Here is a 144,179-nt window from a genome sequence, read left to right as displayed (position 1 = left end):
TCCACAGGCATATGGACAATGCACCTGTGCGACTGAGAACTGGACTCTGCCATGGACATTACTCCACCCCCACCCATCACCGTTTTACCATCATATCCCTATTTGTAGCACTTTAAATAAATCACTAGTTGCACTTAAAACACTCAGGCGTCTGCTTGTATTCTTAACAAATGTATTACACATAACGGTTCAAAAATGTTCAGTTACATTGTGATGTCAACATACCAATGTCAATGTGCTTTACTCCATGGGCAAACAAAGCAGAAGTCACGCAGTGGGTCATACAGCTCTGAAAAGGGAAGGGAAAGTCACAATTCAGTTGAAAGGAACTGGGGGGAAACACAGAAAGTAGAGATGCAGGAGGCCTGAACTAAATTTAAAATGGCGTGGGGGATTCTTACCTGTGTGCTACTGAAAATACTGCTGTATAACTGTGTCCCTGTTGTCCGTTTCGTCCCCATCCTCTTCCTCCTCTTCACTCTCCCCAGGCTCCACAGCTGCTACAACACCACCATCTGGACCATCCTCCTGCAGGAAAGGCACCTGGCGTCGCAAAGCCAGGTTGTGAAGCATGCAGCAGGCCACGATGATCTGGCACACCTTCTTTGGTGAGTACATTAGGGATCCCCCTGTCATATGGAGGCACCGAAACCTGGCCTTCAGGACCCCGAAGGTCCTTTCTATGATCCTCCTAGATCGCCCATGGGCCTCATTGTACCGTTCCTCTGCCCTGGTCCGGGGATTCCTCACTGGGGTCAATAGCCAAGGCAGGTTGGGGTAACCAGAGTCACCTATTAGCCACACACGCTGTCTCTGTAGCTGTTCCATCACATAGGGGATGCTGCTATTTCGCATAACGTACGCGTCATGCACTGACCCAGGGAACTTGGCATTTACATGGGAGATGTACTGGTCAGCCAAACAGACCACCTGCACATTCATAGAATGATAACTTTTCCTGTTTCTGTACACCTGCTCATCGTCTTTTGGGGGTACTAAGGCCACATGGGTCCCATCAATGGCACCAATGATGTTGGGGATATGTCCTAGGGCATAGAAGTCACCCTTCACAGTGGCCAAATCACCCTCCTCAGGGAAAACAATGTAGCTCCGCATGTATTTCGTCAGGGCAGACAACACTCTGGACAAAATCTTAGAAAACATAGGCTGAGACATCCCTGATGACATGGCCACTGTTGTCTGAAAAGACCCACTTGCCAAGAAATGGAGGACTGGCAGAACCTGCACCAGAGGGGGAATTCCTGTGGGTTGGCGGATGGGGGACATCAGTGCCGGCTCAAGCTGGGCACACAGTTCATGTATAGTGGCTCGGTCAAGTCGGTATCGAAGTATTATATGACGTTCCTCCATTGTCGACTGGTCCACCAGCGGTCGGTACACGGGAGGATTCCTCCTTCTCCTCGCAAGTCCCAGCGGACGGTGCCTAGGAAGGAGAACATGGAGTACAGAGTCAAGCAACCCACAGGTACGTAACCACAGCTTGCACAGTACACGAATCGCTATGCATTGAATGGCTTGTATGAGTGGCAATGCAAGGCCTAGGCCTGTGTGACGCAGTAGAAATTAAGCCATGTGGGCCCTTGAAATGGCGGCTGCCTGACCTGAGAAGTGTGACAGTGGGATGTGAGGTCAATGCGCTGGCGTGGCACACCGTGGCGGTAGGCGGTCGAAGACAGCGGCGCAAAGCAGCATTGGTTAACATTGAACCCTATGGGTCTCAGGAGCCAATGACGAGTTGCGCCGGCGGTCGCGGTACGCACCGCGGCGGTACGCACCGCGGCGGCCGTGACCGCCATTTTCTATCTGCTTAATCACTCGAGACCTGATCATCCACAGGAGAGGACCTATACTGCAAGTGCTGCTGTGAACTCGGTCTGGAAGAGACAATGGCTGCTGTGACTGGGGAAAGGGCCCCTGCCTTCAGTTCCGAAGAGTTGGAGAAACTTGTGGATGGGGTCCTGCCCCAGTATGCGCTACTCTACAGTCCTGCAGACCAACCAGTAAGTACACTGGGTGCACGTTGAATGGGCTATGCCTGTGTTGAGTGGGGTGGATATAAGATGGTGGGGTGGGGAGAGAATGAGGAGTGCAAGGCATGACAGATGAGAGCATGCGCCACATGGCAAAGTTGGGGAGGGGGGGCCAATCACATCTCACATGCGGAAAAATGATGATATTTCCAATTCCTCCCTGTACATGTCAAATAGGTCAGCGCCCATCAGAAGATCGACATTTGGCGTGCCATCGCCAAGGAAGTCCGGACCCTGGGGGTCCACAACAGACGGGGCACCCACTGCCGCAAGAGGTGGGAGGACATCTGCCGCGGGACCAGGAAGACCGCCGAGTCACTGCTGGGGATGGCCTCCCAACCTAGGAGGGGTGCCAGTCGTACCCTGACCCCCCTGATGTCCCGGATCCTGGCGGTGGCCTACCCCGATTTGGATGGGCGCGTGAGGACATCACAGCAGACACAAGGGGGTGAGTACCAGCACATTCAGCTATCTTTACGCGCAGTGGAGGTGCCTGGGTGGGGGAGGAGGGCTGTGGGTGACATTAGGCCAGGGCGCTTTCTGTATTGTATTCCTCTCCTTTAGCCATGTCCCTGTGCCCCCGCCCCTCACCTCTGTAGGGTGACAGGTACAGCTATCCATGGTCCTGCATCACCCATTTGCGCATTTGTTGTCCCTAGACCTGTTGGCCCAGTCACAAGTACTCAGTAGTGTACCCCGATTGCGCGGCTTAGTGCATGAGGCTCCTGTGTCTGTCCTCTCCGCCAACGGTGTTGACAATGCATGTACTCAACCATTTTTTATGTCTCCCCCCACCCTTTTTCTTTATCTTCTTGTGCATGTGTGCATCAGCATCATCAGGCGGAGGAGAATTGGCACCGGAGCACGAGGGAGCTGCGACTCACAAGGACCCGGTGGGCCATGGCACAGACACCGAGGCCACCATTGATACGGAGGGCGAGGGGAGCTTCACAACGGGGACCCGTGGTGAAACCAGCGACACCGACACGTCCTCGGATGGGAGCTCCCTAGCGGTGGCGGCAACATCCGTGCCCCCCGCCTCTACAGGTACAGCCGCCACCCAGCGCACCAGCTCCGCCCTCCCAGCAGCCCCTCAGCCTACGCTCTGTGCCCGCTCGCCCAAGAAGGCGGGCATCTCCTTCGCCCCAGGCACCTCAGCCCCTGCCCCTGTTACCCCTGCTGCCCTCAGTGAGGAGGTCATTGACCTCCTGAGGACCATCATTGTTGGGCAGACTACCCTTTTGAATGCCATCCAGGGGGTAGAGAGGGAGGTGCATCGTAGCAATGCAGACCTGGAGGGCATTCATTCGGGTCAGTCTGCCCATCAACGATCGTTCAATTCTCTGGCCTCAGCACTGACGGCAGCCATTGTCCCTGTTTCCAGCCTCCCTCTTCTAACTGCCTCCACCCTGTCTCTGTCTCCTGTTCCTCTGCCTATCCCATCCACACCATCAGACCAGCCTGCACACACCTCAACACCCAAGGGCAGCTCATCCAGACATAAGCACCACAGATCACACAAACATTCACCCAAGCAACACCCAGATGCAGACATGCCAACAGCCACTACCACCTCTGTGTCCCCCACCTCCTTGTCTCCCTCCTCCCTCCCTGTGACGTCTCCACTCACACCTGCATGCACACCACCAACAGCCAGTACTTCCATCACCAGCACACCCTCCAGTACAGTCCGCACACGTGCAGTCACCACCCCCACTGCCATTTACACGTCCCCTGTGTCCTCTCCCACTGTGTCTGTCACCCCCTCTTCCAAGACACACAAACGCAGGCAGCCACCCACCCAACAGCCAACCACCTCACGACAGCCTGCAGCCCATGCACCTTCACCCAAGGACAGCACACCTGACTCTCCTACAACCACCTCCTCTTCCTCCACTCCCATAACCACTGCACCTACTGTTTACCTGGGTCCTAAAAATGTTTACCTCTCCAATCTTGACCTCTTTCCCTCACCTGACCCACCCCCTCCATCTGCTAAGAGTCCCAAGAGCACCTCAGCCACCACCAGCCCGGGTTCACGTGTCAGCGTAGTCCATGGATTTTGGAGTCCCCCCTTTGCCAGCAGTGAGACATCGGTCAGCAGCAAGGGGACAGCCAGCCCCCCCCCTGTAAAGAGGACCCGGAAAGTGAGGGGCCGCCGCGAGAGGAGTGCCACGGCTTCCCCCAAGGACCAAAGTTCGGCCACTTCACCTGCCACAACATCCAGGGGAGGCAAGGCCCAGAGAGCCACAGCGAAGGAGGGCAAGGGCAGCAGGGCGGAGAAGTCAGGCAGCAGGAGCGCGGACCAGGAGGGCCCCACAAGCCCCATCCCGGGTGTGAGGGAGGACACCCAAGGGCCCAGGACACCGTCACCGAAGGGTCCAGCAACTGCACGGTCGGAGGGCGACTGAGCAGGGAGTCCTGCCCAGGTCTGACTCCCTGGAATTACAGGACAAGCACCGCTGAAGAGGGCCCCGCCGTGCAGGAAGGCACCGCTGAAGAGGGCCCGCCGTCCAGAAAGGCACCGCTGAAGAGGGCCCTGCCGTGCAGGAAGGCACCGCTGAAGAGGGCCCCGCCATCCAGAAAGGCACCGCTGAAGAGGGCCCGCCGTGCAGGAAGGCACCGCTGAAGAGGGCCCCGCCGTCTAGAAAGGCACCGCTGAAGAGGGCCCCGCCGTCCAGAAAGGCACCGCTGAAGAGGGCCCCGCCGTCCAGAAAGGCACCGCTGAAGAGGGCCCCGCCGTGCAGGAAGGCACCGCTGAGGAGGGCCCCGCCGTCCAGAAAGGCACCGCTGAAGAGGGCCCCGCCGTCCAGAAAGGCACCGCTGAAGAGGGCCCCACCAAGACAGGCCCCGCTCCGCTGGGCCCTTCCTGTCAAGCACCGCTCCGCCGGGCACCGCCGTCTCAAGCACCGCTGGGCCCTTCCTGTCAAGCACCGCTCTGCCGGGCACCGCCGTCTCAAGCACCGCTCCGCTGGGCCCTTCATCTCAAGCACCGCTCCGCCGGGCCCTTCCTGTCAAGCACCGCTCCGCCGGGCACCGCCGTCTCAAGCACCGCTGGCCCATTGACAGTGCCGGTTCTGTGTCGAGCTACTGTTCACGCTGCACTCGGCCCACCCTGCCTACCCCATTGCCTGTGGAGACTGTTATCCACTTGAGAGACTGTGGCTTTGCACTCCCCAGGATGGCACAGTGGGCAGCCCACCCACTGTAGAGACTTGAGAGACTGTGGCTTTGCACTCTCCAGGATGGCACAGTGGGCAGCCCACCCACTGTAGAGACTTGAGAGACTGTGGCTTTGCACTCCCCAGGATGGCACAGTGGGCATGTTGGACCCTTCGTGGATCTGGCGTCGTGGACTCATGTGGCTGAGGTGACCCCCTTTCCCTTCCCCCTGAGGTGCCTGTAGTTTTGTCATCTGATGCCCTAGCAGTGTTCTCTCCAACTGACTCAGGTCTCCTGTGTGGGCTTTGCCCGTGTGATGGTACACTTTGGCCCACGGACACTTGCTATTTCAGTGACTGTGCAGGACTTATTGCCTCTATTTATCGTTGACGCAATGTTTTAACTTGGTTTATATTATTCAATTTCCAATTTTAGCATGACTTGAATGAACCTATTTTATTAATATATTTGGTTTCTCACTTTAATTGATTCTTTTCATTATTCCGGGGGGTTTGGGTGGTGTCCGTTTGACTTGGTGCTCTGCATTGTTGTGTAGATAGTTGGGGGGTGGGTGTATTGCGTATGTGTGTGCCCGTAACCCTTCCTCCTCCCCCCTCCCCTGTGTCGTAGGTGCGGTACTCACCGTTGTCGTCTGCGCCGGAGTTCGTACTCGTGGTAGATGAGCAGGTAGACGAGAGCAGGTAGGATGTTCAATTCGGGCTCCATGCTGTCCTCCGTCCTCGTGGAGTGTATAGAGGTGAGCGTTTTCCCGTTCGTAGTCTGTTTCCGCCGTGTTTTTATCGGCGGGGCTCCCGCCCCGGAAAAGGTGGCGGATTGGTGAGTTGTGATAGGGTGGGCGGTACGTTGTCTGCCGCCTGCCTGTTGGTGGTGACCGCTGCGCTGTTTGTTTGTCCCGCCGTGGCGGTCGGAGTGTTAAGGTGGCGGTCTGTGTTGGCGGTTCCCGCCAGGGTCAGAATTCATTTTTTTTTGCCGCCAGCCTGTTGGCGGGTTGGCCGCCGCTTTATCACTGACCGCCAGGGTCAGAATGACCCCCACAGTTCTTAAAAAAAGAATATTGAAAGAAAAATGATACTAGTCTGTATTGCCAAATTAGGTGGTACATCTGCAATCTTCTTGGATTGCCCTGTCAATCTTTTTGGCTGCCTGCCTGAAGCTCTTCGATAAGGTAAGCATGAGTGTTATAGTGCAGGACAAGAGGAAGCCTGTGGATTGTAAAAAATAAATGATTATCAAGATATTGTAGAATAAAGAAGGATGAAAGGGCAGGTAAGCTTCCTGAGGAGTAGTGTACCAAGAAGACTTAGAGGTGGCAGAGCAAGAGCAACAACCTTTGCGATCAACCACCAAAAATCACAGAGAAGTGTCAGCATGTATCAGTATGATCAAACTTGCAGCTGTCATGCTCATCATAACATTTAGCCTAGAGCACTGCATAATGTGACATTATCATCCATGACATGTCTGTCTCCTCCATTTTCTTACAACAGGCCCTCTACCCAACCACATAGTTTCACGTTTGAGCCAGCCAAAAGACACACACAACAGCATTGCATTTTCCAAATCAAGTAATTGACGCACCTCTTACCACCAGTCCACAGATTGGAGTAAGCCTCTTAGACTCATCCTCACTTCACCCATGTTGATTTCCATGAAGTTGATATCTTCCTTCTTCTGGCAGTTAAGTTGTCAAATCACGCTCTGATTCCTTCCATCATCCTCTAGAATCTGTTTAAAGATTATTATGTCCATCTCCATACCAACTGCTCCCGAGAGTCATAGTCTCATGTCCCAATTCAGTTAGAGCAACCTGTAACTGTTTAACAACAAGAGAAACATCAAGTACTTTTTTTCTGGGCTAGAATTTTGTTTCTTAGCTAAATGGAGTGGTCGGGTCACCTTTGACAAATGTGAACCAGAAAGCAGAGCACTAGAGAACAAAGCAGTGTGAAAACGCTGGCAAACAAATTTCGGTAAGTGTCAAAGGGGAAGGGAAAAAAATTACTTCCAGGAAACAAATTATCACCTATTAATATTTTTATGCCAACAACATTGTAAATCTATCACGGCACAAACACAAGCAAGCGTAGTATATTTAAACAAAATAAACACCCACTTTCACTATCTGTCACCATTAGACATGAGTTACATGAACCATCTAAATTTTCAGCGTTGAAACAATTATACCTCATATCAATTGTTGAGGCATATATATAGCATTACTTACCTGTTCCAGTCAAGCATAGTGGCATATTGCTGATCCTCTTTGATTCAGGAAATGAAACACACATTGGCCAGTTGGCCAGTAAGTTGTAAATCAAATATCTGGGGCAGTCCTGCTAGGGGACAAAAGAAAGGATAGGCACAGAATGAAGGCAGGCATTGTCTCTCAAATCTCACTGAATTGATTTTGGGGGAGCTTCTTCAATGCACACTGTCCAACTACAATTCAGCCAAACATGTGCCTAAAACAGTTGTGGTTAATTTGTCATTTAGACAGAAACAAACAATATACCATAATAAGGTTCCCACAGCTAGCTACTTTTTTTTCACAAAGCAGTTCATAGTAGAACATTTTATGGTGTCTCAGGTCTAGTCAACAAAGTAGAGTTTGTCCTCAAACTCAGGTAGTTAGCCCAGACGTTGGTCAGCTAACACACTACCATGACCTGAGTCTGACCAATCATCACCCTCACCCACCTCCTGTTGTACTTCAAGTATGCTGTAATTTGGTGGTATAAAGTGCTAATTCATTTTGATCATGGTCAATCTCACTACATTTTGGGGTGAGAGACTGGTCCTTCTCACTGTCGCAACTGCACCAGCTGCTATGAACACACACTCAGCAGACACGTTGGCTACAGCGCAAGCCAGATACCTCAGCAATCCACGTCTTGTAGGTTGAAACATCCCCGTCTGAAAAAGGAATGAAAGTGGCCAGTAATTGTTTGTACTGTGGGTCAAGAATTGTGACACAGATGTAATGTTTAGATGACACAATGTCTCTTTGAAGCCTTATATTAACAGATAAGCAAAGGATTAAGCTCTCTGCCAACTCCTGAGCATCTTTTTCATCCACACCTGCATATGTTTCAGACACTTCCTTTAGTTGTTTCTGCGGTATATGCACCAATGAGATAGCTTGGCCCATGGTACAGTCCACCTTGCTGACTTACCGTGTGAAAATTTCAAAAGGAAGCAGCATCTCTGTCAGGCATTTTACCAAGCACCATTGGTCCATCTCAATGATCACGCCTTTCATAGTTGCATCCCCCCTTTGCATGACATATTCGTTGATCGGTCTGTACTACTCAAACAGACGAAGTAACACGTAATAAGTAGAATCCCAATGTGTTGGTACCTCCTGTAGGAGGGCTTTAACTGGCATTCTATTATCACACTGGATAATCCTCAACAGCTTCCGGACTTTAAAAGAATGGCTAAAATGAGTGCAGCTTCTTCTGCATGTGAACAATAAGTTACTGACTCTGAGTTCTTTTGTGAGGAAGGCTTGTACAATGATGTTTATGCAGTGGGCCAAGCACAAGTCCCTGAAATAGCCACCATCTGACATGGTCTTAACTATATTAGTGCCATTGTCCATGGCACCAAATCCAATGTTAAGCCCTCTGGGGCACAGCCATTCAAAGACCTTGCTGCTAAAGTCATCCAAGATGTTTGCAGCTGTATGTGATTTCTCCATGGCTAACATAGCTACTGTTATATGCTTCTGAGTACCATTACACTTTCAGCTGTGTCAACACCTGCAGATATTTCTCTAACCCCAACAAAAGAGATCCTGTGTGCAGTGATGCACATGTAATCAGTGCCTTGGCCACTGGTCCACATGTCTGTTGCCAGGTGGATTGACTGGACAGCACTCTGCTGCAAAGCTTGTCAGACCAATTCCAGCACATCGTGATGTAGCGCTGGAACAGCAACTCAGGCAAAATAGGTCCAGCTGGAAACCTTCCATTTCGATAGCCGCAACAAATTCCAGAAAACCCAATCCTTCCACAAAACAAAAAAGAAGGAGGTCCAATGCTAACATTTTAGCCAGCTTCCCATTGTACAAACGTCCCGTTGGATAGTTGCGGTCCTACTGCCCCTCCTGCCTAAACATGGCAGTTATACTAGCCTACATTTTTTTACTTTGCTGGTGCCACTGATGCAGGTGACGTAGAAGGTGGTGATAGGCTCAATGTGCGTCTCAATGAGGGGGAGCCTCTGTAGGTTCTTGCCTTGGTTTTTCGACCTGACTATGAGTCTTCCTGTGCGATTGCGATATTGCTGATGTGGGCGACGATACCACTGCACCGCCGGGGACAGGGCTGATTTGTGTGACAAAAATGTCACCCTCTTCTTCACCTTCCCCTTCCACCATGATCAAATCAGATTCCATGCTTTCACCACCTTCACTAACACTACTTGCAGACTTTTCCTTTTAGCCACTAAGGTGCGCCTCCCAGAGGACTGCATGGTGTTTTCTCAAATGGGTTGTTTGACCTACGGTGGTTCCACAGTTTGTACCAAGCTTACCCCGACTAACACTTGCTCTGCAACTGGAGCATATGGCAAGGTTTGACTCCTTTTCACTAACCGTAAAGAAGTCCCAAACTGGGGATGTCAACTTTCTAACACTGGTGCCACTGCCAATGTCTGGAGAAGTGGTGGTAGGTGGATGTTGTTTTCATGATGTTTGCCTGTCTGCAGTGCCACCTTCTACTGAGGTGGGTGTGGATGTAGGTTGCACCTAGGGCCTTTTAAATATGGATACTGGTGGAGGTGGTAGTGTTGGTGCCACATCTCTCTGAGCAGGCTGTTAAGATGGGGTAATGTTTGACTCCTCTGGGGCTGGACTAATATCCATGACGACTGGCTCGTCGTCAGACTTGTCATCCTCCTCTACATCATCCATAATTCGAAGGCTTTTAGGAACCTTCCTTGTAGCACATAGCTTCACAAGCTGAAGAGATGTCCATGTGGTGGTGAGCGTGCTCACATGTCACATTGAGCACAGGCCTTCTGTTTGGCAGTACTGTGGGTGATGTCTTTCTCTTCGTGCACCTAAAAGCAAACATGCAAGAAGGATCAGTGAAACGTGGCATTTTTGTTGCAGCTGCATTACTAGTAGAAACAAACAATATCATAGAATGGTTACTTAAATAAACATATAAATAATTATGAAATACTATGTATCCATTCGTAAAAACCCCACCAACTTTAATTTTCATTATCATGCAGAGTCATGAAGGATTAGAATGAGCAACAACTACAACACACAGATTGTAATTTTAGCATCAAGTTGGCATGTGGCACTCAAGGAGGTGCTAGTGACAAATGGAATAATAATAATCCTTGAATAATGTAATGTTATGCAATGTGGTGCAACTGCCTATGGCAGACATTGGGGCTAATGGGGAAAATAGGAAAAAAGAAATCAACCAAAAACATTTCAAATAAAAAAAAATATATATATTTTTTACAAAAAGCAAGAAAAAAGTTAAAACAAGTATTTAAATATTATTATTATTGTTAGAGAGATAATATAAATGTAAATACAATAAAAGTTTTGAAAAAAATTAGAAGAAAAGGATAATAAAAAAATATATATTTCATTACTGATGTACTGGGGCAGAGGTCTTCAAACTGGGGGGGTGGGCATGTTAAAAGCAAAAAGCAAAAGCCTGTTATTGCATTTTTAAAAAGGTAAGAGTACCATACTGCAATGTTTAAATAGGTCTAGACATATTTAAACATTGCCATCTTTATAAAATATTTGTGAAAAATTCTGAGGGGGGGCCCATAGATTTTTATTTTTTCAACTGGGGGGGGGGCGCGGCATTACGAAGTTTGGAGACCACTGTTCTAGGGGAAGGGGACCAGCATAAAAAAGCACAGGGATGCGGGAGGCAAGGAGGGGTGGAGGTGAAAAATGCAAAACAAAGTATATAATAAAATATTTTTAACAAATGCTCACACAGTACTTTTAGTAATAAGCATTGACCCTCTAGTCCTAAATAAACACAGAAAATGTCTGCCAGCCACATGCTCAAACAACAACCAGCAAGGAGGCATGGCCACGACAACAAAGAACACATGAAGGCCTAAAGCACACTGGCTGCCTCCACAAAAAGGCCACCAACCACATGGCCAAACAACATCCAGCAAGGAGGCATGGTCACCACAACAAATAAGAACACATGCAGGATAAAGCATACTGGCTGCCTACACAAAATTGCAGCCAGTTACATGGTCAAACGACAACCAGGAAGGAGGCATGGCCACCACAACAACAAAGAACACACGCAGGGCTAAAGCACACTGGCTGCCTGCACAAAATAGCCGCCAGCCACATGATCAAACAACAACCAGCAAGGAGACATGGCCACCACAATAAAGAAGAACATATGCAGGCCTAAGCACACTGGCTGCCTACGCAAAATGGCCACCAGCCACATGGTCAAACAACAACCACCAAGGAGGCATGGCCACTACAACAAAGAAGAACACATGCAGCCTTAAAGCACACTGGCTGCCTACACAAAATGGCCGCGATCCATGTGGTAAAACAACAACGAGCAAGGAAGCGTGGCCACCACAACAACGAAGAACACACGCAGCCCTAAAGCACACTGCCTGCATACACAAAAAGGCCACCAGCCACATGGTCAAACTACAACCAGCAAGGAGGCACCACAACAAAGAAGAACACATGCAGGACAATTGGCTGCCTAAACAAAATGGCCACATGAAACAACAAGCAGGATGAATAGAAAACAAAAAACAGATAGAGGTACAGGACTATAATTTAGACTATACAAAAAGGGCCCCAAGCCATATGGCATGGGGCACAGAGACAAATGGTGACCTATGACAAATACTCTCACACTCTGGCCAGGCAAAGAAGGCATTGGTACAGGATTAAAAAACAGCATTAAGCCAGTAATAGTAATTCTAAAAGCTCAAATTAAAGGGGCAAAACATTTTACAACAACAACACACGTCATACAAAGGCATCAAGTGCTATAACCCCCACCATACACTGTTTGCAGAAAAAGAATGTGAAATATCGCCTAACACAATTTTGTTAGCTTTAATTTAATGCCATCCATGGTGTTTCAGTTCCACAGACACCACAAACAGTTGTTTTTTCAGCATGCACCCATGACTAGTACTGGACCTACAGCTGAAAGGCCTATTCCATTAGCAGGGTATGCCACTTAACATTAACATTCAATTTAATGAATATTGCAAATTTACAAAACAAAACATGAAGAAAATTTAGTGAACTGTTAAACATTTTTCCCTTGTAGAACAAAAATTGCAAGTGAAGCTAACACTAGGCCCCAAATGCAGGCCACCCTTTACAATAAATCAAAAAATCAAATAAAAGCATAGATAAATCCTGGTGCATGCCGCTATCAAACAAACAAGTTGGACAACACCCTTATACAAGTGTTTTTAACTTACTTGTGAAATCTCAAGTACAACAAAGTCCTTAAATGCAATGATACATCCAGGAGACACAAAAAAGTCACCCTTCCAGCTCGAAATCCAAGTGAAAAGTAACCAGGAGAAGGATAAAGCAGACAGAGTTGTAGATTTTGGCCGCTTCAGCTTCACAAGGTTGCAGCAGCAGCCGATCGCGCTCACTGGTGCTCACCTATATCAAAAAAGATGCATCGGAAGTCTCTGGTGTGGCGCTAACTCTCATGAGTGGGTAAAAAATCTTGTTTGTGCTCACGAGAGAGTGGAAGTCTTTCGTCTCACATCTCGCATGCGCAAAATGACAGAAAGCGCACGCCAACTGGGGTAAAAACTCTGCTACAGAGTGCGGAGACTATCGGTAACTCTGCATTCTCCACGGAACCCGGACTTTCTGAGTTCCGCGAACTCTGGAAGCAGAACGGTGTTTTTTGCCAAGGCCTAATGGCTAGACGACAAACGAATATCAATCTGCAATATGCTACCTAACCCCTCCAAAGTTTTGACCCAAATTGGGAACCTCAGTCTAAAACAATAATAGATGGAAGTCCATGTAAGCATACAATGTGCTATAAAAACATACTTGAGAGTTCTGTAGAAGCCTATAGGTCTTTCATAGGTATGAAATGAGACATTTTCTCTAAAGATTGTAGTATTCCGCTGTTGAGTTTTAGGTAGTTCCATAATAAAGTCCTTAGAAATGTGTGTCATGCTCAGGAGGAGTGGATAATGGAATTAGTAAGCCAGCAGTCTATCATGATATGTATATCTGTGGTATGATCTTCCCAGGGAATATCAACATACACAAAGAGATGATGGGGAATAGATAGAGAGGAAATAGGAGTTAAAGCTGGTGAGACTTTAAGACCTGAACTACGCTAAACACTTGTCTCAACACGTTTCGGGCAAACTAGTTTCCAGACTCGTCTCTTTTTTGGGTTTTACAGGGCAGTCACGTAACAAGTGTCCCTGTTTTCCCCAGTATAAATAAAGTATTTTATCTCTGCATCTCTGTCGTTCCTCATCACTCAAAGAACCAAGCATGCTACCTATTTGCATTGGTTTTGGGTCTTCTATTATCTTTTAATTTTCTGTCTTTCTCTCCCTATGTACTAACACTCTGCTATCAGAGCATTCTTTTTCTCTGCATCGTTCACTTAGGGGGTGATTCTAACCTTGGCGGGCGGCGGAGGCCGCCCGCCAAAGTTCCCCCCTCCAGAGCACGGCTCCGCGGTCATAAGACCGCTGCGGTGATTCTGGGTTTCCCACTGGGCTGGCGGGCGACCGCCAAAAGGCCGCCCGCCAGCCCAGTGGGAAACATCCTTCCCAAGAGGAAGCCGGCTCCGAATGGAGCCGGCGGAGTGGGAAGGTGCGACGGGTGCAGTTGCACCCGTCGCGAATTTCACTGTCTGCAATGCAGACAGTGAAATTCAAAGTGGGGCCCGCTTACGGGGGCCCCTGCAGTGCCCATGCCATTGGCATGGGCACTGCATGGGCCCCCAGGGGCCCCACGACACCCCATACCGCCATCCTGTTCCTGGCGGGCGAACCGCCAGGAACAGGATGGCGGTATGGTATGTCTGAATCCCCATGGCGGCGCAGCTCGCTGCGCCGCCATGGAGGATTCAGAAGGGCAGCGGAAAACCGGCGGGAGACCGCCGGTTTTCCTCTTCTGATCGCGGCCAAACCGCCGCGGTCAGAATGCCCTGCGGGGCACCGCCAGCCTGTTGGCGGTGCTCCCGCCGATCCTGGCCCCGGCGGTCTAGTACCGCCGGGGTCAGAATCACCCCCTTAGTCTGTGATCAGGTTTAACTACAAAATCAATTAGATTACTACAGGATTCAGGAGGATCCACTACTTTAGTCAATAAGGCCCTCATTATGACATTGGCGGTAAGTACCGCATACCGCCATGCTGACTGCAGCCAACATACCGACGCTGCAGCGGATTACCGCTATTCATATTATGACACACACATAGCAATCCATCACTATACAGCCACACACACAAGTCCGTCAGTCCAAAGGTCAGTGATAAACTGGCGGTAGCAAAACCCACACCGAACTACGCCCACAACATTATGACCCATGAATCACCGCAGCAAACATTCAATGGCGGTAAACCATTGGCGCTACATACCGCTGCACTAAAAATGCACACACACACATACAAAACAACACTACATTGGACAATTCAAATAACACACCATCCACGCACCTTACATCACACAGCCCAATACATCACCCCCACACACCCTCACCCACACCACTCACACTAAACTCATGGCACCACAACGACACCCCAGGTTCTCAGAGGAGGGGCTAAGTGTCATGGTGGAGGAAATCACCAGGGTAGAGCTACAGCTATTGGATCACAGGTGCAGCAGACATCCATTGCTAGGAAGATGGAGCTATGGCGGAGAATCGTGGACAGGGTCAACACCGTGGAACATCACCCCAGAACAAGGGATGACATCAGGTAAAGGTGCGTTCCGTGGCAGCAAGAGACCAAAGAGATGTACAGGGGACTGGCGGTAGACCTCCACCTCCTCCCCCACAACTAACAACATCGGAGAAGCAAGTCTTGGCAATCATGCATCCTGAGGTGAGGAGTTGCAGGAGGACTGGACTCTGGTAACTCAACTCTCTATTACTATCACCCCCCTACCTGCATGCCATCACATACCCCCACCCTTACCCTCACTCCCATCACTGCACCACCTCCTACACACCCCACCCCTCTCAATACCAAGTCCTGCATGCAACACCAATGCATGGACCCCCATCACAGACATGCATGGACACCCATCACTAAAGCATGCACACTAGAGGGAAACAGCAAGCCCACCAAATAACTACTCACACAAGGCAAAGCTGCCAGGGTAATAACAACCATAGAGGGCAACACACCCATGCACAAGATGTCACACACAGAAACAATAACACTGCATTTACATCCCCACAGGTCCCCCAGCCTACGTCAACAGAGAGGAGGTGAGAGCAACATCCAGTCCCCTCTAAGAAGAGGCCCACAGTGATGACAGCAGCTCTGGATGCCTAGATCTGGATGACCAACTGGGCACATCAGGATCTCCGGACAGTCGGTAACCCAGACATAGTCCCACACCACCACAGAGCCTCCCCCTCAGGAAACACCACCACAGTACCCAACCAGCAGGCCCATACCTCTGTCCCCAGGACACTACTCTATCCTGGACTTTTCTCCACCATCACCCCAGCCCATTGCACATCCTCCTCTACTCTACAAGTATGGAGTCTGTCAAACTATGTATTCATTTAACAAGCTGTAAACACTGAAATACAACTGTACAGTAATGTATACATAGGAATGACCTGTAGTTGGCTGCAGTCAACACACCAGGAGTGATAGTGGGGCACAAATATCTGCAAATAGAGATGCCAAAGGTTACAGTAAGTGGCCATAGAAGTGGGAAAATCAGCCTACCATTGCCAATGTCAAACACAAAACTGTCAATTAAAAGTGAAGTTACACTGTCTTACCTGTGTGTCATTGGAAATATTGTCGAATTATTTCACTTCTGTTGTCCTCATTCTCTGCCTCCTCATCTTCACTGTCCACAGGGTCCACTGCTGCCACACGCCCATCTCCAGCTTCATCCTCCTGCAGAAAAGGCACCTGGCAACGTAAGGCAAGGTTGTGCAACATACAGCATGCCACAATGATCTGGCAGACCTTCTTGGGTGAGTAGTACAGGGATCCACCTGTTAGATGGAGGCAACAAAACCTGGCCTTCAGGAGGCCAAATGTCCTCTCTATGATTCTTCTTGTTCACCCATGTGCCTCATTGTAACATTCCTCTGCCCTTGTCCTGGGATTCCGCACAGGGGTCAGTAGCCATGAGAGGTTGGGATAACCAGAGTCACCTGCAAATATCGAGGGGCAACTGTTAGACATACACTAACCCTTAGGCCCCACACCATACCCATACACCAACATTCATTGGGTGGGAACCAGGGCTCACCTATTAGCCACACACGGTGCCTCTGGAATTGAGCCATCACATATGGGATGCTGCTATTACTCAGGATAAAGGCACCATGCACAGACCCAGGATACTTTGCATTGACATGGGAGATGTACTTGTCCGCTAGGCACACTATGTGCACATTCATTGAGTGAAAGCTCTTTCGATTTCTGAACACCTGTTCATTTCTCCGGGGGGTGGGGGGGGACAAATGCAATATGTGTACCATCAATAGCCCCAATAATGTTGGGGATATGTCCCATTGCATAGAAATCAGCTTTCACTGTAGCCAAATCCTTCACCTAGGGGAAAACGATGTAGCTGCACATGTGGTTAATAAGGGCAGACAACACTCTGGTCAGCAATATTGAGAACATTGGCTGTGACATTCCTGCTGCCAAGCCCACTGCCACTTGGAAGGAGCCAGTTGCCAGGAAATGGAGCACAGATGGGAATTGCACAAGTGGGGGGATCCCGGTGGGTTGCCGGATAGCAGATATCAGGTCAGGCTCCAATTGGGCACACAGCTCTGTGATTGTGGCCCTGTCCAGTTTATAGGTGAGGATAATGTGCCTGTCCTCCATTGTTGCCAAGTCCACCAGGGGCCTGTACATGGGGGGTTGTCTCCATCTCCTATTCATCCGCAGCGGTTGCAATCTAGGGGGCAAAACGGTGAGCAGCTGGTCAGGATCCCATATTTCCAAACAGTACACTTCATTGCATGTTGTGACTGTTACAGTACATTGTTGGATAGGCCCAAATGGTGCTTATGTGTACTGTGTCTCAGTTAGGTGCCATGGCCTGCCTTGCCCCCCCCCCGAAATGGCGTCCATCTGTCCTATTAGGAGGGACATGTGGAAATGAGGTAATTCCGCTAACGTTGTGCACCATTGTGGGAGGCGGTCGAGAACCGCCGTGCAACTCCTCATGGGTTACCATTGTGCTCTATGGGTTACAGTGGCCAATGGTGATGTACGCCGGTGGTGACGATATGCCCCGCCGCAGACGTGACTGCTGTTTTCTATCTGTTCACTCACTTGCTACCTGACCTTTAACAGGAGAGGACCTACACTGCAGGTGCTGCTGTGACCTGTGTCTGGAACCGACCATGGCTCTTGTCACTAGGGAAAGGGCCCCTGCCTTCACCGCAGCAGAGTTGGAGAGGCTGGTGGATGAGGTCCTACCTCAGTACCGAATGCTGTATGGGCCTCCAGACCAACAGGTGAGTACAGTGTGAGCACAATGCATGGGGCATGAATGCATGAAGTGGTGTGTGTGAGGGCCTCATGTGGCGGGGGATGGGTTGGTGTAAGGGCCCTGGGCAGCATGCTGCATGTATGGTGGACCATGTCTATGCGTAAGGGGATGTGAGGGCTATGGTGAGCCATGAGTGTAACAGGCAGGACGGTCTGACTGATACCTTTTCCTATGTGTATTTCTCTGCAGGTCAGCGCCCATCCGAAAAAGGGTATATGGAGTGCCATCGCCAAGGACGTGCGGACCCTGGGGGTCTACGGCAGGCGGGCCACCCACTGTTGGAAACGGTGGGAGGACCTGGGATGCTGGGCACGGAAGACGGCGGAGGCCCAGCTGGAGATGACCTCCCAACGAGGAAGGGGTGCCCGTCGAACCCTGACCCTCCTGATAGCCCGCATACTGGCGGTGGCCTATCCAGAGCTGGATGGGCACTTGGGGGCATCACAGCAGCCAAAAGGGGGTGAGTACAGTGCCCCAATATACTACTTGTGCATGGTGGATTGGCATCCAGGTGGGGGATGTGGGCCTGTGGGTGCTCCTAGGCCAGGCCGGACATTGCAGGGTATGTCCCATGTTGGGCAGAGTCTGATGTAAACTTCCTCCAACCAAGCTAGTAGGCATCCACTATTGGGCAGGGGTCTGTGGGTCTCATGTATTCTGCAATTGGCGTTAGGTGTCCTTTTCCATGGGCTGGTGACTAGCATTGTGACTGTCAGTGCATTGCCTAGTGCATATGGCTGTTCCCTGTGTGTGTGTTGTGTATGCCAACGGTGGTGGTGTTGCGGCCATTGACCAAGTGTATCATTTGTCTCTCCCCCGCCTATTTGTTTTGTCACCCTGTCCTTATATGCATTAGCATCATCTGGCGGAGGAGTAGAGGAACTGGCAACGGGGAGAGCTGCATCCCACAGGGCCCAGGAGGCCGAATCCACTGACGGTGAGGGCACCAGTGGGACAGAGGGTGAGGGGAGCACCACGGCAGAGACTGGAAGGGACAGTTTGGACAGTGATACCTCCTCTGATGGAAGCTTCCTGGTGGTGGCGGACACCTCTGTGCCCACCCCAACTGCAGGTACAGCTACCATCCCCCGTACCAGCACCGCCCTCCCAGCAGCCCCTCAGCGTGTTTCCCGTGCCCGCTCACCCAGGAGGGTGGGCATCTCCTTCGCCCCAGGCACCTCAGGCCCTGCCCCAGTTAGCCCTGCTGCCCTGAGTGAGGAGGCTATTGACCTCCTGCGATCCATCTCTGTTGGGCAGTCAACCATTGTGAATGCCATCCAGGGGCTGGCAGCCCATTTGCAACAGACTAATGCATTCCTGGAGGGCATTCACTCTGGAATGGCGGCCCAACAGAGATCAATCCAGGCTCTGGGCTCCTCCCTGATGGCAGCCATTGTCCCTGTTTCTAGCCTCCCCCCTCCACCTTCCTCTACCAAATCCCATTCCCCTCAACCCCAACCTATCCCAAGCACACAGGCAGAAGATCAGGCACACAGAACAACACACAGGAGTGGTTCAGGCAAACACAAGCACCACACATCATCCCACAGGCACTCACACAAACACCATCCTGATGCAGACATAACAATATCCACTGCCTCCACTGTGTCCCCCTCTTCCTCGTTGTCCATCTCCCTCCCTCCCAGTACCCCTCCCCTCCCTCCCAACACCTACATGCACTACATCCTCATCCACTACCACCATCTCGCCTATCAGTACACGCCCCTCACTGGCAGTCACCACATCCATGCACACGTCCCCTTTGTCCTCTCCCACTGTTTCTGTGCCCCCTCCTCCCAAAGTATCCAAACGCAAGCACTCAACAGCCATCCACCTCACAACAGCATCCAGCCCATGCACCTGCACCCAAAATCAGCAGACACCTCCTACAACCACTTCCTCCATTCCCAAACCTTCACCCTCTTCCCACCCCATTGTTCCTAAGAAGCTTTTCCTCTCCACCGTTGACCTCATCCCTTACACTCCCCCCCATCCTTCACGTCGGGCCAGGGTGGTCAGAACCCAGGCGTGCACCTCAGCCACCCAGTCCACAGTCACAGTACTGTTGACAGCTACCGCAGGTGGGAGAGGATCTCGGGCACCAGGCAGCCACACTGAAAGGGTGCCTGCACCAGGTGCTTCAAGAAAGGGCAAGGAGGCACCACCAGCTGCGTCTAGGAAGGGCAAGAAGGCACCACCAGCTGCTACAGGGAAGGGCAAGGAGGCACCACCAGCTGCTACAGGGAACGGCAAGGGGCAAACCCCAGCTGCTAACCTGAAGGGCAAGGCGCCTGCGCCAGCAGGCACAAAGGACAGGAGGCATGGTGCTGGGACTCATTCGGAGCTCCCACCACCAACCATGGTGGTTCAGCCGTCTGAGGCTAAAAGGGAAGGACTGGAGCCTCCCCTCACCACTGCCAGCACCGCCACTGCCACCACTGAGCAGCCATCACTGCCGGCGGGCAGTGTGTAGTCCTGCATCCATGGGCTGTAGTGCGGCCTGGGCCATGCAAATCCTGTGGGTCTGACACCCAGGTGGAGAGACTGTGACCTTGCACTCCTCAAGATCTGCATCAAAGGGCACATTGCCCCCTCCAGAACCAGTAGAGAAGTCATCCACTCACCCCATCCTTCCCAGGATGAAGCACACTGGGCACAAAGCCCCCTCCAGAACCAGTGGAGAAGCCATCCACTTGAGAGACTGTGGCCTTGCACTCCCCAGGACCAAGCAGTGGGCAAGTCACTCACTTGAGAGACTGTGGCCTTGCACTCCCCAGGACCAAGCAGTGGGCAAACCACCCACATGGGAGACTGTGGCTTTGCACTCCCCAGGACCAAGCAGTAGGCAAACCACCCACTTGAGAGGCTGTGGCCTTGCACTCTACCGGCCCAAGCAATGGGTAAACCACCCACATGGGAGACTGTGGCTTTGCACTCCCTAGGACCAAGCAGTGGGCAAACCACCCACTTGAGAGACTATGGCCTTGCACTCCCCAGGACCAAGCAGTGGGCAAACCACCCACATGGGAGACTGTGGCTTTGCACTCCCCAGGACCAAGCAGTGGGCAAACCACCAACTTGAGAGACTATGGCCTTGCACTCCCCAGGACCAAGCGGTGGGCAAACTACCCACTTGAGAGACTGTGGCCATGCACTCCTCAGGACCAAGCAGTGGGAAAACCATCCACTTGAGAGACTGTGGCCTTGCACTCCCCAGGACAGCAGACAGGGCATGTTGCCCCCTCCAGGACCAGTGGTGTTGTACCATCTTCTGGCTGAGGTGCCTCCCCATTCACCGTCCCCCAGAGGTGCCTGTGTATTTTCGACCTGATGCCCCTGCAGTATTGGTGTTGCAGGAGTGAGGTGGGGCCTAGGCCTATGTGTTGTGGCCCTATGGCCCACGGACATTGAGGACTGGGCAGTGTCCCTACATTTGTAAATATGTATTTACGTTTGTATTTTGATGGACTTATTCATAGTATTTTATCGTATTACACTCACTTTCTTCAAATCATTTTGTCCTTGCATTATTCCTGAGAGGTACTGGGTGAATATGTAATGTTACAGTGTCTGGTTGTGTGTGTGGTGTTGGGGATGGGGGTGTTGCGTGTGTGTGTCACTCTCTTTTTCCTCCCCCCTCCCTTGTGTGCAAGGCGGCAGTACTCACCGTGGTCGTCTTCGCCGGCGTTTATGTTCATAATGCAGCAGAAGGTAGACAAGCATGGGGTATATGTGCAGCTCAAGCTCCATGGCATCGTGGTTGTTCCCTGAGTTTCCACAGGTGAGGCCTTAAACCTTTGAGATCTGTTTCCGCCAGGCTTTTGATGTCGTTGGTACCACCCCTGAAAAGGTGGCGCATAGGCCGGTCATAATAGAGTGGGCGGTACATTTTCTTCTGCCTGACTGTTATCGCCCTGGTGCTTGTTGATTCCACTGTGGCAGTCGGTGTCTTAAAGTGGCTGTCTGTCCAAGCGGTTTCCGCCGTGGTCATAATTCCATTTTTGTTACCGCCAGCCTGTTGGTGGTATTATCGCCATTTTATCACCAACCGCCAGGGTTGTACTGAAGTCTTTTAAATTGTCATTCAGTCCTCTGTAAAATAAAGCACTACGTTTGGCCTCTGACCATCCTGCTTCAGCCACTAGTCTATTAAAGTGTGAGATATATGTCATAAGATCCTTTGTACCCTGTATCAGATTCAGTAACTCAGTTTCCACTGATTTCATTAAAAAATGAAGGTCTATCAAATAGACTCCTTAACTCAGTTATAAAAACATTGTAATCATACAGTAAAGGATCATTACGTTCCACAAGAGGACTAGACCAAGCAGCTGCCGTACCCCCCAAATATGACCAAACAAAAGCCACTTTAGATTGTTCAGTAGGAAAACAAGAAGCCTTACACAGAAAGTGCAGAAATAACTAGCTCATGAATGAGGCGTATTTTGTGGAAACCCCCATGAACCTTTCATGTGGTGCCAACTGAATAGATGGAGGAGTTGTGACATGAATCACTGAAGGTGCAGAACCAGAAGGACCAGCAGGAGAAAATCCCCAGAGATCATCTGACTAGTTCCAGGAGTAGGATTAGGAGTACCGTCATGTTGTAATGCATCTACTCTCAAAGAAAGAGCTTGTGTCTTTTTTTGCACGTTCGCTAAGTCGGCTAACGTGACATCACGCACTTCCATATCGCTTGGGCATGGTCTCAGCATTCTGCCAGATGTCACCTTACCTTCCACAGGAGCAATATGGAATTCCTGATGTGAGTTCTCAACTTCCCATACCACCGAGTCAGCCCAACAACTGTCGAAGCCAATCAAGGATAAGTGGGGGAAGAGGGGATGGAAGGGAGAAAAAACACAGGTCCCTTGAAGGTGGGGCAGAGAAGTGCGTGTGCCAAACTGAGTCCTGTACGCCTTCCTGAGTGAGACAGAATGGTCAGAAAAAGTCAGTAAATGTCCACTAGACAAATGTAGTATAACGTGTAATATTGAAACAACAGGTATGCTCATTTTAATACCCCAGTGAAACCCTTCTTCCTTATGTGATAGATAAATGGTTGCATAAGATAAATTGTGAAATCTAGAAGAAATATAACAACCTGCCCCCTGAAGTCATGAGAGGATTCTACATACCTTAAACAATCTAAGTACTTGGCAATAATAAATCTCAAAACAAAAAGAAAAATCAATTATAAAGTATTTCCTAAAGTTCATAGTACTATGTCCTATAAGTCTAGAACCAGCACTAGTGTATCCTGTTAGAAACCACAGGGAAGTTTACTTCAAAGCCAAGACAATGAAGGGCCCCAGTGCAGGCTGCCAATGCTTACATAGCAAAAATAATTCATGCAGGCACGTAGTGTGTTACCGCCTTTAATGGAATTGTAGGATGCGTAAATCTTACTTATCCTTTTGTTTTCTCCACCGTTGTACATCGGGAGAAAAAGGAGGCGCGCCCGTAACCGAAAATCTCAGGATTCCAAGAAATTAGAAAAACTGGTGGAAATCCACTGACAACACCGACACAGCGTGCTGTGCTCTGGAAATGGATTTAAAGTGACCGATGGCAGGAACTGCAGACACTTAGCCAGAATGCTAAGCAGTTGCCTGTGGTGTGAGAGTGGCTTTAATGCTACTGCACCCCACCTCTGCCGCACCCGTTAGGTGGATCGCTGCAGGTGCAACGATTGTCAATCCACCGCAAAATAATATTCTCAATTTCTTCAACAACATAGGTATCTACATAGTGTGCTTCCATTGATAAACTAGTTCAGTATAGAATCCATATAATCTTTTTTTTTTACATTTGAAATATACATTGGTTACTTGAAGTAAGTGTGAAATGCCCAAACAAAGTAAACAGGCCATCAGATTATACAGCTATTGGTAGAACATTGCAAGATTTGTTGACACACATTGATTTATGTTTTACTTTTTGTGATTGCAAATAATGTTGATTTTTATGCCTTGTAGACACACTGTACACATGTATTTTTGGTTTATATCCTTTCTGGTGACATACGTTCAATATTCTAAAAAACAAAGCCCACTCATTAAGAGGAGTTAAACAATTCCTGCAAAGAAATTAAAATGCATATGAGAGTCAAGCTCATACATCATATGAGAACTATCATGGGGAATTGCAAAACTGTGAACAAATGGTTTCTGAAAATGTTCTCTACATGCATGAGATAATGGTAATAAAGAACCAAAGCTTGAGAGCCCTGAAGCAGGTGAAATATGAAAACTTGGAAAATGTTTTTGATCAAACTTCATGATCAGTTCTATTTACACAGATACAATAAAACTTTTGTATCTGTCATTTCAGCATCATCAGGAGCAGGCAGAGGAGACATTGGCTATGTAGGCGGGGAAACAGTTGGCCACTGTGGTTTGGGTGCTGAGACCACCAACATCAAGGGACCTGGTGCCATGGAGAGTGTGGAGACTGGCATAGTGGCCACAAGGCCAACATCTTCATCTTTGGAGGCCTCCACAGAAGACCAGTCACTAGTGGTAGCAGACCCTACAGCTACTGTTCCACCTGCATCCTTGTCCACCGCCCAGATTGCAACCTCCACCCTTCCTTTTGCTCCCCCCATTTGGGCAAACCCGTCCCCCCTAAAGAGGTGGCATCTCCTTTGCTGCAGGCACCTCCCTCCTACCCCCTGGCTGCGCTGGGTGAGGAGGCTATTGACCTCCTACAGAACAGCTCTGTGGGCTAAACTACACTCACAAATGCCATCCAGGGGCATAGTTGCCATATGCAACAAGTGGTAGCATACCTGGAAGCCATTCACAGTGCTGTATCTGGCCTACAGAGGTAATTTCAAGATCTAGCTTCCCACTTACTACAGCTTCCCAACCATTCCAACCTTGTGCCCCAACTTCCATCCCATCCCAGTTCCCTATTCCCAGCCCTGTCCCAAGCACTTCATTGCATGCACCCACTCACACAGACACAAGCAGCACACACACAAATGCAAACACACAAAGAAACACAAGCTTGCGCCCAGTCAACACACACTCACTGCTACCACAGCCCACACAAAACCCACCATCACATCCACCACCACAACACCCACCACCACACTCACAACATCCATCACCATGGACACATCCACCACACCCACACTCACCACCACCACCACTACCCCATCCACCAGTACACCCACGACCACCAGCACACCCACAAGCACCACAACCACAACATCCATCTCTACATCAAATTCTTCCAAGTACAGTCACATACACCGACATGCAAAATAGTATCCTCCAGATGCACACGCTTACAATCACCAGAATACACTATACCGACAAAACCGCACACATCCAAACATGCACACTCACAGACAAGGACAGACACCCCAACCCCCACCAAACATAAATGCACACACTAACCTGTACACTACACAGCTTCCAAAACACACCCACCCAAAGATGAACTACATAAACCAGACCCACATGCACAAATGACAGAAACACATACAACACCCACTCCAGCTTCCTCTACCTCCCAAACCCCATCGTCTCCCACCCCTTCTCCTCCAGATGCTTCTGCTCTTGCCCTGTCCTTGACTCCTGTCTGACCCACACCCGCCCCAAGGGAGAAACATCATAGAGGTGCCTGCTCTGCTCACTAGATGTCCCTTATTGAGGAAGTCGTACTGGCAGTGTATTTAGGAGGCAAGTTCAGGGCCTGGAGCCCACAATGGCCATTCTGGACAATTTGTATTTTAGAAGAATATATTTCCATTTTTTATTCTGATTGAGAGAATTAACTCATGATTGGATTAGATTTTCATTTATTTTCAATACCTTTGTCCTGGCATTCATTTTAGATTCTTAGTAATTAATTGCTGATAATGTTATTTATGCTGATGTGTGTGACATACACTTATTCTCATTTCTGACGGTGACAAACACAGGTATTATGTTTTGCATATTTATACAGTACTTACAATAGTGTTGGACATTTGTGATGGACATGTTATTTTTGGTGCAAGAATTCATAATGATACTGGACACTTGCATAACAATTTATCCATGTTAATATTTTTGTAACTTGAGAGTGCAGGTGTGTTTATTTTAACATGATATATGTTAATAATACACACATATGCAATAGACAGGAAAGATGACACGTTGCAGTCAAATGACATCTAATGTTTGACAGAAATTGCACAAGACTAGGGGAAATGTGACCTTACTACATCTCAGATATGTTTGAAGTTTAGAGGTAACATTAGTCGTACATTCTGTGTGAACCCACCTGTTGCATTGTGTAGTTCACTTACTACATTATATTGGATTTCTGTAGTTACAATGATGTGTACTCTTTTTGTATCTGATATGGTAGTTTATGGTGAAAGATTACACACACCTGTATGGACACATTTTGATTTAGGGGGTGATGTGACTTTATGTGTAGGTGTCCATCAGCATGAAGGCAGTTAGTACCAGATTGGTAAGTGTTAATGATCTATCGAGATGTGTTTCTTTAAGTTTTTCTAACTACTACATTACACACACACATATGCATTGCACATCATTGCACTATTGCTTGCAAGTTTGTTTTAAACCTGTAAGAGTCCAGACCTAATGTACACAGACAATTCCAATGATGACAGGGGAAGCAGTGACTTACCTTGGGTACCGGCGACGATGGGGTTGATTCTTGTCATCGCCCAGTAGCAGCAGCAAAGGTAGGATTTGCATAGCTAGGTTCATGGTGGCAGGAAGTGGAGAAAGTTGGAAAAGGTAAGTTTCATGCTTATATCCCTCCCAATCCTTCAACTCAGGTGTGGAGGTTTAGCCACAACAGTTACAGCGGCGGGAATGAACATCATGATTGGTCCAGCGGTAAAACTGTCTGGAGTCCTGCTGCCAGCCGCTCTGGTCTATGGTGCCATGAACGCTGGTGTAGAATCCTGTAGAACTCATCTATGGGGCAGCCAACATCTAAATAGGGCAGGCGGACCACCAAGGTGACGGGTGGGAAATCTGACCGAAAATGGACGGCGAGACCGATTCCACCAAGTTCTAAATTAGGCCCTTAGTTTTGAATGTTAGAGACAGTAATGTAAAAAAACTGGAACATCAATGACGATTGCAGTCGCTCATTTGATATTTATGCATTATCCAGGTCCCAGTACACTACTGTGAACGAAGGAAGGACAAATTTGTCATTAAAATTGGTGGAAAACAATTTCATTAAGACAGACAACCAGAATGCTATTGCGTAGAAACAATATTGAAGGATTGATTTATAGCTTTGCATGTGCACAGTTATTTCAAACACTGGTGATGATTTACATTGCTTGTAAAATATTTTAAACTAAATTGATAACATATAAGAATGATGTTCTCTGTGATATATGATATGATAAGAGTAAATGTCTAAACATAAATTAAAAAAGAATACATAATTGAGGAACATGTGGCAGTTCAATTGATTGATTGTTTTCAATTTAATAACAGTTTAATCATATGCTGTAAGATACTTTGTATTATATACATAACTGGGAAATCTGATGCATACCATTGTAAAATTCAGACATGAAAGTCAATTTGGACTAACCTGGTCAGGAAATTCTATTGGTGGCCTGGTATTGATATGGCGATTGAAAAGGGTTTTAGACAGTGTTGGAAAATGGGTTATTGGTAGGGCAGGTAGGTACCTACACCTAGCAACAAGCCACTAACCTCCACATAGGTACAGTTAGGTCTCAGTAAATTAATCCCAGCTCAACCCTTGGTAGCTTGGCAACGAGCGTCAAGGCTTAACTTAGGAGACAAAGTGTAAAGCATTCAAATATCACAAAACAGTAATTAAATAAAACACAGGAAACAGTTTAAAAATCCAAAACCAATTTATAAAAATAGCTTATATTTTTATCTTTAAAATGACACAAAAACGATTAAAATCGGTTCAGGGGAACCGGAGATATGAATTTTTAAAGTATTATTATTTTCTAGCGCTTAGAAACAAAAAGCGCCAATCGGGTCATCTGGTTGCACCAGGACCGGGGCAAAGTCAAACTTTCAGGCCGACCGCGATGGAGCCCTGCTCGGCTACAAGTCGCGGGAGGCCTCGGTTAAAAAGTTACCTTCTGACTTAGTCTCTTTTTTGATGTTTTTCTTCCCCGGGACGAACCTGCCAGTTGAATCCGACCTCCTGGAGCCCTTGTCCGGATACGCGAAGTCGGTTTCCTCGGTGGTGATTTTTACCTTCGGACTTAGTCGTTTTTTCGAGATGAAAATCCTTCGACCGGGGTAAACCTGGATCTTGATCCGACGTCCGTGGAGCCCTTCTCGGATACGATGGCTGGGAGGTCCCGGTCAACTTTTTACCTTCGGACTTAGTCTCTTTTTTTGGATGTTTTTCTTTACCGGGACGACCCACGAAGTCAGGCCGGGTCGCGGTTGAGGCAAGCCGGCTAGAATTTCCGCGTCGGGTCGGTCACTTTATGGAGCTTTTTTTCAAAAATTCTCCAATCTATTCCAAACTTCTGGGGCTTCACCCAGATGTTCTTTCAAGGTTCTTTTGGGGTCCACAGCTCACCCCAAGGGTCCAGAAGTTCTGTGATGGTCCTTGGGAAGTGCGGACTTCAACTCCCAGAATGCACCTGGCGCAAACTCCTTTTTGGCCACTGGACAGTGGTCAGCTGGTCACTTTTTCAGGAGTTGGTGCAGGGGACTCTGGATAGCAATTTTTCACCTGTAGCAAACAGGGAGTCCCTCCTTGAACCAGTTGAAGCCAGGCAAAGTCCTTCTTGTGGTGAAGCCAAAGTGTGCAGCTGGTGCAGTCTTTCTGAGTGCAGGGTCCAGGTGCAGGCCAGGGGTCCAGCAGGGCAGTCCTTCTTCTCCTTGTAGTTCCTTCTTCTTGAAATTTGGTGGGGATCTGAGGTGTGGGGGCAGGTCTGCCAGTTTTATCCTTGCTCCTGGGTGAAAAGCAGGGGGGCCCTGGTTCTCCAATCAGGGACAGGGTCGTCCCCCTGTGATGACCACTTCCTGGGAAGTGTGGCAAAAATCCATCCCAGAAGGCAACAGTCTCTAAAAATCCAACATGGATGAATCTGATTTTTGGAGGTTACATCTGGCTGAGCCCACCCACTGGTGTGGCTAAAAATCATAAACACACCCCTCTCCTGCCCTCTCCTAATCTAATCAAGGGGGCACCTAATTGTCTAGGGTTGCAGGATGTGGGGGTGTTGCTGGGTGCTGCAAATGTCCTTCTCTGCCTTTGAAGACCAGTTTGGCAGCCCTCCCCCTTCCTGCCTCACCATCTGCTGAGGGGAGATTCTCTCCCCCAAGCACATTCCTTTGTGTGAAGCCTGGCCACTTCACACCTAATCAAGGCAGCCTGGCAGAAGCTGCTGCAGGCTGGCCAATCAGAGCACAGCAGCAAAAACAATGCAGAGCTGAAATTGGCAACTTTTTAGGTAAAGTCTAAACTTTTTACCTGGACAAGTTATATTAAATCCAACAACTGGAAGTTGTGGGATTTATTACAACAATCAATTTGATACCAAATTCTTGGTATGTAACATTTAAGGAGACTTTAAAATTTAAAATAAAGTCTGCCCATTCTAGCCTATGAAGGCCATTTACTTCAATGAGGGAAAAACTAATTTGGCTGTTTTTACCTCACCAGGGCTTATAAATCTATTTTTATAAAGTCCCTGCTTATAGTTACATGGCACCCAGCCCTAGGGGCACATAGGGCACACCTTAGGGGTGACTTATATGTAAAAATAAGGTAGTTTAAGACTTTGGAAGTACCTTTAATTCCAAAGTCGAATTTGCATATAACTTTAATTTAAAAGCAGCCAGCAAGGCAGGCTTGCTTTTAAAATGACACTGGGCACCTCAGCAGTGCACCTAGGTGTTCACCACCTATGTTGTGGTCCCTAAACCTACATGCCCTACCATATACTAGGGACTTATAGGTAGGTTAACTTAGCCAATTATAATTAGCCTAATTTGCATATCCATTTTACACAGAGCACTGGCCCTGGGACTGGTAAGCAGTACCCAGGGCACAGCCAAGAGTCAGTAACCACCAGTACCTATCCAGAAAGAGTGAGGGAGATCAGGCAAAAAAAAAGGACTTTCCTACAGACAGGGTGACTTGTGTTACATTACAGACAAATCTTTGAAGACACTCAAATCGACCAGTCATGACGTTTATGTCCCTCGTGGTCTTTTGGACGGTGTTGTAATGAAGTCTTTTAAATTGTCATTCAGTCCTCTGTAAAATAAGGCACTACGTTTGGCCTCTGACCATCCTGCTTCAGCCACTAGTCTATTAAAGTGTGAGATATATGTCATAAGATCCTTTGTACCCTGTATCAGATTCAGTAACTCAGTATCCACTGATTTCATAAATGAAGGTCTATCAAATAGACTCCTTAACCCAGTTATAAAAACATTGTAATCATACAGTAAACGATCATTACGTTCCACAAGAGGACTAGACCAAGGAGCTGCCGTACCCCCCAAATATGACCAAACAAAAGCCACTTTAGATTGTTCAGTAGGAAAACAAGAAGCCTTACACAGAAAACGCAGATGACACTAGTTCATGAATGAGGCGTATTTTGTGGAAACCCCCATGAACCTTTCATGTGGTGCCAACTGAATAGATGGAGGAGTTGTGACATGAATCACTGAAGGTACAGAACCAGAAGGACCAGCAGGAGAAAATTCCCAGAGATCCCCTGACTAGTTCCAGGAGTAGGATTAGGAGTACCGTCATGTTGTAATGCATCTACTCTCAAAGAAAGAGCTTGTGTCTTTTTTTGCATGTTCGCTAAGTCGGCTAACGTGACATCACGCACTTCCATATCGCTTGGGCATGGTCTTAGCGTTCTGCCAGATGTCACCTTACTTTCCACAGGAGCAATATGAAATTCCTGATGTGAGTTCCCAACTTTCCATACCACCGAGTCAGCCCAACAACTGTCGAAGCCAATCAAGGATAAGTGGGGGAAGAGGAGATGGAAGGGAGAAAAAACACAGGTCCCTTGAAGGTGGTGCAGAGAAGTGTGTGTGCCAAACTGAGTCCTGTACGCCTTCCTGAGTGAGATAGAAAGGACAGAAAAAGTCAGTAAATGTCCACTAGACAAATGTAGTATAACGTGTAATATTGAAACAACAGGTATGCTCATTTTTAATACCCCAGTGAAACCCCTCTTCCGTTGTGTGATAGATAAATGGTTGCATAAGATAAATTGTGAAATCTAGAAAAAATATAACAACCTGCCCCCTGAAGTCATGGGAGGATTCTACATACCTTACAAAATCTAAGTACTCGGCATTAATAAATCTCAAAACAAAAAGAAAAATCAATTATAAAGTATTTCCTAAAGTTCATAGCACTATGTCCTATATGTCTAGAACCAGCACTAGTGTATCCTGTTAGAAACTACAGGGAAGTTTACTTCAAAGCCAAGACAATGAAGGGCCTCAATGCAGGTTGTCAATGCTTACATAAGTACATAGCGAAAAAGAATTCATGCAGGCACATAGCGTGTTACCGCCTTTAATGGAATTGTAGGATGCGTAAATCTTACTTGTCCTTTTGTTTACTCCACAGGTGTACTTTGGGAGAAAAAGGAGGCGCGCCCGTAACCGAAAATCTCAGGATTCCAAGAAATGAGAAAAACTGGTGGAAATCCACTGACAACACCGACACAACGTGCTGTGCTCTGGAAACGGATGTAAAGTGACCGATGGCAGGAACTGCAGACACTGAGCCAGAATACTAAGCAGTTGTCTGCGGTGTGAGAGTGGCTTTAATGCTGCTGTGCCCCGCCTCTGCCGCACCCGCTAGGTGGATCGCTGCAGGTGCAACGATTGTCAATCCACCGCAAAATAATATTCTCAATTTCTTCAACAACATAGGTATCTACATACTGTGCTTCCATTGATAAGCTAGTTCAGTATAGAATCCATATAATCTTTTTTTTTATATTTGAAATATACATTGGTTACTTGAAGTAAGTGTCAAATGCCCAAACAAAGTAAACAGGCCATCAGTTTATACAACTAATGGTAGAACATTGCACAAATTGTGAACGAAGGAATAGAATCGCTGATATAGACTCCTGTAGTACTCATCTATGGGGCAGCCAACATCTGTTTGGACATATCTTGTAACTGAATGATGCCATGGGTTTATCTTCGTCTGAGATCATGAAATGCAGAACAACTAGGTCCTGTAGTCCTGGTTAATTATTCAAGAATCAACAAGTTAGTTTGCCTATGGAAGAAGTAAGACAGAAAGACTAGAAACTCTCATAAAAGTATTAGGAATAAGAACTATAAGGAATACTATGATTAAAAATAAAGCTAAGAACTTTGATGTGAAAGTAGGACAATGGGTTAGACTAAGAACGCTGGGTAAGGTACCTAAAGATGAAAGCACATTTTTTGAACCCCTGGAAGTCATAGAAGTGAATTTGAGTTATGGCAAGGTTTCAGTGTCAATTCAAATTTCATTTGCGTTGCCCTTGGTTTTGAAGATAGTTGGAAAAAATACAATGGAAAGGAAAGCGTGAAGATGATATATGATCTTCAGAAGTTGTAGATGATGTGCATATATCAGCATTCGATGTACAAGAGAATGAGGCGAAGGGAAAACCTTGGAGCATTGCGTGGCTGATGTTTATGTGGGTGTGGGTGCATCTATGGTGACTTAAGCGCAGAATAGGTTACCGGTGGGAGGAATATGTAGGGAGCCGGAGATAGAAGAGAATGGTAATGCCTGTGAATATCATTGTGAATTGAGTAACAAAGAATTCCTTGATGTTAACAATCATTATGAATTATGTTTCTTTTGAGTGGGTTGATTTACATAAGAGTAAGAGGAAACCCTGAGAGTGAATAAAACTTTTTGTAAGTGGAGAGCATGTGTAATTTCACAATTATGTTAGTAACATTTGTTTCATTATTGCAGAGAGGTAGCAAGGATTATCTTTGTTATCATTGCACTATTCTTGTTTTTCCTTAAGGAAGTAATGGTATAAGCATGGTGCAAGGGTGCCTGTATTGGAGTTAGGCAGCACACAGTGCGCCAGCCCCAGAAAAGAGCAAAAGTGAACCATATCTTAGTAGGTGCATTTCTGCTCTCTCCCTTTCAAACAATGCAGCAAGTTACCTTGCTTTGTTGTATAAAATATTCGTAAATCTGCCTCCACTTATCTAGGGTATCAGGAAAGCAGAATGACAGTTTGAACAAGATAGAACAAGATAAATGTAGGTTCAGCTGCTGGTGCTATGCAACTGTATATGTTTTCTTACTTACATTTCTAAAATGTGCAGTTGCCAGTAAAGGTGTCCGTGTGCTAGTCAACCTGAGGGTAAAGAGTAGTTTTGAGCTTTATTATTAATTGCACACAGATCCAGCAGAAGGGAATGTTAGCCACTGGTAAGAAAAGGTGCGGCTTCCCTTACTCCTCCTTCTGCTCCTTGGTACCAGTAAAAGATGAGAAGATGCAGAACGTGAGGAGCATGTCGGGGTACACCAAGTACAACGCTGACATATGAGGAGGTACCTTTATCGTGCAGTGCTTTAAAGATGACACAGAGACTATTGTAAAGTGAACGTTTCCAGGGTGGCAATATACATTTCAACATTGCATATCTGTTGTTAGGGAATCAGCCAAGCGCAAGGAAAGATAAATCGTTTAGCAAAGAATAGGGGAATCTGTGTGTGCAGTTGCAGAGAATGATGGAAAAGGAGCTGAAGTGCATTCTCATGACCAGATGTCAGAGTTGCAACTTAGGATAAGGAAGAGAAAAGAGAGATAGAGAAATATTAAGGTGTTTTGCCATAATTACGTAAAAGTGTGAAATGACAAGTTTCATGTCTATGCTGTGTGGGTGTGTAAATGTTTAGATGAATCATCAGAATGCCTGGTGCAGATGGGCTGCACTGGCAGAGTTTGTATACAATAATTCTCTCCACTCGTTTTCAGGAAGATTTCCTTCCTTCGCCTCAATGAGTTCCATCTGCAGCAGTAGCTTCTCAAGACCACTGCCTCCACAGTTTCAACGGTGGCAGTGCTTCCGCAAACAAATCATACCTTCCAAAGGGCTGGACGTCAACACCTTCTGAGAGTGAAGCAAACATTTGTCAGATACCAGTACCGTCATGTCAGAAGAGACAGGGTGTTATTATCTATGAAACACCTAACAATTCCTGGTCTCATCCAAAATGTATGCCTCATTTTGTAGTTCAAAGGGAAGGTGGGCACTTAATCAGTTCGACTTACGCTCCCCTCACAGTGGCCTATCCACCTGGTATTTCATGCAACCCAAGTTAAATACACTACCTGAGGTGTAGTTAGCACTCCTCCCCTACTCTTGTTACCTGGGTTTACAGACTATAAAGAGGAGGAATTTTTATAAATATCTGAGATCATTTGCAATATATGGTTGCGCTGAGGGGTGATGATGAGTCATGGAGGGTTCCTTTGATGGTGTACTGTCGGGGTTCAGGCTCAGCGAAGACAGGGGATAAGGTGTATGTCCAGTCAGGGCTGGAGACTGGGGGGGATGGGAGAGTGGAAACTAAATAGACTATGACCACTAGACCGCTAACTGATACCGATACCCTAAGACACTTACCGCCTGGGTTTTAGTATGCTTCCAGAGCACAAGGAGTAGAAACTGTATTTAAAGCCATTTTGAAATGGAGCCTGTGGGTGTAAACATATTGTTAGTTGCTGTGGCTCTCTGCTTTGTACTAGTTTGCATCCTTTATTCGTCCCGAAGATCTTCTCTCTCAGGGCTCACCTAGGGTGTGATTCCAACATACCCAATCACTGGTAACTGGCATCTCTAGTGATCAGAGGCCCCTGAGACTGTTGCCAAAAGTAATGAAGTACTCTAGGGAACAAAGGAAGAAATGGCAGTGACGCCCGGTGCACAGTTTGCAGGTTCTTGTTTAGGTCTTAAAACCAGATATCTAAAAAATGCAACCTAACCTGCTAGAAAACCATATTCACAATTTCCTTTTCACAATTCATCTCTGCATTTGCATGATGCATGTCATACAGCACACCTGTTAGCTGTTAACGTAGTTAACCCTGCTCTGTTCTCGCACCCTTGCAGTGCATGCGGATAGTGCTGCCACTTGAAAGATGCCCGCGTGGTTTATTGTCCTGTAACTTATTCCTTCCACTGATATGAGCTCAAGTGCATTCATGTCAAGAGAAGATACTTAAATATGCATAAGAATTGGCATTCACTATTTAATTTTCTTCTCTTGTCAATGTTCATATGTAATTGTGTGTAGCAAGAGACTCCAAGTCAAGTCGGCAATTGCAATGCTTTAGAAAACAGCTCAAAAGCATAAATACATTGATAAACAATTGAATATGATTCCATAAATAAAAACAAAACAGTTCAAGAGGTAATTATCCATAGATATTCCAACCTGTAGGAGACCTTTTAAAATTAACGTGTTTGTCAACACTACTAAAATGAGTGTGAGATTTAGTACACATAGAGTATATTTTGATGAATATCCCTGGGTGAGTCTTTTCTCATGTATGAGTTCCACGGGATTTACACATATCAGGACCTAAAAACAAATTAGGATTGTATCATGTGATTAAGTACAGTTATGGGAAATTGGAGAGTTAGACATGCTGTGCACTTTGTACAGATTTCCTATATGAACCTCTAGGAAAGCTGAATTATAAACAAGTGTTCCATTGTGATTTACGGTGCTAGAAATGCACATCCTGGTTGTTTACAATAATAATGTGGTTTGTGAACATGTTCTATTAACTTTAGTGTTAACAAGCACATCTTTCACTTTGTTGCATATCTACAAACAAAGGACTCTGTATCGATTGGTAACTGAAAATTCTCGCATATCCATGTTTATTATTGTTACTTTATACACGTTTACTTAATGTAAAACGTATATTGAATATTGCTATTTGTTCAAATTGAGATAGTTCATATAAAATGTCAGTACATTTTAAGATTATGCACAATTGGACAAAAGATAGCTAACATATGATATTAGGAAATATAGTTAGGTGCAATACAACAGTACCTACAAGAAGATGTATATTGCAATGAATGTGCATGGGGATCGCTATATAGCATAGTCTTTGTGTCAAGGTTTATATGTCCAAACAATGTTTATGAGTTAATGATAGAGTTATGTCTTTGTGTGATGGTGTTTTATGTCCAAATTATGAGTATGTGCTCATGAGGTAGACACATAAATTGCATATGCTGTACATGTATTATTTGTTTTATAAAACGTATAAACATTTAGATGTTTGATAACTTTTCGGCGCACTGGTATTGTGTTTCCATACTATTAGAACATGGTGTTCGGTAAAGACATACATTTATTGTTTTACATGTGATGATTGGATGTTTTTTCGTATATTTACCAACAGTTTTGAGAAAGAACCCTGCCTGCGAAACACATGTTGGCTGTAGTTGTCAGAATTGGTACCTATGTGAAGAACAATCTACTATTTGGATGCTGCATGAACAATGAATTGCTATTTTTTAATATTACAAGAAATAAATCTTGACTTAATAGAAATATTTCTCTGATTGCAATAGGAGATGAAGTGCCGGGTAGTATTCTTGTTTACCCTCAAACTTAATTATTCTTAAATTATGCCATAAGTGAATATATAATCATAAAAGCAAGCGATCTGGTTGTTCACAAATGTCAGGTATAAACTCTGGGGTCCTAAAGGAAACTCTTTGCACCCTGTTTAATTCCTGCACCTCGCACCCTCTCCCAGCACCCCAATTAGTACCCCAAAAAGATCCAGCCTTTTGCCCTAAAGAAAACATTTTAGCACGCCTCTAAAAAATATTTTGTTCTGTGTCGAAACCTTACCATGACTATTCATATTTCTGCAATAAAGCACTTTTAAGTATTGCATTGAAATTGTTATTATATAGTGCTTCCTACCCATGACAAGGCATTGAAGCACTTTATGGTGGGTACTTGCTACTCCATAACCCAAAGGTAGTGGTTAACTCAGTGGTTATTAATTATTGTAAATTTGTTGGTTATTGGGTTAATCTTGTGCTTTACGGAAACTGAAGCCTTTCCTCAATTTTCTAGTGGTGGATTAAGTTAATAGGAGTTAAGTGTAATTATTAGAAAACATTAATGCAAGTGGAAAAAATGGGATGAGCGAATAGGATGGAGGAGATAAGATATTGTGCGATTGCAAGGAGAGAGCACACAGAAGGAGAAATTGTGATTTATGGCAGTGAGATGGGTAGATAAATCAGAAAAGGTTAGGTATTGCAGGAATGCTTACTCAGAAGGAGAGTTTAGGATTTGTATGGTTTAGTTTACTGATGTATAGTAGACAATAAGGTGACAGGTATTTAATAGAGCAAGGTCCACTCAGAAGCACTAAGGCAGGCAGAGGATGATGCGTAGGGACAGTGTCATTGAAACAGAAAGGTAGGGGGGACGTAATCCCTAGCTATAAATCATGATAATTTTCACGTGTTTTTTAATATTGAGCTAGAATGCACTGGGCGAAATATCAAGAGTAGAATAGTAAAATGGAAAGTTGATTACCTGTGGGCATGTGATATAAGTTGTGTTTTAGATTGTTCCATTTTGCAGTGATACAGTCTGTTAGTTATTTATATAAATATTGACCGGTATTTAAATTGTGTGACTTAGGACTTGATTTTTTATTATGTGATATGTCCTGATGGTGAACCGCTAAAGTTTGTTTGATAAGATTTTGAGGAGTGGACAATTACTGGTGCTTGCATGGAATCATTCTGCTATGTGTTAGTTTTAGACAGATGCATGGGTGGTAGGTTTCTGGAAAGATGTGGTTCTCCCCAATAGTTTTGGTTGTTTGTAAAGAGATTCTGTTTCTTTAGCACTTCCTTGATCCTAAACGGTCCTGGACTGAATCCGTCTGGAGGTAGAAAATGAGAACCTATGGATTCTTTTATGTATCACATTAGGAATAACCAGGTCTTCACCATCCTTCTGAATTCTGGGTGTCTTTTGGTGGCTCTCATCTTTGCAGGGTGGGAATTCTATATTTGGGCTGCCTGTTTGGAAAAAATAATGTCAACAATGGTTTTATGAAGTGCAGTGCAAGTTTGGAACGTAAGTTCCTAGGTTGGGAGTGTCTTTTGATGTTTGCTTGAATTTGGGTCTTTTGCCATTATTAACTCTATGTTTAATGCACAGCAGTTTGAAAGAGGATCTTCTTGATTTTGGGAGTCAGTCTAGGGGTTTTACTCACATTTAAAAGTAGTCTTGCTGCTGAGTTTTGGATTTTTTAAAGCCTTCTGATGGTTGATCTTGGAATGTTGTGCTATAGTCCATTAGCATAGCCACGTTTTTGAGAGGATGAGTGATGTTGTTGCTTGAGGAAAACCAAGATGTGGAAATATGCGTCTAAGTGTTTTAATTGTGGGGAAAGTTGACTGGGACGCTGTCTACCTGCATATTCATGGAAAAAGTTAAAGAAGCTTCTGAATATTTCACACTTGTAACTGTTTTGGGTCACGGTCACAGTTCATCTGGCCAAAAATATATAAGGACATCATTTTTCCATTCCCTGCAAATCTCTATTTCAATTTTAGACGCACTCATCTTGAGGTGATTCCACATCATCAAATGAGGCAGGAACGTTAGTGTTACAAGAGTCCAAGTATTTTATATAGTGTGAATGTGGCCCAAAGGCACTAGCATGCTTTCCTTGAGCCCAGATTACATTACACTACACAAGGTCAGATTATTTCTTTTTTTTTTAGGTACAGGGTGGGGATTAAAAAAGTTGTCAGAATCACACGATGTTGAGTTGACACCGGAACTCAAACCTGGTTCCCTAGTTCCAAAGTCAGGAACTAACTGGGATTACGCCAATGTTGGCTAAAGGAAATTTTTAAAACTGTGCAGGGTAGGGGTCAGACAGGCAGCTGGCTGGGCTCCTAGCTTTAGGTCTGTAAAATCTGCAGTATTTTCTTGGAAAGCTGATACAGATGGAAATTGTATATCTGGTGTGATTGTTTTTAAGACAGTAAAAAAAGCTCCATGGGGCCCCCAGGGGCCCCGCGACTCCCCTTTCCGCCAGCCTTTTCATGGCGGTTCCTACCGCCATGAGAAGGCTGGCGGGAGGGGGACTCGTAATCCCTTGGGCAGTGCTGCAAGCAGCGCTACCCTGGGGGATTACAACTGCCGGGACCAACGTGGCGGTAAACCGCCGGTCCCGGCGGTGCGACCGCCGCCCTTCCGCCACCCTTCCGCCGCCCTTCCGCCGCCCTTCCGCCGCGGTCGTAATACCAAGGATTGCACCGCCAGCCTGTTGGCGGTGCAATCGTCGAAACAGCCCTGTCGGTCTTTGACCACCAGGGTTGTAATGAGGGCCTTAATCTCCCTGTGCCTAAAATTGAATGTGACCTTGTCAAATGTAACTGGTGCTCATGTAAAGTGCTCCAGTACCATTGGGTCCAGACTGAACTATATACAAATCTGTAAAAAAAAAAAAAAAGGTCTGAGAGGTGCCCTTTACTTTTTCAACTCTTCATTCATTTAGGAGACCACCTTGTTTTAGCCTTTCTTTGAAGTTTTGTTTTGGGCTTTTTTGGGGGGGGATTAATATGTCAAAGGACATCCATCCATAGAGTGTTTGCACTGAGTTTAGTTTATTGACTCTGTTGTTTCTAGTTGAATATTTATTGCTAGATGTGATTTCATCTCCAGGACGTTTGTTTTGTTCTACTGTAAGTTGTAGGTTTTATTTGGGATCTTGAAAGATAGGTAATGATGTGATGATTGGTCCATGCAACAGGTGGGTTTTGTTGAATAGTGGTTAGGTCTGGGGTAGAGAAAATCACATGCAAAGTATGACCTGCCAAGCCCAGAGATGATTTTTTTGTAAGTTTTCTGTATTTAGACCTGTTATGAGAGCATTTAGGTGAGACATATTTGGTTTAGGAAATCAGGGGTTTAGATTATCAATTATAGATATAGTGGACATTTTTGTTAATATATTTTGAACTGCATCCAAGAAAGCATCAACAAAAGCTTCATTGTTGGGTGAAAGTAGGGCTGAGTTGGCATTATTGTGAGAAGGACTTCATAAGCTTGTTTAATCACCTCTTCCAACATATTGGTTGTTATGCTGTCATTAAATACATTGGCTAGTCCTCCTACTTTTTTCCCTTCTCAGTTATGCGTAATGACTTGATATCCAAAGAGGAAGCTTCATGTAGTATTGGGTCCATGTCTTTTCCACCAGTTTTCAGTGATAAATAATAGGTGGCAAGTTTAGCTCTACTCAGTGACATAATTTCTGGCACAATGGTAATATATTTTTCAGCACAATGATGACAATACTCTTTAGCACAGGGTGGATTATTCCACAGCTCCTGGACCAGAGACTGTCCTAGCCTCTAAACACCAGCCTTTGCTTAGTACCTAAGGCTGGAAGACCCATATCCTCAAAGGAGGGATGCAGCTCACCCTCCAACTGTCCTGAGAGGCAAATGGATTTCCTTATTTTGTTTGGCACTACCACTAACTTCCTGACTCGAGTACACTGATGTCTATTAGGGTTCGCAACATATATTTTGAGTCAGGTGGCTGTTGGTTTTCTAGTAGCAAAGCACCTCTGTTTCTGATATCGGAAAACGTACGCCAGTGGGGATATAGGAGTAAGGGCATCAGATGGCCCATTTTATTTACTGATAACAGTCTCAAATCCTTTTTTCTGTCAGTCACAAACAGAGAAAACGTCACAGGGTGTGGGGGCAATTGGTTTATTGTTTTTAAGAAACTGCCACTTTTCAGATGGTCTTCATAAGGTCACTGAAGGCCATAACTATTCCTACCTTAATGCAGTAAAATTAATAAAAACACACAGGCCCAGCACAATCTATGGAGGCCTAGTGAGAGTGAGAGCAGCCCAAGTGGCCATGCAGCTGTTCTGTCTTTGTGTCCAACTAATGCAAATCCTTTAAGGTGGAGCAAGGTATCTATCATTGATATCTAGTAGCTCTGCTGCAAGTCCTTGAGGGATATTGTGTGGGACCCAAGAGCTGGCCTTCATGCTGTGAGTCCGGGGTGTCCAAGTGGTGCATAGGCACCATGGGAACTCCTGCAGGGCAGCATTACCCTGCCAGACCAGTCCCTGAGCAGATAACAACATTGGTCTTTTTGGCCTCCTCCATTTTTTTAACTGCCTAAGAATACGGGTCAACGGGGCCAATAACTATGTGAAGCCCTATGCTTGTGATTACAATTAATTAGAATGTGAAACCCTTGTGCTGCCTTTACCTGTGTCCATGTCTAATGTTTTGGTCTGACTTGATATCACTGCTGTCTGTTTGACCCATTGTTACCAATTCTTTTACATCTACATACAGTGGACTTTAGCCCAATCTAGCAGAAATATTAACTCTCACCTCGTGCATTTGGATGTTTGTTTTTTCACTCTGCCTCCTATGAAGTGCTTCCATTGAAATGCATGAGGGACTATTTTACATCTCAAAAGTATGCTGATTCTTTACACATTAGATTTGTGATCTCGTAGATGCATGACACACAGAAAGCAATTGTTTTTTTTTATTTTGTTTTTCACTGCAGCAAGCTATGTAAAAATATTTAAGCCAGACCTTTTACTTTAACTAAATTTTTAGAGGCAAAATGAACCAGTTATGCAGAGAAAGTTGGGCTCCTTAACAAGAGTACTTCATTACATGCTGTTGTGAGGGAGGGTATTCACTCCTTGGGTAGATATATAATTTGGCATTGTGCTCTTGACTAGTTTGCATTTGTGAACAATTTAGTCTTGTACCCAATGAGTAGCATATTTTCTATTGTTATCTTGGACGGCTTTGACAGCTGGAATACCATATTTTACATATATGTGTTCAGAGAACCAAAGGCATCTTAAGGATTTCAGTGGCCCAAGCAATATATATTTTGGTGCCCTTTGTTTGAAATATCTTTAAAGATATTACCCTTTACAGCTCATTTAGGCCCTCATGATGTCAAACAATATTAAATTATATGTTAAACCTTGAGAAACAGGGACAATCAAAAACAGCCAAAAACTCAAGCTGCCTTATGTCCACTAGGCAAATTGTACCAAATGAAATCTTGAACAAACATTGATAAAGCCATTTATTGTTGTTAATGGATCTAGATAATTTTCACTTGCAAGAACAACAATTTATGTGGAGTTCAGAGTCTAACCAACTTCATTACTCCTATTGTAGGAGAAACACGCTAATGGTGACTTTTTAGATGATTACTGGGCTAGTGCATAGTATTAAAATAAGACATGCATGAAATGATAGCTTTAGTTGTCAAATATCTGTAATCACAATGTACTCCCTTCACTACTTGTGTTCTTGCTCAAAAAGTGAAAAGCATTGCTCTGAAGATTTTCACCAATCCATTGGGTAAAATCTAATAACTTTCTTCTAATTTCTCTTCTCCTGCTTTGTCCCTTTTCTCCTCTTTATACGTGGGCACTTCTCTGGTTAGACAGTTACCTGTGACCCTCCCAAGTAAGAGAAATAGGACAGGGCAGGGTAAAAGAGATGGAAAGACACATAAAGAGAACAGTATAGCTAAAAATGTGAAGTAAAGAGAGAGATGTAGAAAGATAAGAGAGGTACCAAGGGAAGTAAAGTAAATAGAGAAAGGTGAGGAAACCAGAAGGAAAGATAACAATAAATGGAAAGAGGAATGTTTTAAAGTGTGGTTGAGGGCGATGGAGATAGGTAGAAGCAAATGTGGAGAGGCAGGGGAGTACTGGACACCAAGAGGTGAGGAAGAAAGAAGTAATGCAGGAAATTTAGGGGCATACTTACAAGAAAGTGGTGCATAAGTCCTGATGTGCCACTTTTCTTGCGTCACACTGCATCCCGCCTAATGACACCATGTGTGCGCCGTATTTGTAATACAGCGCACCATGGCGCACATTAGAATAATAGCATCAAAAATGTTGACGCTATTGTATCGCTTTGCAGGATTAGTGCCAAAACTGATGGTGTAAACCCTGCAAAGTAAAGGGAGGCCCATTGAAAACAATGATAGCGTCACTTTAACGCCTGCCCCAGGTAAAAATTACACTAAAAAGAGCACAGTGAAAGCTTGTGAATTTCACTGCGCCATTTTCACAGGCCTCCCTGCGTGGGAACGCCCCCTTGCACACATTATGCCTGACGTGGGCATAATGTGGCGCAAGGGGTTACAAAGTGGTGCAATGCATGTAAATAAATTACGCAAGTGTTGCGCAAGGAGGTACAAGGGGCTTGTAAATATGCCCCTCTATTTTCTGAGGTATGGAGTTATTTGCTCTCCAATATTCAATAGTGTTTTTCGATCAGTTGCTGAATCTGCATAATTGGCGTTTGGAAGAAGAGAAGAAGATCTTGCAGCTCATCTCCACTCATGAACACAGTTGTCAGCATTATTTTTTAGCATTAAACAAGGAAATCTGTCGAGAACAGATAGTTCATTCTTATTGAGCGTGTGCCTTCAGAGTTATGTGGTGTGCTCGGAAACTGAGGTTTTAGAATGTGGGGTTAAGGGTTCACTTGGGAAATGGGGTGCCTGGCTATAGTATATCACATGGAGAGATTAAGGTTCCAGTCTATGGGATAGTCACATAAAAAGATGCTCATGCTGTAGGGAATACAAGAATCTTGACAATTCAGGATATGGATTATACATGAAGAGTGAAGCTTCAGCCTACCAGATATATGTATAATGTGAGCTGTATATGGGGAGTCATGTTGCAGATTAGAAAAGGATACACCGAATGTAAGGTTCCTGACTATGGTTTACACATGGAGAGTCAATTTTTTCCTTTGGAGTTTGTGAGAAAATGTAGTTTATTAAATAATGTCGTTGCGCGACTTGATCGTGTAGCAAAACTCACAAATCTGTCTTGGATGCAGCCAGGCTCGTTTGTAAACCCATAGCTCAACCCTGGGTAGCTGTGAATTTGAGCAGTCAGGGTTTAACAACTGAAATACTGTAAAGCATTTAGAAGTACCAAAACAACTGAACAGAAAAGAACTGTGAAACAATTTATAAAAATCGATCTTATTGTTATTAATTTTTAGACACCAAAACAAACAAAATTCACCAAAGGGCCCCAGAGACATTAATTTTTAAATAAGTTGTAAATGACAGCTTTTCACGTGAAATACAATCAAGCATTGGCAACTACCATGGTTAGTGGTTACTTTGAAAACTTTTGAAATCTTTTTATAAATCCATGGTCGGGTACTCAGCCCCACTTTGGGCTACCACCTCTAGTAGACCGCAAGTCAGAGGGGCCAGTAAGGCTTAGCAGGACAGTTATCTTGCACTCAAAGCAGTTTCCAGTGCAGTTCCATGCTTTGTGGGGAAACCCTCATAGAATTAAATGAATTGGTCCTGATGCAAACAAGAAATTGGCAACTACCATGGTTGGAGCTTACTTTGAAAAATGTTGAAATCTTTTTATGAAGTAATGTACGGGTACCCCGCCCCACTTTGGGCAACCGCCTCCAGCAGAGAGCAAGTCAGAGGGTCCAGTAAGGCTTAGCAGGACAGCTACTTTGTAGTCAAAGCAGTTTCCAGCCCAGTTCCACGCTCAGTGGGAAACTCTCATTGACTTACAGGAGTGGTCCTGAAGCAAGAGATACAAGGGGTACTGGAGGCTGAGAATGCTGACTGAGTTGATGGGGGTCTTCCTGGTGCCACCCCTCAGTCTACAAACATTGTCAGCAACTTTGGCCATCGATATTGATGTCCCTTGAAGTCCTGGTGAAGCTCAGCCACTGGTCTACTGGTTTCACAGGGAAACCAGCAGTTCCCTTTAACTGCAGCTGGTCTGTCTTGGGCAACCAAACTGCACTTTGATTACTCTCCCAGGTCCAGCAGACTTGCGTGCAACTTTTGAATGTCAGAGTCCAGTCTCTCAGGCTGCACTTAAGTGGTAAGCAGGGACCAAGCAGTTGTGACTACCAATTCTGCCAAGGTGGCTTCTACAGCTTTTCTCGCCCTGGTGCTGGAACAAGAAGTCACAAAACTGAGGAGTTCACCTCTTCTGTCTGGGACTCAAGGATGACCACTGGAACCATCCTCTCTTTGCTAGCCTAGGAGCAGCAGGTATAATCCAACCTTTGGTGCAGCCTCTCTGTGCTGTTTCAAGGAACAGCAGAGCAGTCCTTCTTCAGTCCTTTCTCCAGTAAGTATGTGATCTGGGGTGTGGGTCCCAATGGTGCTACTCTTATGCCTATAACTTGCCCCATCTAGCTACCCCAGAGGGCACTGTTCTGCCCACTCCCAAGATGACAGAACACCTCTCTTGATCTATGAAACATGGTAGCCCACCCTAGAGATGTGACTACATGAAGACAATGCGCCCACTGGAGTACCCGTTTGGCAACTGTTTTCCCCTCTCTGTCCCTGATGCTAACCTATCTACCAGAACAAATGAGCTGTCCACCATATGATCTTCAAAGACTGCTTCTTCTATGAAGCCTTTTGGGATCACACCCTGTGTGGCTTCCAGCCAGGTAGAGGTTTCACCTCCTTCAACCGCATGTACCTATTGTGTCCTTTCCTGGGAGTCACTGAGGAGGCAGAAGGCTGTCTTGTGGCCAGGATCTGCGAATTGCCACTGGAAAACTTGGACAACAGAGTGGCAGCTTCCTAAAGTTGCCTTTTACTCAAAAGTTGCATTAAATTCAACTTCGGCATCAATTCAGGTTAAATGCAACAATTCTTTTGATACCTTGAAGTACCAATTTTGGTAATTCCATTTAGAAGTTTACACAGTTGAGTTGTCTACGAGTAACCCTGTACTTGCCAATTGGACTACTACCCTTTCCACAGTAAAAATGACAATTTAGGGTTTTTAGTGTTAGGACATATAAAATTACATGCCCCACTTTTTAATGTACAGCACCCTGTTTTATGGCTCAACAGCTCTATGTTACGGATTACTTCTATATATCAAAAGTGAGGTCAGAATTTTGTCATCAGTTTAAATGACAATGTTGAGTTGGCAGTTTTAAGCTGCTCTAACAGTTTGCACTGTTGAGCTGGGAGACATATTTTGCTTTGTCACACTCATGGCGGCACAGTAAGTGGTGCAGCCATGAGAGACAAAGTAGCTCACAGGCCCTAGGTACACCTAAGTACTTTATGCCAATACTTTGTGACTTTTGCCTATTGGGTATAAGCCAATGAAGCATACACTTTCAAGGGTAAGAGCACTGGCACTGAGGACTGGTTAGCAGGCCTCGGGGCACTCTCGGGTTAAAAAACCCGCAGCAGCAGTCCAAATCTTTTGGCGTGAGCATTCAAAAAGAGGCATTTCCTTACAGGACTGTACACAGATATTTAAGATCCAATGTACATACAATAAGTTAAGTTCTTAAACAGCCATATAGATTGGCAGTGTGAGCTGTGGCTGCAGAGCTATACACAGAGAATGAGTTGGAAGGCTATTGCAAGGCTAAATATAGTGATGAATCTTGTAGGCTACTGAGTGTACCTGAGCTGCGAGTTTATAACCTATTGTGTATGCACAAGAAATGTGATTACAAACCATCGGGACACAGAAAATATTGACATTTCTTTTGTTGCAGCCTGTAGGATATATACAGGAAATTATGTTCCCCTATTATGGACAGGGCTGTTCTGGGGAACCAATATCAGCCATTACAAAAATGCCCAAACCAGCCCTCATCCCTTCAGCTCCTCACACAATTTCCTCTTTCCATCCATGCATTATCTATTTTTCTCTTCCTTTACCCTCTCTCTCTCTTCTCCCTCTCTGGTCGCTTTTTCTGTACCTTTCCCCTCCCCCATTCTCTTTCTCTCCCTCCTGAAGCCTCTCCTTGCCTCCTGCAAATAACCTCTGGAAGCAACGAAAGTGAGGGGAGCATGGGCTTTCAAAACCAGTATCCAAGGATTCCAGCCCACCAGGGAAATGTCCATGCCTGGTGGAATAAAAGGCCTGTCTGGACCTGATTATGGAGTGGAAGTATAAGGAGCGAGTGTCGTTCTGTTCTAAGGAAACATATGTGGAATTGATGATTTTTCTCTGGCAGCAACACAGAAGGGAAGGGGCAATCATTAACCTACATGGATTTTTAGGTCTGGCTCGAGAGTGCAACAATCACCTGACCTTTTAACCTGCACCAATATTATTCACCAGTCCTTTGCTTCGACCCAAATACAAATCCATTCCCAATCTATCTACTTACAATGCTTCAGTCCCTTAAAGCCAGACATACTGGCATTGCCAAAGCTTGTTGAATGTGTATCCCCTCACATTTGACTTCAGAAGAGGGATAGGATCACAAATATGCAACATTCCTAATGCCCGATACCCTCCCTGTAACGCAATGTCAAGGTGGACAGGTTTTATCGTAAATACACTTAAAGACGTGCATGACAATTACCGCACTACCACAGCTGAAGAATGTGAATGAAATGTAGCCTGGGCATGCACGGCATGTCAGGACTTCCCTGGCAAACTAGAACTACTTCCCAAAACTGGAGCTCTTGAAAGAGTGGATCGAGCCAAAGACTCCTCTTTTATCTGCAACACGGACCGTGGAACATTAGATGAGTAATGTCCTGAATGGGGCATGTGTCAGGCAGCCAGCATGTACAGGAAAGCGTGGACTTGGCCCATGGCCCTTCCATCAAACTGGACATGCGGCTTTTGTAGACGCAACGGGGTTTAGTTTGGGATGCAAAGTCTACAGTCGATTGCGGGTTGCCGGTTGACCTGGAAGGTAGCGAGGGGGCCGGGTGATCTCATTCTACCTTTGGGGTCTTAAAGCATTACGCGCAGAGGTGATTGGTATCTATTTGTGCTTAATTGAAAAGCGAATTTATTGAATTTAACTGTAGTTTGTGGGAAATGATCCCGATGTTTTTTATCAGGAATGAGAGAGGGGCGACCCCAGAATGAGTTGCTTCCATTATCATTCAAATGTGGCTAATTCGCTTCCAAGTGTTAGTGTCATTTTGACAGAAAGGTCTGGAGCTCCATGCCACTCAAGAAATCGCTCTCTGCTCTTTGATTGGCCATATGGCAAAATACAAACACTTATGCAAGTTATACCCAGAAGAAACTCGAAGAGAGGATCGCAGCCTACACATCTGATTTAAGACGGGCCACATCTGGACTTCTATTTGTTACCAATGCAGATTACTACCTTTTAGGTCTGGCTTGACAGCGCAGCTGTTGCACACCTTGTGAAATCAATCTAAACAAGCATTTGCAATGCAGTGGGTCTCGCGTTTGCTCGACTAAGAGCTATTTGTTTTTTGTAAATTCCGTACTGGACATTTTTTGCCACATAAATTGAAAATAAAAAGTAAAACAGAAGTGTGCTTGCAGTCAAAAGTATTTGCAATTATCCATGCAACAGGGTCGATGTGATGCAACGCTGCGTGATCACGCTGCTTAGGAAATAAATAAAAAAAAGTAGTCCAGAAACCATACGGAAAACACAGAGTCAAGTATGTTTTCAGTAGTTGGCGGGTGTGCTCGAGGAGGGCTAAACACTGGATAAGGCATGACGTATGCATGTCTTCCACTAATGAAAGCAAGCAAATTATAAAAGGCAAGCTCAGAAACCAACCAAACTCATGGGCATGCAGTGGGCGTGATTACAAGCCCATAAAGAGATTACAGCAGGGACAGAGCGCTTTGCGCTTGACCCTAATAAGAGCTTTCAGAAGTACTACAGTGAGGGGTTTTGGCTCTGCCCACATGTTGGTGGGCATTAGTAATGCTTTGAATGTGAACAAGTTGTTTTTTCCTACAGGAAAAGTACCTCCCCTCCACACAACTGTTATTATTTTGTTTGTTTATCCAGCTGCCCGAGCCAGCAAGAGTACAGAAGCCTGAGCTTGAACTTTCAGGCATATGTTAAAGTCAATAGGCATTTAACGTTGGATTGTTATTACTCCATAATAAAGCTCACATATATGTATTTTGTTACAGAAACCCCCATAAAAAACTGCAGCAGGCAAGGGTTTTGGAGTGGGTTACCACCTGCGACAAACTGTGGAAATATAAGACTTGTTCTATGGGAAAATCTTTATTTATGTCCTCTTTGGCACAATAGTATTCTCTCCAGTCAACTGTAATTTTGTACACCTTTTTGATTTTATCACTGTGTGCCCGATGGTTGCCTTGTAGAAAACCTTACTGTCGAAGCAGTAGGCTTGAGTTGGTTATGTTGACAAACTATAGGCCTGATTGGTGCACTGGGAAATGTTATGTACAATGCTATAGGCCTGATCTACTTATTATCAAATGTCATGGAAACAACAGTTGGTCTAGCTTATTTATTGTGAAAAGCATTTGTTAAATTCAGTAAGCCTTTAAGAGTTGGTTGTTATCACTTTGTCTTAGAGACTACAGCCAGATATTTTTTTTAGTACATGTATTCTCACAAATTATCATAGCAGGCAATGGTATTTGCATTGGCCACCCACTTTGATAAACCCAGATGATTTTCACTGCAATGAGTCTTGTTAGGACCTTTTGAGAGGAGTTGGGTATTGTTTTGCAAACTACATTGTCCTGCATATTTGTAATTCTATAACTGTGTGTATAATGTTTGCCAGTTAATGTGCTCTTGAAAGGGCTTGTTCTGGTTAAGTTCTAAAGTCGATAGTAAAGGGCATAGGCCTTATTGGTAGACTGGGAAAAGTCATGCCAGATTCCATAGGTTTGATCCGTTTATTATTAAATGTTCTGACAAATCAACAGGTGTGACCAACTTATTGTGAAAAACATGTATTAAAAGCAATAGGCTCTTAATTTCTTTAAGTATGGCGGATGACCCATTGATGCCCTCTGCGCTGCCTCCACAGTGTGGAGGACATGAATAGGTTACCCTCCTGAGGGGCTGTGGCGAAGCTCAAGTGCTCCTACCGAAGGCTTCCTCACTTGTCAGCTTCTGTGGAGGCTGATGCTAAATCTCTTCTGCATCAGTCACCACTGCTACCCCATCCCCTTAGTGATGTCAGTGTGCCCACGGTGTGCTGACATCACTGATCCCACTAATAAGGTGCAATAAGGATCAAGTAAGGAGAGCTCCCTGTGCATCGGGTGGAATTTTTCCCAACTAGACTCCACCTCAGTGATTGAGGGAGGCATCTCTGAAACCAGGAGAGTCTCTCCTTTCGAGCAACACCTTTCTCAAGCTGATCCCTACTTGTGGATTTGGGATGCACAACGATCCAAGTGCAGGGATCCACTAGACACCTGGCATTACCTGTTGTGGAGCGGGGGGAGGTAAGCCCCCAGGGGCATGGTCGACCCCACTTAGGGGCATATCAAATTATATATTTATGTTTTACCTTCTCTGGAGGGAGGGGCAGCACTTGGGAAGGGAAAATATGGTGTCCATTTCTCTTGTACCTGTAGCTCTGGGGCTTTTTGGTGCCCTCTTCCCAAGAGGTCAGTGTTAGTCCACTTCAGCCACTGATTAGTTATTGTGACATTTACATTTTATTTCCACCCAGCACAGAATACGTCTCGGGCAATGGGTGACCCCACTTCAGCCATTCACATTTTGCTATTACCACTGTATTTATGAGGCTTTGGTAGGTGAGCTGGCACATTACTCTTTGCTGTGGTGGATGGAGACAAAAAATGTACAGCTGAATAACTGATCAGTGGTTAAATGGATTGGGTCAACGCCCTGCTGGGTAGAAGGACAATATGAGCAGCACAGTAACTTATAAATGGCTGAAGTGTTTTCACCCAGTTCCTCCCAGCATCTTCTGTTCTACGTGGAAATAAAATGATCAGTGCCAGATGTGAGCTGACACATTGCCCTATGATGTGGTGGGTGGAAAGAGAGAGGCACATGGTGCAAATGCCTAACTTCATTATGAGTCATCGCATTCTGCTGTTTGACAAGGAACAAGTCTCACAGACGTTTCTCCTGGCATTAGGGACAAACGGGGCATAATATGCTCTTCTCTTATTGGGTGTATTGCAACATGAACAATTTTTTTCTTAGATTTTTGGAAGAGGTTCTTGGCAGCGTTGGATCTTTGGAGAAGTTCTTTGAGTCAGGTAAGTGCATGTTTTGAGACTGTTGTTGTGATCACAATTTACTACACTCTCATAGCATTACATTACATTCTTTTAGTTCACGGCTCAATCCCTCAACCACTCACAGACACATACACAACATACATCTCTACAGGTGTATCTGCATTCTTCTAGGTCAGCAAGTTTTAGTAGGAAAACAGAGAAGTTGTCTCAATGGATGACTGCTTCCAAGGCTCTAACTCAAGTAATAGAGGAGAGTCAGAGGCAGGGTCTTATATAGAAAGTATCATAGGGAGAGGTTTATAAAGTAGTATCTGGAAGTGATTTTTCAGTCACAGTCCCTACCAATGACAACGTATCTTTGAGTGATTGAGAGGAAACATGACCCTGATAGTCTTGATGTCCCTTCGCAAGCACAAACTGTGCAGCAAAGAGGTACAGGGTAGACCAATGCAGACTGTAGGCAGGTACCCCGCCAAGCACAGAGTATTCAAATTGGGAGACTCCTAATTTAGTTCTGTCAGAAATTGACTCCATTTGGTGGGAATGCTGAATGTAAGATCAATCCAACATTTTGAGCGACTATTGACTAATTCCATCTTTTTTAGAATGCATTCTTCCTTGAATAAACTGTGCAGTGAACAAATTTGTATGGCAAACAGTTTCGGAGTGAGCATGGAGGCACTCAGTTGCCTCACTCCAGGGCACATCTGTAGAATCCCACTTCACTTGGGGAGTTGAAAACATTTCTGTGCCTAATGCAAAACTTTGAAATAGTGCATAAACTAATCATTCAGTCCTACTAGTCTCCTCGTATGGTTTGGGCAACACCCATTTTCATACTGGTCATGAACAGAGACAGGTTTTTGATTTTGCAGCGTGCGCTGCATTTTAGTGACTATTCTATTGCATTTCCCTGGGACTACCCAGACTATGATAGGTTGTTCTAAATTCAGTCTGTTGTGGAACATTTTCTCTAGTTTGTAGGTATTTATATTCCTAGAATATAGCAGCAGATGAGTAATTGATCTTGCAAAAGGGTAGCTGATGTGCAGGAAGTACATACCTAGTAAAACAGCTTGCTACAGCATCAAGTGGAACATCTGCTATAGTGTTACTGATTATGTGTACAGCCTGAGAGGAAACACTGTGAAAACTTTGCAATAAAGCCTGCAAGTTGTCATTCCATGTTAGGAGTTAGTGAGAAGATGGTATGGGAGCTTGTCTAATTTCTCCTTCATAAAGGTCATAACATTTATGTGGGTCATTTATATGTGGGAGTCCAGCAGTGAACTGTACAAGGCTGGCACTGTGGTTTGCTGTATCATTTGAAAGCAACACAAAGACTTCCCTCAAGAGCTTGTTTGCAAGCATTTCCAAATAGTCCTGAACTGTGTGTTGGATTGCAATAAACTGCTCTCTGTCAAATTATCTGACAAGTGATAAGAGCACTTTCCCAATAACGGTTTGGCAGAACTTGGCTGCAACAAGTACATAGGTGTAGTGGGTAAAAATAACTAGATTCTTCCACCATATAATGTGAGTCACAAAACGCACACATGGTATAAGATGTTTGCTACTCGCCTGATTCAACTGGCAACAAACAATGCTTATGTTGTCTATTGGCAGAACACCACAGGACGATTGATATTCTTCCTGGAGTTTAAGTTGGCTGTTGTTGAAAGCCTTACTGCTGTAGAAGCAATAGCCTTTATTTCTTCTGTTGTGAAGGACGTTGTAAGGCTGCAGGATGCGCACTTCCTGAATGTATTCTTTCAAAAGAGCCTCCAATCACTAATGCAGTCTGTGCTCAGCAAGAAATAAGGCAGTAGAGGGGATATTACTGTCCCAGTGCCCATCCCAGCCTGGCCTACGTTTTCTAACTTGCTTCGCTTTATACCACACAAAAGAGAAGTACTAGGAAACTTACTGAAGTAGGGCACATAAATTAGGAGTTACTATCTGCCCCCAAATGACTGTGCATTGATACAGAACCTTCCATGTGCCATTATCTGAGTAGTTCTGTAGACTTTGAAATTTGTCCATCAACTTTTGAAAGAAGAACTCTACTCCAAGATTTTTCTTTTCTAAATTATATTTGAGCCACTTTGTCTTTATTGACTCCATTAAAGTTGCACATATTAGTCTTGCTGTTGGCTGCTTGGCACCTTCATCCTCCTTTAAAACGTGGTGAAAGCTCTGTCCATGGCATTACAAGTGCATTTCAGTCAGTGCACTCCACATAACGGTGTACAAGCCATGCACCATGTTTTGAGTGAGTACCCTGTCCACCAAACCCTAAGACTCTTGGGCCCATATTTATACTTTTTGACTCAAAACTGCGCAGACGCAGTTTTGCGTCAAAAATATTACTGCCGGCTAACGCCATTACTGTGAGCCGTGCAGGCGTCAAATTTATACTTTGACGCACGGCAGCGCAAACCACAGGTGTAAGTCTTTTTTTTTTTACGCACACCACTGCGTAACGTCGTAGAGGAAAACAACGTTAACACGGCGGAAATGACTGTGAGCCGATTTACGACACCGCAAACCGGATATGCAGCGTTTTTTGACGCAATAGCGTCAAAATTCCCCGCAAACACAGCCATTTCAGCAGAGGAGAGCCAAAATGGATTCCAGATGCCTGTACAGACCCCAAGAAGATGACAACAGACCAGGAACCAGCCAGGAGGACCCACACAAGAACCAGGACAGGGAGAAGAAGAAAAGAAAGTGTCGCTTCAGTGCAGAGGAGCAGGAAATTCTGGTAAAAGAGGTGACAGAACACCAGCACCAACTTTTGGTCATCTCAAAGTTGCCAATCAGTAGGAGAGAGGCAATATGGCAACAAATTGTTGACAGGATTAACAGTGAGGCAGAAGTACGCAGAACAGTCATCGAGTGCAAGAAACGCTGGCATGACTGCAAGCACAGGACCAAGGAAAAAATGACAAGGAACAGGAAGGCAGCACTGCAGACTGGAGGTGGGAGTCCAGCACACCAGGAGCCCCTGGACCACATGGAGGAGATGGTCGCAGCCGTCATCCCTGAGGAGACTGTCACAGGGATTCAAGGACAGGACAGCGCAGACTACCAGGAAACAACGCACATGCAGGGTAAGTCGAATGGGAAACTAAAATGCACTACTGTTAATTGCAACCGGGGGGGGGAATACCGACTACACAATGCATGTAAGTCATCATATACATGGAGTGGCATGGGTAAAGGGGTATGGCATGGGGGCATGGCCTGTACAGAGAAAAGCTGGGGCACACCATAAAGCAACACCAACAACATTTCCATGGGGGTATGCTGCCATGCCAACGATGTAGCAAAGGTAAAGCCACGCCAGGAGGGAAGGGCACAACGTCAAACTGATATCCCGTCACACGTCAGCCACTATAACCCCTACATTAACTAGGGCCCAATTAACAACCTTTAGCCATACCGACAACTGGAATGTAACATTGACAACAGTTGCCACTACCACCTCCGCTGTGTGTGCAGCTCAAGTAGCCAATCGCAGTAACATCCCCATGGATCATACATACCTAAATTAGAGTGTTTAGGATGACAACGTTAACAATCCCCTGAAACAAGACAAATGTTCCAGTCCTGTCAAATGTGAATGCCCATAGTTGCCGCAAACATCAGCCAATGTCATCAACATTAGGAGCTACACAGCACTAATGTCACACCCATGCTGCATATGTCAGGGACCATCCTGTGCCTGGGTCACAATGCAACATCCCAAATGTCATACTGCTCAGACAACAGCATTGAGGGGGAGGACACAAGTAACTGGTCACTGAAATACACCTGTCTGTCAGAGGAGGAAATAGGACACTGCTACGACTATCAGGGCAATCCAATGTATCACACATTCCCCTACATCAGCTGTACACATTACCAATGCTGACATCCATATCGTGCCATAACAATGCTATGGATAGTATATGCTATATTTCAACTACATATAAGTGGATGTGAAAGATCAGAGACTGGGGTAGGTCCAGAGTGTTAAGTGTGCTGCTAGTGCCATCAGAGCACCCACAGCCAGTGAAAGGTCTCACCATGAGAATGGAAGTAGACGGAGGGTTGACTAGGACAAGAAGGTGGCAATTCACTATTTGGCCAAAACCAACACCTAGAGGATGTGAGGCTGACAAGTCTAATAACTGACCACAATACATGTGACATGCAGGTGCGGCATAGGCCTGGGAGAATGCCCATCTGAAAGTCTGGATCAATGAACAGGAACCAAGATCACAATGTGAAATCATCACAAGGCAGGCATGTCACATCACAAATGCCACAACACAGACACACTAATTGTACCCTATTTCATTGCAGAGGACGATGGATCTCCTGCGGATATGCCTGTCCAGGACTATCCTGATGACATGGATGACGAGCTGACAAACATCAGCCACCAGACCCTCCAAAATGTCCTTGGAACCCTCCAGACCCCACCATCAGTCACAAGGAGGAGCACAGAACAAGCAGCCATCACAGAGGACCCAAAGGAATTCACCACTGCAGTAAGGGAGTTGCCACAACACCTCGCACCCCAAACCTTCCACTGCATGCACGAATGCAATCATGACCCCCTCAGGGCCGACCAGGCTGCCTACCATCGTGATGTGGTTGCTATTCTTAAGAACCAGCAGATCCTCCTTGCAGCAGTACTGCCCCTAAGACCTCCACAGGTAGCAGCTACCGGGATGTCTGACTCCACGTCTACACACACTGAGGTGTGTGTTGCCCCTTCACAACCACCACCACCAAGGACAGAGGAGGCAACGCAGGTAGCAGCTACCGGGATGTCTAACTCCACGTCTACACACACTGAGGTGTGTGTTGCCCCTTCACAACCACCACCACCAAGGACACAGGCGACAACGCACACATCAGAAGATGAAGACATGGAACAGATCACCTTCACACGTAAAAGTACCCGGAAGCACTAGTCCCTGCCACATGGCCACCTATTACCAAGGTCCTGCGCTTCGTAACATGCCAATCTTGCAAACACTGTACTCAAGCACTGTTCTGCAAACCACTGTCTATCTTGTCAGCCTGCCTTGTGATTGTCTCTCACTAACTCATTGGCAAATCCTGTTCCTCTGCACTGTCTGACACTTCACCCCAGCATGTCCAATGAAATGTCCTTTAGCACTTGTGTAGGATCACAATAGAAGATGTCACTATAATGGACTCACAATCATGGACAATGTACATATAGCACTACAGCACTTTTCAATAAATAGCACTTACACAACCACTTTGTCTCTGTGTAATGTGACACATCAACCGTGCAGCAGACCACTGAATTTTGCCTCCTGTCAAATTACATAGCTTGTCAATACAACTGTCCTGAAATAATGTAGGCTGATAACTATGCACAGTGGCCTGGATTCTATTCTACCATACTCTGCCCTTCCTGAGGGTAATACCTGAGGAAAAGAAAAACTATACACCATAATGCTGTGCTGGACAGAATAATGCTTCCTCCAGGGATATCTAAACCATAAAATAGTGCCTTCAAAATGTTGCCTCCATGCAAAACTAACACATGTAACGTTGCCCACAAATGTAAGCGAACAGTCACCAAACTGCTTGAATGGAGGTGTATGAGTTTACATCCAAATAAGTAATCATGCTGACCAGTGTAACAAATGATCTATGTGAGTCATGTACACTATACTACAAGAGAGCTTACTACCACTCACCTTATAAGGGTCTCCTTGGACATCAGACTGCAGTCAGACATAACACAGAGTCCCCAGTCATAAATCTGGAAGCACTGTATGTGACATTGAAAACATACTTAATGAAAAAAACACGTTGGGATCCATAGTAACTGTGATTGGTGGTTGCAATGAATGGTCTAATCTTTGCAAGGTAGCTTTGGGGTAGCTGCCAATGTTACAGCTCATTTGGGATTTGTTTGCAGCATAGGACACACAATGTAATACAAAAGAAATACTGTACACTCATACCAAGACCCTGATCTACAAGCATGTCACACATACTGTAAAGGGTTTACTACATATTTATTAAACAGTAAAAACAGAAGTGAAAACTCGGGGAAAAGCCTTCCCTACCCTAATCTACTCTAACTACTCATTACCCACAACTGTCCCTAACTAACCTAAGCTAAACATACTCATCACATTTAACGAAATGTTCTAAACATCAACCCCCCACCCCCCTAATGAGATGGGACACATGGAGGACAAAAGATATTAACCCAAACACATACTATCCTATACTAAACAAATATATATATATATGTATATATATATTTATATATATATGTATATATATATATATATACATATATATATATATATATATATTATTTTTTTAACACACAAGAACTCCAACATTGCAAACACACACTCAAAAAGAAACAGTAGAAATATTCAGGACCCCCCACCCACTAACACTAACTAAACTAACATCCTATACTAACCTAACACTAAGCCCCCTAAACCCACAAAGTATTAGAATAATGAAAGAGGAGGGAGGGGAGGGAATCATGTCCGTCAACACTGCTGCAGGTTGGCCCTCCGGAGGGTCCTCTTGATTCACCGCACCTGCCGGTTTACATGTCGCACCTCCTGCTGCAGTCGACTCATTTTACGTAGGACATGGTCCAATTTACGCTGCATCTGTACAAAAGCAGCAGGGTCAATAGCTGCAGCTGGGGTGGTCTGGGTGCCAGCTGAGGAAGTGTGGGGCCGTGTAGTGTCCATGGCTGTGGGCTGCCCTGCAGGTGGTGCTGTGCCTGGGCCTGGAGCACTTGCTGAGGTGGTTGCCGCAACGGTCCCAGCTGCTGGTGGTGCCACCTGGGTGGTAGTGGTGGTGGTGCTGGTGGTGGCTGTGGTGAGCAAAGAAGGGCCGCCTTGTGGGAATGCCCTCCAGGCTCCGGAGGCCCATTCGTGACAGTATCTGTGGGCCATTTTTCGGTACCCAGACTCTACCGGAAGTATGTGCTGGTACCTCATTGCCCGCCGTTGAAACTCCCTGACCTGGATGGGTGTCATATTTGCAGCTGTGAAGACAAATAGAAAAACTAACATTAGGAACTGCATTGTGTGAAATGGCACAAGAAGTAAATCAGACAATACATCTATTGTACTTGTAACAGCTCATATCATCATACAGATCATTGATTGTCCCTGAGGAAGTACATGGCAAGCCAGCCTACAAAGGTTCTATCAAACATAGCACATCCAAACCCTACAAGATGGGTAACAACTGGCATGATTTTGGCATCATAGTTCTGCCAGTTGTCAGCTAACAATCATGCAGCACATCCTCCGCCAATGCCAGGGCTAAAAAAGGCATTGTATGGGATGGAAATCTAGGGCCACATGATCTGCAAGTTGTAAATGGACTTGCTAGTATAGTACTCATGTGGGAAAAATTAGTGTGTATACTAGGTTCAGACAAAATATTCACTGATTTACATGTCTGTGTACCAAACTTGTATCATCAGTCCTAGGTACACTATTCACAAACCCATGCCTGTGTTTGAGGGTGGGGGGGTGGACTAACAACTAACAATTTCAAACAACAAGGACACCCAGGAAGCTTAGGAAAGCTGGACATCTGTTTGGCTCAACACACACACCACAGGTAGGGAGTATCTCCAAATAGGAGACAGCAAAACCTTGACCAATCCCAGCACCACACTTGTCGGGAAATGCAGACCTTTATCCACATCATATACTACCAGTAAGCCATGACTTACAACAAACACAGAGATGGAAGAACACCCCTGGCCATGAGTTGCATGCACACCTAGGCCATTGCACTCAAGTGCCACATACTCGTAGCACTACATGTGGAGCTACATGCTGCTAGGAAGTTCCTCCTACAGTTTAATCAGTACATTAGTGAATTGGGAAGCAGAAGTCTGTGAATAAGCATTTATCAGCCCCATTCTGGGAGAATGTGGGTCTGACATGCTGACTAATTCACAAATTAGGTCCAGTGCGACTCTTTCTGAAACAAGTGTTATCCACATGACTCATCCCCATTCACATTGCGGGGCCTACAGGACTGACCTAGAATCCCTAAATAAGACAATAGGATAAGGATTGGCCAACTCAAAGATGGTGATAAAATGAAATTCCACTCATGGAACAAAACAAAAGATTGGCCAGCGCATCACATCTTGCTATGTGTTCAACACACAGGAGTCCATCACACATCACCAGCAAACACAACACATAACAGACATATCAACACTTACTGGAGTTGTCTAGGTCCTCGAATCTAGCCACCTCGCCAACAGTGTAGGGTGCCGGTCCACCTGTAAGGCATGGAAGGGAGAAATGTCCTCAATTTCTGTGCACTGTACAACAATTCCAAAGACAAATACTATGTGTAAGATTACATAAGTAAGTAAAGCCACTCAGACATGATGATACTGCATCCGATATAGCACGGCTAACATGTACATACCATGGGTCTCCAGTGAGTGTTACACACATATCTGCACACATGCAGTGGCCCTAACTATCATGTGGTGGCAAACATGCTCCTTCATTAGTGAGCAGACATAATAATGGAGTGTATTCGTCTCATCATGTGTATCCAAGAGAGACATCCAAAGCCACTTTCCTTGAGGAGTGCATTACCAGTCAACCAGCCATTGTGCCCATGACAAATTTATGACACACAGGTACAATGTACAGAGGGGCAGGGACAGTTGTTAGCCCTCATGTTGCACCAACCATAGAGATATGAACCCATGTGCATACCTTTGGCCAGCCATCCCTAAACGAAAGGTGGAACAACAAACACCAAATACCAGTCTAAGATGTTAGCTGAGGGCAGCAAGAACTTGTTCCCTATGTGTACAAATCCAGATCTGACATGTATCCGAAATGAAGAAGGGCCACAATATTCCCTAAGATTTTTGGAATTTCCGTGATCGCTTTCCTTACACACTCACCAGACACACATGAGACATATGTTTGGCCCACATTGCTATCATCAATTGACGTGAAGCCTGCACTCATTTTCAGCCTCATGTAGTGTTTCAAAAGTCAGTCTAGCTGTTGCGTCAACAAATGTTGGTAATGAATTGGAAATTTCTATACCTCACAGGCAAATGTGACCTATATCTATACATAATTGGCTCCTGATTGTGTTGCTGTTTGACACAAAGGCGGCACCAACTTACATAAAGCAAAAGTATTCAGTAAGTTTGCAGAGCTCTTGCTTCCTAACAGCTAGCAATTGTGGTCCTTAACATAGTACATAAATGACCTTGTATGTTTCCGAAGCATTCCACACACTCAACAACATTGCCAGCAGATATTGTACAAATCATCTGATGTCACTACAGAGCATTTAATTGTGCACATTTACATGAATTGTACTCACCAACAGGGCCACCAATCACAATCACAATCCCCAGGTGGTCCAGCAGATCTTGCTCCCTGGAGATAAGGTCAGCCCAGCGGTACTTCAGCTGGTGGTCATTCCTTGGTGTCCGATAAATGCGTTGCAGGTGATGCAAGACCTTTGCCCTCCAGAGCCTCCGTGCTTGAGTGTGATACCCCTGTATCACCCGCCCACCTGCCTCAATCATAAGGGGTAGGAAATGGCACACCAGCCATATAAAACCACCAGCTCCTCCTCACCCATCTTGCCAATACGAAGCCTACCCAACATCTTAGCAGCAAAAGATAAATTGGGGATGAAGAGGGGGAAAGTAGAATAGGAAAAACTTAAACTAAACAACTAAAACAGCCCAACTAGACCCAAACTAACACTACCCGCAACAGACTCCCAACAAAACAAAGACAATACTATACAACACAATTGTACACAAAAAATACTCAGACAGGATACAACAACAATTTTTTATTCACAAAATGACAAGAAATGAACCACAAAAGAGACAAAAGCACAATTTGACCAGACAAAACTCTCAGCACAGCTACACAGTCAGGAAGTATCACAGACTGCAAAATGAAAGTGAAATTACACCAACAGTACATAATCTGTAAACAGGATATCCTATTACATCACTTCCTGCCTAAAATGGCGGCCGTTTTTATCGTTATGCGTAAAACAAAATTGACGCATACAGTCTGGGCGTCATTTTTTCCGACGCACAGGAGTAGAAACGAGCCCGCAACCATATGTTTGGAAATAGTTTAACACTTACCCAATTTTCTGAGGTACAGTGTGAAAGAGTCAATGGTGTTTTCAGGGCATTATGCGTCGTTTTTCGGGCATAAGCGTCATTTTTTTAGCTTGTTCGTCATTTTTTGACGCGTATGCGTCAAAGTTTCAGGGCATTACTTGGGTTTGGGTCATTTTACCATTTTAATGTTATGTTACATTTGTGACACAACTGAGATAGGCTGATTGCACCCACTTTGGTCATGACGGTGTATGGGCACATTTGAGACATCATACTACTGCAGACCATGATCCGCTACTTCATTTACAGGATTTTCACTCTTGACTGACGCAGTAGATGGCCAAACGTGTGCCCTACATATATGTATTGCACAAATTGGGCATGTTTGGCGTCAGGAGAGGATAGCAAGGTGACACACATAAGTACAATACCTCAATGCCTATGGCTCAATGTGTGTGCATTGGCTACTAATGTAGTTGTTGACCCAGTGTGTGTGCATCACAAGATGCATCATTGCAAATATGCTTGTATGAATGTGAAGTCAATGTGTCCAACCCTCACATGCAAGTCAGTGTGGAAATGAGAGAGGACATGTGCTAGTCATTCATGTAGCAACATCTGTTGTGTGCACTTCTTAGTTTTTGGGTAACGTAAACATCACAAATGACAAAGCATGCACCGGATAGATGGCAGACGCTTGCTCATGTCAATGGTCCCAAACCTGCCCATCACATGTCCTGGAATTTTGGATACTGCTTCCTAGGCACTTGCTGGTGAACCCACCGTGAGTCAGGCACATGTACAGACTAAGTGGGTACCATTTTATTGACACGGAAAGCCAAAGGTGAACCACAAATGTAATATCACGCCACAGTTGTGGTCATATGACTGAGCCACAACTCTCCTGTGGCAGTGGTGGACCAGCAGAGGAAGCAGCACGTGGCCACATATTTCCAGTGATCAATTGCACAGAGGTGTCTGGTTCATGTGTGTGGTCCAATGTTGATCCTGTATATTTTTAAGGGTCTATGTTGTCATAGTTACGTCCAGGTCTCATCATGAGTCAGTGGCGGCTATTCCTGTATCTACTGAGTTTCCTTCGGAGATCAATGGAAGTAAAGCCAATGAGGACATAAGAACCTACATGGGGATGGTCTCACCCTGTCACTGCAGACGTGTTATGAGACTGTCAACAGGGCAACCTTGGTGTGCTGAGTGAGATCATATCTCAGGAGTCATGTTCCGGCAGGTGTCATTACAACATTTGTACACAGGTTGGCGTGTAAAGTTCCCACTGCATCTGGGAACATCATAGCCTCTGTGTTGATTAATCTTGCAGCTATTCAGCACGCACAGCCCATCAATATGCTGTGAGCAATGTGAATCAGCGTGTGAACTGTCAGGGTCCTAACATGTGTGGACTTTTCATGTACATTATCAGAGGTTGCTGGTTCTGCTGGAGGCACCATACCCAATCCCTGCATACGGCCCTGGTACACTGTCACACTTTGTCGCTCGTGCATACATGAGACCCAGACAAGGGATAGGCCATGATTTGGGTATTTGGAGACAAGTTCCCAATTATGGTACAATAAAAAAGCAGATTATGCTATACAATGTATTTGAGTATGCATTGATGAAGCACCTGACAAAATACCCCCAGAGGAATGTGAGGGTTGGGAAAGCAAGTATGCTACATATGTAGCCACAAGGAACCTTTAGGGTAACGCACAGACAGGTGCCAGTCAGGCTGACAGGATGCAGGGTCAATTAGGATCCAGCAATTTCACAAGGTACATACTCAGTGGTCTGACTAAGACTGGTCGGAGGAAGAACAAGACAGGTGACATGAAAAAATGTGTTTGTCCTGTGTTTTGGAGGGTGACACATAAACCCAAGGGCTGTATTACACGGCTTGTTTTTCTAGCAATGCATAACAGTGTAATCGACAAAATGGCAGCTTCTAGGCTGTTCCAAGCATCTGCAAGGGCAGTGCATGTTCAAATGGGTGGTCTGCACGAAGGTGCTCACAGGTGTATGCTGCATCAGTTTCTCACAAGTCCTGTAGGTGAGATTTGAGTTCAAATGGCCAACAGTACCTTTCACATGGGAAGCAATCTACAGGTGATAACAGGGCTTAGAGACTACAAGCCAGTGCATTATTTAACCTGACATCCATGCAGACAGATATACTATGACTATGGCATACCATACAAAAGGGTGAAGCACACTGGATTACTATTGTTAGTCTGTGTGTGTGTAGAGGAGGGAATATCTGGGTACACATATTACCATTCCAGGGACCTTTTAAGACAGGTGGGGTGAGACCAGGAGGATGGGTGTGTCAGGAGTTAGGACATGGGCTGACATGTACATGGAATGTCATGTGCGCAATGCTTGTCATAGGTGTGGCACTTGTGCTGCCTATGTTCTGCTTATATGGAACTCTAGTCACAGATAGTCCTTGCAAAGATAGGTGCTGTACGACTTACTGCTGTCAAGGGTCTGGTCATACATTCCTGTTACCAATGCAATAGCACATCCACTGCCTCATGTATGAGGCTTTTTTTCCCTTATTGACTGATGGTGTCTTAGTTGTGTGCCATATGCTGCGATGAACCATGTTGCCAACATGTATGTGTGAAATAGGTGTGGTCCTCTGCTATTGCCCTTCAAAGGTGAAATGTACAGGACATATGTCATTTACAGTGTGTGTGAATGTGACTGTTGTATAATACGCATCACAATTGCTTTGGAAATTTCTGTGTCCTGATTGGTATGTCAGCAATGCTCCATGAGGCTACACTCTTATTCTGATAGTTAGAGGTAAAGGTGAGCAAAAATGATTACCCAGACCATGATATTGTGATTATTATCAGTGTTTATTTACATATGTTGATACAGTAGTGATGGTGAGTTGTTTCAAAAGAAATTGTTCACAATATGTTGGCGCCAACGCAATCCAGCAGCTGTGTTTTGTTTTTTCCCCCTCATGTTGCAGGCCAGCATCCTCCTCTTCCTCCTCTTCAGGCATTTGTGGCTCTGGTTCTCATAGGGGAATGTTCCTTCGTACACAAATGTTGTGCAGGATGGCACATGTTAAAATGATCTTGCAGACCATTTCTGGTGAATATAGGAGGCTGCCACCAGTGATGTCAAGGCACCTGAATCTCGACTTGAGGATGCCAAAGGTCCTCTCGACTATGGTGCGTGTCCTCCTATGTGCCTCATTGTAGGCACGCTCTGCTGCAGTGCTTGGGTTGCCAAATAGTGGCATAATCCATGGCTGGATCCCATACCCCTGATCAGCTGAAAGAGCAACTGATTGGGATCATGTTGAAGTAGCTTGCCCCATTAATATCACCTTGCATGGCAGTCGTTGTCTTGTGTTGTCTGTGACTCTTTTGTGTTATTGTGTTGATTACTAGGCTTCTAGGATGTACCATCTGCATTGGGTTGTTTCCTTGGCTGAACGAGTGTTTGCCTGCTGACCGGTTGTCAGCAGTATGTTTTGGGATTTGCAGCACAGTGTGCACTCCCTAGCATTGTGACTTGTGATACAGGTGTTCCTGTGTCTTCACTGGGGGTGAGATGATAGTTCCGTACACAAATTAAATATGACAATGGTGGTAACACGTTAGCATCTATGTACCCTGGACATCCCATACCTTTAGACATATGCAATGGATTAATTTAAACATAGGTGAGACGCTTACATTTTGCAAGGTGGCAATTAGCCAAACCTCTCCATACGTTGTGATCATTGACGTCTTGACATTAGACTATACACTAATTTCAGATGTGTGACACGTTCACTGCAGACCTATCAAACATGCCTAGCGGTGTCACGACTTCAGTGTGTTCCTGTTCACATGTCGCTGTCGTGGTGTATGTGTTGTTTGTCCTAGAGGGTTGCTGTGCAGTGTGTATATAAGTAGGTTTCTGTACTTACCAACAAGTAGTCCACTGCCATATCGTCCATCCTGGAAGTGTTGATTGATGGTACAGTGACGCGAGATGAATGAGTCATGGACACTTCCAGGATACTTTGCCACGATATTGGTGATCAATCCTTGGTGATCCACAATGGCCTGCACATTGATGGAGCGTGGGTGCTTCCTGTTGCGGTATAGGTGTTCAGTTGCAGCAGGTGGCACAAGGCGTACATGTGTGCAGTCAATGGCACCAAGGACGTCCATTAATGAGGTAAAACCCCTGTTTTGTTTCCTGCTGCTTCTGCTGTGTGTTTGGGAAGCAGATGTGGCAGGGTGTTAGTCCGATGATGGCATCCAGTACTTTGGGCAGGAAGGCGGAGAATGATGGCTGTGATATCCCAGCAACCAGGCACCAGTGGTTTGAAAGGAGTCACTTGCCAACATGTGAAGTACAGCTAGCAGCTTGGTTTCTGTTGGGATGGTGCGGGGTTGTCAGCAAGCTGGGTGCCAACTGTGGCTCAATGTTGCGCAGCAGCTGCTGAATGGCTTGCCAGTTCAACCTGTACCTCTGAATGATGTCATGTTCCCTGAGGCCATGAAGGGTTGTCCTGGTGCGGAATATCCTCTCCTGCCTTCTGCGTTGCCTTTGGGGTCCCTGCTGGTGTTGTGGTAGCTGCTGTTGTTGTTGCTGTGCTCTGCGTCTGTGTGCATGCTGGATGAGAAGCACCTACATGTCTCCCTTTTGCTGCTCTGCTGTTGCTTCTGTGTGTTCTGATTAAATACAGGTGTGTTTGCCCCATTATAACGCCTGCCCTGACCCAGGCATTAATTTTTTACGCAAATCGGGCTGTGCGTCATTTTCTGCCTCCGCCTCCCGGCCGTGCAGGATTTTTGCCCGGTAGCATAAATACGACGCACGGGCATTTAAGTCATTTTTTGGAAGGGAATGCCTACCTTGCATATGAGTAACGCAAGGCGGTTCCCCGCATCCAGAAAATTACGCACACAGCGGGATTTTAACGTCCGCGGGCTCGGGCGTCAAAGTTTAAATATGGGGCAAGGTTTGCACCGAATGTGCGTCAAAAGTTTTGACACACATTCGGCGCAGACGGAGTATAAATATGCCCCTTGGTCTTTCCAGAAGTGTTCTTTAGGGAATTTAGTAGAGTCTGCCCCAGAATGTTTAGCTTCATTTTCAAAGGTAAATTTGCTGATAGTGTCTTAAGAATGAGCCACAAATACATCCTCAGACACCCTCAATTTACTTCTACACACTGGAAGGAGATGGATGTAGAGCACTGAGTGCACTCACAGCTTATGGGAGAGAAGTCTTTCTGTGCCTAGTCAGGTTTCCACAGTGAGGCTTTAGCAAAGGTGCAGCTGTCACCCTAACAGTATTATGACTCTGGGTGAGATATACATGAACAGTAGTCAAAGTTCAGCCTAGGTTTGTTTTCATATGGAGTTTGTGTAGGTACAAGGCAGGTGTTCATGGTCAAAGTGAAACAGTGGTCAAAGCACTAAACCCAACAGTGGGTGGCGGAATGTGTGGCTTTTGGCTGAAAGAATGTGTGACTAATAGCTGACATAATGTGTGACTGGGGATTGGTGTGGTTGTTGGCCGGCGGAACGTGTGGCTGTTGGCTGGTGGAAAGTATGTATTGGTTTGATAGAGGTATGTTTGTACAATTATTTGGCTGATTAGTGGTTGAGTGGCAGTGTGATTGGTGTTTCAGTCCTATGGGAGTATAATTGTGAAGGCCCTTGATTGGTGGAGGTTTGTTGATATGAGTGTTGTGTGTTTTTGGGCTGTGGCTAGCAGTGTAAATGGCTTTGTGTGGCATACATGAAATACGTGATAATGGACCCTAAAGTGGTTGGTGTCTTGGGATAGCTTTACAGCTCATTACTACTGAATGATGGGTTCAATATTGTGATACTGTCAGTAATATTTACTATTTGACCCTATTACTAATGGTAGTAGTGAAACAAAACAGTATGAATTTGTAATTCAGTTGTGGATAGACTCTGAAGGATGAATAACAACCCTTCACATGTTTTTAAATATGAACACCCAGCAGTGTCCAGAGTGGTGTAATGTGCATTGATCTCATTCACATATTCATAATGCCCCTGCAAATTTCATGCTTTTCCTAAATCACATGCTACTCACATTTCTGTGACGAACATTTTCAGAATCTGTTGCTGTCCACCAAAATTTCGACTACCCAATGTTTTAAAACCTGTTCAAATTAAAATACTATCCCCTTGAGTGGCTTGGTCTAGCACCTGTGACAGAAAGAATCTTAAAATACATAGTGGAGCACTGGCAATACAGAAAGTTGCAGTATTTGGGCCCGCGGTTGGTGGTCTTTCAGGGAAAACCATCAAACCTAGATATTTCTGAAAATTAAACACCCAGTGGCTAGACTTACATGGATCCCATAATGTTTACTTAAACCCATCGCCCTGCAAATCTCAACCTGTGTATTTCCTTTTTTTCCTTCATGAATCTGCTGGTATGCACAAATTCTTACCACCCATCATTCCCCCACTTTTCTCAATAAAACTTCGGGAGATCCAAACAAATCACACCACCCTGGACATCTCCGGGTGTCTAATTTTCAGAAATGTTTGGGTATGGTAGGTTCTTCTTGGATGGCGGCTGAGCTAGTTCCCAAAACATGCAGCTACCCATATTGTAAAAAAAAACCAAAAAAGCTTGGATTTTGCTGGATGAAATTAGATGTTTTCAGGTTGCGTTTTGGGACGTTTTGTTTTGCAGGCATTATGCATGGTCATGGAAGTGTGGGCCTGTTTCTATCTGTAGATGTGTAGGAATATAGAATAGTCGGGTATCCATTATTACCAATATAATTGCTTTGTATTTGTGCCTTCCAAATGTAAACCAGTTTGCATCAAAGAAGACATTTTGCAAAATGCCCTTTGAATCACATGATAGTATGGGATACCACAGAGGTGTACAAATAACCACTGTTACTAAACTCAGCATCTGGTGTGAGTTTCATAAATACATAGGTTTTCTTCAGATTCATTTTTCATTCTTTATATTTTACAATATGAATTGCTGCATAGTGGGGACACAATGAAAAATCATTGTAAGGTGCAACTCAGTTGTCATCAAATCTTTCATTTATGCCAATTGTAGCAAAAACAAATATGGCCACTCATTATGATCAATGTCATTCCGCCATCAGGCCACACGGGCAGCCTTAACTCCGCAGGCCCTATTTGGAGTTTCCCACAGGGCGGGCGGGCGGGCGGGAACAGTGTTTCCACCGGCTGACCCAAGGGTGAACAGGGCCTTAACATTGCAGCCAACATCTCACACAACATCTATTAGCTTATGGACTCACTGATGAGAGTGGGGATGTTACATTTGTGGTAGAGGCACACAATGGGTACAGAACAGTAATTTTCTATTCCTGGGTCACCTTTCCAGCAGCAGATGGAAACTCACACTTTCTCACAATTACACAATACCAAAACACACCTGCAAAATACACAGCATATGCATATTTAGAAATACCACTTTCTTATCAAGAAGACCAAGATTGGTTCGAAGGTTATTCAAAATGTTAGATTAAGCCACCCTAAGTAATGAAGGACCTACATGGCCAGAAGTAGCCACATATACACCACATCCTACTATAGCAAATATGCCAGTAGCGGATATACGCCACTTATATAATAATTTAGTGGATATACATATATAGAAATGAATACTATTCGTAATGAGGACTTTAAACATTGCCCCAGGAAAGGCTGATCCAACAGCACCACATTTGGCTAAAACCGGGATAAATCCTGCAACTGTGCATTCAATAATGGGTAAGGTACCCACCAAATGTGAAGTAATTCCATTTTGGTTAGCACAAAAAATAAATGTGCTGGAAGCAGTGTTTTCCTATAAGAAATCCCAAGAGAAACATAGAATTCTCACAATGTGCTTGCCCTTTAGGATGATTCCCTCAGTAGATCACTGTGCCACTTGGGGTGTAGTATTTGCTGCAATTGACCCTACCGCACATGGTACACCAAGATGTGCAAATCTTCTGTAAGTGTTAAAACAAATACATGATGAATACGCGGCTGCCCGCTGTGGATTTGGGAATGTAATTAATGGACAATTTTGCCACAGTGTCCTCAATTATATTAAGTAATCTCAAGGGGGAACCTGTGGCAGTGGGTCAGGGGCTCAGGAACATTCCTCAACAGGAAGACGAGCTGTCTTAGATTATTGCAGAGATGTACACTAGTATAGGTCGGGATAGTGTGGGAGCCAGACCAAGTAGACCACAATTACAAGGTAAAGCCATTAAGGATAATACCAAACAAGCATAAAAGGGTTCTAAAAAGACACTGGGGAAAACAGAAAAATAATAAAGATGAACAAAAGCAAAGAGGAAAATCTCCACGTTCAGAGACCTTAGAAAAGCGTTATAACCTTAGCAATAGGGAAACTTTAAAGTCTCCTGACAGATACCTATATAATGACACTCATCCATCTCGTTCCTTTGAGGACTCATCTGACAAATGCAGTGAGGGAGAAGAGCGGCCAGGTCACCGAAATGAGTACGTGAACGCAAGAAAGGAGTCAAAATGCTCATCAGAGGTTTTGGTTAAAAAGGACGAGAAACCTCTACAACAAAAACCCCAGTTCAAAAAGAAAAAGATTGCTGCAATTTCAACTAAACATGCCACACAGATTTAGAACTCTACTAAAGAACAGAGCCTGGGCAGTGATTCTGCTAGACCATGCAGCAGAGGTCATAATAGTTCACCAGACTCTTCTAGAACTTCTGGATGTGGCGCCATCTAACGACTTCCTCAAAGTGGAAACTGTGGACAGGTGTGTCTCCTCATCCAATAGGGTTTACAAATTAATAATTACAATTGAGGGGTACATTGAGCACACCATCAAAGTGATCTTCTGTGGAAGATTAACACTAAGTTACAACATAAGATTTGCAGAAAAGGATTGACCACCTGAATATTTCCATATGCCCCACATGGGGAAGACGTAATTTTGCCTTCTTTCTCAGTCCTTGTTCTAGATACAGTAAAAGAACCTTACGCTGCAAGCAGACATTGGACACCCGAACAAACATGAATTTTCAGAGCATTACAGATAGACATGCTTGAAGCAAAACACTTACACACACACATGCCAATAATACAAACTTGCTAATCTGGGAAATTCCTGGGGCCATCGAGTTCACCTATGTTACATTCAATGAAGGTGACACTGTACCCATAGCATACAAATCTCATTTGTACTCCAACGCTGAACAGCATTTTCCACCCATAGAAAAAATACTGACTGCTGTCCTAATAACTGTCATAAAAGAGATACCACCAGCCCAAGGGAAATGCATTATTGTCGTTACCCCAATAACAGCCCATGAGGCTGTCATAAAAGCAAGCGTCTTGAAAATAAAAGCATTACATCCATGTTGGATTCAACAGGCTTCCTCCTTGACTGCCACCGATGTTGAATATGTTTTTTGATCCAAAACTCCATACCCAATAATTCCTTCAATATGAACTTGAAAATCCCATGTCCACCAACATTTTGCCTCTTGAGCAATATTGAATCATCAATTACACAGATGGTTCAGCTCAACCAACACCAATACTCAGTGGTGTGCACCTCTGTTTACGAGGTAATGAGGGACTGTCAATTCCAGCCTCAACAAATCTACACGCAGACCCTAAGGGACGGCACAGCACAGCTTGCAAAGCTTAAGGCTCTAATCTTGGCACTGGAACACAAGATCCTGAACTTTCAACCTTGATTGTGTGTGATTCGTACTACTATGTCCAGTCCTTCAATTAATATTTACACTACTGGCACATAAATGAGTTCAGGGAAAAACCCTAAAACACAAATTCTTGTTAGGAAGGTAGCAGATTATAAAGACAAGCTCTAATGGTCTCATGTAATACATACATTAGGTAATGAGCGTGTTCGATTACACTTTGTAGGAAACACTTTGGCTGATGAAGCTGCCAAGTCTGCAGTAGCTATGGCTTTTGTTGCTGCAATTACTCATTCCCATTCGAGAGTGGATGATTAAACATTGGCTGCTGTGAAAGCTTCAGCTGATGGCAAGCCCTTATCAAAAGCATATCCTGCTAAATACTCCTACCACTTAAGTGCTCAAATCATTGCCTTTACAACAATACCAGGGGTGGCTGATTGCAAGATTCCCAACCAAGTCCCAACCAAGACCAAAGATTAGATCTCATCAAAGCAGCACACGAAGGGGTTGCTTCTGCCCATGCTGGTGCGAAGGCTACTATCTCCCTGTTGCAAAAATGCTATTGGTGGCCTGGTCTATACAAACAGACCAAGCAGTATGCTCTCAGTTGTGACATTTGCCAGCAAATTAAATAATCCACCATCAAACGCCCACGGCAGAAACCTCTCTTGGTTTCAAACAAACCATGAAAATGTGTGTACCTGGACCATTGCAGTTCCTTACAATCGGATGGTGCATACAAATATATTCTTGTCGCTGTTGATTCATGCTCCAAATGTTTATGGGTGTGGCTGCAACTATCGGCTGACTCTCTAACTGTTATTAGAGATTTGCAAGTCTTCATTGGGACATGTGCAACTGCAGAATTACATTCAGGGACACCATGGCAATAATGGGTGTTGAATTGCATTTCTTATCTCCATATCATCCTGACGGAAATGTGAATGTGGAGCGGAAGAACTGAGACCTAAAGCAATCCTTATCAGCTAGAGTATTAGGTTCAGGTTGTGGTTAGCTACATCACCTGTATGGAGTCCAGAGAGCACTAAATATTCTGCCCAGAAGGTCTTTGGGAGGACACACCCTCTATGAAGTCCTGTTTGGGATACCTATGTATGTCCCAGATATTGATGGCCCCGGTAAGGTGGCAGCAGAAACAGCATTTGACATAAATGAACATGTCTCTGTCTTGGAGGAATTACAACAGTTCTATGATGAAAATTCATCTGCACATGCCGCCTCCTTGGGAATGAGGGATTTCCCACCAACTACAGGCTGGATTCCTTGAGAATCTAATTTGTGAAAAGATAACTATGAAGAAGGAGTTTGCAGCCCTGGGAATACACTGTACCAGAACTGCCATTCTATCACTGCTGCCTGGTTGTAAAGAAAACCGCTTTGTTTCAAATGACATTGTCAAATTATACCATGTGGCATATCCTTCACAGTAGACCACTAGCGTTGAATGTGCTGGACGAAAAGGATTAAGCAGTGCTGTTCTGGGAAGTTGATGTTGAAAGCAACAATTATTGTGTTTTAATCCACTTTGACACATTGTCCTGAGGATGGTCTCATGGGCGGTTTGTGTCTTGGGAGACTGAAACATCCACCTTATCACGTCACTTCCTAAGAATGAACTATTGCAAAGGATAAGTAATGTCACTTTTGCTACCCCTGGTATTTTGATGAGTCAACTATATGCATACACAATAAACTGCTGATAATGTTGATGAACAATACGTGAGTTAAAAAAACACACTTAAATATGCAGGTAAACAAATCTTCCATAGATCCAAACTGACATTTCAAGTATATTGATAGGTGTGTATTGACCTACAGGGAAAGTCAAAGGATCTTCCAAAAGGTACACAATGAGAATTCCTAGGGGGTGACTATTTATGAGCTGTCTCATTCTGCAATTTTTTTCTGCATGCTTCGTCTTGCAGTTTTTTCTTCTAGTGGACTCTTAAAGACTTCCCATGTGCTAGCTTTGATAAATTACCACTCTGACCCAGACCCTCTCTCACCCAGAAGTGTCCAAAGTGCTCCAACATTCATTCTTATGGTCTTTTTTTACATGTCTGGTTGCAGAGCTGGAATCCACTTCTATCTCCAGTTCAAACTAGTTTATTTGTGGACGCTTCAAGGAAAGGCCTTTAAAGGGATCCTTGCTGCCAATATGATTACCATCTGAAATACAAAATAAGTATTGCATCTGGCTAGAGCTGAGCAACTGTCCTGCTCCCTCTAGACCTGAATAAACACTGAACTCCTGCTTTGGTACTTTGAAACTGCAAGAACTGTGCTAAAGCTTCCAGGAATTTGAAACTGTAAGTGGACCATCACACTTCTGCTGGTACAAGTTTGGGAAAGCTCTTCCTAATGGGACCAGATAGGCTGCCTGTGGGACCGTAAGCAGCCTAAACATGAAGAGCCAGGGACCAGTCCAAGGCTGCCTGTCTGTTCAACAAGGAGACTTTGGGCTCTGCTGGAGTGACAGACTAGTTACCCCGGAAGAGCTGATCCATGACTGAACTATAGCAAATAACATCAAATGTGACAAAGTGTAGGTCAACAGCTTTGCAGTGGTAGTTCAGTCTGGAAGGCTTATCGAAATGCAGTCCCAAAGAACCTCTGTAACCTTGGCAGGGATCCCAATAGTTCTGCGCAACAGCCTAAATCCCACCTCTTTCCAAATAGATTCAGGGCATAATGCCAATATCCCCCTTCTGGGATATGAAGGTGTCTACAGAAACCTGGAACTCCCATTCTGAGCATCAAAGGTCCTGGTCCACCTTTAATGGCTGCTCCAAATTCTGAACTGAAGACTTTGCTGGCTGTTTTGTTATGTTGGTTTGCTTATCCCTTACAGCCCACATTTAAAAGAGGGTTAAGGCCAGAAGAGATTCACATTTTCTATACCCGTGTTACTCAGAATATCAGTGCTTCAAGTTTACTTGGTAGCTGTCACTCTATTCTTAGAGCACTCCTAGACCACAGGGGCACTGAACATTTTCTACCCCAACCTACAGTTCCGAGATATGGGCGGATACTGAAAATGTCGACTACGATCGGAAAGTTTTCTTATGCTGGCCCTTTTATTGATCAGTATTATAACCAGGGTAGACTCTGGGGCACTGTTTGATTTTCTGAACGCTTGACTGGATACAGCCATAAAAGCCCAGTTGCCACTCACACTTTGGGGGAGGGGGTTTGACCTTTGACCAAAACTAACCCCCTTCAGTACCCAAACCTCTTGATTTTCCTTGAACTTTTTGCTGTGTTACACTTCGGGCCAATTTAGAGTTTGGGGGATGGGGGTTCACTCCTTTAGTGCAATGGAGTAAAGTACTCTGTTGTGCTGACGAGTCTCCACTTACCAAATGTTGAGATGTCCATCAGCCCAGCAGACACTTCTAGCATAGTAGCCACTGCTTTCATGGTAACTCCTGTCAATGCATTGTAACTTTGACAGACGGCTCCGTAAACATGATGGAGCCGCACACCAAATTTACGATGTTTTTTTTATTTAAAAAAAAAAAAAAAAAAAAAGTGGGATATTGTTCCTTGCCAATGGAGTTTTCTCATGTGACAAGGGGAGCATTTTTCAGTTTTCACTGTCCCCCACCCCCAGGTTTTACCTGGCAGTGACAGACAGTGATAACTGCCCATGTGTTTGCCCACTCTAAATCATGTGGTAGGACACATGGCCGAACCTCCAACAGCCCTTACTCCTTCTGGCCATCAGACGTGCATATAGGCAGTGGAGAAGGAGGTCTGCCAAATTCTAAATGAGGCAGACGGACCATTGCTGTCGCAACAAAGTACTCCGTCTGCCAAACTATAAATCGGGCCTAGTCTGCAGCTTGTATTCACTCATTGACTGTAATATGGTTAGAAACATTACAGTAACCCCAAACACCCATGCCCCCAAAGTGTTGGTAGAGTTAACTCCTAGTTTTTCATGGTGTTTTATCTTTTTGTAGCAGCTGCATGTGCAAGCCACTTAAGGATATTTCTGTTGTCAGCCCTGCCAAGTGCCACGCATCTTGTGCTAGATTAACACAGACTGATAAAATCCCTGCATCCCCGCAAGCATCAGAAAGTATCACGCAAATGCATGGCCGTCAAACTTAGCTGAGCAAGTTAAACAAAACAGGCACTAGCACGGCCCTCTCTGGGTTCTAACAAGTGACCTGTGAGAACATGAAGCACAGCACTCTATCAAAAAGGCTCTCTTCAACTTCAATGACCTGGTCTGTTCCCTGGAGGCGGGGTCTGGCGGCCCACCTCTTTCTTGCACGCTGATTGTGGATACAGTGTAGGTACCCTTCATGGATCCTCAGCGTGCTACCTACCTTCTGGGAGCTGAGAGTGTTTTTTCCCAGATGGTCAGTTTTTTCAGAGCCAGGGTTGTAACCCCTAAGTAAGACCCCAAACAGAAGCAGCTGTAGGAGCTCGCTTGGTCAATAGGCAGGTAGTTCTACATTGACAGAGAATAGGCAGAGATGGGGCTGTGCATGCAGTGTAATTTCAGCATCTGCCTGACACGGGCAGCATTTCTCTAAGTGTGTTGCTATGAGTAAAAATATGCTTATTAAACTTAATTGAATACCTATGCAGTAATATTTTAATATGATAAAGCTGCATTGGGGCAAAGTATTAGAATTGAGACCTATTGTGTGTACGTTTTGTGGCTTTGTCTGAGCTATGTTAAGGCCGAGAACATGTGGTCTCCTTAATATGCTCTTATGCCTGGGGCTAAGCATGGATGCATTTCGCATCCTTTTACATTTGTTGTCACAAAAGTTAGCTATAGGCTTTTATGCTTGCTGTATGCTAAAGAACAGTCCCACTTTAGAATGCTCAGCAACATCTGCAGCTGCATGTCCCTCCTGCACAACTTCTGTTGTTCTTTGAAGTAAAAATAAATGTCAGTAGCAAGGCCTAATTTAGTGTAGCCTAAATTGTCATTTGTAATATCTCCAGCAAGGCTATGTAGTCAGCAACCCAGGTAAAAATGGAAACCACAAGTCCCAGAGTGCAACATGGTAATAGCCAGTGTTTAATTTGTAAATAAAAACGTGCTAGCGCCCAAAGCCCTCCTCTAAAACACACGGCTGCTGCAATTAACTGTGCAAGCAAGGAATTCTGAGGTGCCATAATCCTGAATCGGGCCTCTTCAATCCATTTACAGCCTCTCTCTTGCCCTTCAGCTCACGCTTGCAGCTTTCTGCTTGCTCCCATTGTGACGCTTTTTCGTTTTTCTCTTCCTCTGTCTTTCCCACATGTGACTTTTACTCGCAGCAAATGCTTGAGGCAGAAGACTAAGCACCGGCCCTCAAAATTAAGTGCGGGTGCTCAGCACCGGAAACAGCAAGCACAAATTCAGCACTGGTATTAGCCTAAAAAACCATGACTGACTGGACATGTCATACTTGATCAGGTTACTTTGGGTAAGTATGCAGGACCTGTTGTATCATGGCACAGTAATGCTGACCAGACAGTGGTGTTAGAGAAAGGTACTATTTACAGAACTAGTTAGTGAGTTGTACATGTCCTGTACATGTACAGATCGTGATAACAACAGAACCCTTACTAGAAAGATCCCCTGTACATTGTAGTTTACCAGGTCAAAAATCAGAAGAAAACTATAGGCATTTGTAATTCATATGTTGTGAGGATGGGGCATAGCTTCGATTTGTAATATCTGTTCATGGTTGATGCTTCTTGTGTGCAATGCATAATGTTGGCATTGTAAGCTCATATAATCGCCACCAAGTGGCTGCATCTAGTGTGACTGGCACTTTTGGACAGCTCTTTTGCTTAACCGAGAGCATTTCCATTCTATTGATTGCTTGTTCTATTGATTACTTGCTGTATCTACAGCCGCTCCCCATTGTTTAATAAGGGATAGGCTTGAACGTCACAGAATGCAAAATTAATGGGCATGTTACAAAAGGGATGCAGTTGCAAGAGCTCGCTTAGGTATCCCGGAGCACAGTCACTATTTTAAGCTCTCTTCTCCACTGTAACGTTGGACAATGTGGCAATATCTGAAATGCATCGCCTTGCATGGATGTTACTGCTCTGTTCAACTCATGACAGTAGCAACACACAAAAGGATAATGGACGGAGTGCTGAACAATGCAAACACTCACCCCCAGTCAAAGATCTGGGTTTAATCCATTGTTCTTTTGCTCACCATGCCACTCCAGTTTGGACCCAGCCATATGCAAATCAGTCTTGACCCTGTTACTCATGGGAACAATCCAGCCCGAACTGCCAAGCCAGGTCCTCCCTGGACCGGAAACAAGCATCCTGGGACCGGTTTCAGGGTACCATCCTTCATCAGCCAGGCTAGCTTGAATCCAGTGGCACAGTGAGCAAGGGACCCACGTCTGGGCATACCCTTCCCACTTAGGGCAACTTTAGCAACACAAACGGATGATGGACGGAGTGCTCAACAATGCAAACACTCACCCACAGAAGGGTGGAACAAGGGTTAGAGAGGCAGACCCTGATGCAGAGATCTGGCCCGGGACCAGGGTTCAATTCCTACCTCGGTGGGTCTTGGGCTCAATTCCCTTGGACCAGATAATTCTCGCCTCTGGGCCTAATCTAATTAAGTGGTCCCACTCTGGGCAATAGCTTACTTAATCTCCACAAAGGCCCTGACAGCACTTGGATGCCTTGGGTTTCCCAGGAGTGGGTGCCTCACAGGGAAAAGCCAGGAGGGGTTCCACAGCGGTATGCGTACAGCACCTTGAGACCCTAACGGGTGAGTAGTGCCCTATACAAGTGCGAAGTTTACGTTTACCCCAGTTACAGATCTGGGTTTAATCCATCGTTCATTTGCTCACCATGCCACCCCAGTTTGGACCCAGCCATATGCAAATGAGTCTTGACCCTGTTCCTCATTGACAGTGTCACACAAAGTTGCTCAAATGTCACATATGCCCTGAAAACACTGAACTTTCACACTCAAGCAAAGTCAACACTTGGCAGCTGTGTGTTGTGTTTCACCCTTTGCTGTTCTACTGGTTTATTAAACATGAGACCCCTCTGGCAGGATATTATTCTTCCCGGAGTGCGATAACGTTTGTGTTATATTGTGTATGAGACCAACGCCCGAGTCCTGCCCAGCCACATGTGGAGCGTCAAGGAAGTAAAAGGTGTCTTGCAAGCCAGTGAAAGGGAAAGACCGCCCTAATAGTGCTAGATGTAACCCGTGCCTCAGACCCTGGAAAAAAGGCCAGTGGCCAGCTGTGTCCCAAGCTTTCTAGCCTAACTAACAGAGGGACCAGGCTGCCGGGGAAGAGTATGATGTCACTGTAGCCAGCAACGCCGACCGCTCCTCTCTGAGGAAAAAATATAATTTAAGTGAAATGAGGGCACGGTGTCCTGGAACGAGGGTCCCCTGACATTTGTACCTCCTCCGCACATTAGCTGAAAAAACTCAGAAAAGAACAGAAAAGACAGGTGGTTCTCACGCTGCTATCAGATCATTCTAAAATAAGAGCGACGCGGGATTAACATGGATTGGTATGTGAAAGTGTGGCAAGCGCTTCTTATGCAACGCTGACTATGCAGAGTGAGCCCGCCACCTTTCTAATTACAGACTTTCACCCCATTTATGTAAATCAGGGTTTTATATATCCGACTTGATAAACGAGTCCGTTCTCAACTGCGCTGGACGAGACGGTTTTTCCACCACGTGGGACGGTTTCCAGCAGCGTCCTGGATCGAGCACTGTATTTCTGTTTGGCAGCGTAAGGCAAGAAAAATAAATATGTGAACCCTGGCAATAATCTATCCTTGAGCGCACCCACGGAACTCGAAGAATGTAAAACCGAGGCTGTAGGAAAATGGCATTCCTGCTTGGTTTAATATTTGGGCGGTCATTTCTCCCGCGTCACCTCAGTCACGGTTCCAGTTCTGAGGCAGGCCTCGGGAGCGTCGCGGGCGCAGGGCAGGATGGAGACTGTGCCGTGGTGGCACGGTAACAGGGGCCCTGGGGATGACAAGCGTGCGGCTGTGGGTGGGCGGTCGTGTGTTGGCATGGTCGTGAGGTAAGGGAGCTGAGAGTAAGACAGTGTTATCCAATGATGTGACTGCGTGTTGGGGGCGGTGCAATAATAGGGCAGAGGGTGTGGGTTGCTGCGTAATTACCGGGCTGTGCGGAGGAGTTCGAACCGTGACAAGATTTGTGTAGCGCAGTGCTTTAAATGGGCAGGTACTGTCCGGTACTGAGTACCTGCACTTCTTTAATTTGGAGGGGAGGGTGTCTGCACTCCTCAGCACTGTTGCAATACATTACATTGGATGAGTACCGGCTCTTCTAAGGAGCAATCAGGCACTCTAAATAGAGAGTACCTGGATTTTCACTTAAAGCACTTGTGAGGATTGTATGGTAGGGGTTGTACGATGAAAGTGAGCTGTGATGACAGGACGGTGGACGCTGTTCAGCTTATACCAGGCAAGGGGTTGCGGTTTATGGCAAGATGTTAGATACTAGGACCAGGGGGCCACATTTATCAATCTTTCACTCAAAGCAACATAGCAAGAAACTTTGCTGCGCTACGTCAAAGGGAAAGAACAGGAATGCGCCGTATTTAACATTATGTGGCACATTCCTGCCTTTCCTAGCACGGACGCCCTTTTGGCTGCCTAGCACCAAAGCAAGCACCATTAAGTCATGTTGCATGTGCATGCTTGTGGTCTGGTCCAAGATTCGATTGATTGTCTCTAGAGAATGGCTGACCCAAAGCCTCTTAGAATAAGGATGGAATACAATGTAATTGCAAAGAAAGGCAGAAGCACCATACACTTCAGACCTAAAAAAAATCAAGTATGTGGACTCATGCTAAACAAGTCCTTAAAACATATCCATGAAAACCTTACAGTAATTACAAGATCCAAATAATTGGCCGGTAGTACATGCCTCATATGCTAGGCTAAACTCGCAACTGCTGTTATGTGGATTTTTAGTCAAGCAGTGTTGAGTGAAGCAAGGTGTTTCCAATCCAAGCAAACTGCAACAAACCGCATATGTGAATCCATATTTACTGAATAATCGTGTCAGAGTCCCCATTGGATGTCACTTACCCACACCTCGGCCCAGGTTAACTAACGTTCATGCAGCTCTGCTTGAAAATTAGCAATGGTGCGATGAGTAAATCAAAACAATTGTGCAGCACCAGATTTAGCAAGGGTCGTGTATTAGAGATGTCAATAGCTGCATCCACACTAAAAAAGCTATTTCAGTGCAGTACTATGTAGTATATCAAGGCAACCCAGCAGGGTCTTCTTGCATGAGATTCGTACTACAATTTCACCCTCCAGTACACACTAGAATGTAAGGACAACCATCTAAGGATAAGCCACGCATACCGTGCAATTTTGCATCATACACAGAAATATCACGCTAAATTTCACTTGACCCTTGTTTGCACCTAGTTTTATTTAATGATAAGAATTCAGGCAAAGGAGGGTCTCACTCTTTTAGCAAATATGGCTTTGCGTAAAACCCGACTGGTGTTTGCACGGTTTGTATCCCATTTGTCTTTCTTTAGCATACATTTTAGGGGAAGCTTGCACACCGTGACATGAAATATCTTTGGCCCAGTGCTAGCCTCAACTTTTTCCAAAAAATAGTTTTTGCGCGCACAAGTTGTTTGCCACTGCCATTTGCACCACACGAGTGCCCATGCAAGATCTGGGCCCTATAGGTGAAGAGGTTCTTAGGAGATACTGTACTATAATATTTTCTCTCTTGAAACATTTAAATGTAGTACTTGGTGAAGCCTACCCTCAAACACACTCTGTAATTAATAACATTTTCATTTCGACTTGGGTGGGTATTAGTTCCATCACACTTCATCTTTTTGTGAACATTTAGGATCTAGAAAGGAGCAAATGCCCAAAGTGCTTATCCCAGTTCATGGAGTTGGCACCCTAGAATGAGGCTAAGATTGAAATCCCCTGTTCATCAAAAGCGACTTTCCTCCCACCATCTCGATGCTGTAAAGGCATCTGTTTAGGAGAGCTGGTGAGTCATTTCCAGACCACACCAGATCTTTAATTTTCAGCCCCTGAAATGTAATTTTCTATCCAGACATGGAAAGGAGTGAAAGAGGGATTTCTTGTGCATTTCACCAAACACCCTCAGTAAGGATTATGGCCAGAACTACTCCCTGGGGTCGCTGAGATTTAATCCCGAAGGTCATTGCATGCTCTGGCGAGCTAGCAACATCTTCCAGAATCTAGGGAGCGTGAACCACCATTTCTTCTGCTTGTCCTTGTCTGACTCGATGCAAGCTACCTGTTGCAGTTGGTGGGAGGGATTCTCATTTGAGCCCAGTAATGCCGCTGCATCACAAGACCGCCCCACATGACCGACCCAGCATTTTGAACATCTGCTCTGACAACCAATAATTTCCTCAGGCCATGCAGCTTCATCTATCAGGCTTAATCACTCAGCACTCCGCAATGGACTCTTGCGTGTGTCTCTAAATGGCCGGCGCACGCTCTAGTGAGCTGGTGACAGCTCCCACATCACCTCATTTCCTTTTCCATAACTTTTAATTAGCCTTCTATGACTTAATCATAATAATCATAGAATGACAACCTGATAGGTGCTGTTTTGTTGAATCTTGATTAACTACGGACAGTGGGGTGTCAATACCCAACTTTATACTATCTTGGTGTCTCATTTTATATCATGGTGGGCAAAGCAGCAGGGAAAGGGGACGAGCACTTCCTTTGCAAAAATGACCTGACCACCTTCATCCTTGCATGTATCACCAGTTCCACTGGATGCAAACATTGTCTTATGCCTTAGCGCCGTGACTGTCCCTCACATACTCCAACTACTTTGCTAGTTTGTACCGCCTAAGAGCAAAAATAAAGAAGTTGATTTTATAAACAATTTGAATGACCTACTAGGGGTCCTGCAATAAAAACCTTTTAGTCATTTCAAGATCTAAATAATTGGCCCAGTAGTACTCACCACACGTGCTAGGCTAAGATCACAACTGCCCTCATATAGGCTGAGTATTTGCTGAAGCTGTGCCACACAGTGGATTGTGGACAAGCAGTGCTGAGTAACTGGGTCTTTCAGTATTTAGTGCTATTAATTGAGGTCTTCTTGCTTATTGTTATTGGGACTTCACTTTATGGTTGGATGTGCACTCTAACCCACTTTCTTTCCACTGCTCTCTCTTACGTGTGGCTGATTAAAGCAAGTGTTTGATTCCACGCGGATGCAATTTAACAACAAAAAGGTATGCTATTGCAGTTGGCAAGATTATTCCTATGTCATGGTCAGAACTGACTATTGACTTCATGGTGCATTAACAATCTGGTCACCAGCTACACTTAGGCTATCCATCCTACAGAGGTCTCCCAAAACGAATATCCGAAAAAGCCTTTTACCCCCAGTAAGCGTTCACCCGGAGAGCCATCTGATGGCCTCAGTGGAATGAACCCCTCAGTGATGGTTATTCGCCCTAGGAGAACGGAAGTCTACATTGATAGCAACAAGATTCAAACCTACAACTTTGAGGTTGCCCTCAATGTACCACAGTAAGAACATTGGGCACTGACCTATTTTATTACTGTGTCTGCTAGCTAAATCTATTTGCAGTAAGATTGCCTCTTGTATCAAGATACCTGCTGTAGAGATATGTTTATACAGCAACTCTCAGGCACGCATTCAGAGGATTTTGGGCAATTTGATGTAATATAAAAATTCGGATAATCCCATTTACCACAGATAATCATAATATTACTGAATAATTAAAATTAAGTTGGGAATAACAAACACTGTGGCCCATATTTATACTTTTTGACGCTAAACTGCGCTAACGCAGTTTAGCGTCAAAAAGTTTTGCGCCGGCTAACGCCATTCTGAAGCGCCATGCGGGCGCCGTATTTATTGAATGGCGTTAGCCGGCGCAAGCAGACCGGCGCTGCCTGGTGTGCGCGAGAAAAACCACGTACACCAGGCAGCGCCGGCGTAGGGGGAAAATGGCGCATGGGCGTCTTAAAATGGGGCAAGTCAGGTTACGTCGAAAAAATCGTCGTAACCCGACTTGCGCCATTTATTTTCGACGCCCATCCCCCATCAACATGACTCCTATCATTGTAAAGATAGGAGTCATGCCCCCTTGCCCAATGGCCATGCCCAGGGGACTTCTGTCCCCTGGGCATGGTCATTGGGCATAGTGGCATGTAGGGGGGCACAAATCAGGCCCCCCATGCCAAAAAAAATTATTAAAAATAAATAATAAAATACTTACCTGAATGTCCCTGGGGTGGGTCCCTCCAGCCTTGGGTGTCCTCCTGGGGTGGGCAAGGGTGGCAGGGGGGGTCCCTGGGGGCAGGGGAGGGCACTCTGGGCTCATTTTGAGCCCACTTGTCCCTTAACGCCATGCCTGACCCAGGGGTTAAAAAGCGGCGCAAATGCGCCGTTTTTAGCCACGCCCACTCCCGGGGGTCTCTTTTGCCCGGGAGTATAAATACCACGTAAAGGCCTGGGAGTCATTTTTTAGACGGGAACGCCTCCCTTGCATATCATTAACGCAAGGAAGGGGTTCACGCTAAAAAATGACGCACATTCCGGGAACTTTGGCGCTATTCGCCTCTAACGCCATAGTATAAATATGGCGTTAGTTGGCGTTAGTTTAGCGTCGAATTTGCGTCGAAAAAAACGACGCAAATTCGGCGCAAACGGAGTATAAATACGGCCCTGTGTTTCCACATTGTTTGCATAGATTTGGTGCAAACCACGCAGCAGCTTTTTGCTTAAGCTAATGAGCATGGATCTCCCGTGCCCTGAAGAGGTATACCACTATTTGTATGCGTCAGCACCACTTCCTCTAAATATAAATATCCTGTTAAATCACCGAATGCTAATTTCCACACACTTGCCACGGTTGTTCACCACCTCTGGACGATTTCTAAATCAGGGCCCACAGTACAGTGCTGCCAATATAGCTCAGATGGCTCAATGCAATTGATACAGCTATTTGCCTGTAATCTTCTGGCTAGAAGGTTAAAAAATCACACAATATCGTACACTTCTGCAGAACTCTGTGTGACACGCAGGACACATGTTCGTGCCCAGTACGAGCATCACATGTTTGTGTTCAGCTCCATCATTTTTTGCACAGTTCCTCTTTTAGCCAGTTGCTCACAGGCACTATCTCCCTAAGAAGTTATCTGTGTTCTGTGCCGGCTGCAAATATGTCTGTAAGGAGCGAGCAATACGTTTAACTCAAATAGTTATTCCTTTGAGCGTGTTGAAAGGAATACCAGTGAGATGGATAGTAATTAATACCCAATTAGATTAGTAATTTGGTTTGTGTTGTGTGCTTTATAAATTGTCCTTTAACAATGTAATTATTCGTAAATGCCTGCATTAATAGTGCTAATTATATAACGTGCTTTGAATAGTCATGCTATTTCCCTTGCTTGTATTGAAGACAGGATGCAAAGTATAGGTAATTCCTGCTTCTAACCTTGTTGTTGTATCATCACACGCATTTTCCATAGCAATCCTCGATACTTTTTAACAGCTAAAAACCTTTCTTTTTAGCCTACGTTGCTAGCCTTTCCCTTTTGGGCAGAATTCTAGCGCTGGGACACTTCAATGAAGTAGCTATGCGCTCTACAGATCTGATGATGATTATTATCACGTTATAGATTAAGCAAAGCCAAAATCCTTTCACATCTGCACACCTCTTGGCCAACCAGCGAATATTGTGTACTTTTACCCCTTGCCATCTCGCCCATGTCACCCCGTCCTCATGGGAAAGGTGCACGTTTCCAACTAAGTTGACTCATTTCACCTAGTCCACCATCAACTCTTCACAAAAAAACATAACTGACTGCCCATCATGTGACGTAACTACAGAGTGAGTCGTAGGTCCTTGTTTCTTTTGTTTTAGTAATCACTGGACTATTTGTCACAATTACCTCCCAGGACTCTGTGCCCACTGCTAAGCGGTCTGCATGTGGGGCTTTCCCTGACCTTCTTATATACCCATGTACTGAGGTCCAGCAATATTCTGAGCTTTTCTAGTGTTGGACGTAGCCCCCTGACCTTGTGCTATATCTGTTTACTGACTCCCAACCTCTTGAACAATATTTAGACCGTGCCTTTCATTTGGGATCCATGTCAGAATTTATGACAACCAGAATGCCTCTCTTCCCAAATATGACTTGTCCCAGGAGCCACGGCTTTGTGGCATATTCCAACACTGAATTCCTGCCTCATTGCATATTTTCAGGGCTTAACTTGTATTCCGAATGCATGAAGGGTTTGGTGGCAATCCTTATGGTTCACTTCCTAGAATTCCTCGTTCGCTGCTTTGTTCCCACTCTTGCAGGCCGAGATGGGTGAAGTAATCCGACCACGTGTGCCTGGCAGGTGCTAATTAGTGAGCTTTTTGTAAAGCCTCTCTTTGTTACAATCTACAGTTGGTCATTGATGGAGTATTAATATTTGCTTGATCCTTGCAGATAATCTGGACTCCTATGCTATGTCATTACCTTGCTTTATGAAGCTGCACTGTGTAGCTGTACATCCTTGTTTCCAGAGCTAGTACAGGTCAGTAGCATTTCCCTGCATCCTGATCTAGGACCTTCACAGTGCAACCTTATTTCATGAACTTCCGCTGCTTTCAATAGTAAGTACTTACTGGGCTCTGCAGTGGCAGTATGATGCCGTTTTACCGGCCAATATTACCCCACCCTGGAACACCACATCTACGGAAAACATGCAAAATCAGGGAATAACTTTTGTAAAGAGTGAGTCATATTCAGCTGACTGCTTCTAAGCTGAAAATGTGCTGATAACACCTGAGCTGGCGGCTTTCTTCTCCTTGGCTTGCTCATATCTGCGAGGCACACCTTTCCAAAGGCTGATTACCAGTTGCAGCCATCTTGGAGTGTACAATCCATTGCCATCCTCACCACCTGACCACCATCTGGGTAAAACAACATACTTTTGGCACACTATGACTGCGGAATAACAAGGGAAAGTTACATTCAGTAAGCATGAGCTACGAATTCTTGCAGAGGTGGCCATCTGCTCTGAGGTCAGTGCCAAGGTGAGAGGCAAATGTGGAAGGCCATCACTCAAAAGGTACATGTTGTCTCTTCTCATCCTTGTACCACTGGAAACTGCAAGAGGAGGTCCCGGAACCATTTGAGAGAGTTTATGTAAAAACACTGGTGGGAAAGCCTTCCAACTGGCCGAGGACCACAGGTAAACTATACGGGCCCTAGGAGAGGAGGTAGGGCTACAGCATTATCAGCCTGCCCAGCATCGAGGCAATAGATAGGATGCAGGGGACGGAGGTGTTGAAGAGGGTGATTGAAGAGAGTGAGTCACCCAGGAGGGTGATTTAAATACATTCACATTCACTAGACATGCAATAGCGACCACGCAAGATACACTACCAGGAAAAATGCCAGTTTGTTAGATAATTAAGCGCTATTAAAAAAAAAAAAAAAAAAAAAAAAAGGATTTGACAGATTGGGGAATAGCATTAATTCACGTCATGTGAGAGATACAGCTCATTCAACACTAAGAAGCCAACGCTTAAGGTATGAGGAACGGCACTGTGTGCCTTTAATGTTGTGTCTCGATGGAATTGAGTTGACAGGGCAGGCAGGTCCCAGAGGTGGGAGTCAATGATAATACTGGGAAATTGATTTGAAGGTGGAGGCATTATCACACAACTTGGATGAATACGTTAACAGGTCTTCTTAGTTGTATGCTGTACGTGACTAGTTGTTAACCAGATGCACCCCTACTGTACACTATGATGACACAGCACAAGGGGAGAGTGAAGAGTCCGCTACACGCTGTGTACCTCCACCTGCAAACAAACACAGGGCCCGGATAACCTTCTCAGGCTCTTTTACCACCAACTCGTCAACCGCAACACCACAACCCTGTCAGTAGCTCTGGCAGCACTTGTGTTGCAGCACCTGCCTCCACTGTAACAAACTCACAGACACCGGCACAGTCCCCGTTACAACCGAGTCATGTATAACCAGGTCTACAGTTGTGCAGGTAGCCGCAGCGCTGCCTCCAACCACCAGTTTCCCATCCCACCTGCTGCTACTCTGATCAAAGCTGCGCTCAGTGGCACCGCCAGTACATCTGCTGCAGCTGTTCACAGGTGACAGCTTGCAGCACGCTTGGTGCAGCTGCTCTCATGTAACAACCTTCAGCACACCTGCTGTGGCTGCTCCCAGGTCACAGCCTGCAGCTCACTTGTAGATTACCTTCTGTGGATGCTCTCGGGTCCCAACCTGCAGCTCGTCTGCTACGGCTGCTCTCATGTCAGGTTGCAGCACACCTGCTGCGGCTGCTCCCAGGTCACAGACTGCAGCACAGCTTCTGTGGCTGCTCCCAGGTCACAACCTACATCACACCACCTGCAGCTGCTCCCAGGTCACAGCCTGCAGCACACCTGCTGTGGCTGCTCCCAGGTCACAACCTGTAACATGCCTGCTGCAACTGCTTCCATGTCACAACCTGCATCATACCTGCTGCATCAGCTGCAGATTCTCCCTTGTCACAACCTGTGGAACACCTGCTGTGGCTGCTGCCATGTCTTACCCTGCGCAACACAAAAGGATGATGGAAGGAGTGCTGAAACTTTTCAAGCACTCCACCCAGACACAGATCTGGGTTAAATCCTTTGTTCTTTTGCTCACCATGCCACCCCAGTTTGGATCCAGCCATATGCAAATCAGTCTTGACCCTGCTCCCCATGGGAACAGTCCAGCCTGAACTGTCAGGCCAGGTCCTCCCTTGACCGGGAACAGGCATCCTAGGACCAATTTCAGGGTATCACCCCTCGTCAGCCAAGCTAGCTTGAATCCAGTGGCACAGTGAGCAAAGGACCCACGTCTAAGAATACCCTAGCCACTTAGGTCTTAACCTGCAGCATGCTTGCTGCGGCTGCTCCCACATCACAGCCTGCAGCACACCTTTTGTTACTGCTCCAAGGTCACAATCTGCAGCACAAATGCTGCCCTGGCTCCCATGTTACAACCTGCAGCACACCTGTTGTGGTTGCTCCCAGATCACAACCTGCAGCACACCTGCTGCTCCCACGTCACAAGCTGCAGATCTCCTGCTGCGGCTGCTTTCAGGTCACAGCGTGCTGCGGCTGCTCCCAGGTCACAGCCGGCAGCAAATCTGCTGCGAATGCTCCCATGTCACAACCTGCATCACACCTAGTGCAGCTGCTGTGGCTGCTCCCACATCACAGTCTGCAACACACCTGTTGTTACTGCTCCCTGGTCACAGCCTGCAGCACACCTCTGTGGCTGCTGCCGGGTCACAACCTGCAGCACATCTGCTGTGGCCTGCTGCGGCTGCTCAAATGTCACGACCTGCAGCACACCTGCTGCAGCTACTCCCAGGTCACAACCTGTTGAACACAGCTGTGGCTGCTCTTAGGTCACAGCCTGCAACACATCTGCTGCAGCTGCTCCCAGGTCATAGCCTGCAGCACACCTGCTACAGCTGCTCCCAGGTCAAAGAGTGCAGCACACCTGCTGTGGCTGGTGCCATATCACAACCTGCAGCAGACATCATCGTGCACGAGGAGGGGTTGAAGGAAAAGGAGGTTGGGGAGGAGCAGATTTCCAGTCAAACGCAGTGGCAGACATTGAGGCATGGGGTTCCGATGGTAAGGAACAAGCACAGACAGCTCTGAGATGTGTAGCACAAACCAGCAGTGAAAGAACTGTGGCACAGACCTTGCTCCAGATTACCAAAATACTCTCCCTATGAAGACATTTCATGGCATACTCCAAGCCATCTCTGGGGAATCTATAGTGGCGGTGGTTACTGGAAAGCATGTTGAGTCACTAAGGGATAACTTTGCAAACTTTGTCAGGCTACAGCTACAGGAGTACAGGTCTGCTGTTACACACCAGATGCAGATGTGTTTTGACAACAGATTTACCCTATGACAATGTGACCCTGACTTGGCTGAGGAAAAGCCAAAAGGAGGACTATTTGCCATTTGACCCATGGTATTAGGCATCTCGCAAGCCATGTGCCACCATGTTGGCAGCTCTGGGGGTACACATCGGTGCCATAAGAGCCATGAAACAAAGTAACTTGTGATACCTCCCTCGCACATTTGCCAGAACGGGTGAACGGTAGCTCTAGCCCCCCTGGCCACCTCATCCCATCTCACTCATCCCAGCGGGCCTCACCCATCAGGCCTTGGAAAATGTACAACTCACTGTACCACCTCATAGTTCTGGGAAAAAAAAGTCTCCAGAGGCCTATTTATATGCATATGTTTATTAATAGGTAGGGCGGTAATTGCAGTATGCAAGACGGTGCAGTATCAGAAGATCAACATCAGAAAATCGTCTGACGTAATTATTATTTCCTGGATAACGTCTACACAAATATTTTCCTATTGTAGTTAGTAAAAAGTCTACACCTGGTGGGATGATATTCTTGTAAATTATATTTATGTTGTACTGTGTTTCTGTACACTGTTTCCTGACAGTCGTGCAGGAGTAGCAGGAGACAGGATATAGGAATAGTTTAGGTGTTAGTTGGGGAACGAATAGGGGTGAGGTGCTGCTACCAGGAGAGATGTATAATTCTGGGATTGAGTGGGAGGGAGGATAGGGCGGCAGATATGTCAGTAACAGATGTAGATTAGTGGTTATTTAGGGAGCAGGTGGAGTTATGACTGTGCGAGAAAGGATGAGTAAGTTCCCTTCAATAAACATTTTGTACATTTAAATATGGGTGGACCTCCAATTATTACCTAGTATTTAGGTGTGTGCTCAAGACATCTGTTGAATGTGAAGGTACTGATACCGATGCAGTTGGTGAATGTGCCTAGGTCTCTCCTTCATTGTTACTTGGCCTTTCATCAAGCATGTTATGTTATGTTGTATGTAGGTGTATATTAGGGATAAAGTACCCCGTGCCATACATTGTAAGGATACTGCAAGTCACTGAGGAGTTCCATAACAATATAGAGGAACAAGGCCAAAGGCTGAATTCATTTATAAGATTATGGAACTCCGAGGTAACTTGCAGTATATTGATCATGTGCGCCAGGGGGTAAATTATCCCATATAATTATGGTCACACCATCACCTTTCCCACAAACTACTTTAAATTTTGGTGCATAGCTCTTTCATATGAAAGAGTGAGCATGTTTGCAAACATGAAGAATAAAAATAAAAGTAGTGCAAAGTTAAATACATCAAAAACCTGTTAGATCCATGTTGCAAACAGTTCAATACAAGTTGTTTAAAAAAAAAAAAGCTGCAATAGTGTGGAATGTGTAGAAAAATGCAGAAAGATTCTAGCTTTCCTCTATCTAAGGAGTGCAAAAAATAAACATATTCTCTCTGCTTGTCATTGTAAGCTACTAAAATAGAGCAGAAGAAAGCAAACCAATGTTCAATTTGTTGCTTTAAACAATTGCTTTAATTATGCTCTGTGACATGACCTCCCTGTCACTTTGGCTGCTGGCTCTGGCAGTAGACATTGTGATGTCAGAACACAACTGTAATAACCTTATAATAGTCGATTTCTGTATAATCGGTGACTTGGTGCAGCACGAGTTGCCAAAATATAAAGAAATCAGTGACTGCCATTCACATTGGCTATACAGAACCCTATGTATTTAGTGCACTATCACCCAAAATGGTATCCTGGCACTGCACAGATGTATGAGGCTTGTCCCAGGGAGACTTACTTGAAGAGCCAGGTCTTCAGCTTCTTGTGGAATTCAAGAAGAGAGGAGGAGGCTCTAATTTGAGGTGGGAGGTTGTTCCGTGCTTTAGGAGCAATGTATGAGAAGGCTCGACCTTTGGATCTGTTTATGTGGATGCATGGAATGTGTGCTATTAAGAGTCCAGCCAAGTGGAGTATATATATATATATATATATATATATATATATATATATATATATCTCCAAGTGACGGTCACCTCTTGGTAGTTATAGTTAGGACCTAGTTTCTAAAGAAAAAGCATCTTTACTTGCCTATATCTTTGGCGTTGGATGATGAATCTTCACAACATTTTTCAAAAAATACAAAGCTCACTTCAGCTGCTGTCCGGAAACTTTCATGGTGATCTGTCAAGCGGGGGCTGGGAAATAGGGGGAGTCCCAAAATGTGTTTCCCCATGCATTTTTCCAGAGGGATTTTGAACAGGAATACAGTCCGAACCACTGGACAGAATTACACCAAATTTGGCAGAAAGGTAGCTCTTGGTTCAGAAAGCACCATTTTTGTTATTTGGTGTAAATCCATTCAGTATTTTTTGAGATGATAAAGAACATTAAAATTTGTATGTAGAGGAACGCAAAGGCTCCGCAAAACCTCCTGATCTCATGCTGAGATCTGATTGGCTGCCAACACTTCAACAAGGAAGTGTTAGCAGCCATCTTTGGACTCTGCTTCAGCCGAGATCCTGAAAAAAATGTTTTAAAAAAAGAAAAGGGGCCTGGGTAGGGACACCTTCACCTCTTAGTTCTGGTGGGCCCCCACCCAGGACAAAAAGGCAATTAAAAAGAAAATATTATGGGGTCACGAATCCGCACACTATCACGAAACTGCAGCAAAAAGTTTTAAAAAAACAAACGTGGTCTCCTGAGCTTGTTTTAATAAAGCCCCTGGGTGGGCCAGGTCCCAGGGGCATGTTAAAAATAAAGACGGGGGCCCACCCAGGCCCCCTCCTGCGCATATTTATGCCTTAGGGACTGCCACCTCCACAGGGCTTTGTTTCAATAGTATGTGGGGGTGCCGCGCGGCCCCCTGCAGCCCAGGGACTACCTCCTCCCCAGAATAAAATGAGTAAATTATGTAAGGGGGGTCCTCGGACTCCCTCAGGACCCCACCACCTCCCCAGGGGCAATATGTTAATATATGCGGGGGAACACTGCCCTCCCGCAGCCACCTCCCTGGGGCAAAAGAAAGCATGAATGCGGGGGTGTTGCGGCGCCCTTGCAACCCCAGGCACCACCACTTCCCCAAGGCAAACATGCAGGGGGCCGTGCCACCCCCCTCTGAAGCCCCAAGGACCACCACCTCCTCAGGGCTAACTTTCAATTAAATGTGGGGGGGCGCACACCCTCACAGCCCTGGGGACCGCCACTTCCTGGGGCAAACATTCAATTACTGTAGGGAGGCTACGTGGCCCCCCGCAGTCCCAGGGACCACCACCTCCCCGGGGCTAACTTTCAATCATTTGCAGGGGCATGCAGTGCCCCCGCAGTCCTTGGGACCACCATCTCCCCAGATTATTATTTAAATTAAGCGGGGTTGCGTGGCCTACAACAGCCCTAGGGACCACCACCTCTCCAGTGCTGAAATAAAAGGATGAAGGGGCGTTGCGGACCCTCAGCCCCAGGGACCACCACCTCCCCGGGGCACACTGAACTTTGGAGGGTACTCCCCCCCACCCCCCAAGGCCCTGCTCGTGCTATGTCCCACCCCAGGACATAGCTCTTTGATGTGACTTGGGGGAAGATTTGATGGCTCCCGCCAAGTCAGAGCAAACACTCCGGTTCCAGCAAGTAAGAGCTGTCAAACAGCTCTTGCTTGCAAGGAGCGGAGGTTTCCTCTGTTTCACTGTTCGCAGAGATACAGGCAGGGAAACAAAGCAACAAATTGCTCTCACAGACAAAGAGCTGCATCTTTAGCAGCTCCCTGTCTGTGACAGTAATGCCGGCTCCCGCATGAGGCAGAGGGCCAGCTGGGACCGCAGGGGACCCGAGGCTCCCTTCACGTTCGCATTGCACACTGGGTGCCCTGCGGTCCCTCAAGGACTGACGGCCAGGCCCAGGGGGATGGGGTCCCCGGGGCTGAAATCAGCATGGGGTGGGGGCTGCGCGGTCCCCCCCCCAAAAAAACATATTAAGACCAGAACCCAGGAGATGGGGCTGCAGTGGCTGAAATTGGCTTGGGAGGGGGGCTATGCAGCCCCCCTCCTCCATTTTTTTAAGGCCAGGCCCCGGGAGATTGAGTCCCTGGGGCCTAGATTGGCCTGGTGAGGGGGGGCCACCCCCCCTTGGAATTTAAGTCAGCCCCTCTCCCCCACACTTGATATCTACCCAACAAGGTAGCACTTCCTACCTACCCAGTAGAACGTGCTCCAGTTTGATAGACATTTTGTGCTAAGCTGTGGACTCTTTTTGGATAAATGAGCATGTGAGCTTCAGATTGGGCCATGATGCTCATTTCACAGACATTAAACCTCAGCTGGAAGCACTTACAAATATAAACAGCTCTTGCTTGCAAGGAGCGGAGGTTTCCTCTGTTTCACTGTTCGCAGAGATACAAGCAGGGAAACAAAGCAAAAAATTGCTCTCACAGACAAAGAGCTGCATCTTTAGCAGCTCCCTGTCTGTGACAGTAATGCCGGCTCCTGCATGAGGCAGAGGGCCAGCTGGGACCCCGAGGCTACCTTCACGATTGCATTGCACACTGGGTGCCCTGCGGTCCCTCAAGGACTGACGGCCAGGCCCAGGGAGATGGGGTCCCCGGGGCTGAAATCAGCATGGGGTGGGGGGGCTGCATGGTCCCCCCCAAAAAAACATATTAAGACCAGAACCCAGGGGATGGGGCCGCAGGGGCTGAAATCGGCCTGGGAGGGGGGCTATGCAGCCCCCCTCCTCCATTTTTTGAAGGCCAGGCCCGGGAGATTGGGTCCCTGGGGCCTAGATTGGCCTGGTGAGGAGGAGCCACCCCCCCTTGGAATTGTAGTCAGCCCCTCTCCCCCACACTGGATATCTACCCAATGAGGTAGCACTTCCTACCTACCCAGTAGAAAGTGCTCCAGTTTGATAGACATTTTGTGCTAAGCTGTGGACTCTTGTTGGATAAATGAGCATGTGAGCTTCAGATTGGGCCATGATGCTCATTTCACAGACATTAAACCTCAGCTGGAAGCACTTACAAATATAAACGTAGGCGATGGCCCTTTTGAAACTCCACTTCTGGAAAAGACATATGATCCTAATTCCTGGTCTTGGCGAAGGCAAAGCAAGTGGGTGTGTTTACTCCGCAGTATCAAATTGAAAAACAATCTGAAATCCTTTGTGGAGGCGAATGCATCTTTCATCTACTGGAGTGCAATCAGACACTCTCACACCCACATAGACTCATGCACTGCTAATTACCCCACATATCACAGCACTCATGACAACTTTTTTTAACGTCAATAAAAATATCAATGAAACATTAGAAGTCAAATTATTGAAGAAAAAACTGTGCATGGTGGGGTGCAAGTTACAATTACCTTAGGCTTCAAGTTATAGTTACTTGAAATAACTCTATCTATAACTGCTGAATTTCTCTGGTTTTGTGCGAGTAAATTCAGAACCTATCTACAACGCCCCATAGCCTTTAGTTCTTCAAGTCAATATATAGATATACAAATATATATTTTTGACATTGTTCTTGGATTACATGCAAATGTGATAGTATCTTCACTCAGTTTTAGGGTGTAACGTGACGAGTTATGCATGATTACTGCATCAACATTTGCAAGTCAGTAGTAACTGGCACCTCGGATGGACAGTTGCAGTAGTAGGTGTTCTTGGTGCTAACCTGTGGCTTTTGTTCTGCCATTATGGAAGCTGTAGGGTAGCATTACAGTTTTACACATCTTGTGTCGGAAATCCGTAACTTTGTTTGAGTGATAATGAAACTGACTTACTAAGGTACATATAGTAAGTTTATTGGTGCGTGATATTTGCAGTCATGTTTTCCAGTGGTTAGCAACTGCTCTTGGCTGGAGGAGGATTGAGATGGTATTTCCTTTTGTCCTGCATGTTTCCCTGCATCTTGTAAGGGCAGAACATTGTTTTTTTTTTCTGAATACAATGTTACCACATGCAGCATTTTGCCCCGTATTTGGCACAGTAATCCATTCCTATTATGCCATATTGCATGCAGTAAAATCGCAGGAGGGAAAACTGGAAATCAGGCTGAGCAAAATTATCACATGAAAGCAAGCAGTGGTTCCACTCAACCTTACTCATAATTAGGGCTAAGTATGCTGTTCATTCGCTAAAATTTGAAAAATGGTATTTTGGATGTGCCTGGTGAGATTTTTCAGGAGTCACTTGGATCTGCATGCCTACGGTTTGCCCTCATTACAGAGAAACTACAAGATTGCTTCCTATTTGTTTCTGCCCCAGCATAACTGGCATTACTAAAAGGAAATATCACATTTTCTACAGGCCACTGTTCCCGACCTATATGCTGATCCTATGTTCAAGCAGGTTCTCAAGCAGCTTAATACAAATTAATAAGCTCTGGAAGGCCTCGTATTGATGTTATTCTAATTGCAATGTCGGTATGAATCCTCACCATCAAAATGGCTTTTATTAGCGTGACAGACACTGCAAAATTATATAAAAATACCACATGTGGAGAACTACTGTGAGTTTGATGCCCTTGATCAATTACACATTTAGCGAGAGGGAGAGCAAATTTTGTCTAATTAGTGCTGGGTGCTCGATTGCACTTGTGTAGTTTTTTTTTATGTATTTAGAAAAAGCTGCTGCTCTGCAGATCTGTATAACATACCGGTTACAGCTTTGAGTCTTAAAACTGGGCAGACGCAGTCTTTCTAGACCTCAGATGTCGATAAAACGAGAGTAAACAAGTTGTTTTCGCAGTCTTTTGTAACAAGTGCTATAGAAAAAAAAGCTGTTAATTATAGCTAAACTCCTGAAAGGGGCAGCATTAAGAGCAGTGGGGGATGCAGTATTCACCACAGTGGTCTGTCCTTCTGACACTGACCCCTCCTCAACAGTGCTAGGCTCCCACTAAGTCCCAAAACACCAGCTTCACACTGGCATGTGCCACCATTGAACACCGACCACAGCTTCTCACAATGCTCTCAGTAGGTAGCTCCTCAGCCACACTAATGATGATTCCTCTTGTTGCCCAGCACTTACTATAACATTACAACAGAGGCCCAGCTAAAAAACCTACCACAGGATGGATAGGAAAAGGATTTTCCTGTTAGAAAGACCCTCACCCACCATGGTTACCCCTTGATGTCATGCTTCATCACTGGGTTTCTTACCGTTCCGCTACTGAACGGGGCTTCCTACAACCTACGGGATATGCGTGAACACTGATATAGTCTTGTAAAAGTGAATCACAGGAGGAATAGGAGTGGTGGGGTGGTGGGTGGGTTAAAAATACCTGCCTCCCAGTAATACCAATGATTTAATAGATCTCTTGGAGGCGGTGATTTCCAAGCTCTGCTGTGAGGAAAATACATTCTGCCTGCTGAGTTGGCAGAATTTGGCAATTCCGCGAAACACTTAGAACATCTAGTTCTGGCCAAATTCCGCTAATCGTTGTGTGGTGGACCTTGACATTTACACTGATTTTTCAGCACTGGTCACACTACCAGCGCTACATTTCAGTGCAACAAGTCTGCATATTTTCTGCCTGTTGGCAATCTCACTGAGTTTTTAGGTAAGTCTGCAGAATTCTGCAAAATCAAATTTGGCAAGTTCCACCCACCCCTAGAAAACATGCATTTAACTCAGAGATATTTAGAATTAATATATGCGCTTAAGATGCAGAAAAAAAGCAGAGGCCTCTTCTGTGCTGTTGTAGTGCAGAAAACACAATCATGATACGACCCCAGGTCCTCGTTCTTAGCACCAGTTTATACTTCTTGCCTTACATGCAAATGTAAATCTGCCACACTGCCGAGAGAGCTTTTCTCACTGCCCCTTGATTCAAGTGTTTCACATTGCTCATCAGTATCTGCTTCCCACACTGTCAATGGTGCATATCACGTCTGCTCAGATGAGAAAAAAGTGAGATTAGATTTAGATTTGCATTTCATGCTGCTACTAATGGATATAACACTTGTTAATGATCTTCTCCTGAGTTATAGGCCTGAGATGTCTGTATTAGCACTGTTGGAACATTCCATCCACTTAAGATTCTCTGTTGTACATCAAACACAAAGAAATGTTGGAAGAGCAGAAGGACCGCGACAGCTATTATTGGCCCTCTTCCACTTCTTTCTCTTCAATGGAGTGCCTATCACTTCAGTGTTCTAATATAGCATTTTTATAGCCCACTGCTGAAAGCTATAATGGTTGTTAAAGGCATTTTTACTGAGTTATAGGCCCAAGCTACAGGAAGGGAGACCAGATGGCTCCAGGTGACTGGGGCACTACATTTCCATTCCTGGATTTTGCTTTTACAAATCATTGCTACCAGGCACCTTCATCCAATTGGCTGAAGTAAAATATACTTTGACTACAACTCTCAGAATGCACTGATATGTTAAATCAAAACTCAGAACTGAAAAAGTTGTGACATGGAGCTGCCTGGTCAGCTTAAAGCAAGCTCATTCAATTATTGGTTTCTCAGTTGAAACAGCTATTTAGAATGTAAAGAACTGACACATTACAGTTAATTTTCACTCTTTGTGCAATAAACACCTTCAAATGGAGCTCTGTGCTGACTCTAACAAAACCAGCACAGCCCTAGACTGTAAGTAACATTGCCAGATCGCTATGTGTACACCAAACACCATGGATCCAGGCCTGTGTTTTGCTATTTATTTATTGTTGTGAATTTATATTGTACTAACATGGCCAAGAGGCATCAATGGTTTGTACAAGAGAACAGTTACCAAACAATCACCGCAGGAGTACATTAGGTATACAAACTTGCATCAAGAATAAATAAGTGGGAGAAAAGCTAAACATGAGTGCAGCTCCCAAACGATGAGTTCAGGAGTACATTTGAGATCCAGCACTGGAAAATTAAAGCAGTCAGTTCAAGAGCAAGTGGGAGAAAGTCTTTCAAGGAGAAGAGATTTGAGATATTTTTTGAAGGTAGCATGGCATGTGGTCATATGGATAATAAGAGTGAGTGAGTTCCAAATTCTTGCGGAAATCTGAAGAATGACTGGTTCATGAATCACTCTCGTATTATGGTGTAGGGCTCCAGGAGAAGGGATTGAGTGTTTCTTTAATGCCGTTTCGCACCCACAATTATCAATTTTTCAGTTAGGTATGCAGAAGAAGAGGTGTGCTGTGCCTTGTGTGTAGTGCAGGCAGTTTTATATTGGGCTCTCACCTCAACAGGTAGCTACTGAAGGGTTAGCAGGATGAGAGTAATGTGGTCAAATTTCTTGTGACCGGTAACAAAGCGGCTGAATCATGTAGAAAGGCTCTAAACTTGACAAATCATCTTTATTAGGTGATAGTCCAAACAGTGCAAGTGACACAACAAAACCTGCCAACTCTCCGAATGCAGTAAACGTATAAACCGAAACCCAGAACAGGAAACGTCGTATTAAGATAGGTTAGCTGGCAATCCTCCCTGTAAGGACGCTCTTGCCCAGCATATGCAGACTGTGCCAGATTGGCATTTTAGAGTAAGTGGAAACTTTTTTTGTTTTTAGTTTAAGCCATCCTACCAGTGTCCTGAACTGGCACTTCCAAACGCTAAGGTGGAGGCCCAGCCGGCAATACAGGCCTTGAGGGGGCCGTAACCATTACCTTGCAGAGGGCCTAGGACAGGTTGGTCGGAGGTACCTGTATTATAGTAAGATGGCACGGAGCAAAAGGTCAGATCCTCTCCTTCCCACCACTTCAACCTCCACAGCTTGTTTACCCTGGCCCTTTAGAAGTGGCGGGAAGGGACATATAAAGAACGTGAAAAAAAAGTGTGCCAGGCAGAGGCACGGGGTGGGGACAAAGGGGGAGCAAACAGTGCAAAAACCTGTGCAGCAAAATGGGGGTCCCACATTGGGGTACACAAATAAGCGGCCTTCAAAATGACCAATCACAGGGGTGGGGGCGGGCAGAAAAAAGTGGGCTGCATGTAAGGCCCTGCACTCCGCGAGTAGTGGCACCGAGACCCCCAACCCCCATCAACACCTGTGTTGGTGTCCTACCTGAGCCTTTTGGAGACTTTTCCTACAGTGGTTCTGAGACCGAAGAAGCAGCAGCAGGCAGGCAGCAGAGCATAAAAAGGGCCCACAACTCAGCACTTCTGGACACACCAGAGTCAGTGCGCTTGGACTACACCAGGAGGTAACTGGCTAAACTTGCCTGCGGCACATCCGAGCAGGAAAAGCACCTGACGCCTGGGGCCACTGGAAGGTTGCACACCTGACGGCAGGTGGGGCTCACCAGAAATTCATTTTCCTCAGCCAAATGCAGGATCAAGAAAGTCTTTCCCCCAGCTGCACCGCAAGGGAGCAAGCGATCCAGAAACCACGACCATGTAGATTGCAGTGGAGCAACAGGGAGAGGCTAGCGGAGGCGACCACAACCCCACACACCGGGAAACTGAGCGAAAGGACAGCATAATGGGGTTTCCGTAGGTGTCATCCCATGAATGTCCGCCCGTGGATATTCAGGCAGGTGGTACAGGCCAGGAGAGCAAGGTTGGCCACTGGACAGTTTAGATTCAGGGGTGGAGTTTAAGCGACAGTTAGGGCACTGTCGCTTGGATCATTCCCCTTTCTAGCACAGTGGTCCTAGAGGTAAGAGCTATATAATTGGGTCCTAGGTTTCAAGACTTTTTCTTGAATACAAGGAGGTAGTGAAGTAATAATTTATCTGTTTTAGTAAACAGACAGTATTTGAATATGGTGGATAAAAATCAGGCAGTGAGGGGGTATTGAAGATACTGTTTGAGGCCAGGAAGAAGGATTTGTTGCAGCCTGAGGTACTCTCACAGGCGTGGATGGTACTAACTCACCCGAAGCACTCAGCAGCAGGTGGGGTACCCGCCGTGATGTTGGCATGCTCCCCACCTCAGACCAAAGTGAGGGCAAAAGTAGCAAAATTGGAGCAGCCCCAACAGGCGGTAATTATGACGGAAATGAAAGAAAAGCATGCTCTTACTGTAGAGGAACAAGAACTCACTGCTGGGCGAGGCAGGACTCGCGTTCAAGCTCAGGCAGGTAAAAGGTCTGCCAGCTTTAAGCGGAGGCTGCCTACATTGAGCCCTTCCAGACAGTCAGGGCAACTTCAGCTCTGCCTTCACGGAGTGCTAAGGCAGGGGTGACAGGCTGGCAGCAGCAGTGTCCTCACGCGTCGTTCTAGATGTGAGCACGTGTGACGTCAGAGCAATAAGTAGAGAGGAAGGACTAGAGCCTTCATGAGATAGGCAGCCCTGGGACAGGAGAAGAGCATTTTCAATGAGGACAAGTGTCCCAAGAGAATGAAAAAGCAGTGCATTATCAGTCACCACATAGGGTGGAGAGAGACCTTTATGGTTCCTTCCAAGTACAGCTTATCTCCCAAAGAGTCACAAGGCAAGAATGACAGCACAGTAACTTACAAAGCACAGAGGCACAATATTGTGACAACATAAGAGGTGAGAAGGTGGGGCAGGGGAAAGTACAGCAAAAGGAGGGTGCTCTGTACATGGGAAAAGAAGAAAATAAAAAATGAAGATGGTTTTTGGTGGATGAGGGGCCGGGTCAGGATAATGACCAAACAATGAGACCTAAGGCAGGACCCAGGACTACCCATCCCACAGGTTGGGGCAACCTGCTAGACAACGTGGGGACGATGCCACAGATGTTATCGGGCTGTGACGAAAGGAGACCAGAGAGGTTACGACGGGCCTCTGGAACCCGGTACGAAGACCTTCTGAGGTGACCTTCCTGACGGCGAGGGATGGAGATATGCTAAATACATCAACTAAATGAATTGACATTGATTGGAGATTTTATGACAGGGGTGTGGGGATGGTGACAGGCCTGGAGTGAGTACAATGGTGGATGTACAGGAAATGGAATGTGAGCTAGATTATGATGAGGAGGAAGAGGAATTAGAATAAGGGGAAATTCCGCATTGGAAGGATAAAGAAGTAGATCAACTTAAAAAGTCAGGGTGGGAGGGGACAACTAATTTCTCTGGTACTAGTATCCTTACAGAGGAAGGGAACACGAAGGAAAAATCAGTAAGACAAAGATCAACGTAGGCAGGATGAAGGGGACGGGAATGACAGAGGTGTCTAAACAAAAGCATCGGTTGCAAATAGGAGAGTCCCAGTGGTGGAAAGGCTTGGCGTTTTTGCATAAATTGCAAGTTATGAGCGTGGACATAAGGGTTGGCCCATCAGGAGTGGACCAAGGGGCTGGCACATAAATTGAAAGGGGAGGGGAGAAGGGGACAGTGTCAAAATAAGAGATGGGAATGTCAACCAGAAAGGACAAAAGGAATGAAGGAAAAAAGCACTGGGGAAGAAACCAAAGGGAAGGATGCAATGCCTGAAAAGGAATCTTAAAAGGCAAACGCAACTCTGAAGGGACAAAAGGGGATGCTGACATAACAGCTGTTTTTCGTAGGCTTTCTTCTATAGGAGTGCCCATGCCATTGGGGGCTCACCTTTCTAACACTACGAAGGTGAAAATCTGGAAAGGTGCGTTCATTGGTGTATATATAATTACTTTCTAACACTACGAAGGCAAAAATCTGGAAAGGTGAGTTCATTGGTGTATATATAATTACTACATAGGGAACTGCAGTCAAAGGAAGGTTTTAGTGAGGAGGCTTGGGAGTTATCTAGGCACCCGAGGATGCCAACTAACAGACACGTGGACATCTGCGTTTTTTATTTTTGCAAGCATTTACTGTGAGAAATTCCCTGATCAATCAGCAGCCATATTTAAATACATAGACACTTTTAGGAAGGCACATGCAGAGTTTGGGGGCTACGCTTGGCTTCACTATGATGAGGAGTTTAGGGCTAGAATAGTCCTGAAGCCAGCTAAACCCTGGAGAGAAGTAGATCATGAGCTGTGGGGTCAGTGGATGAATCCACAGAGAGACCACTGCCCACATTGCATACAGCCAGTGGTTTAGCAGTACCTTATCGGCCTTTTTTAAGGCAAACCCACCCTGGCAGGGGTGGGCAACTGGAACAAAGGGGAAGTTAGTGTCTCTGGGACTTGCTGGAACTTCAACAGGGGTTTCTGTAATAGAACCATGTGTAAATACAAGCACATGTGTTCCAAGTGTGGGTGGAGACATGCAGTACTTCACTATTATGGTGAACTGCAACAAGGAGGGCCAGTTGGCCACGGCAGGGGCTGGGGGTGTTAATTTATTCTGGAAACAAGGCCTTCTTTTGTGGTTGAAATTGAAGTATTGAGGACCTGGCTGCCATTTTATGGTAACAGGGAGGCTGTGGTGACACTACTGTGGGGTTTTGATGTTGGGTCTTTGACTTGGTTATCAAGCCCCTAGGGTCAGACGCTTTGTAGACAATTCTCTTCCAGCTAGACAGCACCCGATGGTGGTTAAAGCTAAACTGAAAAAATAAGTTTCAGAAGGAAGAAGGGCAGGCCCCTTTAGTTCTTGGCCTTTACCTGATCTTATGGTTTCCCTGTAGGGGGTAGTACCTAAGAAAACAGCAGGTGAGCTTAGGCTTATCCATCATATGCCATGGCCCAAAGGAGCTTCTGTTAATGACTTTTTTGTGAGGGAAGATTCCGCAGTACAGTTTGCATCTCTGGATGTAGCCATGGCATTCATTCGCCAGACTGGCGTAGGGGCTGAATTAGCAAAATGTGACATCAAATCTCAATTTTACCAGTTCACCCTTCTGATTTTCTGCTGTTGGGAATTTACGTTGACAATGATCTTCCTATAGGTTGCGCTGTTTCTTGCAGGTTGTTCTTTTTTGCAATGGTGCTTTACTGCTCATACTGGTCATGAAAGAGTTACTCACTATCTAGATTACTTTCTTTTTGTGGGTTAAGGCAATACAAATGTTTGTGAGTCTGCATTGCAGGCTTTTCAGGTAGTGGCAGAAGACTTCAGGGTCCTATTGGCCCCTAAAAAAAAACAGAAGGCCCCAGTTCACACCTGGTATTCTTGGGAATACATTTGGACACAGTCAAGATGGAACCAAGTTTGCCAGAAGCTGAGGTGCAAGAATTGGTCAGTTTGTTACACCAGGCCTTACAGGCAAGCAAGATGCAACTTAGACAAAAACAGTTGTTAGTTCACTTCAATTTGTCTTGTTGGGTGGCTATAGTTTTCTGTTGTAGACTAGGTTTTGTAATGGCAGGTGCCTCTTTGCCTCACCACAGGGTGCAAATTTCTGCAGCCTTGAAGGCGTAAGTGTGGCTGGTTTTCCTAAAAGGTTTCACTGGGGTGTCAATGTGGTCAGTGGAGTAGAATTTTCAGTGGCACGTTCACATATTTTTGTATGCTGCAGGTTCTGAAGGTTTCTTTTGGGATGGCAGATGGTGTGTGGAACAATGGCCACAACACCGGAAAACAGAAGGCAGGAGCATTGCCCTTTTTTAAATGTTCCCCTTGTTAGTAGCACTAGCAGTATGGAGGGGACCTACTAAAAACAACTCTGTGCTGTTCCACAAGGAAAATAGGACAGTGGTTGATCTGGTCAATGGTCAAAGAGTGAAGGATAGGAGGCTCCTCAAGCTTTTACAGCGCTTTATGTTAGGATCCTTAATGCAGAACATTGTCTTTCGTGCTCAGCATGTGCCAGGCAAGGATAATAACAGTGCAGACACTTTGGGGAATATTTATACTCTGTTTGCGCTGGATTTGAGTCATTTTTTTAAGCAAATCCGGCATAAACTTAACTCCATATTTATATTTTGGCACTAGACATGTTTAGCGCCAAAATATTGCCGTTAAAGTCAATTGTTTTCTTTTTCATAAATCTGTTTATTGGTATTTTATTATTACATTGCTTCATATTTTGACAATTGTTACATTTTAGCATAGTATGGTGTGCTTTGTTTATACCATTACACATTGGTTGATACATACGAATCGCATTGCTACAGCATATTGTACAGCATATACTTGTAGTTATTCAACTGTTCAATCTAAGCGTTGTGTTGGCTACAATTGTCTTACAGTGTTGTTTTTACTGTTTGGTGTGCTTTATTGCTGTTGGCTCGTTGCGTGGCTGCAGTTTGGAAAGTCAGCGATGTATCTAATGTCCATCGGCTAGTGCGTCATTGACAGCGCCAGCCGGTTTAACATTATTTCCGAATCAAATGTTCAATTGAGGAGATTCTAGTAAGGAGGCAGAGATTATGAAGTTTATATGTATTAACTTTTAAATGGAAAGAAAAAAAAAAGGAAACAAAAATAACGATAACATTGCAGTTAACAGACACTTGCACAAGTTTCACACGTGTAAATATTTTCCAGTCAGGGTGGGGATCTCATCGTTACAAGTCTATTTGCTGACAGAGGGGCTGGGCCGGGTGCAAGGTCAGGTGGATACTATCTCTTTGCTTCCCAGTATCGGAGCGTTTCTCGCTAACTTTCACATTCAGTTCCCACGTGTGGTACATTTTCTCGTCTGTAGACATTTGTTTGTATTATTCCATTACCTCCCCTTTTGGGTGTACTCCCATGTTACGCAGTCGCAGCAGCATTCCCTCCCAGTTGGCGGACAGCGGAAACTGTCTCAACCCCAGGACTTCTTCCTGTGCAAGCGCCGTGCCCTCAGCCCCGTCCATACCTCGAGAGAGCACCTCCAGGCCTGTACCGGTGGCGGATTCAGTGATTTCCACCTACGGGTCACTAATCGCTTTGCCACTATGAGTCCTAAATCCGTGAAGCGTACCTCCGCTCTGCGTTGCTTACTTCTGGGGAATAGTCCTAGAATGCATGCCTCCCATGTGAAGGGTATTTGTTGCGATATACAGTCAGACAAGTTGTCAATTACCACCCTCCAGTATGAGCCCAAGTCAGGACAGGACCACAGAATATGCAAAAGTCTACTCCGATATCACGGCATCGGGGACAAGCCGCATATCAGCGAGCGTAAGTATCGGTTCACGCGGGCTGGGGTGAGGTAGGCTCTATGCACTATGTAGTATTGGATTAGGCGAAATCGAGAGTTGCGAGGCACATTGAGGTGGCCCGAGAGAGCAGATCTCCATCTTGCCACCACAATCGAATCGCTGGTGTCTGTTTCTCATGCCACGCGTAGCGTTTCGCTTTCATGGGCAGTCTGGGTTCTCAGGGCATCTGCCAGCCAGCTGATCAGGTGCGCCCGCGACCCACCGCCTGTAAATACTGAATCAGTAAGTGAGCAGGAGGCGCCACCGAGATGTCTCCCCATCCAGACCTCAGTGCCCTCACCAAGGAGCAGTGTAGTAAGAACTGGCCAGGCGGCAATCCCATCTCCTGAAGCCTGGCCAAAGGGAGCAGCTGGGCTTCTTCATAGAGATCTCCCAGTGTGTATAATTCTATTTCGTGCCATGTGCGTAGTTCAGATTCTGAAGTGACTCTGGGGCCTCTTGGTGTGCAAAATAGTGCTAGGGCAGGTGCAAAAGGGATTATCGAGTCTGTGAGGCGGTGCGATCGGCGGAAGCATCTGTGGGCTACCCTAAGAAAGAGTTGTCGTGGGGTCTGCGCTTGTGTGAGTGGGTGGAATATATGTTGTATCTGTTGGAGTGAACATGGTCCACTCTCTGATGCTGTGTCTGCGTGCTGAGCATCAGCTAGCCATCTGGATATCCACTGAAGCTGAGCCGCTAGGTAGTAATGTTCCAGGTTAGGGACTGCTAGTCCGCCCTTGTCTAGCGGTAGGTACAGTTTTTTTTTTTAGAGCAACTCTACAACGGCCGCCATTCCAAATAAATTCTCTCAGTCCCGTCTCCAGTGCTCTGAAGAAACCGGAAGGAACATACTGCGGGAGGTTAGAGAAAGTACAGGAATCGGGGCAAAACCACCATTTTCAAGAGTGCTATCCTGCCTGCTACTGACAGCGGTAGTGTCCTCCAAAATATCATTTGGGACTTGACCGAGGATGCAGCCCTCACAAGGTTGCCCTCAAATATATCTTCCTCGCTGTGGTAGATAGGAATACCCAGGTATCTAAACGTATGAGGTTGCCATGGGACAGGGTTCTCGGCCAATACAAGTCCCGGGTCTGTGAGTCCCAGGTCAAAGGCAAAGAGGCAGGATTTAGCCCAGTTTACTCTAAGGCCAGATATTGACGCAAATTGTTGTAGAAGCAAGCCGGCCTCAGGGGGGATCCGCGTGACATCTCGGAAGTATAGGAGAAGGTCGTTGGCGTATAACGACACTATGTGGAGGCCATCCCCTAATGGGATTCCCCAGTTACTCCCCTCCTTACGCAGGGCCGCCGCTAAGGGTTCCATAGCGAGTGAGAATAGAAGTGGTGAGAGAGGGCAACCCTGTCTCGTACCCCTGGGCACTCGGATTGGCTCCGATATCTCGGGTCCCAATCTCACTTGGACTAGTGGTCTGGTGTATAGTAATTTAATTAAGCGAATAAAGGATGGTCCTATGCCGAACTGCCGCAACACTTTGAACAAGTAGGGCCACTCCAGGGAGTCAAAGGCCTTTTCCAGGTGTAGGACAAGGCAGCCCGCTCGCAGCCAGTAATGTTTAGCATATTGCATGACTCTGAATAGCCTTCTGATGTTGTGGGAGGTGTCTCTGGCTGGGACAAACCCGCTTTGGTCCGGGTGTATCAGACGCGGCACTGTCGGTGCAAGGCGCGTCGCCAGCAGTTTGGCTAAAATTTTATAATCGGTGTTCAGCATCGCCTATGGTCTATACGAACCCAAGTCCACTGGGTCCCTCCCGGGTTTGGGAAGGGAGACCAGTAGCGCCTCCCTTTGCGTGGTCGATAGATGGCCCTCCTGCTCTGCCGCCTCGTATACACGGAGCAGTTTGGGTGCCAACTGTAGCGCGAAGGCCTTATAAAAGTCAACCGGGATCCCATCTGGGCCTGGCGTTTTGCCGGACGCAAGTTCACAGATACTAGATCTAATCTCTTCCAAGTCGAGGGGTGTTTCAAGTGCCTCAGACTGATCGTCTTCTAAATGTGGGAGCTCCACTCCGGCAAGAAATTCTGCGCCGGTGTCGCCTCCAGGATGTGCCCTCGAGGTGTAGAGTGCTTCGTAATGTCTTGTAAATATGGCTTGTATTTCCCTGGGTGCGTACAGTAGTTCCCCAGTCTGTGAGCAAATTTCCACTATCGGTTTCCTCTCACAATCCCGTCTGATTAGCCAGGCTAAAAGCGTTCCTGCTTTGTCGGCCGATGCATGAGTTCTCGCAGAGTGTGCAGTGTAATTTAGACATCATAGACGCTCCAATAACAACAAGTGTTCGGCGCGTACTGCCAGCAGTCTCAAGTCATCAGTTTGATTATTGGCTGCTTCCCTCTCTGACTGTAACAGGACCTGCTCCACTCGGGTCAGTTCACGTTCAACGGAGTGGCGCAGGTTACACTGAGCTCCCAGACAGTGCCCATGCACGAAGACCTTAAATGCATCCCACTCTATCAAACCCGACAAGGCTGTGCCGTCTTTTTGTTCAAAGAATTCTGGGATTACGGCGCACAGTGACGCTCTGAAAGCAGCGTCTTCCAGTAGCTCCGGTCTCAGTCTCCATGTGGGAATGGCTGGACGAGGGGATACCCAGCATAGGTGCGCAATCAGGGGGTTGTGGTCGGAGTGTGTACGCCCCAGATATTCAGAGTTCACCACCACCGGGGCGAAACTCATGTTGCAGAGTATTCTATCTAGACGCACGTGTAGGGAGTGCGGGCAGAGTAGAAGGAGTAGGTCCTGTCCGCCCTGTGTCGCTGTCTCCACACGTCTACTAATTGCCATTGTTTGGTCCAGTTGACCAGACTCCACGAAGCAGCTACCACTGGCGATGTGGGCAGCGGGGAAAGGAGCGGTCTAATTCCACATCAAGCACACTGTTGTAGTCCCCTCCCAGCAGCCACGGAAGGCCGCTCCAGCCCGCCAATTGGTGGGATAGTTTATGTAGAAAGGCCGTTTGGTCTGTGTTTGGGGCATACATAGAGCCCAGTACAACCGTGTGTCCCGCGAGTCTTCCCTTGACTAGTACGAATCTACCCTGTGGGTCCACGATCTGCTCTTCCGCTACAAAGGGAGTGCCAGCTCTAATCCAAATAAGTGCACCCTTGGCATATGCCGAGTGTCCCGTCGCATATAATTGCCCTCTCCATCGCTGTCGCAATCGGGGAATTTCGGGGCTCGCTAGGTGTGTATCCTGTGAGAACGCTATGTGGACTGAGTGACGTTTGAGGTAGGAGTAAATGGCATACCGCCGCTTGGGTGTGTGAATGCCTCTTACATTCCAGGTAATTGCTGTGTATGTGGCCATATTATAGGCATTGAGTTTCCTTTCGTGCCTCCCCGTCCCTCCCCTTTGTATAGTGTCACGTCTTTTTTTCCCCCCTCTTCCCCACTGGCAACCAAGGATTCAGTAAGTGTCGACCGGCAACAATAAAACTTAACTAATGCCATCAGAGCAGACAAACAAGAGGTCACCGCCCAAACACAACAACAAAACCAACAAAGTGTTGTCACACATCCATACATTGTATGTCTCCACTGATAGGAGCTTGGGGGGAGGCCGAGTTTACAGAAGGGTGTGAGTCAGCCAAGGGCCGCTTAACCGGTTGTGGCGGATAACAGAAAGAATAGAGGGGAACATAGGGGGAGCCCCACACCTCCCTGTCTTAAGAGAGTACAGCGCTCAGGGCAAGTTATCGGGCCATCTGGTGCGTATGTAGTTGCTTATGGGCCAATGCATGTATTCTGCAGTCAGAACCGTGGCCTGCTCATCTCTCAAGTCACATCCATGCAAATATCTTTGGCTGGGTAGTTCACGCTGTGTGTGGTCTCTCAATATTGTTCAAGATTTCCTTAAAAAAGTTCGCCTGCAGTGGCTGGTGTCACAGGGGGCCCTCCAGTGAGGTCTGACCGCGATAGGCGGTCCGGCGTGAGAGGGCGGTCACTGGTTGGGAGTGTTCTGTGTCTGATCCCGAGGGCAGAGGTTATGCACTTATCGTTGCGGCAGTGTGTATTGCCTCCCTTCTCTCCTGGATTAGCTGTTCCAGGTCTGGAGCGCATTTCGTTGGTCCAGTGTGAACTGTGTTTCTTCTTCAGTCTTGTCTGGTTCGACTGCGCCTGGGCGTCGGTCCAGTTCGTTCAGTTGCGCCTCCAGAGGATAGTCCCAACGATTCAAGCCATTCCCATGCCGCCTCAGGGGTGGGGAAGAAATGTGTTTTGTCTTCCACCACAACTCGCAGTCTAGCGGGAAATAGCAAAGAGTAAGTTAAGCCTAGGGATCATAGCTTACGCTTCAGGGGCAAATAGGAGGCTCTGTCTCTTTGTACCGTTAGGGTGTAATCTGGGAATAGCAAGATCTGCGCGTTGTCCACCTGTGGAGGCGGGCCGGCCCTCACTGTTCGTAATATAATGTCTCTATCTATGTAGTGGAGAAGCCAGATGATGAATGGGCGCGGGGCACTTCCCGGTGGTCTCGGCATACGGTGTGCTCGCTCCATAGAGAAGAAGTGGGTAAGCTTGCCCTCTGGCACCAACCCTCGCAGCCAGTTCTCCGAGTAGGCCACAAGATCTCGATTTTTGGTGCCTTCTGGTAAATTCACTACCCGAATGTTGTTTCTTCTGGAGCGGCCCTCTGCGTCCTCGACTCGGTGCTCCAGCTCCTTCACCCTGGCTTGTATATCCTCCATTCCAGTTTTCAGTTGGGTGGTCGCAGGCATTAATTCGTTTACTGTGGCCTCAATCTCATTGTTTTTTTCTGTTAACTTGCGGTAGTCAGCGTGTAGTAGAACAAGGTCACTTGCCACTTTGTCTATCTTGGCTTCCAACGAAATGCGGGCATGTTCCAGCGAGTCTCCAATGCGCTCTACTGCAGCGAGTACTGCGTCTAGTTTTTGGCTGTCTTGGATTGACGAGTCTTGTGGTTTCCCAGTTCCAGCGCCGGAGCGTAAACGTCCCGTCCCGGCCATGTTCTAGTTCTTGAGGGGCCTCTGCTCAGTCTCGGATCATCTATCACCGTTTTGTCAGCTACCGCACGTGTTCCGCACTTCGATCTGGTCACGGTTGGAGCAGCGAGGGAGCCAGCGGGCAGCCCGCATCCAGGTCCGCGCAGTTCGGTGTCAGGACACACTTTCAATAGGCACCTTGGGTTCTGCGCTGTAGGTTTCCCCCCATAGCTCGTCCAGTGGAAGGCTGCACCTGGTGACGACTCTTGTGTGGTGTGCCGTTCTCTCTGCCCGGTTCTCTGGCACCTAATTCTCTGTCACTGAGGCTCTTTACGGTGTCGTTTGTGCCCAATATAGCAGGGGTGCTTGGTGCCAACGTAGGGGTGGGTTAGGATACCCCCGCGGGTTCAGCAGGGGTCCAGATCCTCTCCATTCAACAGCACCTCCTGCGCCTCTCAGCTCAGATCCCCAGATATCAAGGGGGGGACCCTCTCCGGTCCATGACTGCAGTCAGAGGTGGATGAAGGGGATCTCCCGGCTCCCCCGATTCCCCAGAAGGTCCGCAGGCACCGCTCAGGCCCACACCTAGTCCCAGTGTGGGGCCTGTGCGAGCCGCGGCCTCACCTGTTATTCACTGCCGGGGGGGGGGGCGGGCACCGTCCCTCCTCCCCAGATCGTGTTTATCAGCAATCAGGGGAGGAATCCAACAGGCCTTAGGTCTTCCACTCAGCTCAGGCCTCTCCGGTTGCTACTTCCCTTTCAGCCGCTCCACCTCGCGGCCCAGTGCCCTGGTTCAGCCCCGGCTTGGTTCCGCCGTCGCAGGCCTCTTCTTTTTATTTTTTTATACCCCCACCCGGGTCGTCCCATCTCGCGGAACGATGCTACGGAACAGCCAGTAACCGGGGGGGGGACCCGGAAGGCGCCAGACAATGCGCGCGGCCCCGGCTGCCTCCTCTTTTCCAGCCACTTCACCTCCCGGCCCAGTCCTTAGGTGCGGCTCGTGCGATCGCGTCTCTGTTATGCTGCCACCTGCCGCCACACCTCCCCAGGTCGTGCTGATCAGTATATCAGTCCCTGGGTGCGTCGTTGCTCTTCCTATGGGGGCTGCTCACCTCCTCTCTGCCACTCCGTCTCACGCCCCGGATCACTGGGTGGTCCCACGCGGCCGCCAGGCGCAGGGACCCCGCCCGCAGCTCACACGAGCCCACGGTCCCCCCCAGGCCCCGATTCAACTTGTTGGGGAGAGGAGTGCCCCCCCATCCCCCTCCAATTGAGGCAGATTAGTCGGATGCGGCGCGGAGCTCTAAAGGCTCGCGTCCGCCATGTTGAGTGGCTTGGCCACGCCCCTGCCGTTAAAGTCAATTGTTGCCTGCGGAAAACTACCTTGCGTCGATGAGATGCAAGGTAGGCGTTCCCGGGCAAAAAATGACTCTAAGTCCCTAGCCCCTTATTTATCCTCCCATGCAAAAAATCATGCACCATTTTTAACACCTGGGTCAGGGCAGGCGTTAGGGGACCTGTGGGCCTATTTCCATGGTAGAACACCATTGAATAGCCCACAGGTGCCCGCCCCAGGGACACCAACACCAGAGGGACAGCACAGGATGGGGGACTTCATCCTAGGTAAGTACAGGTAAGTATATTATTTTTATTTTAAAGTGCTATTGGGGGCCCTGATGTGCGTCCCCCCTACGTGGCACTGGGTGCAATGGCCATGCCCAGTGGACCCTGGTCCCCTGTACTGGCCATTGGGGTGGTGGGCATGACTCCTGTCTTTTCTAAGACAGGAGTCATGTGATATGGATGGTTTTGCATCAGAAAATGGCGCTAGGCAGGTTAGAGTATTTATTTTTTTACTCTAACCTGCCTAACAGCATTTTTTGGTGCAAAACCCCCTTCTTCCATACCGCCAGCCCCACCCGGCTAACGTCATTGTTTTTTTTAACGCTAGCCTACCCTTTGCACCAGCTTGCACCATTCCATAAATATGGTGCCCGGCTGGTGCACAGAAATGGTGCAAGCTGGTGCACAGAAATGGTGCAAGCTGGTGCACAGAAATGGTGCAAGCTGGTGCTAAACTTTCTGGTGCAAATCTGGGTTGGTGCAGTTTTGCACCAAAAAGTATAAATCAGGGCATTTATCTCATTCGCAGTGGCAAAGATTCATTGATTTGGCACCCAGAGTGGATCTGCAGAAGATAATGGTACCGCAGGAGGTTTGGGACATGGCATAATGAGGATATTGGACTTAGTGGAGAAATCTATTGCCCCAGGTACCTGGAAGCATACAGAAGAGCGCGGGCTGAGTTTTTGGGAAGTGGAGCTTGCTGTGCAGAGGAAGGTCAACGATGTTGTAAGATTCATCATGTTTAACAGACAGAAAAGTGTCAGCCACTACCATAGTGGGTAAACTAGCGGGCATTCGTTTTTATAGCAAATTGTTTTGGGTATACAAACTGTCTGCAGGTGAGTTGGGAAAAAGAATACTGACAGGGTGGGAAAGAGAATTTCAGAAGAGGACTGTAGGAAGAGAAACGCTAACCATGGGTAAGTTGCTTAAGTTAGTTCAAAGTTTGCAGCATCACTGTTACTGTAGCTTTGAAAGTAAATTGTTCCATCCTTGTATGATCTGGTTATTTTTTGGGGCTTTTAGGATAACAGAACCTTTGGAGGGGAAGGGATGGAGGATTTGCGGTTGAACATGTAAAAGTGAAAGGTGAGTCTATCAGAATACTCTTAACCCATTCTAAGATGGATCAATCAGAAAAGGGCAGCAATATTCTGTTTCACAGAATTGGGGGCATTAGAAGCCCAGTGGGGGCATGACAACAATTCAAGCAGGTGGGAAGGGCTCATGGGGTTTTTGTTTTTATGCACCAAGATGTAACTAGATTGACAGCAGGTCAAGTTTTAACAGTTATGAGAAAAGTTTTAACAGTTATGAGAAAAGTTGTATCATTTATGGGGGAAATCCCAGGAGAATTTGGGATGCACTCTTTTAGTATAGGTGCAGCATCAGAAGCTACGACAGGCCTCGAAAATTCTACTTGCCCACTCGCTATGGCAAATCATATTTTATCAGATCGAGCTATTTTTAGGACCGACACAAACCTTCTGGCGAGTTGACAAAGAATGGGTGTTCTGTTCAGAAAGAAAGTAAAGGAGGCCTTTTAATATTCTTTTTGTCACATTTGCTCTGTGTTCAGAGACAGAGGTCAAAATTCAGTTTGTCCTTCAATTAATTTTTCCTTCTGACTGCAGCGTTCCAGGAGTTTGTCAGTTTACTTCCTAACATTTAAACAGCTAAGTCAGCTGTACAAACATTTCAAAATATATTTCAGTAGTTGTGAAAGCCTATTGTTTGTACTTCTGTGGGATGACAACAAATCAGAACACTTTACTTGGTGATGTGCAAAGGATAGATGTTCTGAAACCCAATTTTCAACGATTTGTTAATACATTGTATAGTTTTATTAGTAAAGCTGCAAATTAGTGGGAAGGTTTTTGGGCATTTCATGAAAAATATCTCTCTGTAAATGACAGTGTTTGACCATATCATGCTTTAGTAATATATTTATTAAAAATGAGTATTTAAACATAAACCTAGAAATACTCCTGTCCTGGTAGAAATGCTCTTAGTAAACCAAGAGGCAAGTAATGGATCATGTGTCACCTATATGTGGGCTAAATTATTTTTATACATGGAGCAAACTTTTAGTCCATTTAATCAAAGAAGTGTTTTTTGTGCAGAAGAAATGCTGAGCTCACATTTTTTAAGGTAAACTCATACGTGAGAATGAAGAAAAAGGCAACTCTGTAAAGTAAAACATTTGCCTAGGATCACACAATTGAAACCCGTTTATGGGTCAAGTACATTATTCAATTTACTCGACCTGCAGGTCTAATAACATTTGTATGATTTTTTTTAGGCCTGTACGAGATTGAGGGTCTCGGTGCGGGAGGTAAGAATGTTGGGCAGATGGTCTTCTAAATGCTGTTTGCGCTACATTAGAGGTTTAGACGGGTTGTGAATGGGAAGCTAAATTGTTTTTCTTATTCTAGGTTGCATGGCGGGACTGGTTTTGGCGACCTTCACAGTCTGGATTGTAGGGCATTCTTTTGTGAAATAGATGGCGGAGCATCCTGAGAAAAGACCATGTGTAAAGAATTTGGGTTTTTGATTTGAAGATGTGCAATTGAATTGGTGGGGTTGGGTGGGAATGAAGTGGGGTCAGTTACTTCCTTATTTGTCTAATCTGATTGGTAACAGATCTTGTCCTGATGTTTCAATTTTGCATTTGGGGGGAAATTATTTGGTCAAAGAATCTGGGCTGGGGTTGACTAAAGCTATGAAGGAAGATCTGTACACAATAAGCAGGTCATAGCCGGGAACGCACATAATTTCATACAGCTGACCCTGGGAGGGGGAGATCAGCAGATGAATCCTTTCCCCAGAGAACTGTGCACCCTAATAGAGCAGAATTGGAGTGGCTGGTAGAAAACTCACTGGCGCCCAAAAAAGGGACAAGGTACTTTAAGTTCCTAGAGACTTTTCTGAGGGTTACAAATGTTGGCAACTTGGAGTGCCAAAGCATGCAAGCTGCAGTGGAGCAGTTATTTGAATCGACTTATCAGAAGGATAGGTCGAGGTCCTGCGTGCAAGCCCATCTACCAGCGATCGAGCAACACTGTAAGGTTTACACAGGGCAGGACCCAAATAGGAGTCATTACGTACAGGCAGTGGTGAATGGCTGGGGACAGCTGCAGCCACCAGCACCAGATAGCAGACTCCCTATAGACTTTCCAAAGCTAACAGCTCTACACGGCATTCTGTAGAGGGTCTGCCATGACCCCCTTCTAAATGGTGTTGTTCAGGGCAGACTTTGCAGTGGCATTTTTCACAGTACTCAGGGTGAGCATATTGTTTCCTACTCTAGAACAGTGGTGGGCGACTATTGCCTGAAAAAGGGGAATGTAAACACTGGGGATGGTAACTTGGTCCTAAGGACTGGCAAGTGTAAGACAGATCAGCTGGGGAGAGGGAAAGAGGTACACCTTCAGTGCATTTTCACAGTGGAGAATTGCCCAGTTTGATTGATCAGGTCCTACTAAGATGCTAGGCCAGAGGAGGGGCATTCCACTGTTTATCTATGAGGATGGCTCCATCCTTACCAGGTTCCAGTTTGTGGGGGTTCTGCATATGGCAATAAATGTGGCAGGACTTGCCGGAGGGCAGATTTTGACACGCACTCATTTAGAATAGGGGCTGCAACAACAGCAGCAGAGCTTGGCCTCAGGAAAGAGGTCATCATGAAAACAGGCAGATGGCAGTCCGGGGCGTACAAGGCATACATAAGAGGTGATGGGAAATGACTAGGCAAGTCAACTCACCTTTCGCAATCTTTCATCGGGCATCAAGGCAGAAGGAAGGAGGAAGATTGTCTGGTTCATAGGGCACTCTTACGTGTCAAGAGTGCAGAGGTTGGTAACACAAGGGCAGAAGGACATCCTACAACGGTGGCCGAGTGTGGCCATAAAATGGATGGGCACACCGGGCATGAAATAGGGGCAGCTACCCCCCACAATAGAGAAGCTGGTAACTAAGTGAGAGAAAAAAAGACATAGGGGCATATTTATGAGCCCCTCGCACCAGCACAATCCTTGCAACCATATCTCAGAGTCCAGGCAAAGCCACTTCACATGGCTTTAATTGGCCTCAAAGAAATGGAGTAAAGTGAGCCAGCGCAAATCGCTGCATTGCCTTACACTGCGCAAGCGAGATGTTTCATGGGTGTTGCGGTGGGTGTTCCCACACAACACCCATGGATTTTGATGCATTCCCAGATTTACCAACCCTGGTAAACCTGAAGATGCACCAAACCCTTACGCTTTCTCCTGGTGATGCACAATGAGGGCAAATATCTTTATTTCTCCTTGTTTTTCCTCACAGGATAGTTTTTGTGCAGGAAGGTGCTCCTGTATGTGTATCCTGTATGCAACTCAGGCACACTTGCACCATGGTGCAAGGGTTCCTGCATTGGTGAAAGGCAGCCCATTGTGTGTCAATGCAGGAGGAAAGGACAGAAATGCACTATATCCCTTCAATACAGCCAGGGCACAAGTCCTGAAAAAGAAGTGGAGGAACTAACCAAGTTAGGCAGTATGCAAGTGACATCATGGTGTGGGACATCACAGTGCGTGCATCACGACACGTGGCACCGCTTGTAGAATCACAAGAAGTGACATCAAATCTTAAGCCCTCACACAGGTTTAGCAGGTCTACCATAATTCCATTTGAGCGCATTGCAATATCGAACAAGTGAAACTTTGCATCAGGGTTGTGCCAAAAAAATGATGCATTCCTGATGCAAAATGTGGTGGGCATCAATTTATACATTTATTTATTTTTAAAACCCTGCCACTAAGAAATTGTCAATAAGGAGAAATGTTGTAATGCATCTGTTCTGCTTAATTTGGTGCAGTTTGCATTTTAAAATATCTTATGGGGTTAAGACACCTGCTGCAGAGATCTGTGTGTGCCCAATAAATCTCAGGGGAATAATAATAATGGTAAAATAACAGCAAGTCCCAGTTTTGAATCAAAGTAGCATAGAGCGTTAATGTGTCTCCTGCAAAGCACATCATCTAACAGCAAATGACAGATTTTTATTTTATGTAGCTAGGTGAGTTAGTACTTTTAAAACAGAGATCCTATTGTTACTCACAGTTCATAAATTGTAATCCTTCTAACATATTACAGCAAGCCATGAAGCTATGAAGGACATGTGACTACTACACCTTGTAACTCTATCTTATGTACCACATTTTGTACATTGATTTACACATTTATAGAATTTAGTGTCAATGTATAATGTGCACGTGATGTAAAGTGCTTGGACTCCCAGAAATAGTAGTGTAATTGTATTTACACAATGCTTACTACCACTGACGAGGTGTCGAATGAGCAGTATTATAAAAGAAATAAAACAAAATAGTGGTATTTAAATTGTTATTTATGCAAATACTGGAACAGACCAACAAGACTGACATTCTTAAATGCATGAAAAACTCTTCTATACAGGGACTGAAGAACGTAAAATGCATGCCTCTCTTAAGTATTTGTGACGTAATAACAACAAACTGTGTTCCTTTGTTTCCCCTCCCTTGCATTTCCATCTAAGTGTGAGGATCAGTTAGCTGCCTGTCAGGATAGTGGAACAAAAGGAGGCCTGATGGCCCCTTAACTTAGCCTTTGTTATCGGCCCACCTGGAGTCTGAAATATGAAAGCCTCCTCGCTTCCTGCACCTTGCTGCTGGAAAACGAAAGCAGACAAGGTGCTGGTGCTGCTGAATGTGTCCTGGTATCTGAAAATTACATTGAGACAAGTTCAGCATATTTCAGTGGGGCCAACTTCATGCAGGGTGGACAGCGTCTACCCTGTGAAAATAGTGGGTGGACGCCGGGTACCCCCGACTTGTACCCTGAATATGGTACATTCCTGCCCTTTCCAAGTGATGCAGTGCAGCACAGCATCATTACTCACTGCACTATGCCATGTGGCACTTTTTCATACATCTGGGCCATAGTACTGATTCATTTTGGGGGGGGCATGACCTGAGCACCCTAGGGAGGGAACAGCTGTTAGGAATTGTGAAGCAGGACCAACCTGGCAAATGCAGGGTTACGCGCCCCGACAGTAATCATATGGTCAGAGATAATCCGAGGTTTTGAATTGGGGGGAGCTTTGTCACACAGTGTGGTGGAAACATCACGGAGGAAACTGAATATCGAAATGTATAGGTTCTGTAAGAACTCAGGATTCGACTTTTTGAAACATGGGTTAATTAACCTGGAAATACTATGAGTCTATTGGGATGATGGGGTACACCTCGCCGGGGTGGGAATGCAGATGTTTTTGGACAACATCAAGGGGCCCTGGACATAGCGGGCTGCCAGTGAACCTAAGCAATAGAAAGGGGAATCTTCAAAGGCGTGGTCATCCCTTAGCGGCGTGGCGGGTAAAAAGTAACAACAAAAGGCAAAACCCCGGGTGCAAGGAGCTCAAAAGGGGAACAGGGTCAAGTTAATACTCCACAGGCTCTGGCTTGCCAGAAAAACAGGGCCAGCAGGGTAAAGCAAAGGGGATTTTGGAGTACCAAGTAACTCAAACTTGGCGCTTGCAGCTCGAAATCCTGACCTGGAGGCAGACATACAGAGTAAACGGACCAGTGGTAGCAAGTTGACGCCGGGAATCAACAGGGTACGAGAAACAGTTAAAAAAACACCCCAACCTGGTAACAAGGAGAAGAATGCAAAGACATTGAGATGGAAGAATCATAATGCTGTTTGAAATTGGGTCACCGCCCGTGAACGGCTACTTGGTATGTTTTGTTGTATGACCAATAAACTGCGGACAAAGTTAACCCACAATACGTCTTGCATCCAGTGCAATTCTGAGAAAAAATGAATGTTGTAAAAAAAATTATGTCAAATATTCTGATGTCAAGGTGGGGTTTTGTTCATGACCTCATGTCCCGACTACTTGGAAAAAGGCGGAGGCCCTACCAGTGAAGTGAGCCTTGAGGGGAACATAGCCATAACCTGGTAGACGCCCCAGGACCGGCTGGACAGAGGTATCCATAGTATGGTAATATGCACCAGAGCAAAAGGACGGGCCCCCCACCATCCCTCTCTCTCCCCACAGTTGGTTTATCCTGTCCTCTAAGACATGGTGGCAAGGGACAGGTAAAAGGCGCCACAAAACGTGCCAGGCAGAGGCAATATAAGCGGGAGAAAATGGGGCAAGCGGCACAAAACTCTCCATAGCAAAATGGGGCACCCGCATTTGGGGACACAAACGGGCGACATTCAAACTAGCCGGTCACAGGAGTTGGATGGGTCACACAAAAGCGAGCTGCAGGTAAGGGTCCCCGCACTCTCCAAGAAGAGCCGCGCCACAACAATACCTGTTTGGCGTCCAGACAGAGTTTTTTCCACCCACCCACCATACAAGGCAGAGACAAAGGGCCGGGCTTGAGCCGCAGGGACCTGACAGCCAGGAGCATAGAGGCGAGGCAGTGAACAAAAGTGGTGGAGGTAAAAAAAAGGACAACAAAGGGCAAAATCCCTGGGCCCAAGCAGCCCAGAAGAGGGGAACAGTTATTACTCCGTAAGGTCGGGGATGCCAGATGGCAGGGCCAGCAAGGTATGGCAAAGGGGATGTTGGGAGTACCAAGCAAAACAGACTCAGCACTTGCAGCCCCAAATCCTGGCAAAGGGGCTTGACACATGAAACAAACAGACCAACGGTAGCACGTTGAAACTAGGCATTTGCAGGGTATGAGAAACAATTGAAAACCAGCCCCAACTGCTAACAAGGTGAAGAATGCAAAGACTTTTATGTGGCAGAATCATAATGGGGGTCCCAGTGGTGGCACCCAAAGGTGTCCACCCCTGAGTTTCTTTGGGTGGGTGGTGCATTCCAGGTCAGGGGTTCTCCCGTTGGCCAGTTTAGATACCGGGGCGGGGTTGGAGTGAAAGATAGGTCCTCTGTCACCTTTTTGACGTGACAGTTAGTGCAAGGTTAGCCTGAAGGTAGGATAGAATTTTTTGTGCTAACAATTTGTGGTGTTGCTGTGGTAGGCCCAAAGTTTGTTTACCCTATTTGTGGCATTATTGGCATTAGTTAAGAGAAGTAAGGTCTGGAGACAAGTGTATTACAGGGAGCATTATTGTGGAAGGTGTTGTGATGGCAGAAAAAGCCCAGGCAGTACTTGAAGCACTGAGGGTATTGTGTGAGGCTAGGCAAAAGGATCTGATAAAGCCAGGGGTCCTCTCGTAGGCGGGGTGGGAATAGCTCATCCTACGCGTTCAGCAGCAAGCGGTTGCCGTTTTAGCCTGCTATCCATTGCAAGCCAAATTTAAAATTAAGGCTGTGACATTTGACATTAGGTCGGTTGGTGCGGGGATGGTGGCAGCGAAAAAGAAGGAGGGTGCGCTTACCTCAGAGAGTGAGGGTGCCTCTGATCAGGCCGTTGCGGGAAGGCATATATGTGTGGCCCACAGCAGGAGCATTCAGCGAGTGCAGCGAGACAAGGTAGGAGGAAGGTGCCACAAGTGGGGAGGACAAGCGTTGCGCCAGCTCCACCCCTGCAGAGTTCGGTGACCGTGCTGGGCCAGAAGGTGCTGCCTAAATGCTTGTGCGCGTTGGTTAGAGCAAGTACTCATGAGAAGTGCAACGCAATAGAAGGAGGTCTCATTGCTGGGGTTTGAGGCCAGGCAAACATGGTGCAGAGAACAAACATGTACTTTTGGTCAAGAAATGTCATCAAAAAAACATCCATACCGTTCAGGCTCTGCAAACAATTGAAACAGGAAGTGAGAAGGAAGTTTTGGATGAAGGATTATTAAGAGGCAATGTTTATAAGCAGTTAGGAATGATGCATACAGAATTGGCAGTAGAGGAATTGGTGGATCAGTCCTGTGAGCAGTTGCTAACAAAGAGTGGTCAAAGCTCTGGAATGGCACAGGATAGATGGGTGTGGGTGCCAGATCATGACACATAATTGCAGGATGTTAGTCATAAGGGAGGTAAAGGGACGAAGACCACTGATCCTGCAGGTTTGAGTGAACTGCAGGGCCCCGTGGGGATAATGCCGCAGAAGCAAGACAGCTGTTGCGATTTATAACCAGACTGGTTTCAAGCAACCTGGGTCAACCAGCCCAAAGTGAAGGAGAGGTCTGAACTGACCATTCTGACATTGAGGGCGCAAACATTGTGCGGCAGCCTTGTGAGTTTGCCTTGTCAGAAGTTAACTGGAAAACCCTTGATAGGGGTGTGGGAGATGGGGAAAGACCAGGTCTGAGTGGATTTGATGCTGGTGCAGATTTTGACTGTGAATTGGATTATGATGATGATGATGATGAAGAAGAATAATTAGAAGAGGGAGAGATTTCCCACTGGTGTGAACAGCAAGGGGTGATGACTGCTTTGGCTGGGGTGGGGGGGGGCACACTAATGTTGTTCACACTAGTACTTTATTGCAGAACAAACCTGCGCCTGTGGCTGAGAGAGCATAGGAAGACATGGAGACACTCTGCAGGGAGAGGAGAGAGGAGACGATTGGACTTGGAGAGTAGGAAGCTGATGACAGGTGAGCAACAATGGTGGCGGCGTTGAGATTTGAGAAAAGCTAAGAGTGCTATTACGGTGGACGTAGGGGTTTGCCCGTCTACAGATGAAAAGAGGGCGAGGACGGACTCCAGTGATTTGCAGGTAAAGGACTCAGATTGTGAGGTACCAGAAACTGTGAAAAGGGTGAGAGCAAAACAAACGACAAAAAGGGGACAATGGGGACCTGACAACTAGTAAAGTATATGAAACCGGGGAAGATGCTGAAGGGGACAAAGCTGTTGGTTTAAAGCAGTTACCTTATATAGGATTTTCAATGCCTTTGGGGTGTATTTTTCTTCTTCAACAAAAAAGAAGATATGGAAAGGGGAATATGTACAGAGAGCTACAATCCAAGGAGGGTTCAAGGGAAGAAGCGTAGGAATTGCCAAAATGACATCAAACACCTACTAACATTGATACAAGGACATTGCCATTTTTTTATCGACATCATTGTTTATTGTGAAAAATTCCCAGACAATCTATTTCTATTTGTAAGTACATGGATACTATAAGGAAAGCCTATATGGAATTTAGGGGTTTTGGATGGCTTCACTATGATGAAGAATTTAGGGCAAGGATCGTTTTGAGGTCCGACAAACCATGGGCTAAAGTGGACAGTGAGCAATGGGTGCAATGGATGTACCTTCAGAGACCTCCACCTTCTATGCATACAGCCAGTGGGCTGGCGGTATCTTATCAGCCCTTTCAAGTTTCAAGTGAAGTTGTGGGCAGAGGCTCAGCACCCAATCCAGGGGTGTGTTGGAGATTTAACAGAGGTTTCTGCCACAGACGTCCATGTAAATACAAACATGCATGCTCAAAATGCAGGGGGAAACGTGGTTTTGAACTGTTTTGGGAAGCAGGCCCATTTCAGTGGCAGTAACCAGGGTAGCAGAAGGGGAACATTTATACCTAGACAAAAGGACTATTATGCCAATGTAGTTTGATGTTTTAAATCACTGGCTGGATTTCTACCCCAACAGGAAGGATGCACTAATTTTCAAATGGGGGTTTGAGACAGGTTTTCAGTTGGGTTATCAAGGACCTCGAATAAGGAGGTTGGCTGTCAACTTAATGTCAGCCAGGGAACATCCGGAGGTGGTAATGAAAAAGTTGACTAAGGAAGTGAAAGAAGATAGGAAGGCCCGTTTGAGTACTGACCTTTACAGAACCTGATGGTTTCTCCACTTGGGTTGGTGCCCAAAAAGACTGTGGGTGAATTTAGGTTGATCCATCATCTTTCCTGGCCAGAAGTTGTATCAGATCATGATTTTATTGCTTGGAAAGATTCTGCAGTTCAATTTGCATGGCCATGGCCGTTCGTTTGATAAGGAAGGTAGGTGTGGTTTCTGAATTGACAAAATGTGACATTAAGGGCCAGATGTACCAATTTCCGATTTTGCGAATCGGAAATTGCGAATTGGTGCAACTCGCAATTTCTGAGTCGCAAAATCGGAAGCAGAACGGTGTCTCAGACCCCGACTGCGAATCGCTATGGGGTCGCAAAGACCCACCTCATGAATATTAATGAGATGGTTCGCATTTTGTGACCCCATAGCGATTCCCTGCACTCACAGGGATGGTGGCCTGCTGGAGACAGCAGACCTATATGTCTGTGACTGCTTTTTAAATAAAGCAGGTTTTTTTTTTTGTATTGCCGCCCGTTTTCCTTAAAGGAAAACGAGTTACAATACAAAAAAAATAACGAAACCGTTTGTTTTGTTTTTTCTGAAAAAACATTTCTGGCAACGTTCACAAAGGGGAAGGGTTTACGGTCACAAAGCAATTTAGCATCGCGCTGCGAGACGCAAATAGGAAGGGGGCACCCCTTCCTATTTGCGAGTCTCATTCCCATTTTGCGAGTCGGTACCAACTCGCAAAATGGGAATGAGCATCGCGATGCGCATTTTGCATGGCGCAAACTGCGATTTTCGCAGTTTGCACCATGCAAAATGCTACCTACATCTGGCCCTAAATCTGCATTTAGGCTTCTTCCTGTACTTCCTAGTGACTTTTCTCTGTTAGGAATTGAGTTCCAGAATTGTTTGTACGTTGACAAAGTGCTTGCTATGGGTTGTGCGATTTCATGCAGATTGTTTGCGAAGTTTAGTTCCTTCGTGCAATGGTGTTTCATTTTCGGGACAGGTCATGACAGTGTTACTCATTACATGGATGATTTTCCGTTCATTGGCGCAGTTGGCAAGGACTCATGCCAGACCTCATTGAAAACTTTTGAGAGATTGGTACAAGAGATGGGTGTTCCATTAGCCCCTGAAAAGATAGAAGGGCCTAGTACCAAGTTGCTCTTTTTAGGCATTGAATTAGACAATCAAGACGGAGGCAAGATTACCACAACAGAAAGTGCAGAATCTGGTGCAGTTGTTGGAGAAGACGGTGTTGGCAAGTAAGTTGCAATTGAGGAACTACAGCAGCTTCTGGGTCACCTTAATTTTGCTTGCAGAGTAGAAGGAACAAGTCATGCCTTTTGTTGTCGTGTGGGGTTTGCTATGGCAGGTGCAAGATTTCCACATCACAGATTGAGGTTGACATCAGATTTAAGAGGAGATTTGGAGGCATGGCTGATGTTGTTGCAAGGCTTTAATTGTGTGTCTCTTTGTGATCAATGGATGAAAACTTTAATTGGATGATGCTAATTTACTCTGATAAAGCAGGTTCTGAAGGCTATGGTCTTTTTTGGGAAGAAAGGTGGTGTGCAGAGAAGTGGGCACTGAAATGTAAACAAGATCGCAGAAGCAATGCTTTCTTTGAGTTCTTTCCATTGCTGGTAGCACTATCTGTAAGGGGTGAGTGATTGGCAAACAAGAATGTTACATTTCATATTGACAACAGGACTGTGGTGGCTTTGGTGAATGGCCAACGGGCCAAAGATAGGAAATTGCTGAAATTGTTACAGAGATTTATGTTAGGTTGTTTGATGTTAAACATCGTTTTTAGGGCAAAACGTGCCGGGAGCGGACAATAACATTGCGGACGCTTTGTCTCGATCGCAGTGGCAGAGATTCCGTGGTTTGGCGTCCAGAGCAGATTTGTTGAAGACTCAAATCCTACCGGAAGTTTGGGAACTAGCAGATTAAGAGCTATGGAGTTGGTAGAAAAGTCCATCACATTGAGCACGAGAACTGTACACAGAAGAGCCTGGGAGGACTTTTTGCACAGTGGGGCACAAGGGAGGGACCAGGATGACGTAGGTATTGCAGCTGGGTAGGAGGACGTGGTACTCTTTACTATGTCAAACGTAGATAGGAAGGTTTCTGTCCCAACCATTTCAGGAAATCTGGCAGGTATTAGCTTTTGTGGTAAGTTTTTCTGGGAATATGAGTCCGCAGCAGGTGAGCTGGGGAGGAGGATTTTAGACGGATAGGTGAAAGAATGCAAGAGGAAACAGTTTTTCAGGGAATCAATAACAAGGAAACAATAAATATTGTTGGATCATGGCTTACAAGATTGTTGTTACTCCAACTTTGAGGTTTTATTGTTTAGACTGTGCATGTCTTGGACACTTTTTGGGCATTTAGAATTCCTGAGTTACTGCGAGGTGCAATCAGTGGTGGTATGAGAGTGGAACATGTGGTTGCCACAGACGATACTGTGAAAATCTTTCTGGCAGAGTCAAAAAATGATCAGATGGGGAAAAGTGCCCAGATTTTATTTCACAGTATTGGAGGTGAGGTATGCCCGGTGGGTGCATAGCACACTTTCAAAGTAGTGGGTGGGTGAAGAGGTGTTTTTGCTTTTAGGCAGGAGGGTGGGTCTTGGTTGACTCTACCAAGAGTGATGAGGAAGGTATTAACAGTAAAACGAGAGGGTCCCAAGCACTTCAGAACACACTTATTTAGAGTTGGGGCAGCGTCTGAGGCTGCAGGTTGGGTTTCTCGCTGCAAGAATTATGCAAGTTGGGCAGATGGGCATATGACTGATGTTTGCGATATAGTACACAATTGGACCAGCAAGATTATGGTGTGTAACATCCTTTTCTCATTTCAGGTTGCAAGGCTGGACCTCTTACAGTGGTATTTTCCATATGGGTTGTGGGCCATTCGTTTATCAAGTGGGCTGCAAAGCACGCGGAACAGAGATCTTATGGGAAGGATTTGGAATTCTTTTTGAGTATATCAATGTTTTGTGGTGGGGAAGAGTGGGATGAAGTGGGCTCAAATGCGGAATCGGATGTCTGATTTGCTTTTGGTGAGGCAGTGTCCAGATGTTTTACTCCTAAATCTGGGGGAGAATGACGTGGTACAGGAGTCTGGCTTAGGTCTATTGAAGGCTATGAAGTATGATCCTGACTTAATTGGAAAGTCTTCGACTGATACGCGGGTTGTTTGTACAGGTTTGGTGCCATGTATAGTTTGGTGTGGTGCTTTGAAATAGGCAGCAATAGAGAAAGCCAGGAGACAAGTGAATAGGGACATGCTGAGGTTTTGTAAGTCTTGGGGTTTTATTTGGACTGAGCATAAAAAAATACGAAAGAAAGATTTTGAGTTCTTTCTGGAGGATGGAGTTCATCTTTCTTTTCTGGGGAACGAGCTCTATTTATTGGAACTTAGGGAGTGTTTGTCCAGAATATTAGCTTATATAGGTTGGTACTAGTAGCTGTTTGGACGACAGCCACGTTATGTTGTTTTCTTGTTCGTTTTTTGTTACTTGAGGCTGTTGGAGCGATAGCCTCTCCTATGCTCATCACAGCATGGGAATGCCCGTTCACATTAGGAGGGGCAGGGAAAACGCCTTGTCAGGGGGTTTTCCTGGTTGCAGAAAGCGAAGAGAACAGGACAAGCCAGAAGGGTTGGGAGCCTTGCAGGGTATGCATAGGAGAGGGAATGCAGAGGAGAGAAGGTTGGGTTTAGTGTGAAGGACAGTGAGTGGAAAGTAAGAGGATGGCGAGGAATGAGTGTTTGAATGGTGGGTGGGGCAACGGTTTCACCATTTCGTGGGGCTTTATAGGTTGGGGGGTAGGATTGTTCTTTGTATTAGTGAGGTGGGGTTTGAATAATGTTAATGTAAAGATGGTTTGGTTAGTCTCCTTACCTGTCCTAATAAAACGGCCTTTTTCTCTCTAACAGGTCTGGTTAACTGCGCCGTCATGCCCGATACCAAGTTTGAAATTATGTGTCCGCCTGCCAGTGCCTACTTGACATATGTTATATGACCAATAAACTGTGGCCAAACTTACCTTACGGGAAGTCTTACGTCCAGTGCAATTCTGAGAGGAAAAAAAGGAACATTAAAAAAAAGTGTAAAATGTTGTGACGTCAAGGTGGAGTTTTGCTCATGGCCGTATGGCCATACTGCTTGGGTTATGTACCATGGCACTAAAATCGAACTTTTTTTTGATTTAGTGAAGAAAGGAACGTGTCGTGATGGTTTGTCGCTCGTTCGTTGTAGTGGTTGCACTGAAAAGCTTCGAGTTTGACTCTCGTGCCCTCTGGTGCCGGATCTTGGACGTGACGGCGCAATCCGGGCTCCAGTGTTCGGCTTCAGTTAGGGTGGCACGGGCTAGGGGTTGTACTAAGCTGCAGTAGGGTACCACACGCTCTTCTGCCGGCTAGCAGGCAGGTAGGTAGCACCACGCCAGTATATGCCAGTGACGACGCCTCCATGTCCGTCAGCAACGGGTGCGAGGTTTGTTGTGTCACTGTCCCTTATTTGGCTAGTTTCCAGCTGAAGAGCCGGTAGGTGGCGGGGGGGGGGGGGTATTGTTGCCCCAAACCGGAACTCAATATGGGCCAACATGAAGCCTTTCGGTTCTGCGGTGTTGGCTTTCTGCACTAGATACTGCAACCGAAGAAGCAAACCGCTGCAGGTCAGTGGCGCTGCTTTCCCCCGCTATAATCCAAAAGTAGGCTGACCCAAATGTCGGTGGCACGGATGTATACATCCACTCACGATCTCTCCTTCCTTAGCTCTACTCTCGACTCCATTCAAAACTGGATGATAACTCATCAACTGATCCTGAATCCCTCCAAAACAGAATTCCTCCTCCTCTCCTCCTCACTTTCTCATCCCCCAGTACAATCATGGATGGATCAGATCAATCTAATGAACAATAAGCCCATCATTGTCGAGAGCGCAAAATCCCTTGGTGTCATACTTGACAAAAAACTCAATCTACTCTCCCACATCGACTCCATTGCAAAGTCTGCTCGACACCAACTGCGCCTTCTTTGGGGGATGCGTCGCTTCTTCCCGGAGCACGACCTTAAAACCCTGGTCCAATCGCTGGTTCTCTCTAGATTGGACTACTGCAACTCTCTTCTTACTGGCCTTCCCAAATCCCACCTTTCCCCCCTGAAGTCTATTCTCCATTCAGCAGCTCGTTTCATATATGGGGCCAAAAGAAGCGACCACATCACACCCATGTTATCCACCCTCCGTTGGCTTCCCATAGAGGCAAGATCTATCTACAAAACTGCATGTATCACCCACAAAGCCTTGCACTCCTCCTCCCCTCGCTACCTGGTGAATAAACTGAAACTCTCTGGGGGCTCCAGACCATCACGTAATGCAGAAAAGTTATTGCTTGAACCTCCCATTTTCAAGAAGGAAAGATCGATGGCCCAATCCTTTTCAGGCAACGCGGAGAGAATCTGGAACTCACTTCCGCCTCAGCTTCGGACCACCACCTCTTCCCAGGCCTTCAAAACTGACCTCAAAGCTCTCCTCCTTCAAAGACACTTCCAAAGTTAATTCAAGCCCTCTGTTTTCTGAAGGAAGTCCTTCCATTATAGGAAATTCTGTGCTCCATGCCTATAGAAGTGCCTTCCCAGGGTGTTTTTGTGTTTTGAGTGTCTGCCATTTAGTGCAGTATTATACCTCTACCTGTATTTTGTACTCGTTTGTAACATGCACACAGCACCTTTCCTTTTCAATGTATCATTTGCTACCTCTTATTTCTTGTTTGCTTTTGATACATGCACAACGGCCACCACTGCCTCATGTATCGTAACTATTGTTTTAGTGTTTTGAGTGTCTACCATTTATTGCAATTTTTTTACCTCTACTCGTACTGTATTTGCTCTTGTAACCTGCACACGTCACTTTTTCCTTTCATAACGTATCGTTGGCTACCTCGTTTATTTTTTGCTCTTGATACGTGCACAATTATCACGATTGCCTCATGTAATGTAACGCGTGTTTTTGTAACAGGCACACTTGTAATTCTTCTCCTCTTGTATCTTTACCTTTCCTATTGTGAAGCGCTCTGACACCTTCGGGTAAAGTCCGCGCTATATAAAAACGAATAAAATAAAATAAAATTAAATAAAATCCCTAGACAGAGGCCTATGTGCGCACTGTTTCAGTTGTTTGAGAGCCTAAAAAACAATCTGTGCAGTCCATTACTGACATCGGGCACCCCCTGTGGGCAAGAAGAAGAACTGGTAACCGAAAGCCGAAGGATTAGTGGGCACATGCGTATAGTTATATATACTTAGAGCAACTAAGGCCCCTTTTACGCTACTAGTTCCTCAGAGTCTTTCTGCTGGAAGAATGGCGAGCATACCCCTCGCTGCTCCAGTGGTTCATCCATCGGTTAGTTAGCAGCGCGCTCCCTATTGTTTGCACGGTCAGCACAGCTCTGCCTGCTCTGGTACAGGATGTAGCTCTGGCATGAGAGTACCCAGCAGTTTTCCACTTAAACCCTCTGGTCCCGCGCCGATGTTGGATTTTTCCCAGCTATGGTAATTGGCAGCCCGCTGCTGCATCTAATAGGCAAAGTAACCATTTCTAGCGGTGACCCTGGCTTCTTGCCCAGGATCTTTCTTGTTAAGGCACAAAAGCAGATATCAGCCGTTCTAATTGGCCCCAGCAGGCCGCTGAGGTTCCCATCCAATTGATTGTCGAAGTCCCATACATGCCAGTTGCTGTGATTTTGCGGCAAAGAGAAAATGGAGGCGTCTTATAAGAAAGTTCAGGTTTTTGAAGAGCTGAAAACGCCTGACCCCATCTGAGGGCCAAACTTGTACGACGGCAGCCGTTGGGGGCACTCTCTATGATGGTGACGTCACTGTATCTCGTTTGGAGGAAGTGTAGCACAACAACGGCTGTGAAGTAGTTTAGGAGGAGGGAAATTCCAGCTCACTTGTGAATGCCTGGCTTGGAGCTCAGAAGCCAGGGTCATTTCCATCACCTGCTAATAGCGTGACCACCTGCATAGAGGCAAATTCTGGACAGGACTAGGACTCTAAAAATAAATTCAGGACAAAGGGGAAAATTCAGGACAAAAATGCAGGACGAAGGGTCAAAATTCAGGACAAAAATTCAAGAACAAACATCAGTTTTACAGACACATCCGATGACAAACGTAAGTGATCCTGACACACCCAAGGAGAGCCAATACCCCACTACGTTATCAGTGCACCTATTTACAATTTTCTACATAGCACTATTTATTCACTATGGTCTTTTTGTGATTGCCTCCTGGTATGTTACATTCAGGTGGCACATTACGCCCTCGTTCAGTTGTAAATTAATGCCTTTCCACATGGTGTCATGGCCATCATCCCTATCCAAATCCACCCAATCCTTCTTGGAGAGAAAGCAACATCAACATTCTGATTATGCTTCTAAACATTTTAAGACCCATGGCAAACAGTTTGGGAAACATTAGGGTAAGTAACCTTATGCTAGTTTAAAGAAGTTGAACAAAAGCACCTGGCTCCCCACCATCTCCGGTGGAATTCAAACCAAAAAAAAAAAGTAAGTACATTTAGAGAGCTTCCTTGGGAAAGGAGTTCGACTGTTACTTGTTACTGGCTTTGTGGTTTGTCACTCATTTGTTTTGGCTTTCCAGCTGGAGGTCATTCCTTCTCTTGCCCACATCTTATTTACAGTATCCTTCCGAGTGCTCCTTTTCTGTAAACAGGCCTGTAAATCTTATTCTTATCTCGTTACATTTGCTGTGCATTCAAAGAACAAGGTCAAATGCCAGGCTCTTTCTTCAGGGGGAGCTTGGTGTTTGCTTTTCTTCTCTGACTTCAAAGTGAGAGGATTTATGTGACAATCCTGCTGGATACCGGAGGATAGGAAAGATTTTTCTATCACATGGCAACATTTAAATGAACTGTGCAAGTATTTCAGAATATATCACAATTAGGAACCCAAAGCTATTTTTTTTGTTAATTCTGAAATGTGTTTGAAACTAATGCTTTATTATGATTAAAACAAATTACTACTCTAGGTGATGCAATTTCCACAGGTCATCGTCTGTGGACTGTATGATTTTATTAGTAAAACTGTATGTCTATGCAAATGTAATGGTCATTTCAAACAAAAACATGTTGTCTGTAATGGCAGTGTGCTACCACACCATGCATACTCCACTCTACTCTGCACCACTCCACTTTACACCACTCCATGCCGCTGCACTCTAAACCACTGCACTCTACGCCAATGTACTCTACATAACTACACTGTACACCACTGCACTCTACTCTGCACCACTGTACTCTCTGCCACTCCACCACTGCACTCTGCCACTCTACTCTGCAACACCGTGCTCTCCACCACTGAAATCTACACCACTCTACGCTGTACAACTGCATTCCATGACAATAAACTCTATGCCACTCTACTCTGCATCACTCCAATCTGTGTCACCCACTCTACAAGACTACACTCTACTCTACTCTGCACCACTCTACGCAACTGTACTCTATGCCACACAATTCTTGTCTGCACTCTATGCCACTGCACTCTAAACCACTCCACACTACTGGAGTCTCTGCCACTCACTCTGCACCACTGTAGTCTACTATGCACCACTCTAATCTATGCATCTGCATTCTACGACACTGCATTTTAAGCCACTGAATTCTATGGTGCTGCAGTCAATGCCAATACCCTGTACATCACTATATTCTGCAACACTCTATGCCAATGCACTCTGCAGCAGTCCACTATATTGTATGCCACTCAACTCTATGCCACTCTACGTGACTTCACAGTATGCCACTCCTGAATACAACACTCTCTGCCACTCCACAACACCGTACTCCACTCTTTAACACTCCCCTGCACTCTTCTCTATGCCACTAACCTTTAGCAATGCTGATCAGCAGCCACTTTGGTTTACAACATGACTAAAACACATTGGCAAAGCCAAAAGCGCTTGCATAGACGAGACCTATTGGCTTTGCCACTGCTTGTTAGTACTATGAGGTCAGGAGGTCCCTGAAAGCACTGTGAATGTGTAAGTCATTATTTTAAACATGCATTACACACAGCATAATATAGGCTGCCACAAAATGTGCATATACATTAAGGTTAAATGTATAAAGAGCTTTTAAAGTATTGATTTCAATAATATACAGATTATACCTGGTGCAAACATTTTTGTAATAAATATCATTTAAAAGCATACACTCCACAGCTCAGCTTGGAACACCTTTACAGTACCTCTCAAAAAGAAAATATCTTTGCCATCAAAAAGCTTCAAGTGACTTCATCAATTAAAACCAAAACAGGTTTGCAAGCCCCTTTCAATTTGCAGATTTACCAATTGCGCAGATTTGCATTTCTGTCAGGAAGCAGGCACCCTGGCAATAAGGCCTGTTTGTCATCTGTCTGCCCGTCCCTCAGCTTCAGAGCACAGGGGGTTCCCTGCCTTTCATTCCAGCTGGGGAACTGAATTGTCCTAATTACCTTTTGTCCTTTAGCTGAAATGCTTCAATTTCGGACAAATGCCATCCGTTAACCCCTGCATCACGGACAACAAACAGTAGGGCTAAGGACAGTCTGTAAACAGTCCGTAAACTGGTTCAGTGGTGGAATATGCCATCAGTCATTGGGTTAGACTATCTACCCCATCTTGTTTTCAATCTATTTTACGTACAAGGTGATGATACACATAATTCTATCCTGCAATAACTCTCCGCTGCACTCCTGCGTAAATCTTTTCTTAGGGTAATGCCAGAGACATCGTTAGTCTACAGCTTTACACTGTCTGTTTCAGCCTTTCTGCCTTTTTCCACTGGTTTATGGAGTTCTGCTCCTTTTCTGTCCAACACTTTTAACACATTGCATATTTTCACTCTAGTCATACAGGTGTAGCTGTCTCTTCCTTGTCAAAGCTTTGCTGCATTGTTCTGAGCCAGGAAGCTTATGAAATGCTCACTCACACATCCCAGGTGGACAGGTTCCACATTACCAGTCCCCCCACTGGGAGCCAGATTTATCATAGTGTTGCATTGTCCTTGCATCACACATTATAATGCAGGGTAACACAAAACTAAAGTCAGATTTATGAACCAACACAAGGACACCTTGCGTGGCCCTGCGTAGCTTGGTAAATCTTGAGGCATGCAAGGCAGCGTAAGTTACTGCCTTGCGTTACTCTGCCCCAGAGAGACATTCCATAGGTGGAGCACGGATTCCCCCATGCATCTACCCATAAACTTTGGTGCATTCCCAGATTTACCATATATGGTAGACCTCGGAATGTGTCACAATACAGTGCCTTCCCCAGGGGAGGTGTAAGGGGGAGAAATATTTGTATTTCTCCTGGTATTTTCCTCTTTCTTTGTGTGCTGCTTCTAGAGGAAAACAGTTCTAAGTATTTGTGGAGGAAGGTGTCCCTTCCTGTACAAAAACAATCCTGCCTACAACACAGGCATGCCTGTGTTGGCAGAAAGCAGCTCATTGTACACCATCTCAAGTAGAGTACAGGAATGTGCCATGTATGTTAATTATGGCACATTCCTGCCCTTTCCCTTTCATGCAGTGCAGCGTAGCAAGGTGTTTTTCTGAATTGGGTGAAAATCTGATAAATCTGGCCCTGGGACCTTATCCAGATGTGTGGATGCCCAGGTAGGTCGAAGACAGAAGTTGGTGGCAGATTCCTTCCTGGAAGAACAAGTCTAACCAGACCTGTTGTTGATGAGGTTTCACATCTCCAGCGATCTTCAATAGTGCATGTGCAACTCCAAAATCTTCTCCCATGCTTGCAACTCACCTCCTGCCTCATCAGTATCAACAATGGGTTCAAAATGGCACATGGCATTCCAGTGTCTCTGGACAGTGTTGCAGAAGTCAGAAAATCAGACAACATTCAACTTTGTAAAGTAGAATCTTTATTCTCCTCTACATCAATTTGGTGTGGACTATACTTTTCATTCGTGAGGGCTTTCTCAGGAGCAAAAAGATTTGCGCTTCTCAGTATGCAAGCTGTTTTGAAGCAGCACAATAGAATAAAGGCACTACATTACAAAGGAAAGTGAAGCACTTATCTGTCGTCTAAACATCTCCTTAAAGAAACTTAGGCACAATCCAGAGGAACTACAGTATAGATGCCATGGCCAGTGCTGATGCAAAAGCATAACTATACAACAGGTAAGTTTATAGAAAAGAAAGTGTATTGAGTGCAATAAATGAGGGAGTCCACGGAGGAAAGGGGCACATGCTGAAAGCTGAATGACAAACAAAAGCGTCACAGAGAATTCCAAATGATAGATGTACATTCTGATCAGGAATTGTACAGTGTGAGAAATCAAAAGTAAACACATTTCAACAAATATAAAAAAAATAATGAAAAAAGGTGTGTAAACGTCTAAATCTAATACATGACACGATATAACCCATATCCCTACCTGAGGACAATAAAACAACATGTAATATATGTATAGACCCAGTGGCAGTCTCAGCTCCTACCCTGAAAGTTTCAGGGTGATCTGTCAACTCGGGGCAGAGAAAAAGGGGCAGGGATTCCCATACTGCATTTTCCCAATGCAATTTTCCATAGGAAAATTTAACAACGATACCACAAAAACTGCTGAACGGAATCCTGTTTTGAAGAGTGGGAGGTGTGGGGCTGGGCGGAGTGCGGGGTAGGGCAGGGGGGATGGCGGTGTGGGACCTTCCTTGGGGGCCAAAACATGTTTTTGTTAATTTTACTGCAAAGTCACAGAGGATCCACAGGTCTGTGGTAAATTTAACAAAGAAACAAACAGGCTGTTGCCCTTTTGAAAAAGAAACCTGGGGTGGACCAGGGCGCTGGAAAATGCTGTCACATAGGGCCTGATTATGACTTTGGCGGATGGGCTACTATATCCCGCCCACCATTTTACAAGTTCCATTATGTCCTATGGAACTTGTAAGATGGCGGGCTGGATATCTGTCACTTTTCTGATGGAGTAGTCGATCCGCCAAGGTTGTAATCAGGCCCATTATCTTTTGGGGATGGTGGTGTGCTGCCCCCTTCCTGAGTCTTTGGGAAGCTCCAAGGACCCCATCCTCTGGGGCCCCCTTACATTTTTAGGGGAGGCAGGCATGCAAGTCCCACTCCCCAGAACCATTACCAGTCGCCCTGGATCCCATCCCCGGGATGGCAGTATATTTTCAGAAGGGGGTGCTTGACCCTACCTCCTCAAGCTTTCTAGAGGGCCAAGATACCACTTCCCCCAAGGGTGCACGGACCTAAGCTATTATGAATAAAACCCAGAGATTCCATCCCTCGGGGCAGCAAAACATTTACGTATTGTGTGGGTGCCCCATTGCCCATCCCAGACACCCACACCAATATGAGCCATTGGACTGCGTGGTTGTGGGGGAGATAGAAATATATATATATATATATATATATATATATATATATATATATATATATATATATATATCCCTTTCAAAGCAATAACACAACCAATAATAAATATCTAATCTACAGCAAATATAGTAAAATCTCTGATTTTGTATTTGTCAGGTAAGTTAATATTCAGACGTCTGTTAGATGTACATAAGATAAGATCACTAGCACTTCCACTGTTACACCCACTGCTATTACGATGTAAGATCATCATTACCAGATTTTGCATCATTAATGCAATTAGGCACATACCAAGTCCAATGACATTTTTTAATTGTACTCTCTCTGCACTTTAGATATATCAACAACCTATGTTTATACCACTATCCCTTATTTTCTAAAATCAGTGAATCACGTGGCCTTTCAACCACCTTTGTCTGAACAGTGAACCTCAAAAACCTTTTAGACACTCTACTGGGTTTCTTGCTAATCACCAATAACAAAATCAAAATATATTTAACATTGTTGAACTGTCATAATATTGTTTAGTTTGAACTTGTTTTTCCTAGACTCATCCTTTAACCTCTTTTATTAACTTGGATGAAACATGACAACTATTGTCCACTTGTAAAAAAGGAGTCAACTTCCTTTCAACCTTGCAAGCTCTCAATAAAAGAAACAGTGAAACTCCTATAGTGGAAAGAGAGGTACTATTATAGGTACAGCCTTTCCTTGCAAGTACTCTTACACATCCAACTTATTTGCCAACACACTTTGCTTACCCTCCTTTAAAAATCTATTAGTCCTTCTAACTATACCACACCTCTTATCTGGCAAAAAATATGTGCTATCATCCAGTGGCAACCAGCAATTCGAGCAGGAGGTAGTGGGCGGTTCACACATGTATACATTCATGCATCTACATTCACACTCAACCACACCCGTGCATTTACAAGCTTTCATACACAAACCCAACATTCATAAGCAGCGCTTTGACGACTCATCAAGGGTAGTAAGCGCTATATAAATGCTATTACAATACAATATAATACATTCATATGCACACACCCATTCACAGCATACACGCACAAAGACACATACATTCTTGCATATACACACTCACCAAACATTTTAAAAAATACTTACCGGCTGCACTGGTGATCTCAGGTGACAAGAGGGAAGCCTTTTTGTTCCTGGAGGATTGGGACTGCTGCCTCCACTCATTGGCTGTGCTTGTTAGGTGCAAGCCAATGAGAGGAGGCAGCAGTCCCTTACTTGTCAAAGTGGGATGGGAGTCAATGAGACATCAGACCACCGGCCCACTTTGTGATGAGTATCACAGATGGACAGTCGGCACTGGGCACTTCAGGCTTAAATCTGAAGCATCAGGTCAGAGTCCGTCTGTGACATGTCCCCTCGTCATGAGGGGGAGGACTTCCAAGCACTTTGCCGGACTGAGGAGGTCACACCCACAGGGCTGTGAAATCTTCAGTCTGGTAAAGTTCAGCTCAGGCAGCCAGGCGCCTGTGCATTTAGGGCATGTACTAACCAACTAACTGACCTGAACATAAAAAGTGTCTGTCAGGTTGACCTTTGCTGAGCCTGACAGAAACTCATTATGTTTGTAAAAAGGTGGATTGGGGTGGGACCCTCCACCCTGAAGGAAGGGCTGCTACTGCTGTTATCCAGTACAAAATATCTGAGTCTCCCTCCCAAAACAAAAATACTCTTCAAAAAGTCAACACCACATCAGTTGTTGCCTGAGGACCTAACTTGTATCCATTTTGGAAAGTAGTCACATAAAACAATCAAATCTCTCATTTTACTAGACACTGACGAAAAAGGACCCATGAAGTTCAATTGTTCCCATGGACACTTCCATTTCGCAATGCAAAGATTTGTCTTTGATCTACCAATGTTTAGCTGATGATAATCAAACTGTGCATACGTTAACAAACCTTTCAACCTGACCGTCATTTCCAAGCCACCAATATGTTTTACTCAGTGTGCCATGTAGCACTAAAAACAGGATGAACGCAATATGCTCAAGTTATTATTCTTTCACGTAAGACAAAAGGAGGAACTATGCCATAACAAAACAGCTCCTTGAAAAGAAACCTGTGCCAAAGTTCTTAATTGACTATCCAACATTTTGCCATGTAGCTATCCATTAATCAAAAATCCCCTAACTTCTTTTAATGTTCTGTCCTCCTTCCATTCTTCTTCAGTTATGGCACCATTACACATGGCCACAGCGTCAGTGGCAGCAACAGCACACTCATGTTCATTTTCACTTTTAATTTACATATATGAAACTTCAACTGGTAATCTTAATAAGCATTCAGCTTTGACATTATTGCTGCTCTCAATATGCTTGATGGTAAAGTTATACTATTGAAGTTTTGAAAACAAATGGACCAACCTAGCTGAAGCTTTTCCTAGACCATTACTTGAAACTAAATATACTGATGGTTTGTGATCTGTTAATACTTCAAAACTTGTACCCCATAGAAGGTTTTACATTTTTCAATGTTGAAGCACATGCAAGTATTTCCCTTTCAAAGGTGCTGTAATGTAATTCAGCACCTCATAATGATCTTGATGTGCACGCAATAGTGTGGTCTTAACCATTTATGTTTTGACAAAGCACCAATGCCCACCATACTTGCATCTACTATTAAAGTACATCTTCAACCACTTTCAAAAGGGCTTAAAGTTGGTGCAGTAAGAAATATTAACAAATATTTAATCCTTAAACAAACTTCATGCCTTTACTCATAAGTGATCTTAAAGATTCAACAATCAATACATGCCAGACACAAATTGTACATAAAACTCGTTCATGCCTAGAAAATGATCAAAGGGAATCTTAATCCTTAGGCACAAGCACTTTCAAAGTAGCATTCAACAAGTCAGTCTTTGGTTGGATCCCCTCAGAGGTAATAGTGGGACTGAAACATTTAACACTATCAATCAAAATATGCACTTTTCTATCGTCACAGTTACACCATGCTCCCTTAAAATGTACAAGACCTTCTTTAAGATATCTCTGTACTGCAATACTACTGGCAAAAACATTAAAATATCATCCTTTGTTTGGACCCCGGCTCCATCTCCAAACAAATTTCCATTACATTTTGAAAAGTGCTACCTGCAGATATTAGCCCAAATGGTAATCAGATATACTTATAAAGACCAAAAGGTGTAATAAAGTGGTTAAATGTTCAGAACCTACTGTCAACATGATTTGATGATAAGCAGATCTAATATCAAGAGTTGAAAAATATTTAGATTGTCCTATAAAAGTTAGCATTTCATAGATCCGAGGTAAAGGGTGTGTTTCTACTATGTTAATATTGCTGAAAGAGTAAAGGTCTGCACATAAACAGATCTCCCCTGATTTCTTATTGGTTATATAACAATAGCCTAAACCTACCCAGACAGTTCTACAATACAATCACACCTTCAATATACATTTGATCCAACAATTTTGTAAGATCCTCTCTACCATGTAGAGGAACGGGTCTTGAATTGTGTGCCGCAGGAACTATACCAGATTTAAGTTTAATGCAATGTTCTTCTCCCCTCACTCATTCAATTTAATCCAGAAACGCACTCTCATATCCCTAAAACAAACCATCTATATTCACATCATTTACTTCTATGCAAGTGACCAGCAATTCACCCAGAACTACAGGACACCCCGACCCAGGCTTGCATATGACTCCAAGACTGGCTAAATCAATCTAACCAATAGATCTTCCCATAAAATTCAACACATCCGTGAAGTAACGCAACATCTCTATGCCGAACACCCTGAAAGCTTTGGGATTGACATAATACTGTAAAAATGCTTTGGTACCACTTCTCAATAAAGCACTAAAAATAGTTAACATTTTTTCATCCAAAGAATTAATCTTCTATAAACTATAAAATACTTAATTGAATGAAAACATGATGGTTTTAAATATAGATGAATATAATTTCTTATGACAAATCTGCATAATTCCTTTTCTATTACATTACTGTATACTGATAGCTCACACAATGTTAGAAAAAACACAAATTTCTAATAATCATGCGCTACCCCAAAGTACAATTAAAAATTCCATGTGTGGGTAGAAGGATGTGCTCTGCACAATCAGACAAGTTTCTTAAACTGTTTAGAGGTTTAGCTTGAGGTGGCCCACTGCAGACAGCTGCGGGATGCTCTGAAATCACCAGTATTTGGTGTAATGCAATTTAAGGCTGACGTGCACGGCCAACGTAACTCTGGTTAGAACAGATTTCTGTTATGCTCAGCCTACTGCATGTTGCTGTTGACATGCACATGCCACATAGCTTCTGTCAATCAGTACATCAGTGAGATGCATTTTCCTTTTTGTGGGAACGCTTAAAAAGTTGTAACACCCTCCAAGCCGCATGCAATGGCCAAAACACAAAAACACAATGCTGCTTCCAGTCTCATTTCTACTCACCTAACAACACCGCTTCAGTGCTCTGCCACAATGTAGAAACAAACTCTAAGGTTGTAAACTTGCTCTGCTGAGTGAACTCCAAAGAAGTGATCAAGCCTAATCCTCATCCCATCCACATTGCCAGTATGCTGAAGCAGGAACTTCACCATACAACAATAAGTTGTAGAAAGGAGAATTTATTGAGTACAATGAACAATGGAGTCCACGAAGAAAAGAACAGATATTGAAAGCTGGAGAGTATCAAGCAACTGGCATTACAACTGTATAAACTAATGCTTCATTGAGAATTTCAAATGATGCTTGTACATTCCAACCAGGAACTGTATGGTGTGATACATCCAAAGTAAACTTACATATAAAGTAATATGAAAGAATATATGAAAGAAGCTGTGAAACTGTATAAATGTTAGAAGTGGCACTATACAATAGTCACCAACTGCAATATTCCATTGGAAATGACATTCACTTAGTTTCCCTTTTTATCAGAGGTACACCCACCTCCCTGTCACAAAACAGTATACAGATTTTGCAATGTATATGTACACAGACTATGATGGGCACTAAAATATATCAGGTCAGTTGGTTTAGCCGCCACTGAAAATGCAGATTTGGATACAACATTCAAGTTTAAGTTCATATCTGGACAAGCTACATCGGTCTATCGCTCTCCCTAGCTGGCTAACTTCCACTGAGCTGGACAGTAACACTATTTTTAAGAGCCAAAAGACCATTTTGTTCTTGTGTGCTATGTTCACGCCCATTTGATAGGGTGCAGCAACATTGTAGAAAGCATAGGGTCTATGAGACCTTTTCTGTGGGTACTGAGCTGTCAATTGTTACTTGGCAATATCTGGGGTTGACACTCTCTCATGTTTTGGGGCTTTCAGATCGTCACACTTTGATTGGTTAAGGACCCCCTTTCCACTTTTCACATTACAGCGACAACTTGGAAAGGCGGTAAAGGCTTACTGTAGGAAGTGATTGTATGTCTTGACTCCAACACAGTAATCACACACATATAGCTAATTAGAGCTATATCTTTTAAAAATATGCTTTTATATACAGTAGGTACCTTTTGGGTTGGAGATTTGGTTACAAACATTATTATAGCACTCAGGTGGTACGGTGATTTAGTCAGTTTATCATTATAGGTTATGGGAACTATTACACTAGTGGAGGTAATTGCATTGACAGACTCTGGATCCCCTCGCTCAGTTTATTTAGTTTCTGTGTAGGATTTGTTTCAGACAACAGTTACAATGAATCATTAAGATATGATTCTTATCTGATATGATGTTTGCTTTTAGAATTAGATGCTCTGCAGTTGAGGGGTAAGAAAAGTCATCATAGAGAGCCACCAGTATGAATGACTGTATTCTAAAGCCAGTAATTCTCTGCTATGATGTAACAACAGTGAGAAATAGAACTTGTAATTTACTGTTGGTACATCAGAAAGGTATTTCATGCTGCTTTGGCAGAACTATCTGAAAGACTGTCAAAGCAGCCTGGGAGAGCTGGAAGCACAGCTTCTGGGTGAGAGGGAAGGCACAGAGAGTGGTGGGGTCAGTGGCAGGAGGTCAGGTATGTTTTTTAACATTTCGTGTGAGGGGAGAGGCCAAGTTATGTATGGCTCTTCCATGATATCTCTGACCATGGATAGCATTTGAAAGCAGCAGCAGATGATTTCAGAGGCCATATATCATACACAATTATAGATTGATAAAAAGTGACTTATGGGGGTGTTTTTCACCTTAGAGTTCTGAATGACATCATAGACAACTTGAGCTTTGCTCTTTTTCTCTATTTGATGTCTCTCATAACCCCTTGGTGAAAAGCATCCCCGTAATTCATATTTATAATTCTATATGTTATGCATAGTTTTCCTCGAAAGCCTCTTACTGTCTACACGAGATTCTAAATCTGGTATGACACAGAAACAGTTAATGCAAAACTCATTACCCATTGTTGTGCATCATAAAGGCCTTCCAGATCAGGCTGACTTGGCACTCTGAGAATCTGTCAGCATAGCACTGCTTGTCTCCTTTGACTGAAAGCAGTAAAAACAGCTGCAGGAGGGGAAGGAAAGCACGGAAGGTGGTGGGTTTGTTGAGGATGGAAGGTAAGTAGGCTATCCTGTTTTAGGTTTAAACCTATAATAACTGATTAAACCCCTCCATAAAGGAAACAGCAATCATCAGTGTAAACAAATAAACACGGATAATCACATGCACAACCATTGAATGTCCTTCAAGGAAAGGAAAGAGTAAAACCTAGCCATTTTTATTCTTCCAGAAGGGGCAAACAACATGTAACTTCGTTATACAATGTATCAGCAAGAAAGGCAGGTGTAAGAATATTCTGCTTGAGTTTTGTTGTTTAGGAATGTCACTAAAATATAGCTTTTTCTTCCTTTTGTTTCCTCCAGTGTTGTGTGCTTCGAAGAAATGTACAGGGGCCATTAGCATCTTTTAGGGCTAACCTAAATGTTTTATAGATTGTAGACACATCAGTAACATTAAAATCATATTTGATCTTTTGGAAGTGTTAAATTCTTTAACTGACAGGTGACGTGGCTGGAGCATAAGAATCTTGGCCAATATGTACTATCACACTTACCTGCTTTTGATAAATCAGACCCATTTCTATAGTGGGTCACCTGACAAAAACCCCAGGGTTTACACATTCAGTGCAAGGTACAGTGACAGGTACATATGAAAAGAGTGTTGTCACTGTGCACATGGGATAGTGGTGAAAACATGATACAGTACTTTCCACATAAGTACAACATTCATAGCTGCAAGTTGTCTCATTATTATGGATGATAAATTCAGCTAATCCAGGCTTTTTACCCAATTGCACTTTACTGTTGGGGCTTTTGAGCCCATAGGTATAATGTGAACAGCTACATTTCACGTTCCAGAAATCAATGTGATGCTAGTTAAAAGGCCAGGACTGACTTAAAGTGAGGCTGTTGCTGTGGGGGTACTTGTCAGGTATTAATGTCCAGACAACAGCAGCACCACCTTAATGTAGCCAGGCAAGAAGTGTATAAAACATGGCCAGCATGCTTAATGCATTACATTTTAGGTGCTCTTGGACGTAGGGCTGCAAATAATCTGTATAATTCGTATTTGTAAAGGTTTCACAAGGTACCATGCAGTTGGACGGGTTGAGGATCCCATACAATATCATAATATTCAGTAAGAAGCAGGTGAATGACCTCCAACTGTATTCAGTAATTTGTTTATTAAAACATTTAAATATAGCACTCTTGATGTTTAAATCTCAGTACTATTAGTAACAGAGTCCTGACAGACCGAGTGTCAGAGCTAATGGAATGTGAGATTAGGTAATAATGTGTTTTTGAATGAGTGCAAAATGCACAGACTTTCTATACTTAAAATAGTTTAACATAAGTCCATTGGACACACTGCCAATATGAAGACACTACATACCCTGCATTACTTCCCTTTATATGAAATACCTGCTTTTATAACAACTAGTGCAAAAAACAACATATTTTATACACAATGGAAAAACACAGTTTTTGTCTGTTTTGGGTGTTAGGCAGTAAATAAGCATTGATTTCAAACAGTTTGCAAAATACTGAGAAAAATCCACTGAAATCCATGAAAAATAAACACTGAACACAGGACACAGGACAGCCTACGTTTAAGGTGTTTTTTTACATTTGGGCCAAGGAGGAGAGGCAATGTTATCATGGCTACCCCATTACTCCTCTGCCCTGCACAGCAGTTGAAAGCAGAGATGGATGATTTTGGGGACCTTACATAACATAAAATTATAGATTGGTCAATTGTGAATTACTAGGATTTTTTTTCACCTCAAGGTTCTGAGTGACATCTTAGACAATTGGGGCTTCACTCTCACTGTCTTGATGTCATTCAGAAGCCCTCAGTGAAAAACACTCCTGTAATTCACTGTCACCCATCCATGTTTTCATATGTTATAGACGGCTCACTAGCATAAGTGCTAGACTCTAAATCTGATAATTCACTACTACTTACTCATTGTTGCTACGTCATGAAGGCATTTCAGGCTGCTCTGCCTGGGCGCTCACAAACCCTGGCAGTGCAGCACCGGCAAAGCATAGAACACATCAGGAGGTGAGGGGAGAGGGAAGGAAGGCACAGATGGTAGTGGTGGTTGGTGGCAAGAGGCCAGGTCTTTTGTAACTGGACTGAGAGGCCATGTTATGTATGGCTGCTCAATTACTCCTCTCTCTGTGCATAGTACTTGATATCATAGGCAGATGAATTGGGTGGGCCATACATAATATGAAATTATAGATAAGTAACAGTGAATAATGAGGACGTTTCTAGCCTTGGGGTTCCGAGGCTCATCATAGACAGCTCGACCATTGCTCTTGTTGCATATTTGATGTCACTCAGAACCCCTCAATCAATCAGTCGATTTGTATAGTGCAGCTAATCACCTAAGAGGGTATCCATGTGCTTGCATGATACGAGAGACTAAGTTGAATAGCCAGGCTTTTCAGACTTCCGGTAGAGATGGGGAGGTCCAAAGCTGCAAGGGAGGTAGTTCTATGTTTTCGCTACGAGGTAGGAGAAGGAACGTCTTCTGCTCATGCTTCTGTTGATGCAGGTGTTGTGGGCAAGTGAGGGCACGCAGAATACAGTTGTCTAGCTGATTGATGGAAGTTTAGTTGGTGGTTGATGTAGGCCAGTCCTAGGTTGTGAAGGGCCTTATATGAACAAGTTAGTTGCTTGAATTGGTATCTCTTCTGTGGTTGGGAGCTAGTGGAGTTCTTTGAGATGCGGGGTGTTGTGAGTCCATCGGGGGGATTTTAAGGACGAGTGTGGCTACAGTGTCCTGAATGGACTGTAGTCTCAGGAGGAGGTGTGCAGTGATCCTGAGTAGAGAGCATTGCCGTAGTCCATTCGGCTAGTGATGAGGGCTTGTGTGACGGTGTATCTAGTGTTGACGGAGAAGACTTGAAGATCTTTCTTAGCATGCGCAGAGTGAAGAAGCAGGCACAGGAGTCTTCGTTGATCTGTGACTTCATGGTCAGCTTGCCAATGTTTCTTGTGTGGTCAGATGAAGGGTGGGGGGTTTAGGGTGGGAGAGGTCAGTCCTAGTTCCGTGGGCCTCCAAGAAGCATTCCAAGGGGTGGTGCTGTTGCCAAAGATCAGTAC

The 144,179-nt window shown here is 45.4% G+C and overlaps 1 long non-coding RNA gene across 2 annotated transcripts; it reads left to right on the top strand.

Moving 5' to 3' along the window:
- The first annotated feature begins 78,916 nt into the window (after nucleotides 1–78,916).
- On the top strand, nucleotides 78,917–125,092 carry LOC138247349 (uncharacterized). 2 transcript variants are annotated; one of them, XR_011194459.1, is made up of 5 exons: nucleotides 78,917–79,046; nucleotides 113,743–113,775; nucleotides 113,876–113,973; nucleotides 120,861–120,967; nucleotides 124,993–125,092. It is a non-coding gene; the product is annotated as an uncharacterized lncRNA (long non-coding RNA). The 2 variants fall into 2 exon arrangements; XR_011194458.1 differs by lacking the exon at nucleotides 78,917–79,046 and adding an exon at nucleotides 112,485–112,529.
- Nucleotides 125,093–144,179: the final 19,087 nt, after the last annotated feature.

The sequence above is a fragment of the Pleurodeles waltl genome, chromosome 7 (assembly GCF_031143425.1).
Source record: "Pleurodeles waltl isolate 20211129_DDA chromosome 7, aPleWal1.hap1.20221129, whole genome shotgun sequence".
Lineage (NCBI taxonomy): Eukaryota > Metazoa > Chordata > Amphibia > Caudata > Salamandridae > Pleurodeles > Pleurodeles waltl.
The sequence above is the reverse complement of the archived record's forward strand: the minus strand, read 5'-3'. Positions and strand labels throughout refer to the sequence as shown.